Consider the following 116,642-nt stretch of genomic DNA (forward strand, 5'->3'; position numbering starts at 1 on the left):
GCCCAGCTCTGGGTGTCTCTGCAGCAGTGTTCAGTTCTTCAGCAGTGGTCATAAAGCAGGTGCTTAGGAAAGGCAGGTTTGACCATGGTCATGCCAGGTCATGCCAAGTCCCTGGAGGCTCTCAGACCAGCTTGGAATCGCTAGTCTCAGGGGTTGGCCTGGCCCTGGGGAGGCGCGTGGTGTCACCAGCTGTTGGTGACTGAGTAGATGGCAGGAGTTCAGCTTCAAAGGCCACGGGGCCTGGGCAGGTCTTGTCCTTCAGCCTGTCCTTCCCCAAGGCTCACCCACACCTCCCTGGCCCCAGGGGGCTGTGTGCCATCTCCTGCCTGCGCTGTCCATGGTGTGGGTGGGGTCCCATGGCCTCTCCATGGTCTCCCCAGCTTAGGCCCCTCAGCTAGCCTCCACCCACTCCTCCTGCCTTTGGGGCCCTCCTTAACTCTGCTCCCCGCAAACACCACACTCTGCCTTCCCACACCTCGTGCCTTTGCACAGGCTGCTCTCCTGCCTCTAGTGAACCCTGATGTCTTTTCTATGGCCTCCCAAAGTGCCCCTGCCTCACGCTGGCTCCACCAGCCCTGGGGCAGGGACTTTCTGACTCTGAGCCTCTGGATGTGGACCCCCTGAGGCTGGGAGAGGCCACGCCCATCCCTGATCACTCAGTGAAGGGTCCTGGCCACTGTGACAGCGGTGTGACAGCGGTCACACAGCAGGGCCGTGCCAGCCCTTCCACGATGCTGCCCCCGAACACACCGTCCCCATAACATGGAGACTCAGGCACCAGGTGCCTTCAGACGCCCACACCCCGAGTGCCCCCTGTGGCCCTTGACTTCTCAGATGTCAGCCTGGGAGGCAGATCTGCCAGAAAGGGTGGCCTTGTACGACCGACCGAGGCTGGCTCAGGACCCACACCTACGGCCTGACCTGCTGATTCCTGTCAGCACTTTTTGAGATTTCTTCCTTTGTCTAGGAGGCTGAAGATGGGGCCTGAGGCTCTGCAGCTTCTCCCAGGGGGACCCCTAGGCCTGGATTTCTGGAGTTTTCCATACGTTTGGCCTGGAGACCCAGTTCTTAGGCATTCCCCAAGGGTCTCAGGACAGAAGGGGAACCCACTCTGGGCCTACCAGTCCCCCAAAGAGCTGGCCCCAACCTTGTCATAAGGCCCCGGAAGTCCCCTTTCAGCAGCTCCGCCTTTGGGCACTGTTGAAATATACTTTTTATTGCATTTCTGCCGTTTTACAAAAATATGACAAAATAAATTAAAAACAAATAAATAATCGCCTATTCTGGGTGTGTTTTCTGTTGTTTTTGGGGGGTTTCTTTTTGTTTCCCCCTATCCTGGTCGAAAAGAAAACGGCAGATAGAGGGGCCCCAGGCCCCCGGCCCTGCCCCAGGAGGGGGCAGCCAATACTGGGGTACATCGGGCCCGGCCCAAGTGTTTTCTGGGTGGCGGCCGCCGCCCCGTCTGTGATTGATATTGCATATGAAAACAGGAAGGCAGGCGGGCGGAGCTAATGCCAGCCGCTGGGCCAGCACACGGCCTGAGGACTGGGACTGGAGCTGGGGCTGGGCGAGGGCGCGGGGGGCTGGGGGGGCACGGAGGTGGGAGGCGGCAGCGGCGGCGGCGGGAGGCTGTAGAAGCTGGCATCCCCCGGCAGGGGCTGGGGGACAGGCGGGGGCCCGGCGAGAGCGCAGGGCGGGCAGTCAGTGGCAGCAGGGGCCTGGCGGGGAGCGGCGCCCTCGCCCCCGCAGCCCCACGGCCCATCCCACTGCCAGCAGCCCGCGGGGGGCGTCGGGGGCCGAGGCATTGGTGTTGGCGGCGGTGGCGGCGGCGCAGGGCTCCGGCTGCGGCGGGTGCGGAGGGCCGGGGCGCCCACGGGGGCCAGCGCTGTCCCTGCGGAGGCGAGAGGGGCCGTTCCGGGGAGATGCCGTCCCCGCCGCTGGGGACCCAGCCCGCGCTCCCTCTGGGCTTTCAGGCACATGGAGGGCCTTATTGCTTCTGATCAGTGACAAGGGGTGGGCTTCTTCGGGTGCATCCCCGGCCTCTGGGCACTGGGCCCCTCCCCTTCACGGAGAGAGGGAAGTCTGAGGAAGTCCCGCTGACTTCCGACCTAAGTCCCTGGTGCTACAGCTGCCACCTCTTGGGCTCCCTGGGATGGGTCGCTGGACCCCGGGCATGAATGAGGTGGGAGGGGGGGCAGTGAGGCCTGTGACTCTGCTCCGCGGACACAGGGCTGCAGCCCTGAACTCCCCTAGTGGGCAGCCTGAGCCCCACCTCCAAGGAAGGCCTCCAGGAACAGCTTGGGCTGCAGGACGGGGGCTTGCATAGAGGCCTGGGGGTTCCGGTCCCCCAGAGTGAGCTGGGTGTGGGGTCTCATGGGGGCAGGAAAGGCTAGGCCAGGTGGTGAAGGGGGCTCCCTCATCTCTCCTGGCACCAGAGCATGGCAGGCGGGCACCCTGGGAAGGGATCTGGGGGACAAGGGACTTTGGCATCCCTCCCCCGGGGATGAGGAGGGTCAGGCACAGGGCTCCAGGCTCTCAAGGACCCGGAAAGACTGAGTAGGCTTTGATCAACAGGCTCCATGTACCACACACCCAGGTCCCCAACTGGTACTAGGAGACCGAGCCTCCCCTGTCCGCTTCAGCCCCTCTGCCCACGCCTGGACACCCCACCCCTACCCCCAAAGCCCAGCCCAGAGTCCCCACCCCCGAGTTAAAGCTTGTGACCTGAGCTTTCCTCTTCGGGCCGGGGTGTGTCCGGCTCCTCAGCTGCAGCCTCGTCCGCCAGCCCACTCCGCTGGGCTCGGCAACCGCCACCGCCGAGGGTCCCATCCTGCCGGGCCTGCCCGCCCGCCCCGTTGGACCCGGCCTCCGCCCGGGCCCCACCGAAGGGGAAAAGTTTGCCGGCGTGGAAGGCCTTGGGTGGAGAGTGGCTACGCTCTGGGTCCCGCCGGGTCTCAGGTGACTTGAGGAATTTGAAGCTAAGGAAGGCTGGCAGGCGGGTGTCGCTGCCAGTGGGCGACTGGGCAGGGGTTGGCCGGGTGGTGAGGTTGGCCCCTGTGCCGGCCGGCGAGGAGGACGAGGCCCCAGACGACAGGAACTTGCCCTGCAGCGGGATGATCTGCTTCAGCTTCATGACGTTGTTAGGTGCCAGCAGGGACCCCGGGCGCTTGGGTCGCTCCGGCCCATGGCCACCTGCCCCACTGCCCTTGGCCTTGGCCGAGGTTTTCTCCGGGGCAGCAGGGTCCAACCCAGAGCCCTCAGCTCGCGCCTCCTCTCTGCCACTGGCGTCGCGCTCCCTCCGGGCATGGTGCTCGGCGTGGCGCTGCCGTTCCTCCTCCTCCCGCCTACGCCGCTGCTGCTGCTGGTAGCGGTGCTGGGCCTGGCGCTCGTGTCTCTGAGGGCAGAATGGAGCCATTACGGGCACTGGGAGGAGTGAGTGTGTGAGCAGCTGCCCACCCAGGCCCAGGCCCACGCTAGGGCTCTCCTGCAGAAGTGGGGAGAGATCCACACACTTCTTGGGTTCCAGCTGCATCCCTGGACCCACCCCAGGGCTCTCAGAGAACTGAGAAGAGAGCAAGCATTTACTGGCCACCAATTCTGTCCCCGGTCTCATGCCAGACACTGTCTTAGAAATTGGGAGAGTTAAAACAAATATTGGGCCTCAGCAGTTCCCTGCTTTCTGGAGAACTGGGGAGAGACAGAGCTGTGACTGTCCAGTGGCCAGTAGCCACACACGGCATTGTTAATTAAAAAAAAAAAAAATCATTATTTTTGGGCCCCGCCACATGACTCGCAGGTATCTCAGTTCTCAGACCAGAGACTGAACCTGGGCCATGGCAGTGAATCCTAATCGCTAGACCAGCAGGGGACTCCCATGGTTTTGTCACTTTAAATAACTGAAATAAGGTAATTCCCTGGCAGTCCAGTGGTTAGGATTCTGTGCTCTCACCGCAGAGGGCCCGGCTTTGATGCCTGGTTGGGGAACTAAGATCCCATAAGCCACGAAGCATAGCCAATAAACAAACAACCAGGTAACTGAAGTAAAAGCTCGGTTTCTCAGTAGCACCAGGTCCCATTGCAAGCGCTCATTGGTCATCTATAGTAACCGGCTACATGGGCAACCCAGAAGAGAACATTTCCATCACTATTTTTGGGGCTTTCCAGGTGGCGCAGCAGTAAACAATCTGCCTGTCAATGCAGGAGACTTCTCATAAGAGACTTGGGTTCGATCCCTGGGTTGGGAAGATCCCCTGGAGAAGGGAATGGCTACCCACTCTAGTATTCTTGCCTGGAGAATTCAATGAACAGAGGAGCTTTGTGGGCCCCAGCCCATGGTGTCACAAAGAGTTGGACACTGAGCAGCTGAGCACACACACATGGGGGGCTCCACTGGCTGGTGGCGATGAGCTCCCTGGCCCGCTCTGCAGCTTTCTGGGGAACGTGGCACAGGCTGGGCTTCTAGAAAGCATCGGCTGTGTCCCTGACCCCACACAGAACAATGCCCAGCACGCTGGCAGATGACAGTTCCTAAGTGCTGGCCTGGTGCGGGATGCCACCAGGACCCCAGAAGGGACCAGGTCCTTTTGAAATGCTAATTATTACCCTAGGCTTCCCTGGTGACTCAGATGGTGAAGAATCCGCCTGCAATGTAGGAGACCTGGGTTTGATCCCTGGGTCGGGAAGATCCCCTGGAGGAGGGCATGGCAACCCACTCCAGTATTCTTGCCTGGAGAATCTCATGGACAGAGGAGCCTGGTGGGCTACAGTCCATGGGGTCACCAAGAATCGGATACGACTAAGCAACAAACACTAACTGCACATCTACCCTCCTAAGGATGTGACTGCCCAGCCAGGTGACGCATAGAGGCGACTCGGGGAGAAGCCCCTCGGAGCAGAGATGTAAAGCATGCCGGGCCCTGGCCCACGTACCTTGAAGGCCTCCCGGCGCTGGTACTCCAGCTTGGCCATCTCCTCGGCCACCCAGCCCGGGATGTCGGGGATGGCCACATGGATGAGGTACTTGAGGAGCAGAGCGAAGTGCTGAGGCGACAGAGGAGGAGGCTGCAGGCACGGGGACACCCCCCAACCACCGCCTGGGTCCCCCACCCGGCCACCGGTCCCACCTCGAGCACCACCACGGACACGATGGCTGCCTCGGGACTGAGCCAAGGGAAGAGGCGCTGCAGCTGCCCACACTGGCCAATTAGATAGCAATTGACCACGATTGCCAGGACGCCCATGACCTCCATCACCTTCTGCGGGGGTAGGGGGGACAAGGGGCTCAGGTGGGGTCTGGCCAGCCCCCCCAGCACCCGCTCCACCTCTGGGCATCCTGGCTCAGAGCCCTTGGCCCTTCCCCACCTGCCACTGGCCAATGCTTTCCACCCGCTGCCCAAAGGGCCGCTGCAGCCCCGTGCACAGCTTGAGGGCGTCACTGCGGATCTCGATGAGGTTGTTGATGAGGGCACAGAGGGCAGCCAGGGGGAAGGCAGACGAGAAAAGCACGACATAGCCAAACTGCACGAACATCTCCTGGTAGTCCTGGAATGTGTCCTGTGGGCAGGCACGCAGTGGGTGGGCCTAGGCTCTCCCCCAACTCAGGACACCTCTTCCCTCAGCCCACCTTCCTCTCATCAAGCCCGCCTCCCTCAGATTATCCTTCATGGACCCAAGCTCAGCAAGGTTAGCAAGTTTCTGACCACATAAGGGTGAGCCGCTCAGTTGTGTCCAACTCTTTGCAGTCCCATGGACTGTAGCCATGGGATTCCCTAGGCAAGAAGACTGGAGTGGGTTGCCATGCCCTCTTCCAGGGGATCTTCCTGATCCAGGGATTGAACCCGTCTCCTGCATCGCAGGCAGATTTTTTACCGTCTGAGCCACCAGGAAGGCCCTGATCACATAAAGGGGCCCATCATTCCTTCCTGTCGCTCCCACCCCACCTCCACCGTCAGACCGTGTGCCCAGCCCGGCCGACGGCCCTGCCCCCACCCTCAGGTGCCCTCCTCACCTCGTATTTCTTCATGCAGCTCTCGAGCTCCGCCTGGGTGAGCTGAGACGAGTGTTCCTCCTCGGGTGGGTCGATCCAAGACGACCGGTTCTGCCGCCGCTGCTTCCGGGCTGAGTCGCCTGAGCCCGGCTCTGGATCCGGGCCCCCATCCGGCCCCTGGTCTCGGCCCTCGCCTCCAGCCCGGCGGAGCAGGACAGCCGGGGGAGTCTCCCGTTCGGGGCTGCTGGGAGCCCCCTCAGCTTCATCGTCCTCCTCGGCCAGTGTGAACACGCCCGGTTCCAGCCCCTTCTCCACCATGGTGGGGCTCCCCTCCTCCAGGAGGGCCTCCTGGCTTGGGCCCGGCCGACGCCGCCCAGCCCCCCGCTCGGCAAAGCTGACCTTCTTCAGTCGGAGCCCGCAGTCCAGGAGGCCGCCCTCCTCGCCTTCCTCGTCCTCATCCTCCTCCTCTTCGTCCTCCTCCTCCTCCTCTTCATCCTCCTCCTCTCTGTCCCCCCGGGGCCCGTCCCCCACCTCTCCCCCTTCCCCCGCCGGCCGCCGCTCCACCGCGGCCTCCTCTTCCTCCTCAGGTGCCCCGCAGCCCCCGCTGAGACACCTGCGGCCCCCACCACTGCTGCTGCCACCACCACCCTCTTCAGCCGGGGGTTCGAGGTGGCGGCGTGCGGGGCGCCGGAGGCTCAGAAGGCCAAGCAGGGCACGGGCCAGCTCCCAGGCCGCCCGCAGGCCAAGCTCTCCTCGGCCCAGCCGCCGATACAGGTGGGGCTGCAGAACCTCTCGAACATTCTGGAGGAACTGGCGGGTGATCAGCAGTGTGGCCAGCATCTGGGGGTAGGAAGGGGGTGGAGAGCGGCCTCGTGGGGGGCGGGCGGGGCCCTGGGCACTGGGACAGGCTGTGGGCACCCACCATCCCAAAGCACACATCCAGCCACAGCCTGAGCCCAGTCTGGATGTCCCCGGGCACAGAGGCAACCCCAAGCCACAGCTGGGCGGGCCACAGCGCTTCTAGCTGATCACCTGGGAAGGCCATGGCCTCCCATCATGCCACACCTCCCGGATCTCGGCTGGTGCCCAGGGCCTCCAGGGGCTCTTGACACCTGCACGCAGTCAGTGGAGCCCCATCCCTTCAGAGCATGCACCCTCGGCTAGGCGTGAGGCCCCCGGCACAGCCACACTGACCACCCTGGCAAGGCCCCGAGGGCTCGCCACCACCTGCCCGTACTTTGGCCCGGGCCTCAAGAAGGAGGCCCTGGAGGGAGAGGAGGAGCAGGCGGAACCGCAGGGCCACGAGCGGGACCAGCACCGCCCAAAGCTGCCGCTCGAGGCTCTGGGACAGGGACAGGACGATCAGGAGCTGTGGAGGGACCGACGGACAGGTGGACAGACAGATGGGGGGGGCATGACAGGCAGAGAGAGAACACACAGACAAATGGACAGAGAGGAGAGAAGGATGGAGGAGGAAGGGAGGGGCTGGAGAGCCCTTGGACCCCTTGGGCCGGTCTGGCCCCACAGCCAGCTGCCGTGGGGGCACTGCTTTAGGCCAGGCTCTCACCTCTTTCAGGCGTTCCATGTCCTTGAGGTAGAAGCCGATGTAGAAGAGGCTCAGGTATGAGTTGACGAACTGGAACTGTGCGAAGCAGGCAGGGGGGTGGTCACCCTGCCATGTCTGTCCCAAGGAACCCCCATGTGTCCCCTGTAGAACCCCTGCCTGGGGACTTCCCTGGTGGTCCAGTAGCTAGGACTTTGTGCTCCCAACGCAGGGGGCCTCAGTTCGATCCCTGGTCAGGGAACTAGATCACATGTGCCACAACTAAGACCCGGTGCAGCCAAATAAATAAATATTTAAAAAAATAAAAGAAGCCCTGCCGGCTTGCTGGCCACCACTCACCAGGACGACCTTGATGATGAGGTGCTTCTCATAGGCACTCTCCAGCCGATAGTTCTCTGGGGGCCAAGGAGACGAGTGAGAGTGTAGCCCAGGCCGTCATGGGCAGCAGGGACCCCAGAAGGCAGTGGGGCCCTTCCTGCTGGGGGCTGAGCAATGGGACCTCCGCTCACAGGGCATACCCATGTCGTTGAGCCAGACAGCCAGCTTCTTATAGCCCTCGGCACTTGCGCTGACCAGCAGGGCCAGCATGACTTTCGGCAGGAAGCGGGCAAGACGGGGCAGCCCCTTCATGCTCAGCACCAGCTCCTGCAGGAACAAAGGGGTTCAGAGGTTACCCCGGTCGCTGGGCTCGGCTCGGGGCCCACCTGAACAGGTTGGGGCCGAGGCCAGGGCTAGGAACTGGAGGTCACCTGGAGCTGGAAGCAGCCGAGCATGAGCAGGAACACGCAGGCTAGGCAGGTGAGGCACAAGGGAAGACTCACGAGCATCTGGAAGAGCAGCCGCTTCCAGGGCGGGTAGTAGAACTCCTCGGCCTGAGTCACGGGGCTGATGCGCCGCACGCCCTGGCAGAGGGTGGGGGCATGGCCCAACACAAGATCAGAGGGGCTGCCTCTGTCCCACACCCTTCCCAACCCTTCAAACTCCATGTCTATGATGCTTTGCTATCATGGTTTGTTGTAGTTCAGTTGCTAAGCCGTGTCTGACTTTGTGACCCCATGGACTGTGGCACGCCAGGCTTCTCAGTCCTTCACCTTCTCCTGGAGTTTGCTCAAACTCATGTCCATCGAGTAGGTGATGCCATCCAGCCATCTCATCCTTGCTATCAGGGTGTGTCCACTTAATGCACCCTCCCTAGTCTCTCAAATCCAACTTTCCACACCTCTCCCTTCGGGCATGCAGATCCCTTCACTTGGCAAACCTTCTCAGAAGCTGCAGCCCTACTTCACCTCCCACTTTGTTCTTGTAATGCACTTGCTCAGTATGTTTTCTCTTTTTTACCCCATTCTTGAAGTCCCTGAACTCAGACTGCCCCAACTGACCCTGAACTGGGGTCGTGGCTCCTCCACAGCTTCCCCGGGTGAGTCCAGTGTTCCCCACTTGTAGGCCAGCTCAGCCCCCCTCCGTTTCCACTCCTCCAAGAACAGCGTTGACCAGACCACGTTGAAGAGGGCAAAGACCACGCAGGATACATCCCGGCTTGTCTGAGGGTGACAGAGGAGGGCTGCAGTGTTGGCTGGCCCAGTCCAGGGAGGAAGTTGTCTGAGGTGTTCCACCCCCTGTCCAGTCCACACCCGGCACCTGATCAGCCTCTGTGAATGTGTACAGGACTGAGCCGAAGACTGCTGGGTACACCATTGCCGATGTGTAGAAACCCAGCCAGGCAAAGTACATGGCAATCTTCACACCAAAGTAGTCACAGATCTCATCTGCCGGGGATGAGGAGGGGGCGGTGCCAGTCAGCCCTGCCTGCCTCCTCGGACCCCCACCAACCCCCCACTCCAGCCAGGACCACACCTAGAGGCTGGTTTTCACACACAGCCTGCACCCATGACTTCATGAGACGGTTCAGGATGCGCTGCTCGTGGACTGGGAACACCTGCTGGATGATCCCGCGGGCCGCCAGTTCAGGGACTGTTGGGGAACAAGAATGGGTGACCCCACCCGTCTGCCTGTTCAGTCCTCCTCGGCTGAAACCCAACTTATAACTTTTTGCCTGCTCTTAAACTAGCAAACGCTTTTCCCAGGAGAAGAGTTCTGGGTGAAAGGAACATCATTCCTCAAAATCTGGGAGGTGAAGGGGCAGGTGGGGAAGGGTGCTCGAAACCTGGGAGGTGCGATCCCAGTGGGGAAACCCGTTTTTAAACAGAGCTGCTTGGTTTCAGCTCATTCCTCCAAACGTCTGAAGAATGGTGCAAAGCTGGCATTAGAAGGTTAACTTGCAGCGGCTGGTTTCCTGGGGGATACTGAGGCCCAGAGCTCACCACACAATGTGTGGAGAGCTGTCCATGGTCCTGCCCCAACCTTATCGCAGACCCAGAAAAGGGTTTCTCCTGGACCTGCCTCCAAGGAGACAAGCCCCACCCCTTGCTAAGGCCACACCCTTCAGCTTATTGATTGATCTCCAGGCCCCGCCCAACTCTTCGGGAGACTCTGATTGGTTTCATCTAGGCCCCGCCTTCCTAACCCTCCTACGTTGACAGCAGTCCTCTAAGAGCCCCAGCCAACTCCCCACATATGATTGGAAGCTTGGGACCACCTCACTCACTGATTGGCTGGTCCTCCAGAAAGCGCACATTGTGTAGTGCCTCGCCCTGCTTGGCACGAAGGTTCTGCAGCCAGAAGCGGATGATGCTCTGGCGCTCCTGCAGGGGACAGGGCGTGAGCACAGGGAGCAGCCGCCCACGGGCTAGGAATGTGCGCTGGGGGCCAGAGCCGGCCGCACCTGGGAGGTGAAGAAGCGCAGCTCACTCTCCACATTCTCGTAGATGAAGTCCTCCTCGCAGGAGAAGCCGCGGGTGCCCCCGCCAAACTCGGCCTTCACTGCTTTGCGCAGACCCAGCTCGTCGGCCCCTCTGAGTAGGCTGCGGGAAGGGCAGGGGAGGTGGGATCACGGGGAGACCCTGGCTCACCATCCTGGAACTAGGGATGGTGTACCTGGTGGACGTCTGGGACAAATGCAGGGTGGCTGGACCTCGCAGTTGGCGCTTGGAAGGGCGGGGAGCTGAGTAGCAGGGTCAGCGAGAGGCCAGGGACAGGGACTCGCCTCTCATATGTGGCAGTGACGAAGAAGGCGTACGCGCGTGTGTGGCGGTGGTGGCGGACTTGCACGATGAGCTCGGGGATGCCCACGCGGATGTGGTTCAGCAGCCATAGCAGCGTGTGGTCATCGGTCGTATCTGCCAAGGGGCACAGGGACCAATGGCTCTTGCCAGGAGTGACAGGGGAGCCCGGCTCGGGGGAATTCAGTGTAGGCCCTGGGCGGGTGAGCACAGACAAGTACCTGGGAAGGTCATCAACACGTCACAGTTTTCCGTGGGCACCGTCTTCATCCACGCTTTGTGGGACACCAGATACCGACCTACCTGCAGGAGCCGCTTCCCAAAAAGCTTATCTGGGGAGCAGGCAGCGCAGGCTGGGGTCAGGTCATTCTCAGATGGCCTAGCCTCCAGTCTTAGTCCCTCCAACCCTTGCCTCTGATCACACATTCGCCAGGGCTCCTTGGCACTCAGCTTGGCATTCAAGGCCCTGTGAGCTCTGGCCTTGGCTTGTTTCCTTCCCTCCACGTCCTTGTACCAACCAGGCCCTTCTCCAGGAATGCCCTTCCCCCAGGTCCTCCCTTACAAATCTTACTCATTCTTGAGGCCCAGCTCCGCCTCCGAAACCACAATCGATGGGGTGCTCACTAACAGCTCTGAGCACCTCACTACATTATGTCAGCGTCTCCTCATAGCTGGGTGCGGCTCTTACCCCCATTTCACAGGCGAGGAAACTGAGACCCAGAGCATTTAAGTTACCCAAGGTCACAGAGCCCAGCAGGGATTTGAACCCAGGACCGTATGATTCTGTATCCTCTGTGGAGAGGCGCTCTTAAGCGTATCACTGCTCAGCAGCGATCGAGTAGCCCAAGGGGTGACTGGGCTCAGTCCGCACCGGGGCTCTAGGAGGGGCGTGTCCATATCTTTGCGCTGGGACCCCACACCCGCTGCACCGTTCCAGCCGCGCTCGCCCGGCCGCAGCCGCAGTGCCAGGAAGAGCCGGTGCCTCGACTGGACTCCAGGCCCGGGACGGCTGACTCCAATATCCCTCCCCGTAGACCTGCCGCGAACACCCCAAGCACCTGCAACCCTGTCAGATCCAGGCGCTGCACACGTACCCAGAACTCCGGACGCCGGGGCTGCAGGCTCGCCCTCCGGCGGGGGCCTCTTGCCACGCTCGCCCTCCAGGGACGTGCCCCCAGCGCCGGAGGTGGCTTCCGCCATTGCGAGGGCAGGTCAGGTCAGGGGCTGCGGGCGGCCCAGGCGCCTTGGGGCCGCGGTCTCATGGGGCCGGTGCTGCCACCGAGCGCGCCTGAGGAGGAGACAAAGGCCGCGCCCGCCCGCGCCGGCCGCCGTCCCCGCGTGCCCGAGCGCTGCTTCTCGTCCCCGCCCGCGCGGAACCTCGATTCTCCTTCCCGGCCCCGCGCGCGTCGTTCTCTGGTTCTCGACTCCGCCCGTGATGTTTTCCGAGTTTCGTTCTCGCCCGCCCACCTCGTTCTCTGGTGTTCGTCCCCGCCCGCGCCGAATTTTCATTCTCCTCCCTTTCCCCGCCCGAGTTGGTGTCCGGTCTCGACACCGCCCACCCTGGGCCTGGATTCTCTGCCTTAAAGCCTTAGTTTCCCCGTCGGTTTGGAATCTGAGATGGTCTTGCGGGTAGGTGGTGTGGGTGGGGTTGGGGGGAGCGGGTGGTGAGCCTGGTCGCGGGAGATTCTCGGTAGCAATAACTCCAACCACCACAGGGAGAGTGAGAATAAGTGTATCATGTCTTAGTACATGCTGGATGTGTAACACCATCTTTGTTACCTAGGACACTCTTCAAGCCCTCTTTGTCCAGTGAACTGCTGCACCCTTCAGGATGTAACGTCCTCAGAGAGGACCGGATAGAGTTCCCAAATTTCAGTTCAGTTCAGTCGTGCCGGCTCTGCGACCCCACGGACGCCAGGCCTCTCTGTCAATCACCAACTCCCGGAGTTTATTCAAACTCGCGTCCATTGAGTCGGTGATGCCATCCAACCATTTCATCCTCTGTCATCCCCTTCTCCTCCCACCTTCAATCTTTCCCAGCCTCAGGGTCTTTTCAAATGAGTCAGCTCTTCGAATCAAGTGGCCAAAGTATCAGAGTTTCAGCTTCAACGAATATTCAGGACTGATTTCCTTTAGGATGGACTGGTTGGATCTCCTTGCAGTCCAAGGGACTCTCAAGAGTCTTCAACACCACAGTTCAGAAGCATCAATTCTTTGGCGTTCAGCTTTCTTTATAGTCCAATTCTCACATCCATACATGACTACTGCAAAAAACCATAGCCTTGACTAGATGGACCTTTGTTGACAAAGTAATGTCTCTGTTTTTTAATATGCTGTCTAGGTTGGTCATAACTTTCCTTCCAAGGAGTAAGTGTCTTTTAATTTCATGGCTGCAGTCAACCATCTGCAGTGATTTTGGAGCCCCCAAAAATAAAGTGTGACACTGTTTCCACTGTTTCTCCATCTATTTGCCATGAATTGATGGGACTGGATGCCATGATCTTTGTTTTCTGAATGTTGAGCTTTAAGTCAACTTTTTCACTCTTCTCTTTCACTTTCATCAAGAGGCTCTTTAGTTCTTCACTTTCTGCCATAAGGCTGGTGTCATCTGCATATCTGAGGTTATTCATATTCCTCCTGGCAATCTTGATTCCAGCTTGTGCTTTATCCAGCCTAGCATCTCTCATGATGTACTTTGCATATAAGTTAAATAAGCAGGGTGACAATATACAGCCTAGATGTACTCCTTTTCCTATTTGGAACAAGTCTGTGGTTCCATGTCCAGTTCTAACTGTTACTTCCCGACCTGCATATAGATTTCTCAAGAGGCAGGTCAGGTAGTCTGGTATTCCCATCTCTTTCAGAATTTTCCACAGTTTATTGTGATCTACACAGTCAAAGGCTTTGGCATAGTCAACAAAGCAGAAATAGATGTTTTTCTGGAACTCTCTTGCTTTTTCGATGATCCAGCGGATGTTGGCAATTTGATCTCTGGTTCCTCTGCCTTTTCCAAGTTTAGCAAATAAAAATACAGTTCTCCTAGTTAAATATGAATTTCAGATAAATGAATAAATTTTTAGTATATCCCCAATATTACATGCTTCCCGGGTCCCTCAGTCAGTAAAGAATCTGCCTGCAGTGCAGGAGACCCAGGTTCAATCCCTGGGTCTTGAAGATCCCCTGGAGAAGGGCATAGCAACGCACTCCAGTATTCTTGCCTGGAGAATCCCCATGGACAGAGGAGTCTGGAGGGCTACAGTCCATGGAGTTGCAAAGAATCGGACATGACTGAGCAGCTAACACACATACACACACACACAAATATTGCATGGGTCCTAATTATACTGACAGAATAATCCTTGTTCATCTGAAATTTACATTTAATTGGGGGCCCTGTATTTTCTCTGTTGTCTGACCCCCTGACCATCCTCTGTAGCCTCTTCCATTGGACTGATAGATCAGCGAGGGCAGGGGCCCAGACTGATTCTTCGTGGTTACACGGTAGTCATTTGATGTATACTTTTGACGGATGGAACAGCTTGGAGACAGCGAACGTCATCATTCACTCCTCTTCTACAAATGAAAAGAAAGTGTTTTTTTAACTTTTTATTTTGTAGTGGGGTATAATCAGTTAACAATGTTGTGATAGTTTCAGGTGAACACCCAAGGGACTCCGCCAAACATATACATGTATCCTTTCGCCCCCAAACTCCCCTCCCATCCAGGGTGCCACACAACATTAAGCAGAGTTCCATGTACTATAGAGTAGGTCCTAGGTGGTTATCCATATTAAATACAGCAATGTGAACATGTCCATCCCAAACTCCCTAACTGACAAATGAAAAAACTGAACAGAGCGAGGCGTGGAGCTAACCATTAGAACTGTACTCTGTTCCAGTCTTCCCTAAGGATAGTCGCGCCACCCGCCCGCTCGTCCAAGAACCAGAGAATTCGCCGCGTGACAGTACCCCCGGAGACCCCGCCTATCCAGTGCCTGGAATTCCACCATCAGCGCTTTATTTCGCCGGCCGGAGCTGTCCCGGGTTAACCTGAAAATAATCTCCCCTTTCTGGCTTTCGGGGAGCCAGAGACAGACGGGACACACAACTCCGCACGAGGAGACCGGGGCCAGAGTAGCCCAGAGAGGAGAGAGGACTGTGCTGGGGATCCTAGGGAGGCTTCCTAGCGGAGGGGACCTTGGAGCTAGGCACTGAGGCTCTTTGTCAAGGGAAGGGTGTCTGAGGCAGAAGGACGGCGGGAGGGAAAGCTGGGGAGGGGCGAGAAACTGTAGACTTCTGAGAAAAGGAGAAGTCTTCCCAGAAATTTGGAATAGATTTCCTCAGGGCCAGGGCGTAGGTTCCCCGGAACTCATCCCTCCAGGCCACCGAGATGCTCTTGAAAATGAAAGGCACTCAGTCGTGTCCGACTCTTTGCGACCCCATGAACTGCAGCCCACCAGGCTCCTCTGTCCTTGGGATTCTCCAGGCAAGAATACTAGAGTGGATGGCCACTTCCTTCTCCATGGGATCTTCCCGACCCAGGGATCGAACATGGGTCTCCTGCATTTCAGGTAGATTCTTTACTGTCTGAGCTATCAGGGAAGCCCCCGAGATGCTCTTGCTTCGACTCAAACCCTCGCCTTCCTATAATTTCCATTGCCCTGTGCCACTCCTCATTTCCGGTGTCTAGGAACCTGGTCCCTCTAGGATCCTAAAAATTCTGTCTAATGTTGCTGGAGGAACACCATTTCACTGCACCGCAGCGTGCGAGCCCTCGGCTTCTTTCCCTGTCATTAGCCAGTAGAAGCGAAGATCTTCAGTGGATGGGCGGTACGTTTTCTACGGGGCCCAATGATAATCGAGAATTGTTGAGCACTTTACCAGTCACGCCGCGGAGTGGGCGGAACCTCCTGCGAGGACTTGCAGACCCCCGCGGCAGGGTGGGCAGGCGGGGAGCTGATTGCGAATCCATGTGGCGGGGGCTGTGGACCCTGGTATCCCGGGCTGCACGTGGGCCTCACAGGTGGGGTGATCTGGGCAAGGGCTGTGACAGCGTAGGGTGTTGCTCGGGCCCCAAACCCTCTCCCTGGGATCTGGGGGCCCGGTTCCCTGCGGCAGGACCACCTTTCGCTTCCGTCCAAGCCCCACCCCCTGCCGCAGAGCCCACCGCAATCCAGTCTTCTTCTGGCCTCAGAACTTCCGATCAGTCCATCCCCTAGCCACAAAACTTCCACTTGGGGGATCACGCGACCATCGAGCCATCTATCCACCTGCCACTCTGGCGTCAGAGCTTCTCAGATGCACTGACTCTCCTCCTCTCCAGTCCCAGACTGTGCACGCGCCAGGGCAGTGGTTACCGGGCCCCCGGTTCCGGAGCCACTATCTTCGCTCTGAGCTCTGGCCAAGGCCGCTGCGGCATCGCGGTGATCCGAACCAGCGGCCCTGCCAGCGGCCACGCCCTCCAGAGCCTCACGGCGCCGCGGGACTTACCCCCGGCCCGCAAAGCCTGCCTGCGCCTGCTCAGCGACCCCCGTTCTGGGGAGCCTTTGGACCGCGCGCTGGTGCTTTGGTTTCCAGGTACGGGACTTTCAGATCCGGAACCTCAAGTAGCTCCTGTGACCCAACTTCCTCCTTCCAGGCGGTCGCCCAGGCTGTATCCTGCTGACACCCATCTCTTCAACATACTAGGTCCCCAAAGTTTTACCGGTGAGGATTGCGCGGAGTTCCACGTGCATGGAGGGCCAGCCGTGGTGAGTGGTGTCCTGCAGGCCCTGGGTAAGTCTGCAGCCTTGGCTTTGAGGTATTGCTACGCCGGTGACCTGGGTACGGGCCAGGGGCCTCAGGATCTTGAACCTTCCCGCAGGCAGTGTGCCAGGGCTGAGGCCAGCGGAAGCAGGCGAGTTCACCAGGAGGGCGTTTGCCCACGGGAAGCTGAGCCTGACGGAGGTGGAGGGGCTGGCAGACCTGATCCATGCAGAAACCGAGGCGCAGCGGCGACAGGCCCTGAGGCAGCTCGATGGGGAGCTAGGTGACCTCTGTCGCGGCTGGGCCGAGACCCTCACTAAAGCAAGTACACTCATACCTTGCCGCAGAGACACTACCTAACCTTTTCCTGTGTTAGAGTTTCCTGTCTATGAGCCTCCAATCTGGTCCCTTAAGGTCAGGCTGGACCCGGGCACCCACTCGGGGTGAGTTTCTGTATGACCACACTACCCACCTCTCCCTCCCTCAGGCTCTGGCCCATGTAGAGGCCTATATCGATTTTAGTGAGGATGACAACCTGGAGGAAGGCGTCCTGGATCAAGGTGGGTCCCCCTGGGGGTGGGAGGCGGAGACATCTGGCATCCAGCCCCCCCAGGTCCTCTTACTCTCTCTCTCCTTTCCTCCATCCACAGCTGATAGTGAGGTGCGGAAGCTGGAGGTGGCGCTGGGCGTACATCTTCGAGATGCCAGGCGCGGGCAGAGGCTCCGCTCAGGGGCGCACGTGGTGGTTGCGGGACCTCCCAACGCCGGCAAAAGCAGCCTGGTGAACCTGCTCAGTGCGTGGGCAGGGGGCGGGGCTCAGGGCAGGGGGCGGGGCTGGGAGCTAAGCTGCTGAGCTTTCTGGGGTAGGGAAGGGGCCTGGGAGGTTGAAAACTGTCCGTCCCGGGGGTGGAGCCTAAGGGAGGGACCCTCTCATCTCCACCACACCCGCTTCCTCTGAGCCCACCCCCACCCCCAGGCCGGAAGCCTGTGTCCATCGTGTCCCCGGAGCCGGGGACCACCCGAGATGTTCTGGAGACCCCCGTGGACCTGGCCGGATTCCCAGCGCTGCTGAGCGACACTGCGGGGTTGCGGGAAGGCGTGGGGCCTGTGGAGCAGGAGGGCGTGCGGCGTGCCCAAAAAAGGTGGGCAGGAGGGAGGTAGGAGGGGGAAACGCGGGCCCTTTGCTGTTTCTACCAGTTGCATTTCTCTTTCATTAGTCCTTAATGAGGAGAGATTACTAAACCCCGTTAGGTGGGGCCTCAGTTCTTTGGGGAGGGCAGCTTTTGGGTTTGGCCTTTACTCCGTCCCTGCCGAATGCTCTTCATTGCGCAGCTCTGGGGTCCATGCTCCATTTTCCCGCCTCCCAGGCTGGAGCAGGCTGACCTCATTCTGGCCGTGTTGGATGCTTCTGACCTGGCCTCTCCGGCCAGCTGCAACTTCCTGGACACCGTTGTCATCCCGGCAGGAGCCAGGAACCCCAATGGGAGCCGCCAGCGCCTTCTGCTTGTGCTGAATAAATCAGACCTGCTGCCCGCTGGGCGCTCAGACCTCCATCCTGACCTCCCCTCCCACCTGTTGCTGTCTTGCCTGACGGGTGAGGGGCTGGACGGCCTCCTAGAAGCACTGAAGAAGGAGCTGGCTGCACTGTGAGCCCCCTTGCCCACTGGGCAACCTCGCTCTGTCCAAGTTTGGGGGCTAAGCCACTGGCTTTGGGCAGAGCTGGCCCTGCCAGCTCAGTTTCTGTATCTAAAAACGGGGTACGATTGTTCCCCTTCCCCCCACTTTGAATGCCGAGAGAGACCTTATCCTTTGTCCCTTCCAGGTGTGGGGACCCGTCCACAGGCCCACTTCTGACACGGTCGAGGCACCAACACCACCTCCGGGGCTGCCTGGATGCCCTTGGTCAGTACAAGCAGGCAAAAGACTTAGCCCTGGCAGCCGAGGCACTTCGGGTAGCCCGAGGGCATCTGAGTCATCTCACTGGTGGAGGGGGCACTGAGGAAATTCTGGATATCATCTTCCAGGACTTCTGCGTGGGCAAATGAGGGGACAGCGGAAGCTCAGACCCAGGCTGGAGGAGCACCCAGAAGCCTTGGGGTATCTGGGAACAGCTTAGGCCAAGGGGGGGAACTTGACCACAAACCACAAAGCCTCTGTTGCTGGTAGTGACTGAGCGGCAGCCGGCCAGATTTCGGGGGTTTGGCGCTGAGTGGGGCTGAAGGGAGGTCCTTTTGGGCCCATGATGCTGGGGGAGGAGGAGTAGAGGATCAAGACGGAGGTTGAAAGGTCTCAGAGGTTTTTGTTTTATAGTTTTTAATTTATTTTGCAAATACCAAAGGAAGGTAAAAAACAGGTGATCCAGAAATATTTGAACACCCTCTCCTTGGTGGTTGTATCCTACCAGAACTTTCTGTATATGTTTGCATATTTGTGCCTATAAAATATATTTTGTCTTGTATTTTGTACACAAATTGGTGTTTATTGCTCTGCAAACTGTCCTTCCCCAACACTCACCACCACCACCACCACCCTGCACCACAGAGCGTGCAGGATCTTAATTCCCCAACCAGGGATTGAACCACTGCCCCCCTGCAGTGGAAGCTGGGAATCTTAACCACTGGACTGCCAGGAAAGTCCCAAGCTGTCATTCCTTTTGTGGTATTAATCTTGAAACTTTGCTGCTTTTCTGCTCAAATTGACTTGCAAAATCCCTTCTTCCTTTCCAAGCTTAGTCATCCACTCAGTGGATATTTATCAAGTCCCTACGATGTGTTAGAATCGCACCCATCATTTGAGTGCATCTTCGTAACAGCACAATGCAGCGGTTATGTCGTCATAGTTTTACAGATGAGGAAGCTGAGGTTCAGAGAAGTATTTAGTTGCTGAAGCCCCCAGGGGATTTGCACATAAGGTTAGATTTCAGTTTGAGTTCACTGGGGGCCTTCTGGGTAACAGACTGAGTGCAGGGGGCTGGAAACAGAGGGGAGTAAGTAGGCATTGCTCCTGCTCCTGTTTTTTTTTTTTTAATTTTCAGTTGTTCTTAGTCTTCATTGCGATGCATGGGCTTTCTCTAGTTGCGGAGCATGGGCTCCAGAGTGTGCTGGCTTCAGTAGCTGTGGTGGGCGGGCTTAGTTGTCCCCGGGATGTGGGATCTTAGTGCCTGGACCAGGGATCGAACCTTCATCCCCTGCGTTGGAAGGGGGATTCTTAACCACTGGAATGCCAGGGAAGTCCGCACTCCTGCCCTTATTAAAGAAGAGACACAGCTCCTTTTGGTGAGGTCGGATGCTTGCTTGCTCAGTCCCTTAGTCGTGTCCAACACTTTGCAACCAATGGACTGTAGCCCTCCAGGCTCCTCTGTCCATGGGATGATCCCAGCAAGAAAACTGGAGTGGGTTGCCATTGCCTCCATCAGGGGATCTTCCCAACCTAGGGATCAAACCCACGTCTCCTCCAACTCTTGCGTCAGCAGGCAGATTCTTTATCACCGAGTCACCTGGGAAACCTGAGTTCTGAAGGCTGCTGTGCAAACGTATGATAAGGAGACCTGACCTGGTCAGGGATGGATATGAGGGTAGATATGGAATTTACTCTGACATCTGAAAGGTGAGAAGAAGACGGAAGAGGCCAGCAGGAACATCCCAGGCAGAGGGCAGGGCATGTGCAAAGGCCCTGAGGTGGGAACATCACAGTGTGTTTGAGGGGCAGCGAGGTGGCCAGTGAGGCTGGAAGTAGAATGAGTGAGTGCTAGAAGGGAGAAAGAAATCCCGGAGAGGAGAGCCTGATAGTGAAGCCTTTGATTATGGGGACTTATGGGGGATCTGAGCTTCCCTGATAGATCAGTTGATAAAGAATCCGCCTACAGTGCAGGAGACCTGGGTTCAATCCCTGGGTTGGGAAGATCCCCTGGAGAAGGGAACAGCTACCCACTCCAGTATTCTGGCCTGTAGAATTCCATAGACTATATAGTCCATGGTTGGGGGACTATAGTCCAAGGACGAGGCGGTTTGTGGTCACAAAGAGTTGGATACGACTGAGTGACTTTCACTTATGGGGGATCTGCTGTTGAGGCAGTGGCAGCCCACTCCAGTACTCTTGCCTGGAAAATCCCATGGATGGAGGAGCCTAGTAGGCTGCAGTCCATGGGGTTGCTAAGAGTCAGACACGACTGAGCGACTTCACTTTCATTTTTCACTTTCATGCATTGGAGAAGGAAATGGCAACCCACTCCAGTGTTCTTGCCTGGAGAATCCCAGGGATGGGGGAGCCTGGTGGGCTGCCGACTATGAAGTGACTTAGCAGCTTAGCAGCAGCTGTTGAGGTGATGAAGCAGCAGAGGGCGCTTTGCCCTAACAAAAAAAGTGCCTGACACTCCAGTGACGTTCCGGCCCCCTAAGGTCTCAGGGATCCAGGCTTCCACGACCCACCTGATGGAATATGAATAGTTAACTCCCCTTTTGCCAGAGGTGGAAATGGAGTCTCAAATAGGGTCAAGCTCTTTTCCAGAATCAGAAAAAAATCTCCACCTCCAGTAGTTGAAGATACAAACTCTCAGATTTCAAGGGACACAGGAGCAGAGGCTGGGAAGTTTCCAGGGCCCATCACGCAATTATAGGGACTCTCTGACTCCATTTCATCATGGCTTCATTGCAATATGTCACTTTCTGTTGATTTGTTTGTTTGACAGCTGGGGTCCCCCCTGAATGGGGGGCTCCTGGAAGGGAAGGGTCACGCCAGTTCAGTCCGTGGATATTACTATTAGGTCCATTTTGCAGAAAGACAAGAAGCAGCAATGTAGGTGTAGAGAGGGTGGGTGCCCAGATGTCCTTTGCTTGGGGAGGGTCTGGAGGGCTCCCAGCAGGGAGGAGTGGGGTCCGGGTGGGGAGAAAGATGCTCTTGGGAAAGGATGCCTCGGCCCCGCCCACTTACCCTGTCCCTGGCACATCACGGACTGAGGTCCTTGGCTACAGTCCCTTTTTTCCAAGAAGGGGGAGGTGGTTTGTGGGAAGCAGGCATGGGGGTTATTTATAGAGGTCACAGGAAATCCCCAAAGAGTCAGAACCTCACCCAGTGGCTGGACCACAGGATCAAGGAGGGGGGTCTGCCAATTGCTCCCTGACTAGGACTCAACCCCCACCTGGTTCTCCGGGCAGGGCGGGGCCCGCATAGGGCCTCAGCCTGGAGAAGTCAGAGCTCCAGGATCAGGACTGGAAAGAGGGAGGGATGGTGTAGGGGAAGTACCCCAAAGGAACCAGAACTCTGGGGCATTCAGAGGGGCTGCCAGGGGGAGCGATCTCTAGGGTGGGGCCTTGGGGAATTGGCAGGCGAGAACAAAGCCTTCTAGTCTGAGGGCACAATACAGATTAAAAGTCACTGAGTCTTCGGTCAAAGAGTCAAATGTCTGGAACAGCTGCACTGGCTGTGGGGAGGAAGGCACAAGAGAGCTGAGGATTAGGCCTTATTCCCAGGGCACTAAGGAGCCAGGGAGGGTGTGAGTGGGAGAGACACACGGTCAGATCCTGGGATGAATGGATCCCTCTGGATCAGCACGGAGGCTACAAAGGAGGCAGAGGCTGAGGCCCAGGTGTTGGAGGACTGACCTGGTACCGTGCTGTGCTGTGCTTAGTCCCTCAGTCGTGTCCGACACTTGGCGACCCCATGAACTATAGCCCACCGAGCTGGTTGGAAGATTGATATCCTGGGATGCTCTGAATGGGAGAGACCAACCAAGAGTCAAAGACCTGCATCCATGGGTCCAGAGAGTTTAGAATGATGATTTTTTTTTAAATTTATTTATTTAATTGGAGGATAATTACTTTACAATATTGTGATGTTTTTTGCCATGCATCAACATGAATCGGCCACAGGTATACATGTGTCCCCCTCATCCTGAATCCCCCTCCCTCATGTTATTATTATTATATTCATTTCTAGGTGAGTAAATGGAGGCTGAGATCAACTGAGCCAAAATTTGAATGCAGGAATGTCGGGGTTTGGAACCCAAACTCAGAACTGGCTGCTGTCAGCGTCCTCCCCAGGACTCCTTACTCCTGGCTGCTCAGGCAGTAGGCTCAGGGTCAGGGACGTCCCGGCTTCCTTGGGGCCTCCAGACTGGCCCGTCTGGGCGGCTGGGCCTGGCTGACCCTCCTGCCCTTGCTTGGCGGGGCCCCAGCCGAGTGTTTCCTGCAGCGGCCTGTCTCTCGCCCGGGTTTCCGTATCCAGGAAATATCGCTCCTTTGTCCCTCCTGACTAGCTTGCCCTAAGCGTGGCATTGCCAGCTCTGGCTCCTCGTGATTCATCTCCTCCCTGTCAAGGTCCCAGGGGATGGGCTGGGCTGGGGGGACAGACAAGCTGAGACTCTAGATGACAATTTTTAGGCTGTTCTCCGCCCGATGACCATTTGCTTTGTTTCCTGGAGTTTTTGCTTCTCAGGGACAAAGTGCTAGGAATGGGGTTGCAGAATCAAAGGATTTGTTTGTCTTCACTTTCCACGCCCCCTCGCCCCCCACCGTGCTCCACAGTTTGTGGGATCTTAGTTCCCCGATTAGGAATTGAACCTGGACTCTTGGCAGTGAAACCAAGGAGTCCTAACCACTGGACTGCCTGGGAATTCCCTGTCTTCACTTTTATTAAATATCATTAAACTTATTTCCAAAAGGGCCCGGATGAGATGGGCATTTCTACCAGTCCTGTAGGAAAATGCCCTTTTTTCTACATCTTCACAAGCAGTAGGGATTATGGCTTTTTATCCTTTTCCTTCCCCCACCCCAGTCTAATTGGTATGATATGATTTCCCTGGGTCCCTCTAATGTGCAAAATTTCCCTGGCTTCCTACTTATTTAGTGATCAGTGAGTTGAAGTGCTCCCAAACTGGACACTGATGCCCTTTCTAACATCTACCTTCCCATCAAAAATCCCCTCAAAAAACAAATGCCTGGGACTTTTGTGAAATTGTTCTGCAATAAGGAGTTTCTGCAAAACAGGCTACAGTTCCTCAGTAATTATCTGTACCTGGGGAAATCTTTGCAAACCTACCAAAAACAAAAGCTACAGGTAGACAATCTGCTTTTTCAGAAACCGATTTGTATTATTTAAGAAACTGCCTTAAAAATGTGTTTATTTACTTCTGACTGCACCGGGTCTTTGTCGCTACGCATGGCTTTCTCGAGTTAGGCAAGCGGGGGCTGCTCTGTAGTTGCAGTGACTTCTCTTGTGGCGGAGCACGGGTTCTTCAGCACTCGGGCTCAGTAGCGGTGGCACACAGGCTTAGTTGCTCCACAGCATGTGGGATCTTCCCGGACCAGGGATCGAACCTGTGTCCCTTGCCTTGGCAGGAAGATTCTTAACCACTGGGCCACCAAAGTCCAAGAAACTGCTTTTTAAATATAGTTATGTATGTGTATAGCTGAAATCACTGTGCTGTACACCTGAAACTTTCACATTATAAATCAACTGTGTGTGTTATGTGTTCAGTTGCTCAATCATGTCCAGCTCTTTGCGACCCCATGGATGCAAGGGCTTCTCTGTCCATAGGATTCTGCTGGCAAGAATACCAGAGTGGGTTGCCATTTCCTCCTCCAGAGAATCTTCCCTACCCAGGGATCAAATCCACGTCTTCTGCATTGCAGGCGATTCTTTACTGCTGAGCCACCAGGAGAAGCCCCAGTCAACTATACTACAATAAAAAATGAAAAAGAAACTGCTTTTTCAATTTCTGTTTAAAAAAAAATTTTTTTTAATCTGCTATTTTAAAAAAGCACTAAATTCATATTATTGCTGTCATAATGGGGGGCTTTGTAGGCATTTCATATAACCCTTATTGATTACATGATTTTGCCATTTCTCTTCACATATAGAGATGCCTCAAGCTTCCCCTTTGGCTCCGTGGTAAAGAATCTGCCTGCAACGCAAGAGCTGCAGGAGATGCGGGTTTGATCCCTGGGTCAGGAAGATCCCCTGGAGGAGGGCCTGGCAACCCTCTCCAGTATTCTTGCCTGGAGAATCCCAAGGACAGAGGAGCCTGGTGTGGGCTACAGTCCATGGGGTCGCAAAGAGTCGGACACCACTGAAGTGACTTAGCATGCACACGCACATGGAGATGCCCGCGTCTTGAGGGAAGCTGGCGTCTACCCATGTTTGTTCCAAGTTGAAGGGTCTTCTGTTCTGGGGATGCTGGGGATGGGGTTTTGCGACTTTCATCGTATTCCTAGTTCTTTGGCCACTCAGAGCCTGTTGGTGGCTTTTCAAAGCAGAAATCACGACTCAGGAGACTTTGAAGGGTTTCGATAACATTTATTTAGTGCTACTAACATTTATACAGGCCACAGGCAGGACTGGGTGTAGGGGAAGAAAGGGTGAAGGGGCAGCCCCCTCTCGGGCTCTGAGGGGGCCCCAGGATCAGAGACATTCCCTCTCTAGGGCAGGCCTAGAAACTCTCAGGGGAGGATGAAGGTGAATGTCTTCCTGTTCTCACTTCCTCAGACCTGGAGCACTACAATGCTCTAAACAAGTGGGATACGGTGGGTGCCTTGGCCTGGGTGCACGAAGGGGTGTGACTTTGGGCAAGGGCTAGGCAGAAAGTGCACGTGTGATGCCGCCGTGTATCTCTGTGATGTCATCGCCTTGTCTCTGTGTGATGTCACCAAGCTGTCCATGTGATGTCAGTGCATCTGTGACGTCATCACGGTGTCTAGGCGTGAGGGATTGTGTGGTGTGGGTGTGAGTCTGTGTGAGAGTATCAGGGCGTGCAGGGAGGGTGTGGGTAAGGGTGAGCAGAGGACGCCGGCCCGGGGCGCCCACTTTGGTGTGTGTGTGTGGGAGGTCATCTGACGCCACCCTGGCTGTGTCCCACGCTGCGGGCGTCTCGCTGCACCTTGTCTCCAGACAGGTGAGTCGGGCCACCCTCAGTCAGCGGGCCTGGAGCCTCCTCAGCCACTGGAGCAGGAAGGAGATGAGAATACAGTAGTCGGTCAGGCAGAGAACAGGACAAACCTTGCCTGGGCCTGCCTCTTACTCTGGGCCCCTTCTTGCTCCCAAGAACCCTAGGGGTCTTCCTGGTGTCAACCACAAATTGGCATTTGCCATGGGCACTGCCGTCTACCTCTGCAAGGATTAAATCATGTGCTACTGCAGCTGCTGACCTCCAACACCCCCTGAGGGAGCTCAGAGGAGAAAGCAGAAATGAGGCACTCTGTGCTCCAGGAAGCTGGCAGGATGGGCCTTTAATAGTTATATATTCTCAGGAGCTAATTTTATGAGCCCGATTCTTGTATCTCCTCATATCTAGAAAAGCACTAAAATCCTTCATGGTGGCAACTGTTTCTCATGACGAGCAGAAGTTTTCTGCAAAAAGTATATGTGCTTGATCTCATGTACTCCCCTTTTGCCAAAATCACATATACACCGTCTTCTCCCTATCTCTTTGGAGCCCTTGCTCAGAGTTATCTGAGCTTCTGTCTCCTGGGCTGCAGCCCTCACATGGCCCCAAATAAAACTTAATTTGCATTTCACATTGTACATTTTTTTTTAGTTGACACCAGTATCAACCTCCCCTTAGATTTCGTTTTGTTGAACCTCTGTGGGACTGAGGTATGTGCCTGTCCATTATACAGCTGAAGAGACTGAGGTTCAGAGTGGCCACCTCCAGGTTTCTGCTGCAGTCTGTCTGGCTCTCCCCTTTGCTCCCTAAGGCCCTGGGATCCTGGAAGTTTGTCCAAAGCCCCTGCCGCCCCAGTCCGCCCTCCACCCCCCACCCCCGACTCCCCAGGCAGGGCCTTAGTTTCCCTCTTTTGTCCATACAGAACTGACCTAGAGCCAGCCCCTCACCCATTCCCAGGAAGGTTCTTCTAATGAGCCTGCCCCTTTACACAGGATTCCCTGGCTCCTCTGCACCCTCAGGACAAAGACAGCTCTTTTTAAAGCCAAATCTTCTATATCTGGGATTCAAGGCTCCACCCACTCCACCCCCGACTTCCAGACCTCCCCACTGGGGAATCAAAACCTGTCCAAGCATCGCCCAAATTCTCAGAGCCATCCCTTCAACTCTGCCCCTCCGCCTTGCCTCTGCAGGAGCCGTCCCACTGTCTGGAATGCCCTTCCCCCATCTTGGCCTGGCAAAGGTTCTCGTGAGGGGTCAGAGGTTGACGCGGAGGCTGTTTCCTGATGGGGGAGGTGGGGGCCTCAGCCAAGTCCTGCTTCCGCTGGCCCTCTCCCTTCCTTCCCCGGCTCTTCCCTGGGGCCCCCACAGCCTCACGTTCGTAGATTCCGCACCCCCCGCCCCCGCCACCCCCACCCCTGTCCCACAACCAGCTCCAGCCTCTGTCCTTCACCAGGATCCACTGGCTTTGAGCCAACCCCGACAGAGATCAGACATCTTTAACCATTCCTGCCCGCCAGCCTGCAAGGGAGGGTCGTCCCTGGCCAATTTCCAAGCCCCACTGCTCACCTGGACTGGGGCTGTCGCCCTCATACCTGGTCCCAGGTCCTTGCCTTCACCCCGCAGAACAGCAATCAGAAAGAGCCTGTGCACACCTGAGCCAGGTCATGCCCTCTGCTGTTCACAGCCCCTCGCAGGGCTCCCAAAGTCCTCACCACTGCCCCAAGGCCCTGCCTGATCTGTCCTGCCAGCTCCCTGACCTCACCTCCTCCCACTCCCCTCTCCTCACTCCACTCCAGCCACACCTAACTCCTCACTCACTCACCAGGCATGGATGGTCCTTCCTCAGGACCTTTGCACAGGCTGCCCCACTGCCTGGGGCACCCTGCAGGGAATCCCCTCCTGGCTCCGCCCTCACTTTCAGTTCTCTGCTCCAGTATCACTCCTCAGTGAAGCCTGCCCTGGCCCCTGGTGGAAAATCCCAACCTCGTCAAGCTCCCTCATCCCTTTTCTGTCTCACTCATTACCAAGGGGCCCTGTCATAGCTCATTCATCTGGTTTGTTATCCGTCTCCCCGACTAGACTGGCAGTCATACAGGGAGTGGGAATTTGAATATCTATGCCTTTTTCTTCCCTGTGTCCTTGGCACCCAATAGCTGCTCAAGAAACATGGGTTGAACAATAAAATGAATCATCATAGTGATGGTAGTGAACTTGAATTGACACTTGCTGTCTGCCTGGCTCACTGTCAAGGCTGAAGTTCCATCTTCAACCCTCCACTCTGTGACTTTCTCCATCTTCAACCACAGAGCCTCTAAACCAACATTTACTTAATATTTGTCTTCATGTCCATTGTGGGTTTTTTTAATTATATAAATTGATCTCCAAAGGAAGCTCAGTCTTACTAAGTAGAGGAAAGCTGGAACATTTGGCTTCTCTGGTGGCTCAGATGGTAAAGAATCTGCTTGCAATTTAGGAGACCCAGGTTCGAGCCCTGGGTCAGGAAGATCCCCTGGAGAAGGGAATGGCAACCCACTCCAGTATTCTTACCTGGAGAATTCCATGGACAGAGGAGCCTGGTGGGCTACAGTCTATGCGGTCGCAAAAGCCGTCAGACACAACTGAGCAACTAACACTTTCAGTACTCTTTGCCACTATTAGAAAACCACATAACAATGTTCACTTAAGAAGCATGACCTAGTTGTCAAGCCCAGCCATGGCAGAGGCCTGGATGTTCCCTCCCTCTCTAGCACAGGCAAGCTGCAAGGATCTGGGATGCATGGGGGTGATTTAGCAACAGCAGACTTTCTGGAGCCCCAGAAGGAAAAAGAGTGGGAAAGCAATCAACAGTCTCCACCATGGGATGGGTGATTTGAAGCCTGCCTCGAATCTACCTCCCTATTGGGTGCCTGTAAAATTCAGATGTTACAACTCAGTCATTCACAGCTTGTCCAGTGAGCAACTGGACGAACTGGGACTCAAACCCAGAGCTGAAGACCCCAGCCTGCCCGTCCCTGGCCCCTCTCTCAGAGGGAGGCAAATCAAGCCGGAGCCCATAGGCCAGAGGCTCTTCCTGCGATCCTGCAGAGAGAAGCAGGAGGGGCCAGGCTTAAGCACACATTGTTTCCTCGGAGGGGAGGGGGTGGGGTGCGTCACTTGGGGTAAACAATGTCAAGAGCTTCCCCATTCTCAGCTGGGACCCAGACACGCTTGGACAGTGAGCCTGGCTCCAACCCTGAGTTGCTGACGCATGACCCCAGGCTGATCACTTCCCTGGGGCCTCAGTTCCCTCCTCTGAGAAATGGGGATAATAATAGAACCTCCTTCCTTGCCATGATGGCTTCAGGCCAAGATGCAGAAAGGAAAGCTCTGTTTGTTCAAAAAGCAGGCTCAAACTCTAGTCAAAGAGTGAGGGGACCTGTTCCGCAAGGGGGATGAGCTCCCCGTCAGGGGCAGTATGTAAGAAGACACAGTGAAGATGGAGCTGGGTGCAGAGAACTCTGGAGAGTCAGTGACAGACTTTTGGAAGCCCTTTGGATCCTATGGGCTTTGTTTAGCACCCTGGGGCTGAAACAGATCTAGCTTGACGATAGCCGCATGGCAAAACCTTGGACAGCACAGGCTGTGGGGTCAGAGGGATCTGAAAAAAATCCCACACACTCCTCTAAACCTCAGGTCATAAACTGCAAATGGAAAGCCAATCCTTGACTCCTAGGTCAGCAGTGTGGTCCTGAAAGGGGGGTGTAGCAGCAACCTTGGTGGGACCACAGGGTGTTCTAGGGGCCACGGCCTGAGTCACCTTCCCCATGACGCACAGGCTGTTGTCCAAAGGATGACTGGGCTCTGGGAGGAGGTGACGGGGTCAAAGGCATGGAGCTATGACCTGATCACGTGCCAGCAACCTTGATGCTCCCCACGGAGGCTCTGGGTCCCTTGTTCTAGCCAGTAGTGGACAGCACTTTATAGCTGGCAAAGCATTTTCATGCCCTTAATCTCAGTGTGCATGCTCAGTTGCTCAGTCATGTCCGACTCTTTTGTGACCCCACGAACTATAGTCAGCCAGGCTCCTCTGTCCATGGAATTTTCCAGACAAGAATACTGGACTGGGTTACCATTTCCTACTCCAGGGGATCTTCCTGACCCAGAGACAAAACCCCTATCTCTTGCATCTCTTGGCAGGCGGGTTCTTTACCACTGCAACACCTGGGAAGATGATTTCAGAGACCCTCACCCCCCAACATTTTTGTAGAGTGAGAAAGTGTGGCTCAGAAGGGTAGAGTGAGAGGGCCAGGGTCACCCTCAGACACTGCTCTCCCTCATACCCTTCCTGGGCTACGTTCACTTCTTCTACCCTCGTCTGGCCACAGGGCCTTTGCCGCAGCAGTTCTTGCCACCCGCAGGGACTGTTCCCCCTTGGCGTCGCCCAGGTTGCCTCCTGTCCGCCTTCCAGCTCAAAGATCCCTTCCTCACAGAGGCTCTCCCTTGCCTGTCTGGAGTCTGATCACCTAGGTTCACGTCCCAGCTCTGGCTGTGTTACCTGGGGCATGACACACACCCCCTCCATGCCTCATTTGCTTCCTCCAGAATGTGGGGGTAACTGTAGCTCACCCACGGGTTAGGATTCTAAAGCTTAAATGAGTTAAATGGGCAGAGTGCTTAGGACTACGCCAAGATTACAGTAAGCACCCAATCACGGCGGGTTTTTGTTCACTCTTCTTATCCTGCCTCCTTCATTGTCTCTCTGGCCCAATATTCAGAGACTTTCATGAATGAATGTGTCTTGGTCACAGCTCTGACCCTGGGCCCAGCATGAAGTGTTAGTCACTCAGTTGTGTCCAACTCTTTGCAACCCCATGGACTGTAGCCGCCCAGGCTCCTCTGTCCATGGGATTCTCCAGGCAAGAATACTGGAGTGGGTTGCCATTCCCTTCTCCAAGGGATCTTCCCGACCCAGGAATTGAACCTGAGTCTCCCGCATTGCAGGCAGATTCTTTACCGTCTGAGCCACCAGGGAAGCCAAATGTGCCAGCACAGGGCCTGGTATACAGCAAGTGCTCAATTAAGGAAACAAAAAGTGCGATATGAGCTCCCCCTCCCCCCCCCTCCCGAGTCCTGTACCCAGCCTTGCTCACACCCTGAGACTGCCCCGTCAGCCTGAGACAGCCCAGAGCCTCACCTGGCTGAGACCAAGACGTTGCTGGCAGGGGCCCGCTGGGAATCCAGGATCCTTCTCTTGAATTCCTCCAGGCTAGCTGGGTCTGCCGAAAGAGGGAGGGGTCAGGCCTAACTGGGTGCCTTAGTAGCTCTGCCTCCAGGGCCAGGGATGGGCTGGCAACCCGGGATACAAGGTGGAATCCGCCCCCCATCTTGGCCCTGCCCTGTCACTCACCGATAGGTGGTGGGTTGGGGACGGGGACTGCAGGTCTTGGCCCAGGAATCGTCAACTGCGACTGTGGGAAGAAGAGTGAAGGGAGGCTGGTGGAGGCCAGTGCCCCCCAGACACGAGTCCTAGGGAGTTTCCTGCCTTTCTACACCCTTAGTGACCTGAGGTCCTTCCAGGGCAGAGAAACCAACAGATACCCATGGAAGAAGGACACGCAGGATGACGGATACATAATCACCTGCAGCCATCTGCCCTGAAACGACTGGGCGCTCCCCAGAGACCCCATTCTGCAGGGGTCCTACCTCGGTCTCCACTACAGCCTCAGTGCCGCCCTGACTCCGACCCATGGCCCCAGCTGAGCCTACCCGGCCAATCCCATCCCAGACCGAAGCTGACCCGCTCTGCAGACCACCGGGACTTCCGCCCTCAAGGCCATCAAACAGCCCTAAAGGAGCTCCTCCAAACCTGAGATCCAACCAGTCCTGAACTCAGTTACCTAAAGTTGGGTCCTAACTTGAAAACAGGACCTCCCTTAGAATCAAATCCAATCTCAATGACAGATCTGATATATCACTTTACGTCTACCTCTGACCATAACCCATCCCCTAGACCCAGCTGCTATGAAAAATCTACTCCACAACTTCATTCCCTGAGCCCCAGCCCTGTATTCCCCTATGACCACCCATAAATACTTTCCCAATACCACACTCAACCCCAACTCAACCTTTGACCTCAGCCTCTACCTGAGTTAGAATTCTAACCAACCTCAGCCCAAGATCAATAGTCACCCAGCTTCTACACTAGACCCAACACTGACCCTCACTGGAACCCTGGTATATCCCTGCTCTAACTCAGGATCACCTAATCCTTCCCTTCAAATCTATCCCAACGCCAACCCAACTTGGCCCCAACCAACCACCCTAAACTCAACTTAGTCTCAACTCCTAACCCATGGTCAATTCCAACCCCAATCTTAATGCCCACAAAGTGCTGAATCTACCCTTAGCCCCAAACTTCTAATCATCCCTAGCCCCACCAACCACCTATAGCAACCTAAACCTCAACTCCAGCCTTAACTGAATGCAATCCCAAAACCACTGAAATTTACTTGACCTAGATACAATGACCACTCTGCATGCAACCTCTGACCCAACTTTTAACCTTTCCTCACAATCCACCTTCCAAACTCAATCTAATTCTAAGACTAATGAAATTCTACTTGAAACCCTTACCTTAACGAAAATCAACTCTAGACACAGGAGTCACCAATAATTCACCTTGATCCAAGTTTACTTGGATGCTAAACTTGTTTAGCATCCACATCAAGCCTTTCCTGTGACCTGCCTTAACCCTCATGCTAACCCCAGTGTCACTCCCAATCCTTAATCCAGCAACCTCTGATCCTTCAACTCAACTCAAATCCATCCCGACCCTGACCCCAACACTGAATCAGTCCCTAATTCTAACCCTAAGCCAATTTTGAGGCCCACCGCCTTCCTAAACTCCCCAATCTTTATCTCTTTCTTAATATCATTTCCAATCCAAACTGCACCACAGTCCTAATGCCAATAAAATCCTGTGTCAATACATGATCATAATCCTAAAGCCATTCTAGACTCATGGGCACCCATGTTTGATCCCAGCCTCAAGTCTAAATCCACCCTCAATGTCTCAACTCATCCCAGTCCCAAAGGAATCACAGTTTTAGATTCACCCCTCACTCAACCCTGGACCTGATGGACACCCTACCTCCGACTCCAATCTTAACCCATCCCCTTTCTCAGTGCTGATACACTTTCTAAGCTCTGCCTCAATCCTAACATCAGTGAAACTCAAGCGAGTCCTAACAAACTCAATCTACACTGGGAAGCCAACCTCTAAAAGAAGTTAAAAAAGAAGCCAAGTTCAAACCCAAGTTCAACATCACCATCAACTTGGCCTCCAGACCCATCCCTCCAATGCAACCAGAATCTAGGGCCCCCTACCCACCTTCGCCTTGATACAGGTGTCCAGGGCTGAGTTGCTGACTGCCAACTGCAACTTGAGGTGCTCAGTCTCACGCTTCTTCTCTTCCAGCTCCTTGACCAGCCTGTCCCGTTCCTTCTGCAGTGCCACCTTCTCCTCCAGGGCCAGCTGGGTCTGGCGGGCACATTCTGCTTGGAGCTTGACAGCCTGGGCCTGCGCCTCCTTCTCCACCTTCTCCTTGGCCTCCTGACTGGCGCGTAGGCTCTGCTCGACCTCCAGTTTCTGGCGCTGGAGTTTCTCGTTCTCGAGGGTCACGCTGTCGATGCCAGCCCGCAAACTCCGGGCCAGCTCTTCCACCTTGGAGGTCATGATGGAGGGCAGGCTGTCGCAGGCTCTCTGGATGGAAGGCAGTTCCGAGCCGAGGGGATGGTACAAGTTGAAGCTCAGGGTACTGAGGGTGCGCGGGATGATGGAGTCCCTCCAGAGGTTTCGCAGATCCGTCTCAAACTTGTTCCTGTCCAGGGGGATGCAGAAGGCCTGCACCTTCCGCAGCCGGTCCTCAGCCAGCTGCCGTTCCTGCTGCTGCTGGTCTCGGGTTTTGCCGCACTCGGCCAGCTGTTCCTCTGCCACTCGCTTGCCCACCGTTAGACCGTCCTTGTCTTTGGTACATACCAACTTCTCCTTTGCCAGCTCCACCTCCAGTGTCTTGGCTTTCTGGGTCAGCGTGAGGGCCAAAGCTAGGAGTATAGGACCAGAAGACCCAGGAAGGTTGGGAGCTGCCAAGAGACTGGCCGGGGAATCTTGCCACCTTGCTCTCCACGGCCCATAACCCCGACTCCAGCCCTCACCCACTCACCATCGCAGCTCTTGTTAGCTTCCTTGAGGTGTTCTTGGCACTGCTTCTCACTCAGGATGATGGCGGCCATGTATCGCTGGTTGTTCATGTAAATCACCTGCCAGAATGGGAAGCAAGACAGAGCTCAGTGTCCAGCACGTGGGGCCCCTGCCCCCAGGTCCGCCCAGACCGCTGGGACGGGGCACCCAGGTCTGTCAATAAGGTGGTCTGTGTTGGCACAGTTCACAAGGGCAATAGCTTCTTCACAGGGGATGCTGGTCTGATCTTCAAAAGTTGTTACAAGTACAGACAGTGGAATACTACTCAGTCATAAAAAAGAATGACATTTTGCCATAAGTTCCAACACAGATGGACTCGAAGGGCATCTGTGACAAAGATCAACACTGTATGGTATCACCGATAGGCAGAATCTAAAAAATACGACAAACTAGTGAATATAACAGAACAAAAGCAGACTCACAGATGCAGAGAGCAGACTAGTGGTTACCAGTGGGAAGAAGCAAGAGGGAAGGGCCAATATCAGAGTTGGAAATTTTTTTTTAAATGGGTTATTATGGGATTATATGAAATCATGTGTGTGAAACTTTTGAAAATTGTAAAACATTATAGAATTTAAAGAACCTCTCATTCAAAAAAAAAAAAGGTTACAAAAACAAATCCCACCCTTTCCCCTAGGCATTCTAGTCAACTAGGAAAAAAAAAAAGTTTTGTGATTAATACTATTTGGCAGTTAAAAGTTTTATATACTGATGCATTTTACAACCTGGAGCAATCTTGAAAACATTTACAGCCAATCAAAAATAGACGTTTAAGGGCTTCCCTGGTGGCTCAGTGGTAAAGAATTCGGCTGCCAGTGCAGGGGAGATGGGTTCAATCCCTGGAAGACCCCAAATGCCAAGGGGTCTGATCTTGGCCTGCATGCCACAACCACTGAAGCCTGCATGCCCAGAGCCTGCGCTCTGCAACAAGGGAAGGCACTGCAGTGAGAAGCCCATGCACTGCACCCAGAGACCGCCTGCATGCAGCACCAAAACCCAGCACAGCCATAAAGTGAATAAATAAATATCTTAAAAAAAAAAAAAAAGATGTTCAACATGGATGCTAGTATGGGCTGGATTGTGTCCCCTACCCCAGATTTCCATGTCAAAGTCGTAATCCTCAGGACCTCAGAATGTAAATTTTTTTGCAGACAGGATCTTGAAAGAGGTGGTTAAATTAAGATGAGGTCATTAGGGTGGGCCTTTATCCACAATGACTGTAGTTCCTACAAGAGGAAATCTGGACGCCCAGACATGCACGGACGTGACATGAAGACACAGGGAGAAGGCAGCCGTCTGCAAGCCGGGGAGAGAGGCACGCAACGGCTCCTTCAACAGCTCCTTGCCTGACGGTCCTGTGTGTTAGTCACTTTAGTCGTGTCCGACTCTTTGTGACCCTATGACCTGTAGCCCACCAGGCTCCTCTGTGCATGGAATTCTCCAGGCAAGAATACTGGAGCGGGTTGCCATGCCCTTCTCCAGGGGATCTTCCCAATCCAGGGATTGAACCTAGGTCTCCCTCATTGCAGGCAGATTCTTTACCTTTTGAGCTACTTGGGAAGTCTTCAGATCAGATCAGATCAGTCGCTCAGTCGTGTCCGACTCTTTGTGACCCCATGAATCGCAGCACGCCAGGCTTCCCTGTCCATCACCAACTCCTGGAGTTACCCAGACTCACATCCATCGAGTCAGTGATGCCATCCAGCCATCTCATCCTCTGTCGTCCCCTTCTCCTCCTGCCCCCAATTCCCCCCAGCATCAGAGTCTTTTCCAATGAGTCAACTCCGCATGAGGTGGCCAAAGTACTGGAGTTTCAGCTTTAGCATCATTCCTTCCAAAGAAATCCCAGGGCTGATCTCCTTCAGAATGGACTGGTTGGATCTCCTTGCAGTCCCAGGGACTCTCAAGAGTTTTCTCCAACACCACAGTTCAAAGGCATCAATTCTTGAGTGCTCAGCCTTCTTCACAGTCCAACTCTCACATCCATACATGACCACAGGAAAAACCATAGCCTTGACTAGACGAACCTTTCTTGGCAAAGTAATGTCTCTGCTTTTGAATATGCTATCTAGGTTGGTCAAAACTTTCCTTCCAAGGAGTAAGCATCTTTTAATCTCATGGCTGCAGTCACCATCTGTAGTGATCTTGGAGCCCAGAAAAATAAAGTCTGACACTGTTTCCACTGTTTCCCCATCTATTTCCCATGAAGTGATGGGACCAGATGCCACGATCATCGTTTTCTGAATGTTGAGCTTTAAGCCAACTTTTTCACTCTCCACTTTCACTTTCATTAAGAGGCTTTTTAGTTCCTCTTCACTTTCTGCCATAAGGGTGGTGTCATCTGCATATCTGAGGTTATTGATATTTCTCCCGGCAATCTTGATTCCAGCTTGTGTTTCTTCTAGGCCAGCGTTTTTCATAACGTACTCTGCATATAAGTTAAATAAACAGGGTGACAATATACAGCCTTGACGAACTCCTTTTCCTATTTGGAACCAGTCTGTTGTTCCATGGCCAGTTCTAACCGTTGCTTCCTGACCTGCATACAATTTCTCAAGAGGCAGATCAGGTGCTCTGGTATTCCCATCTCTTTCAGAATTTCCCACAGTTTATTGTGATCCACACAGTCAAAGGCTTTGACATAGTCAATAAAGCAGAAATAGATGTTTTTCTGGAACTCTCTTGCTTTTTCCATGATCCAGCGGATGTTCATGTTTCCATGATCTCTGGTTCCTCTGCCTTTTCTAAAACCAGCTTGAACATCAGGAAGTTCACGGTTCACATATTGCTGAAGCCTGGCTTGGAGAACTTTGAGCATTACTTTACTAGTGTGTGAGATGAGTGCAATTGGGCGGTGGCCGGGAGGACCAACCCCACGTCCAGAAAGCCGTGGCTGCGCGGGCGCAGAAGGGCCTGGAGGAGCTATCCCACGTTGAAGGTCAGGAGGGGCGGCGGTGAGGAGATACCCCTCGTCCAAGGTAGGGAGCAATGGCTGCGCTTTGCTGGAGCAGCCGTGAAGAGATACCCCACGACCAAGGCAGGAGAAACCCAAGTAAGACGGTAGGTGTTCCAAGAGGGCATCAGAGGGCAGACACACTGAAAACATACTCACAGAAAACTAGTCAATCCAATCACACTAGGACCACAGCCTTGTCTAACTCAATGAAACTAAGCCATGCCCGTGGGGCAACCCAAGATGGGCGGGTCATGGTGGAGAGATCTGACAGAATGGGAAGTCCTAGAAGGAAACAATTCTGCCTACATCTTGATCCTCCGCTTTGTGAAAATAAATTTCTGTTATTTAAGCCACCTCATTTGTGGTTCTTCGTTAGGATGGTCCTAGCAAACTAATACAGGAGACAAGATTATTTCATGGGAAAGATGATTCTTTTCAATAAATGGTGCCGGCACAACTGGACGGTCACATACTAAGAAATAAATTTGGACCCTAACTCACACCATATACAAAAATTAGCTCAAAACACGTCGAAGACCTAAATGTAAGGGCATAAACTAAAAAATTCCATAGAAGAAAACTTAGGTGTTAACTCTGCACGAGTTTGAATTTGGCAGTGCTTTCTTTCCTTTTCTTTTTAAAAAATATTTATTCATTTGGCTGTGCCGGGTCTTAGTTGCATCATGTGGGATCATGTGGGTTTTTTCAGTAGCAGCATGTGGGATCTAGTTCCCCTACTAGGGATTGAACCCAGGCCCCCTGCACTGCGAGCTTGGAGTCTTAGCCACTGGACCACGAGGGAAGTCCCAGCATGCTTTCTTAGGTATGATACTAAAAGCACAAACAGCCAAAGACAAAACAGCTAAATAGGACTTCACCAAGATTAAAAACTTTCGTGCCTCAGGGAACAACATCAAGAAAGGGGGAAAAAACTCATAGATGGGAAAAATACTTGCAAATCATGTGTCTGATGATGAGACTAGTAACCAGAATATATAAAAGCAAACTGTTTAGAAATTAATAATAAAGAGCAAGCCAATTGCAAAACAGACCAAGCATCTGAATAGACATTGTTCAGGAGAAGACATAAACAAAATGTCAACCAACACATCAACAAATATTCATCATCTTTAGACAGCAGGAAATGCAAATAAAAACCATGATAAGATATCACCTCAGAATGATATAGAGTGGCCATAAATAAAACAAAAAAGAAGGGACAAGTGTTAGTGCGGATGTAGAGAAACAGAATTCTCAGTCAGTACTGGTGGAACTGTACAAATAATGGAGCCACAGTGGAAAAGAGTCTGGCAGTTTTCCAAAAAGCTAAACATAGAATTACACTGCCGTTGTTCAGTCACTTAGTTCTGTCTGACTTTTTGCAACCCCATGGACTGTAGCATGCCAGGCTTTCCTGTCCTTCACCATCTCCCGGAGTTTGCTCAAACTCATGTCCATTGAGTCAGTGACGCCATCCGACCATCTTGTCCTCTATTGTTCCCTTCTCCTCCTGCCTTCAGCCTTTCTCAGCATCAGGGTCTTTTCCAACGAATTGGCTCTTTGCATCAGGTGGTCAAAGTATTGAGGCTTCAGCTTCAGCACCAGTTCATCTAACGAATAATCAGGGTTGATTTCCTTTAGGATGGACTGGTTGGCTCTCCTTGCAGTCCAAGGGACTCTCAAGAGTCTTCTCCAACACCACAGTTCAAAATCATCAGTTCTTCAGTGCTCAGCCTTCGTTATGGTCCAATGCTCACATCCATACATGACTACTGGAAAAACCATAGCTTTGACTATACAGATCTTTGTTGGCAAAGTGATATCTCTGCCTTTTAATACTTACTCTAGGTTTGTCACAGCTTTTTCTCCAAAAAACAAGCGTCTTTTAACTTCATGGCTGCAGTTACCATCTGCAGTGATTCTGGAGCCCAAGAAAATAAAGTCTGTCACTGTTTCCATTGTTTCCCCATCTATTTTCCATAGAATTACACTGCTGCTGCTGCTGCTAAGTCGCTTCAGTCGTGTCCAACTCTGTGCAACCCCATAGACGGCAGCCCACCAGGCTCCCCCGTCCCTGGGATTCTCCAGGCAAGAACACTGGAGTGGGTTGCCATTTCCTTCTCCAATGATGAAAGTGAAAAGTGAAAGGAAAGTCGCTCAGTCGTGTCTGACTCTTAGCGACCCCATGGACTGCAGCCCACCAGGCTCCTCTGTCCATGGGATTTTCCAGGCAAAAGTACTGGAGTGGGGTGACCCAACAATTGTAGGTCTAGATATATACACCTGAGAGCAATGGAAGTCTATGTTCAGACAGAAACTTGTACACAAATATTCACAGCAGCAGTAGACACAGTATCCGTAAGGTAGAAAGAACTCAAGTGTTTCATCAACAGATGAATGGATAAAACGCGACCCAGCCACCCAGTGGAATGTTATTCTGCCACAAAAAAGGAACGAAACGCTGACACACGTGGTAACGTGGATGAACGTTGAAAACATCACGCTGAGTGTGAGAAGTCGGACACAAAAGGTTATATAGTGCCAGACTCTATTTGAATGAAATATCCGGAATAAGTAAATCCATAGAAACAGAAAGCAGATTTGCAGCTGCTGGGGGCGGGGGAGGGAAGTGACTGCTGATACACTTTCTTTTGGGGGTAATGAAATGTTCTAAATCAAACTGTACCGATGGTTACCCAACTCCGTGAGTGTACTAAAAATCATTGTTATGTACATTTTTTTCTTTCATCTACATTTTTTTTGGTTATGTACATTTTAAATGGGTCAACTGTATGGCTTGTGCATTACATTTTAAGTTTACAACGTTTTATAAATAACTTTTCTTTATAAACAAAGGGCGTGCCTTTCAAACTTTGAAACAGAAGCCTCTGTAGAAATATAACAAGAAAAGGTAGGAGAGGGGTGAAGAAGGTTTGCTTTTCTCTCACTTTTTGTCCTTCCTCCTTTCGGAAGCTGACCCTGTGCTAATGACCTGGGGATGGGGGAGAACAAAAGTAGCTCTGGGGGTACTGCCCTCGTGGGCCAGTGGCTAAGATTCCCCCCTCCCAGTGCAGGGGGCCAAGGCTTGTTCCCTGGTCAGGCAACTAGATCCCACATGCCACAGCTAAAGATCATGCAGGCCACAATGAAGACAGAAGATGCCGTGTGCCACAGCTAAGACTCCACGCAGCCAAATGAATTAATTAATTTAAAAAAGAAAAAAGGGCTCTGGAAGTGCTGTTTTCAAAAGCTTTAACTACAGAAAGGGAAGATCTAAGGGTGTAAGTTGGATCCAAAGATGAAGTAAGAAAGGGGTCTTCTTCCAGCTGAAGGAAGTGGCTCCCCAAAATACAAAAGTTCTGTTTCTGTACAGGTTCCCAGATGCCAAGATGATGAGAAGAAAAACATGTACTTAGAAATAATGCAATCTGATGGAGAAGGAAATGACAACCCACTCCAGTATCTTGCCTGGGAAACCTCATGGACAGAGGGGTCTGGAGGGCTACAGTCCATGGGGTTGCAAAGAGTCAGGCTCGACTTTGTGACTAAAAAACAATGGCAAACACAGTCTGAAAATACAAAAAAGCGCCTTCTCTTGTTAGGGAGTGTTGAGGTACATCTTTCTGAAGCAAGTCAGGAGTCCCTCCCTCACTTTCTAGCAGCTGCCCTGAACTAAGAGGAAAAGAACTCACCGATTAGTAAACAAGTATAAACAATCTGAAGCATTTTCTAGAATATTTGTTAGGACATAAAGCCGGGAAAGCGCTTAAAGACACAGGAGCCAGAATGCAGGATACCTAGTGACCTATTTCAGAATAATTTGACCATCAAAAAGATTATCACATACTGTATAGCACTGGGAGCTATATTTAATATCCTATAATAAACTACAATGGAAAAAAATAGGGAAAAGAATATGTTACTATATACATATGTGTAACTGAATCACTTTGCTGTACAATAGATATTAACACAACATGTAAATGAACCGTACTTCAATAAAATAAGATTTTTTAAAAATATTATTACAAATTCCAAATACAGAAAATTCTGGGAACTTCTCTGGTTGTCCAGTGGCTAAGACCCGCTACCATCAGACACATGGGGCTGCCGTGGCGAGGGTGGAGGCTCTTCCCCAGCATTAGCCCTGACTTTCTGGGGATCCTTGGAGAAAATCCTGAGGGGTTCCAGGCCAGAAGAATTTGTCAATTTAAAGGGGAAAAAAGCTATGATTTTCAAATTTCAAAGTTGTAAAGATCCAGATTCTTAGATTTCTAATATTCTACGATGGGGGCATCTGGGATTCAAAGATGTGTAAGTCTATAACTTTATGATAAAAAAATAAACCAACAAAAAAAAGGAACTTCCCTGGTGGCCCAGAGGCTAAGACGCCACACTTCCACTGCAGGGGGTACAGATTCAGTCCCTGGTTAGGGAACTAAGACCCCTGGGCTCGTGCTCAGTCGGGTCCGACTCTGTGACCCTGTGGACTGTAGCCACCCAGGCTCCTCTGTCCATGGGATTCTCCAGACAAGAATACCGAAGTGGGTTGCCATGCCCTCCTCCAGGGGATCTCCTCCACCCGGGGATCAAACCTGCATTTCTTGCACTGCGGGTGGATTCTTCACCACTGAGCCACCTGGGAAGCCCCAAGATCCCTGTGCAGTGGGACCAAAACAGAACAAAAAAGGAAAGCAGAAAAAGAAAAAAACAAAACTATAAAACTTTACGATCCTGCGATCCCTAACAGTTCCTGGACCGGAAGGCCATCTGTGTCCTGAAAGATCCAAACGAGCCAATTGCCCTGGAACGAAGAAGATGGAGGGGCTGCCCTGGCCTGCGGGGCTCTTGGGCGGGTACATGGTCCTGCCCTGAGGTCTGAGGAGGGCCTAGCCTCATGAAGGGTTCTGAGGGGGGACTCACCCCATTCTGGGGGTCTGAGGGGGACCTTCCCTGCCCTGGGGCATGAGAGGGTGGAGACACCGTCTTGACCGGGCAGTTTCATGGGGGTGGGGCACGCACATCCTTCCTGCCCAGGGGCAGGGACTGGGTAGTTTGAAGTCCCAGAAAAGACGTTTTCTTCCCATTTGGGGCTGTCCCCTGCCCCATACAGCCCAGAGACCTCCTGTGGGGGAAAGCGAGGCTGTCCCCTCACCCCCCACCAAATGTCCCTTCCCCTGCTCACCCCAGCTCTCACCCCGTTCCAGCCAAAGCCTGAGGAGGCGTCCTTATACCCAGCTGGACCTCCCCAGAGGAGCTGCGTGTGAGAGAGACCCCAGGGGATCTTGTTGAGTGAGTTTGACAGGAGCTGAGGGTGTGAAATGGGTGACAGTCTCCACAAGACCCAGGGGTAACTGTTTCTGCTCCCCTGCCTTTCCCTTCACCAGGGGATTGTCCCAACCCAGGGATTGAACCCAAGTCTCCCTCATTGCAGGCAGATTCTTTACCGGCTGAGCCACAAGGGAAGTGCTGTTTCTGCTCCCCTGCCTCCCAAAAACCACTTCCTCTCTTCAGTTCAGTTCAGTCCAGTCGCTCAGACTCTTTGCAACCCCATAGACTGCAGCATGTCAGGCCTCCCTGTCCATCACCACCTCCCCGAGCTTAATCAAACTCATGTCCACTGAGTGGGTGATGCCATCCCACCATCTCATCCTCTGTCGTCCCCTTCTCCTCCTGCCTTCAATCTTTCCCAGCATCAGGGTCTTTTCCAGTGAGTCAGTTCTTCACATCAGGTGGCCATTTCCCCTCTGCAAAAGGGTTTTAAAGCTTCTCCCTACCTCCCGGCCTTCAGTGACAAAATAACATTTCCAAAGGAGACATCCAGCCTCAGGCAGACCTGGGCCATTCATACTAATTATGAAGAACTCAACTCTCTGTGTGGTTTATTAAGTCAGCTCTTATTTGCAGCTAGTGTGTGCTGGCACCTTCTGGGTGCTGTATACATATTAAGTATGTATTTAGCATCTATGTCTGGTAACAGACCGGATGCCCAGTTCAACTTGAATTCCAGACAGACCACAAATCATTTTTTTTCAGTCTAAGTATGTCCCAAATACTCTGCAAAAAGATCACACCAGTCAATCCTAAAGGAAATCAGCTCTGAGTATTCATGGGAAAGGTTGATGCTGAAGCTCCTCCAGTACTTTGGCCACCTGATGCCAAGAGCCAACTCATTGGAAAAGACCCCTATGAGGGAGTCTTGGGTTTGATCCCTGGGTTGGGACGATCCCCTGGTGAAGGGAAAGGCAGGTGAGCAGAAACAGTTACCCCTGGGTCTTGTGGAGACTGTCACCCATTTCACACCCTCAGCTCCTGTCAAACTCACTGGGAAAGATTGACGGGAAAAGGAGAAGGGGGCCGCAGAGGATGAGATGGTTAGATAACGTAGCCGACTGAAGGGACATGAGTTTGAGGAAACTCCGGGAGATAGTGAAGGACAGAGGAACCTGGTGTGCTGCAGTCTATGGGGTTGCAGTCAGACACGACTTAGTGACAGAACAACAGCAGCAAAGTCCCAAATATTGCATGAGATACAGGAACAATACGCATCACTTCTCTACATGGGCTTGTCCTCCAAAATGTCCCTGTCTTCACGGATGAGGAAAGCGAAGCTCAGAGAGGTGAGGTGACCAGCCCGGGGTCCCCAGGGTGAGCGTCTAGCTTGCGGTCTTACCCGATCGGCCTGGCACTGGCGGAAGCTGGCGTTGATTCGGTCCAAGTCTCGGCGGGCGCTGAGCATCATCTGGTTGATCGCCTCCTTGGCGCGGGCAGTGAGGTTGAGCTCCTTGGTCAGGTTGGCCTGGGAAGCCGTGAGCCCCACCACCTGGCCGTACAGGCCGTCGGCCCGGCGCTCGGTGGCCTGCAGGTTGGACTCGGTACTCACGTGCACGTTGCCGTAGACCATGAAGAGGACGAGGCCAAGGATGATGAGGAATTGGATGAGCGAGACGAAGAGGAAAAAGTAGCGCAGATAGTACCAGCAGCCCCTGGAGCTGCTCCCGGCCCGTGAGTAGGGGCTCCCGTGCTCCATCGCCAAGCCCATCTCCTCCCAGCGTCTGCCCCGTGTACTAGCAGTGCTCGGCTGGCTGGCCTGCTCAGGGTGGTGGCCGCTGCCCCTTCTAGACCTCACCACGGCGGGGGGGAGGGGGAAGTGTTTATATTACTCCTCTTAATACTTCCTCTGCCTGGCTCCTTCCTGGCCAGGAGGAAACGGGGGCTGTGGGTTATCACAACACTCCCACCCCGGGCTGTGAAGGGAAGGGGGGAGGGCACCAAGGCACGTCTGGCCTCTCTGATTAACTACGGGTGGGGCACCGGCTGGAGTGGCCAGGCATCCTTGGTCTTACTGAACCTCAGTTTCCCCTTCTGCCCTTGCTCTGTACCCAGAGCTGTTCTCAGCTGTGTATGACGTCTTTTCAACATCCCCCTTGTGTGGAAGACACAGACATGCAGGGAGGAGAAAGGACTGTTTTGGGGGGTGGGCGTCGGGTCTCCCTCTGGTCATTCACAGAGCTGGCCTTAACTCCCCTTGGAGAGGGCTGGCTACAGATGTATGCCCACCTCAAGGGACAGTGCTGTTACAGGAGCTAAATTGTGCAGAGCGCGTTGCCAGGGGCCAGGCATACACAGCACTCAGTAATTGGTGCACATCACCAAGGGCTGATCCGTGGACGGCGGTGGCGGGGGCTCCCCAGGCTGTCATCCCGCCATCCTACATGCCTGGCTCATGTAGGCACTTAGTAAGTGCAAGCAGCAGTGAACTTGGGGCCAGTGTGCGTGCCCATGATGGGCTTCTCACGTCTGAGTCTCAGTTTTCCCTTCTGCATGGTGCCAGGCCCCAGGGTGGGGGAGGGGGCTGGGAGAAAAGATTTGCCAGTTGCTATTACCACTACCACTTTCTGTTTGAAACCTCATTTTCGAGCTCTGTGAGATGGTGAATGGGAAGCACAAGATAGTGGGGGTCAAACTTCACTGTGGGAAGGGATTCAGGGACCAAGGAGCAAAGGATTCTGGGTATGCCCTCCTGCCCACTCCCCCTCCCCCCACCAAACAGGCACTCTAGGTAAGCCTCCTCTGTAGGTGACACCAGAACCCTTCCCCAAGAGGAGCGTTGAGAAGTCTTCAGTCTTGGGAAAACAGAGTGGGACACAGACCCTAGCCCCATGGGGTCAAGGCTGATAGCAGGGAGGGGCAGGGGCCAAAGGGAATGAGGCAAGGAGATAGAAAGGGGGCTGGAACATGGGCGGGCAACGATAACGCAGTTGCTGTCTGCTGCCTGTGTGGGGGCATAGCAGGGCGAGAGTGGTGGCATGGGGAAACATCCCGCTATCAGCCAGGGGAACGGGGTGGCAGAGTTGTTGAGGGGGAGGGATCCTCCAGGGTGATGTTCATCAAGGAGGCAGGAGTTGGGTGGGGAAGGAAGAAGTCCCAGCGGTGGGCAGGAAACCCCTGTCTGACCTCTGGCCTTTGCAGCTACCCATTGATTCCTGATTCCGGACCCTCCTCAGCCACTACTGGGAGGAAAGAGAGTTGGGGGCTGCAAGTGATGCCCAACCAGCTCTTTCTCTAGGTTGGACAGGCCCACCCAGAATCCCCTGGAGCTGGTGGGAGGAGGAGATCGCCCCTCTTCATTAACGAGGGCCATGCGGGCACAGGGACTCCATGGTCTTGCTGTAGGCCTCCGGAGTTACGTTCCGGCTGTGCCACCTACTGCTGTGTGACCTGGGACAAGTGACTTCTCCCCCTGCGAGCCTCAGCTTTCTCCTGACAGTCAGCAGTGAAACACTGGTCTCAGTGCCTGGCACACAGTCAGCCTTAATAAACAGCTGTGTTTTTCAAAGGTGGGGCTGGGTCATGGGTAGCCTCTGATGTTGGGCTGAGGAACTGAGATGCAATGGTGGGCACTGCTCCAGGTGCTGTTGCCCTGGTCCTATGGGATCACCGGGGGCAAGGGGGCATGACAGGGGGAGAGCCTGAGTGACAAGGGTCCAGTTGAGAGCTCAGGCATGGCGACAGTGCCCGGAGATGTTACAGTCTTGGTGTGAACTTAAGATCCTGGCTATTCTTCATCTTATGTGGAAGATGTTGCACGTAAGCATGTATGAATACTGTATCTGTTGTCAAGAGAAAAAGATAAGCAACCATAAACTCCCAGAAAACTGAAAAGCCACTCTAGAACTGACAGTACCGATGTGCTACAATTTTGAGCAATTGTCACAGTCTAAGAACAAAAGTTTGAAATCTACACACAAATGTCTTTTGGGTCAAGCTCAAAACTAACACTCTTTCTGGCAATTTGGTCTCACAACTTAGATTTGTAATGTTTCTTTTTCAGTAAGTTTTTTTTTTCCTACAATAACTTTTTTTTTTAAGTTGGATTTTTTTTTAATGGAAACGGTAATGATGAAACTTCTTTTTGCTCAACATTATGACTTTTGAGACTGAGGATTCCTTTGACCACTGTTTAGGTTTTCAGCACATATATTTTACTATCATAATAATTATCAAGGGGAACTCAGAATATTTCTAAATTTTTTTGTTTCAATGAACAGAATAAGATTTGAAGTCAAATCTCCACAAGTGAAATTGCTGGGTGCTGAAGCAATAACATCTTATATTTTGACAGCTGTTATCAATTTGTCCTCCAAAAAGGCTGTTTCCATTGACACCCTTGCCAGCAGTGTCTAAAATTTCTAAAAACAGACTCTTTTGAACACTTTCTGCCTGCATTCCTGACCAGAAAATTCCAGAGGGCGGAGGTGAGTAACTGGTCCTTGAATTCACATGAGGTCAAATACATCAAATGATGGGAGAATTTGGTTTTTTCCTGAAAACCATTTGTCATAGTCACAGGAAATTTTGTGTACGAATCTCTCTGAATTCCCTTGAGGGGTCATCATAAAACCCAACACCAATTAAAAAAATTTTTTTTCTAAATCAAAAACAATCCATTTGGTTTCATTTGATTGTTTGGTCAGAGACGGGAAAACTGTCATGAGGAAGTCAATTCCATGTCACTCTGAAGACTGAACACTGATGTTCTCAAGGAGACACAAGGTTTTTTAAAAACTCTCATGGAGCTTCAGGAAGCTTCAGGAGGAAATGATACTTCTGGTGAAGAAAAATTTCGGCAAAGTTCAGAAAACCCTCCACATTTTTGCCAACGTCTTCGGGTTTTGTTTAACTGCAAAGGAAATGAAGTTTGCGACTTTGGGTGTTGACAGAGGAGGCAAAGAGAGCCCTTTGGAGGGGAAGAGCCTGTCCTCTTTGGGCCTTCTGGTTGAACAACTGGGACTGTTGTTACAAGATCAAGTTGCTGCTGTCCTCCAGTGCCCTCCACCCAGGTTTTCCCTTTTCATCCTCACCCCCAGCCCTCACCCCACCCCACTGACTCCTGTTGCTGCAGCCAGAGAGGGATCCCAGGGTCACCATTAACAGGGAGGCCAGGACAGGGACCTGAGAGACGGGACAAGGTGGAGACACAGAGAAAAGACTCAGAGACAGAGAGATGGAGACTTTGAGTGGTAATTAGACAGGTGGAGACAGGGAAACAGAACGGAGCAAGGGCAGGCGGTGGGGCACCGGCCCTGTGGAGTGGGAGGGATATGAGGTCTGGGAGGCAGGGCAGCTTGGGGATTCTTAGTCCTGGTCTGGGACTGGGGTCTGTTCTCTCCCAGCTGCCCCCAGTCCTCATCCACTCCCTGTCCTTTGGCCTCCCCAGGGGATCCACAGCTTCCAGCCTCCCACCTCCCTCTTTTCTCCCAGACACCAGATCTGATGGGTCCCTTTCTGCTCACACACATCCCATGGCTCTCCGTTTCCCTGGAGCTGATTTTCAGTGATCTGACAGTTATGACCAAGGTGAAGTTAGCAGAATAAGTGAATAATAATGATAATATTTTAGGTTTCGGATACAGCGCTGAGTCCAACCCTTTGTGTAGATCAGCCCTGGACCCCACAGCTGCACAGTGAAGGGTCTTAAATCCCTGGGGCCGCAGACAAGGCGAGGCCAGTGTCAAGACCTAGCTGACTCCAGAAGGAGAAGCTGTTTCCTGCTCATTTCTGGATTTACGCCAGAGTTGGAGGGGAGGGCAGGGGGCAGAGGCGGAGGGTGGGGTGAGGGGGAGCGCGTCTCAGACCCATCCTTCCAGCCTCACAAGGTCTGGGCCCTCAGCCAGCAACTAGGTCTGAAGACTGGGGCGACCCCTGGTGGTCGGTAGCGGAACAAAACTGTTAAGACTCATTCCTCTCCTCAACCTCACCTCCTCCTTTGGCGCGAGAGATGGGGTCCAATTCTCCCTCTAGGTGGATCCTTTCCCAGTAAAGGCCCTTAAAGCCACCTCCAAGGTGGGTGGGAGTGGGAGATTATGAGCAGAACTGCCTGAGGTGGAGATCAGAGTTTCAAGGGCTTCTAACACCAGCCTCTTAGATTTTTCAAGACGAATTTTAATTATTTTTAAAGGCAACACATGCATATGAGTTTTAAAACGCAAACTTTACAAAAAGAAGGGGACAACAGAGGATGAGACGGTTGGATGGCATCACCGACTCGATGGACTTGAGTTTGAGCAAGCTCCGGGATTGGTGATGGACAGGGAAGCCTGGTGTGCTGCAGCCCATAGGGTCACAGAGAGTCAGACACGACTGAGCGACTGAACTGAACTAATACAAAGGAACATGAGGCTTCCTCCCCGCACTGATCCCTAGATCCCTGATTCCTTTTCCAGGGGCCACTGCTGTATCTAGGGTTTCCTTTAGAGATATCTGGACAAGTTTCCCCCAGTTCCAATTTTTCAAAGATGTACACAGACTATAACGCTTCTGCTTCTTACATTACTGTGTCTCAGCGAAGGTCAGTTTTGGCCTTTTTAACAGTTGCACAGTGGGAATTCCCTGCAGGTCCAGTGATTAGAGCTCTGTGCTTTCCCTGCTGAGGGCTCGCGTTCAATTCCTGATGGGGGAACTAAGATCTGTAAGTAGGGCAACTTGCTGCTAAGTCGTTTCAGTCGTGTCCGACTCTGTGTGACCCCATGGACTGCAGCCTACCAGGTTCCTCCGTCCATGGGATTTTCCAGGCAAGAGTACTGGAGTGGGCTGCCACTGCCTCAAACAAAACAATCCCCATCCCCCGCTGCCCCGGTCCATACGAACCAGTTGAACAGCATTCCGTGGTGTGGATGTATGCACACTCATTTAAACAGACTCCAGTTGGTGGACACTGAGGTTGTTTCCAATTTTTTGCAATTACCAAGCATGTGGTAATAATGTCTTCATTTCTCCTCTCCTCCACCCTTACTTTAAAAAAGTAAACTGTTTATTTGGAATGTTTTGTTTTGTTTTTTGGAATGTTTTAAATTTACAGAAAATTTGCAGAGATAATACCGTCTCTGAATAGCCCTCACACAGCTTCTATCATTAACATCTTATATACCATAGTTCATTCGTCAAAATTAAGAAATTAATCTTAGTATATTACAATGAACTGAACTCTAGACTTTATTTGATTTCTTTACTAAATGTTTTTCTGTTCAAATATCCAAAGCCAGGACTCTCCACTGCATGCAGTCCATTATTTTGCATGCGTTTAAATACAGTTGTTGGGAATTTCCTGGCAGTCCAGTGGTTTGGACTCCAAACTTTTACTTCTGAGGGTTACTTCCCTAACCCTGGTCAGGGAAATAGGATTCTTCAGGCTGTGTGGCCAAAAAAAGTGAAAAGTGAATAAAGTACTCTGTTGGGTTCTTAGTATCCAAGACTATAATTAAAAAATGACTGTAGATTAAATTTTTCTTAATAAAAAATATGGCTGCAGGGAAACTGCTTGAAGAAGAACTAATGGGTCAAACACTCTTTTAATTTTGAGAGATTCTAGAAAATGGCCCTCCCAAGTAGTCATACCAACAAGCTGTTTCACCAGTACTGTGTATATTCACAAACTTTTGCTTTTATTTTTATCCTTGCCAAACCAGTGGGCAGAAAGTGGTACCGTGTCATCGTTTCAGTTGGCATTTCTTCTCTAGCAGTGAGACTGGGCACCTTTTTCTGCATGCTTCTTTGAACTGGTTGCCCATATTCTTTGCTTGTTTTCTATCGAGTTATTTTTAAAATTGTATTTATTTGGCTGCACCAGGTCTCAGTTGCAGCATGCAGGATCTTCACTGTGGCACAGGAACTCTTAGTTGATGTTTGTGGGATCTAGTTCCCCAGCCAGGGTCAAATCCAGGCTCCCTCCATTGGGAGCCCCGAGTCTTAGCCATTGGATCACCAGGGAAGTCCCTCTACTGAATTATTTTTTGAAAATTTAATTTAGAAGAGATTCTTACATAATAAGCAACGTAGTTTATTCCTGGATATGAAAAACTATGTCAATGGATCTTTCTTTTCTTCCAAACGATTTTCTACCTCGTTGTTTTGGATATAGGAAAGTTTCCGTTAATTCTCTTGGGTTTTCTATATATAGTCATACCACCAGAAGATAATATTAAGTTGAATTGTTTTTGAGGCATTCCTGCCAAAAATGTCAACCTCAAATTAATCATGAGGAAACCACAAAAACCCAAACTCAGACACCACAGAATGACTGGCCTGGGGCTTTAAAAAAAATGCCAACCAATGTCATGAAAGGCAAAGACAGATTGAGAAATGTTCCAGATTAACACGATGTGTAAATCAGGATAATCTTTTGTTACAGAGGACATTATCAAAATAGTTGGCAAAATCTGATTACAGTCTGGAGATTAGAACCTAAGTGTCCACTGACAGATGAATAGATAAAGAAGATGTAATATATATATATATATATATACACACACACACACAATTTATATATACACACAATGGAATATTAATTATAATAGTCTCATAAAAAAGAAATCTTGCCATTTGCAACAACATGGATGGATCTAGAGGGTGTTATGTTAACTGCAGTAAATCAGATAAAGACAAACACTGTATAATCTCACATGAAATTGTTGCTATTTTGATGACCTTTTCAGAATGCTTTTCATTTGATCCGTTAGCATGGCAAATTTTATTAACAGAGTTCCTTCCCAATACTGATTTATCTTTGCATCTCAGGCCTATGTTCCTTTGCTATGGTGTATCTTTCAAATGATTACTTGGTTCTCTTCTAAAACTTCATTTGGGAGCTTTGTACCCTCACAGTGAGAGGGGTGTGGAGTTTTCCTATCGTGCCATTTTTGCTAGGTTTTGGTGTCAAGGATATGCTGGCTCTCACCATTCCAATCACTCATTTTACAGACACGGTAAACTGAGGACCAGAGAGGAGAAGCGACCCCTTCAGGTCACTTCCAGATCAGGGCTGGACCCTGAGTCCTCATGTCCGAGGGATGAGGGCAACACTGGCCTTGTCCTTAGAGGGGACCTAAGTCCCGGCTCTGCACTATCGCACCTTGAGACCCAATGGACCTCAGTATTCCCGTCTGTAGATAGGCACTAGATGGTCAGAAAGACAAGGTCGTGTCTTCTTTCAGCAATTTCAGGGTTGCTTCTGGGTCAAAAGCTGAGCGTGGATGGGTGTCGACTGAGCATCTCATCCAGCTTGGGCACCTCTCTGAGTGTCCCTGCAGGGCTCCCAGGGTCTGTCCTCCTGGTCTCGAGCCCCCATCCAGCTGGGGGCCGACTCACCCTCGTGCGCGCCGCGTAGGTCGCCTGCAGCCCCCGGAAGTTCCTGGGCGAGAGCGCGAGCGGGGGCTGGGCCGGGGTCGGGACCCGCCGCGGGTCCGGGGGTGTGAAACTCTGCGCTGGGCGCTCGTCTGGGCTTCCAGGGCTTTACTGCCGGGAAGAGGGTAGAGGGGCCGTCGGCACCAGGACACCTATCCCCAGAGACCCTCCGGGATTCATCTATTCTTCCTGGTATTCCAATCCCCAAAGATTCCAGGCTTCAGGATCCCCCATCCCTTCTCCCCTGGTCTTTTCCAGGACCGGTCCTCCGGGACTCCCAGTTTTTTCCACGGAAGCTCCGCCTCCAGGCCCCCGATCCCTCCCTTGATACTTTTCATTGCAACGTTCACCTTCACTCCCCGCTCCCCTCGGAGCCCCCATATACGCCCGACCCCAGGGACCCATGCCTCAAGAGTGCCAACCCCAATGTGGGCATTCTCGCCCCATAGAGCCCGCCGCTAGGTTCTCACTCTCAGACCTTCATCTAGATCCTCTCCCAAGGCCCTGCCCACACGACCAGCCCCGCCCCTCCCCGAGCCCTGGACCCTTCCCTCCCACCCTTCACTCACATGTGATCGCGCAGCGCCGCCTCCCGGGCTGCGCAGGCTTCGCCCTCCGCCTCGGCCGTACGTGCACGCCGCTGCGCCTCGTCCAGTTGCTGCGCAGATTTAGCGGCCGCGGCCTCCCAGCGCGCCAGGGCTTCTGCGGACGCAAGACGCGAGATCAGGATGGAGCCCGGGCTCCTACTCCGCACACATCAACTCCGAGTTTATAGTCTGCATACTGTCTATGTGGTTTGTTGTATTGGAATTAAATTTGTGTGCTGTTTGCATGACCTTTACATGTTATTTGCATAGCTTTTCAGAGGTTTACATGTCTTTGGGGAGTCTCTACATGGCGTGTGCATATTTTGTTGCGTTTGCATTGTTCTGTGACATTTGCCTGACCTTTGCATATTATGTGCATTTCTTTCACAAGTTTTCACGTTGCTTTGCTTTACGTTTACACCCGTCTGTGTCTTTTGCCTAGCTAGGAACCGTCTAGGCTCCTCCCATCTCTAGCATGCCCACCCCTTTGCATCCCAACACACCTGTGAGCGCCCCGTTCTCAGCCCCCATCTGGGTACCCTGTGCCTTGGCTTCTTCCATCTCAGTTTTCAGTGTCATCAGTTGGGTCTGAAGCCGACTCTGTGGAGTGGAGTAGAAATGACGGGGGAAGGGAGAGAAAGTGAATGGGCTCTGCCCTTTCTAGGGGAGACGAGAACACCCTGTTGTTCCTTGAGCTTTATTTGGAATGAGAACACCCTGGTGTTCCTTGAGCTTTATTTGGAATGTCGTTTGGAGTCCTGTAGTTGTAAAACACAGAAGTGGCCTCTGAAGTCTGGGGTGAAAGGTGCCTGCCTGCAAGGAGATCTTTGCCCAGGTCCACTGACCCCTGGGGCATCCCAGGTGGCTCAATGATACAAGAATCTGCCTGCAGTGTAGGAGACTGAGAACACGCAAGTTCGATCCCTGGGTGGGGAAGATCCCCTGGAGGAGGAAATGGCAAGCCACTCCAGTGTTCTTGCCTGAAAAATCCGTAGAGGAGCCTGGTGGGCTACAGTCCATGGGGTCGCAGAGTCGGACATGACTGAGGGACTGAGCACACTGACCCCGCTCCAGGCCAACTGGATATAGAAAGGTTTAGTTCTGCCGACCGGCTCGGGTTCCAATCCTAGCTATATCTAGATTCCTGGGACTGGGGTTTCAGACCAGCACAAGCCAATATGGTGGTTGATGATTGAGTTTCTAGGGTATCGGTCACCTCTGTAGGACATTCTGCAAAGCAACTGGCTTGGTCTCCTCTGAGACTCTTTCATGGGGGCTGGGGGAGAACCATACTTTGAATCCAGGGCAGGCTGCTCTTAATTTCAGCTGCCCCAGGCCCTTCCCTTAGGCAGGCTGGAAAGGCATAGGGATTAATTTTCAAAAGGCATGAATTTTCCAGAATTCGTATGCTGCCCAACCTCTGCTGGGCCCAGTACACAGAGGTACACAGTAGTTACTCAGTAAATGTGAGTGGTTGGGACTTTGAGGATGGTTCTTCTGCGAGGCCCAGGGTTGAGAGAGTTAAGAAAGGGTTAAGAAAGAGTTCGAAGTGGGTAGCAAGAGGAGAAGGGAGGACCTGGCTGGTACCTCCTCCGAGAGGCCAACTTTAGCTTCCTAATTACAGGTGACACGAATGTCCCTCTCTCAAAATAGAGCTGCTGGACACTGACTGGGGGGTGGTTGTTGAGTGGGTACTTAGGGGGAGGGTTAGCACAGGGCCTCCCCAGCGGGGCTCAGGGGTCTGGGGTAGCCTCTACCAGCAAATAGCAGAGGACAGTGGAGCCTTCTTTTTATTTTTTTAAAGTTCATTTATGTCGTATTTTTTTTCAACTGGACTATAATTGCCTTACAACGTTGTTAGTTTCTGGTGTACAACGAAGTGAATGAGCTGTGTTAGTGGAACCTTCTTGGGCAGAAGGTAGACACAAGGGGGAATTGGCCCTGTAGGAGTTGGAAGGAATGGTGCTGTTCTCATTTTCCTCCCTCAGTTGAAGAACGGGGGAAACCAAGGCACCGAGGGGGAAGGTTGGGTGTGTGTGCGCACCCTCTCCCCCTCGTTTTTGGGGTTCCCCAGCCCTCCAGCCTGCCCACCTACCTGGCGGCCCTCACAGGCCCTTAGGGCCTCCTCCAGCTCCCGGCGGACACGCTCGGCCTGCTTCAGCCGCTTCGTCAGGGCCTCCTCGAGTCGGGCAGCCTCTGCCAGTCGGCGCCGAAGTTCCTCGACTTCGGGTCCGGGGTCTCCAGGCGGCGCCGTGGTGTTGGCGGCCGGCTCTGGGCAGCGGGGCCTCCGGGAGGCCGAGGAGGCCAGATTCCAGGCCAGAAGGGCTGCTCCGGCAGCAACCGCTGCCAGGAAGACTGCGGCCCCGCACAGGGCGAACACCCGCCAGGCGCGCCCCGGCTCGGGCTCCGGCCCGGGCTCGGCCATGCCGCTGTCCATAGCTCTGGCCCCAGACGGCCACGAGCATTTAATTGGCACCTTGGGCAGCCAGGGACACCCACGGTTCCGCCCCTCCTGGCGGTGGTTTCGAGTTTATTGGGAGGGGCTGGACCCACGCCAAGGGCCAGCCCAAGCTACCGGAGCCGAGGACAAGGCTGGGGATCCCGGGTTCCAGTCTTGTTTCTGCATCCCATGTGACCCTCTAAGCCTCAGTTTCCTCCTCTGTAAACTGGGGATGACAGTAGCTCCTGCCTTGTAGGGCTCTGTAGGAATCACCTGAGCATATCTGCGCAAAGCCCCCCTTTGCACCAGGGGCCCTTGGCAAGGGTCTGGGGGTGTACTGTCCCCCATTCTGTTCATGGAGAGACCAAACCTAGAAGATGGGAGGCTGTTCGAAACAACTGAGGTCGGCCTGGCTCGGGCGGCCGCACTTTTTTGTGACTGGATGTGCGGGCCAGAGTGCAGACCCAAGGGTAGATGCGTCCCATCTCCCTGCCCGTTCTCCACTAAGCCACCAGGGGGCGACCTTACAACGTGCATCAGAGCCAGGCGCGTCTACACCGTTGCCCTGACTTGCCGGAGTCAAATCCTCCTCTTCCCTCTCTACCCTCTTTCATTTCCATTTCCCCTTCCTCCACCCTACTCCCCGCTTTTCCTCCTCCTCCATCCTTCCCCACTCCCCATCCTCCCCCTCTCCTTTCTCCTTCCCCGGCGAGGCCCCCAGCAGGTCTTCAGTGTCATCCCCGCCCCCTCTAGCCCTGCTGGGTGCTGTTCCGGCCAGCGCATTCCTATCCCGGGGTTGCCGGCCGGACTTTCCTCCCTCTTTGCTCAGCTAACTTCCTTACCAGTTACTTCCCTGTCCACCAGTGTGTCTCTTCTTCTCCCTTCCCCACTAACTCTGACCCCTTTTGATCTCTCAGCTCTGCTGTCATTTTACTGTGTTTGATTCCTGACTGCCTCTCCCATCAGACTGGGGTGTGTGTGTGTATGTGTGTGTCTGACTCTGCGACCCCCATGGACTGTAGCCCACCAGGCTCCTCTGTCCATGGGATTCGCCAATCAAGAATCCTGGAGTGGGTTGCCACTCCTCCAGGGAATCTTCCCAACCCAGGGATCAAACCCGCATCTCATGTCTCATGTATGGCAGGTGGATTCTCTACCGCTGAGCCACTGGGGCATCAGACTGGGCAAGCCCTGAAAAAGTAAAGCCTTCGCCTGCCTTGTTCCCATTGCCACCGCGTGGGCTTGGCACACAGTAGCTGTGCAGTAAATGTGAGCTGAGTGAACACTAAGAACAAGAATCCGTGTTCCTCCTGACAGCCCTCCCCCTCCACGGCGCCCCCGCCCATTCCACAGGAAGAAAACAGAGCCCAAAGAGGCCAAGTCTCAGGCCAGGGACACAGAGCAGCTACAAGTCGCTCCCACATTCCTGCTGTAGCTGGAACCCCTCCCCATCCTGCAGGCCCTGCAGCACCCCTCAGGCCTGGTTTCCAACTCCTGGCTGGGTCACAGTCAGACAGGGAAGAGGGACATTTTCAGGAAGGAGAGAAGTTTATACCCCGGCCACTGGGTAGGAGTTTGGGGGAAGAAATTGAGCAGGTCAAACCCATGACATCAGGCAAAACTGCCTTCTCATCTGTGAAACAGTACACATAGAGTAGGGGGAGGGGCAGTGCTGTTTTGGGACTTTCCAGTAGCCCAAGCTGGGAGCGGGGGTGGCGGATGTTGGGTGGAAGTGGCAAAGACTGAAGTCATGTTTTAAGGGCTTCCTGGCAATCAAGAGAACCTGCTAGAAGCAGAGGGCCCTGATGCTGCGAAAGATTGAGGGCAGGAGGAGAAGGGGGTGACAGAGGATGAGATGGTGGGATGGCATCACCGACTCAACGGACATGAGTTTGAGCAAACTCCGAGAGATGGTGAAGGACCGGGAAGGCTGGCGTGCTGCAGTCCATGGGGTTGCAAAGAGTCGGACACGAATGAACGACTGAACGACTGAACACCACTGCCTGAGCAGCTGAGAAACCCTGAGCAAGTCCAGTTACTTCTCTGGACATCAGTTTCCTCATCTGTTAGATGGGCTGCTGATGGAGGGTAAAATGCCTCAGTCATTGGCAAGGGACTCCACAGGAGCGCCTACTGAGCCCTCCTGTGAGCTGGGGGCACAGAAATGATGGAGACCTGAGCCTCACATTCTAGAGCTGAGATTCTCACTGGAATTGAATCTGTGCCCCCAGGGGACATTTGGTAATGTCTAGAGGCCTTCTGTTGTTGTCACAACCTGGCAGTAAGGTGCTACGGGCATCTGGTAGCAAAGGATGGTACTCAGCATCCCACAGTGCACGGGGCAGCCCCACCACAGAGAACGGTCCAGCCCAGATGGTGAGAGTTGAGAGGCCGAGAAACCCTGCTCTAGAACTTCAGAGTGAGGAGCAGGAGCTCCGAGCAGAGGGCAGAGACTGGCCGAGGCTGTGAGGCAGGAAGGAACTTGATGAATCAATATATAGAGAAATGGTCGGGGTGGGTGGAACAGGAGGAAGTTAGGGGACGGGGGTGTTGTCAGGGGGGTCTGTGGCAGGGATGGGGTTTGGGGACACTGGGAAGACAGTAGGAGCCGTGGAAGGGGAGTCTAAGACCATCTGGGTTGGGGCCCATGGGACCAGAGGGCAGTGCAGAATCCTGGGCAAACATAAGCAGCCTGCCCCTAGTGCTACGCACAAAAAGTTGCCTGGACAATAGTTGGCATTCCAGGAAAACTTGGAGGAAGGAAGATAACCGGGGAGGAAGGAAATAGGGGCCATGGGAGGGTCAAGGAAGTGGGTTAAATGGTCTATGAGACAGAACCCCTCAACTTTGAGCCCCTCCCAAGTTTTTTTTTTTTTTCTTTCTTTCTTTCTTTCTCTTTTGGTAGTGCCATGTGGCTTGCAGGATCTCAGTTCTCCAATCAGGGATTGAATCTGGGCCATGGCAGTGAAATCCTGGAATCCTAACTACTAAGCTACCAGGGAACTCCCCATACCTAATCTTCAATTTTGAGAAGCAGAGAGGCTCTCTGGGGGAGGGGTTCCCGGAGCTGGGTACTACAGGATGAATAAGACTTTGGGGACGGAGGTGGCGGGGCAATGTGACACAGGTCTGTCCCGTGTCTGCACATCGAGGTTTAAGTCCCAGCCCTGTACTTTCTACTGGAAGGGACTGGGAATCAGGACAAAGTGCTCCTCATCACAGCCACAGTTTCCTCATGGAACCACTGGATCAGAAGATCCAGCCAGGAGATGAGAGCAGAAACCTGCAGGCAGGGAGCATTGATGAGGGTGTAGGTCCCTGGTAGCTCAGTTGGTAAAGAATCCGCCTGCAATGCAGGAGACCCTGGTTCAATTCCTGGGTCGGGAAGATCCCCTGGAGAAGAGATAGGCTACCCACTCCAGTATTCTTGGGCTTCCCTTGTGGCTCAGGTGGTAAAGAATCTGCCCGCAATGCGGGAGACCTGCTTTGGAAGCCTGGGTTTGGAAGATCTGGAGAAGGGAAACACTACCCACTCCAGTATTCTGGCCTGGAGAATTCCATGGACTATAGGGGTCACAAAGAGTTGGACATGACTGAGCGACTTTCTCTCTCACTTTCAGAGGAGAAGAGGGCTGGGGGAGGGGCAGTGGGGTGATGCCTGCCAGCACCCCAGAAATCCCAAGGAACATTCTAGAGCACAGAGGCTGAGTTTGGATGTCAATGGGTGTCCACCGTTGCTCACAGGGCAGGTCCCAGGTGCTTGGGGGTGACACGATAACACTCCAAAAACTTGAGAGTACAATTTTTCCCCCCAAAGGGGTGTTTACTTTTTGGAGCCAAATGACGCCAGAAGAAAGTGACTTTCTAGATGTCAGCAGAAGCTGTCAGCAAGAAGCAGGTGCCCTACGCCTCACCCCTGAGCCCTCCCCAACTCTAGGGCAGACTGGGGCAACCCCCTACTTCTCCACGAAAGACATCCCTCCAGAGCCGACCCATTTGGACCCCTTAGGTTACCCCATCCCCCCACCCCCACAACCGTGTTGCCATGTGGTCCCCTCAGAACTGGCCGAGTCAGGAAGCCTCACACAGGGAAGCAGACAGGGAGCCAGACCAGTCCAGGTTATGGCCTAAAAAACATCAAAATAGGGACTCAGGTACTTCCCTGGCTGGTAAAGCCTTTGCACTTCCAATGCTGGGGTTGCGCGTTCGATCCCTGGTCTGGGAATTAAGATCCCGCATGTCATGCAGAGCGACCAAAAACCAAAAATTAAAATAAATTAAAAAAAATTTTTTAAAGGAAAAACAAAATACGGGCTCAGAGGCGGACAGAACACAGGCCCCGCCCCAAGCCCCGCCCCCCACAGGACCTCCCTACTCACTGAGTGCTCCCTCCCTCTCCAAGATCCTTCTCCATGTCCAGCCCTCCGCCCCACAGACAGGCCACCTCCCCAGACCCTGACCCAGACCAGCTCCCGGCCCCTCCGAGCTTTCTTCTCCCAGGAGCTGCCCAATCCTTACCGGCCGGCTTTCTGGGATCTCATGTCAGCAGAGCGTTGAGGACCAAGACCGCGATCACAACGAATAGGAAGCTCGAGCAGCTGGACGCGTTGTTTTTGAAGCAGGTCTCACTCTGTCTTCTGGAGTAGAGATCCGGGCCACTCAGGCAGCTGCCGGGCCCGCTCGGGCCGCTCAAAGCTTCTCCCCTAAGAACCTGCACTCCTTCCCGACAAATCGCTGCGGAGAAGAGTGAGCAGCGCCCCCCGCCCCCAGTGGCTGTGTGACAGATGGGACGAGGCTGGGACTTAAACTTGGTCGCCTGAGCATCGAGGTTTTTTGCCCCGTGCCCAGGGGGTCGGGAGTTGGGTGAAAGGGGCGTGCCCCGGGGTGGGGGTGGGGGGCTCCTCTCAGACCTTAGTCGCTCCACCTCGGCCAACGCGTCCTTCAGATTTTGGTTCAGTATCTTGAACTTTCCTGGTTGAGGGGTGGGGTACAGAATCAGGGGCAGGTCGACACGGTGACCACACCCACTCACCTGACCCCCACCCAGGACATGACTCTTCAGGCCCTCATCCAGTCCCTGCTGGGAAATCTGGAGCCCCCCCACACCTCCCCAACTCCACCCCTCCCTGTCTCTGGACCCCAGCCCTGGGACCCTCCCTCCCTACTTCTTTTCAACACCTGATCCCCACCGCCCCCCACCGTGGAACCCTGGCTGTGTTTTTCTCACCCTGAAACTCTGCCACCTGGGCCTGCTCCTTCTTCAGAGACTCCCTCAGGGTCACCTGGGTCAGAGGGGAGGGTCAGAACATGGACTCCTGTCCCTGGGCGCTGGACCCCTCCCCAGGCCCTCGGATCAGAGGAGCTCAAATCCCACACCCACTTCATTTCCCCGCCAACTCTCTCCCTGCACCTCGGTCTCCCACCGTGAAGAAACGGCACAACCTCCCACCCTCCTCGGGCCACCCATAAGAGCGTGATCCTCAAAGTGTGAGTTTTGAGGCCCCCTGCCCCCGCAAGAGAATTTGGAGGTTTCCTATGCCCTAGAAGAAGTTTCCAGATCCACTGGGGTATTGCACAAAAAAAATTTTTTTAATATTTATTTGAAAAAAATTTTTATTTGGTTGGGCTGAGTATTAGTTGCAACATGCTAGATCTTTAATTGCTGCAAGGGATCTAGTTCCATGACCAGGGATCAAACCCATGTCCCCTGTATTGGGGGTACAAAGTCTTAGTCACTGGATCACCAGGGAAGTCGCTAAAGAACATTAAGAGGTCCTCCTAAAACCAGAAAATGGGCCAGGGTGCAGGTAGGGGAAGATTTCAGAGACCAACTTAGATGTCCCTGAGAGTTTCAAGGTCCTCCATGTTAGAACAGAAGTGAAAATTTCAAAGGCTCTCAGGATGCAGTGGAAGGAGCTGGGGAGGTCCTCTTCCCAGTCCCTAAAGAAGATTTCTGCTCCCCAAGATTGGCCCAAGGGGAGTTTCTAGGTCCCCCCATCCAAGCGCCAGAGTTTAGAGAGCCTTGATACCCTACAGGGATACTGACACCCATAATGGGAGTTTTAAGGCTCCCCACACCAGCAACTCAGGGAGAGTCAGAGGTCCCCAAAGCCTGGTGGAGACATCCAGGGGGCAGTCTCAAAGTCCCTTTGGATCTCCACAAAGACCCTGGGAGAGCCTCTCAAGGACCTGGGCCTGTCTAGGGGCTGCAGTGGCTTACCATAGTATGGTTGCAGGTGGCAGCTTCGGCTTCCTTCTTATGTGAGAATTCCTGGGCCTGGGTTAGCTGGCGCTGCACGTGTTGGTTGACCTCCTGACACTCCTTCTGTGCTTGGAGGCCATCCACGCAGGCCTTGCTGTTGGCAGTGACAGTGAAGTAGATCATGGGCACAAGCAGCCCCACCGCCACCAGGAGCAGCAGGACCCCCACCCCCAGCGGCAGCTTGCGGTCACACAGCGTTTTTTTGTCTATGGACATCACGAGCTCACTTATGTCCTCCTCGGTGTTCGTGGGCACTGGTCTGTAGTGCATAGAAGTAGTAGCATCCTGAACTGCTGGAACCCCTATGGGCTAGGACTGCCCCCTGATTAGCATAATAGTGGTGCCGACCAATGAGAAGCTCCAGGAGGATCCTCTGAGTTGGCGGTACTCGAAAGGAGCCTGTGCAGGCAGGGGGCAGTCAGGCTTGCAGTTTAGGTTTCAGTTTCCTATTTCCTTTCCCCGGGGAAAAACGTTGGGTTGGTTTTGCCAAATTCTGGCCTTGGAGCTTTCTGGGTTGGATGCTGGCCAGTGAGATCCTGTGAGAGGGGAGTGGGGCTCCCGGGGAGACCCCATGTCAAGTCCTAGCCCTTCTCCTACATGTTTCTGAGGGTGACCATTGCAGTTATTGAGCGGCCGGTGCACGCCAGCTCTGTGTTCTGTACCACAAAACGGAAGAGGCAGAGGGCTTTTTGGGGGGGCCATGTCCCCAACTGGGAGAAATGAAGGCTGAGACGTGAGTGGTGACTGGGGCGGTGTTGTGTGTGACTGAGGAGACAGGGTTGTGAATTGAGGAATCTCCTGGTGACCTTGAGGGGTTCACTTAGTGTCTCTGTCCCCTGCCGAGCGGACCATCAGGAGCCATGGAAGGTGTCAGAGGACCGACCAGAGCCTGCAGGGAGAGGAGAGAAGCGCTGGACCTCAAATACTACTCAGACTGCAGTTGTCCTACATGGCCACCAGGGGACGCACCAGGCAACAAACAACCACCAGGCCCTTGTCCTGGCTCCAGGCAGGAACTTGCTGTTTCTGCCAGCATCTGCCTCTACCACCCCGGGACTCCACAAAAAACCCTCTGAACTGTAACCGAACATTACCCTAAGTGGCCTTCCCAGGGCAGACTCCTCCCCCATATCTTCTGTTTTAGCTCCTTTATGAAGTATGGAGATAATAGTATCTAATACCCGTTCCTGAGTTGTTTTCACAGGTGAGAAAATGCCACCCCCCTTCCTGCCACCCAATCCACACACACCAAACGGAAGATGTTAACCACATGAGGATCAGGACATGTAGCCCCCAGACCTACTGGTGGAAAAGGATTGATAATGTTAACCCCTGTGACCTCACCATCAGTCACTCAGAGAATCGTCCCATACCCTGGGCCCACTGGCCCCTCCCCTGGGCCTTGAAAATGCTTTTCAGAGACCTCTGGAGGGGTCAGGATTCACTGGGGGTATAAGCGACCGGCCTCCTTGCGGGGCCCTGCAATGAAGCTTCCTCTGCTGCAAACCCCACAATTTCTGTCTGTCTGTCCTCACTGTGTGCCAGGGTCACGGACTTCAGTTCACGGAAGCTCAGTTTCCTCGTCTGTAACGTGGGGCCATCACAGGAGTGGCTTCGTCAGGAGAGGCCAATGAGGACTTCTGAGTGAAGCGCTTTGCATCCAGTGGGCACTCAGTGCCTGTGTGGCTGGGCGTGTGACTCAGGGCAGATGGACTGGGGGCAAATGTGGAAATCAGGCCCAGGAGTGAGGAGTACATTCTGAGGAAAGCAGATCAGATCCATTTGGGACACTCAGAACCCAAAGGACCTGGGCGGGAGGTGTCTAGGGAGAGCCCTCCAAAGGGGGTGGGACGCTGGAGTGGCATTCCAGGGAACTCAGGCTGCACTGATCTCCCTTCCAAATGATCAATGGCCTGATTACACACTTCCTGTTGCAGGGAGTGACTTCTGGAGGCAGCTGTGCACTTGTCCACTGGCTTCTTTCACCACAGCCCGACCACTACCCAGGTTCTGTAGGCTCAGCCATTTGCAGGGTTTGCAGTCAGCTGGATCAGATGGTACGTGGGGCCAAAGCCAGGGATCCTGGTGTTCAGGATGACACCCCTCTGCCTAGTTACGCGGCTCACAGCAAAGACCCGCTTCCAACAACTCAAGAGATGACTCTACACGCGGACATCACCAGATAGTCTATCTGAAATCAGATTATGTTCTTTGCCCCCAGAGATGGAGAAGCTCTATACAGTGAGCAAAAATAAGACCTGGAGCTGACTGTGGCTCAGATCATGACTCCTTCTTGCCAAATTCAGGCTTAAATTAAAGGAAGTAGTGGAAAACCACTAGGCCATTCAGGTATGACCTAAATCCAATCCCTTACAGTGGAGGCGACAAATAGACTCACAGGGTTAGATCTGGTAGACAGAGCGCCTGAAGAACTATGGAGGGAGGTTTATAACACCATACAGGGGTCAGGGACCAAAGCCATTCCGAAGCCAAACACATACCTGAAGGCAAAGTGGCTGTCTGTGCTTAGTGACTCAGGCGTGTCCGACTCTTTGCTACCCCATGGACTCTAGCCCACCAGGCAGCTCTGTCCATGGGGATTCTCCGGGCAAGAATACCGGAGTGGGTTGCCATGCCCTCCTCCAGGGGATCTTTACAACCCAGGGATTGAACCCAGGTCTCCTGCATTGCAGGCGGATTTTTACTGTCTGAGCCACCAGGGTTGTCTGAGGAAGCCTCACAAACAGTTGAGGAAAGAAGAAAAGTGAAAGGCAAGGGAGAAGGGAGAGAAACCCGACTCAAGGCAGAGTTTCAGAGAACAGCAAGGAGACATAAGAAGGCCTTTTTCAAGGAACAATGCAAAGGAATAGAGAAAAACAGTAGAGTGGGAAAGACTAGAGAGTTCTTCTAAAAAATTGGAGGTATCATGGGAACATTTCATGAGAAGACGAGCACAATAAGGACAGATACAGTAAGGAGCTAAGAGAAACAGAAATAACTAAGAAAAGGTGGCAAGAATACACAGAACAACTATAGAGGAAAGGTCTTTGTGACCTAGATAACCATAATGCTACGGTCACTCACCTAGAGCTGAACATCCTGGAGTGTAAAGTTAAGTGGGCCTTAGGAAGCATTGCTATAAACAAAGCTAGTGGAGGTGATGGAGTTCCAGCTGAGCTGTTTCAAATCCTAAAAGATGATGCTGTTAAAGTGCTGCTCTCAATATGTCAGCAGATTTGTAAAACTCAGATCCAGAAGAGGTCAGTTTTCATTCCAATCTCAAGGAATGCAATGCCAAAGAATGTTCCAACTACCATACAATTGTGCTCATTTCACAAGCTAGCAAGGTTTGCTCAAAGTCCTTCAGGCTAGGCTTTAGCAGTACAGGAACCAAGAACATCCATTGTCTGAGGTGGGTTTCAAAAAGGCAGAGGAACCAGAGGTCAAATTGCCAACATTCTTTGGATTGTGGAGAAAGCCACGGAGTTCCAGAAAAAAATTTACTTTTGCTTCATTGACTGTGCTAAAGGCTTTGACTGTGTGGATCACAACAAACTGTGGAAAATTCTGAAAGAGATGAGAGTGCCCGACCATGTTATCTGTCTCCTGAGAAACCCATATACGGGTCACAAAGCAAACTTAGAATTGGACCTGGAACCCTGACTGGCTCAAAATTGAGAAAGGAGTGAGACATGGCTTTATATTGTTACGCTGCGTGTTTAACTTTATGCAGAGTACAACATGTGAAAGGCTGGCCTGGATGAATGACAAGCAGGAATCAAGACTTCCAGGAGAAATATCAACAGCTTCAGACATGCAGAGGACACCACTCTAATGCAGAAAGGGGAGATGAACTAAAGAGCCTCTTGATGAAGTGAAAGAGGAGAATGAAAAACCTGGCTTGAAATACAACAAGCAACAAACTACGGTCAAGGCATCTGGTCCCATCACTTCATGGAAAATAAAATCAGAAAAAGCAGAAACTGTGACAGATTTTATTTTCTTGGTTTCCAAAGTCACTGGGGATGGTTCCTACAGCCATGAAATTAAAAGACATTTGCTCCTTGGAAGAAAAGCTCTGACAAACCTAGACAGGATATTAAAAAGCAGACACATCACGTTTCCAACAGAATTCCGTGTATTTACAGTTATGGTCTTTTCAGTAGTCATGTATGGATGGGAGAGTTGAACCACAAGAAAGGATGAGCGCTGAAGAATCGATGCTTTCCAACTGAGGTGCTGGAGAAGACTCTTGAGAGATCCTTGGACAGCAAGCAGATCAAACCAGTCAATCCTAGAGGAAACCAACCCTGAATATTCATTGGAGGGACTGAAGCTGAAGCTCCAATACTTTGGCCACCTGATTGGAAGAGCCAACTCATTGGAAAAGACCCTGATGCTGAGAAAGATTGAAGGCAAGCAGAGAAGGCGGCAGCAGAGGATGAGTTGGTTCGATAGCATCACTGACTCAGTGGACATGAATGTGAGCAAACTCTGGGAGACAGTGGAAGACAGAGGAGCCTGGCAAGCTGCAGTCCATCGGGTTGCAAATCGAGGGACACCACCGAGTGACTGAACAATGACAATTTCCTCACCCCACCCCCCCAACTCCATTAAGGCCACTCAGCAGCCAAATAACCCAGGAATCAGGGATGGACTTGCTGTGGAGACTGACGTGGAGCCTGTGTGTCCCCTGAGTAGGGCCTCCCTCCCAGGCTAGTACTCCAGGTGCAAAGACAGGGCCCTTGGCAAAGCTGATAGGTGTCGGAAGCCGCGTTAGGCATTACTGACAAAATGGAGGCACGGCCCCAGACCCCTCTTCTCATTCCGCAGGCATGGACCCGCGATGAAGGAGTTAGGCCTTGTAACTCTGACTTGTTTTTTTCCTCTCCTGGGCTGAGTTGACCAAAAAAGAATATTAAGGTGCTTATTGTTCTTGAGAGGAGCTTGCGAAGGTACAAAGCCTTCTGCAGCAGTGCTCAGAGAATAATTCATAAAGTTAATCATGGACATTTGTTCAAGGACTTTTACAAAAGAGTGTTCCAGGATGAGCACATAGGCCGCAGCTTGAGGCCATGGGAGGGATTGCTATCTGAAGCCTACTTGTGAGGAGAATGTTTATGGCAAAGGAGTTTACTGAATTTAAGGCTTAGAAATAATTAAAATAGTTAGAAGTTGAAGATTTAAAGAATGTTGTAATGTTAGCATATTTTACTGTAGCTTATAGAGGTCAGGAATTTTAGAGATACTATAGCTAGAAGCCTTTTTAAGAGATAGTGAGCTTAGGATGTTAGGGGCAAACGGGATTTAGAAAGATAAATAAACTGAGGAATGTAGCATGAGTTATAATGTAATCACAAGTTAACTATAGGACACAGAAGAGGAAGTGGATAATAGACGTAAAGCTGATTCCGAGAGAATCCTGAAGCAGGAACTCTGTTTGAAGGGCAACAATGATTTATGGAGATAATAAATGTGGCTGAGGGGGAACTGAAAATGTCAAACCTCTGACCTAATGTTTTTGTAAAAGTATAGAGAATCTTAAACTTGAAATAAATAGGCAGTCCAAGAAAACTGAGAGGCTGTCTCATTGCCGACACCGTTCATCTCTTCAGGTTGAATCCCTGGCTGCTGGAGCTGGATACCGGCAGATATCGGGGCTCCAGTGGGCTGAAATTTGAACTTTAGGGTCAGCTTAGGACCATGATTTGAGATAGGGGTCAAGGTTGCATGTGTTCAGCTCTGCCTTCCTGCCAGCCCTGGGCAAGTGATTTCATCCTAGCCTTAGTTTCCATAGCTGTAAAATGGGGATGAACATAATAGAACTTTTGTGCTCCTCCCCCCCCACCACGTTTTGAAACCAAAGCCAGTGCTGTACTAACCTCATTCTAGTCTCAGCCCTGGAAAAAGGAAGTTTGTGAGTTTTCCCTCTAAGATTTCAATTGGAAAAAGTAATGCATAGTCTTCTGAATTTATGCTTTAAAAAATATAGGTGTATATATAGTGTCTGTGCCAGGTCTTATTCGTGGCAGGCTGAATCTTTGTTGCGACACATGGAATCTTATTTGTTGCCAGGCTAGGACTCCAGGTGCAAAGACTGTGAGATCTAGTTTCCTGATCAGGGCCAAATCAGGCCCCCCTGCATTGGGAGAGTGGAGTCTCACCCACCGGATCACTAGGAAAGTCCTAATCTATCTTTTTTTCCTTCTGTTTTTTGGCTGTGACTTGCAGAATGTGGGATCTTAGTTCCCTGACAACAGATCTCACCCATGTCCCCTGCAGTTTAAGTGAGGTGCCTTAACCACCAGACCACCAGGGAAGTCCCAAGCTTTGTTATTTTTTCAAGACTCACTTTATTTTGGTTTGCACAAATCCAGCAAAGACAGTCCAGAAACATTCCATAGACTCCGTTTCCATTTCCACCACCTTGGTCACCTTTCATCTCTAAGGTGCACGTGTTGCAATGTAGGAACCAGTGCTGACCAGTAACAGGATTAACTGAAATCCACGCATTATTCCCATCTCCTCAGTTTCCCCTAATGTCCTTTTTCTGCCCCCGGATCCTCACAGGACACTGAGTCCTGATGCTTCTGTAGGCTCCCTTGGGTCAGGCAGAGTCTCAGGCTTTCCTGGTCATAATGACCTTGAGAGTGGAGAGTCAGGTGTTCTGTAGGGTGGTCCTCAGGTGGGATTGGTCTGGGGTTGTTCTCATGGTTGGACTGGCCTTTGGTGAGAAGGACTGGAGAGGGCACGTGCCGTTCTCATGACACTCATGCGTCCAAGACACGGGCTATCAGCCTGACTTACCCTGTGATGTTGATCGTGGTGCCCTGGCTGAGGTGGTGTCCGTCAGGCGTCTCCACCAGAAAGCTACCTCCTTCCTCTCTTCCACCTGTGCCTTCTGGAAAGAGGTGACCATTTATAGCCCACACCAAAGCCATGGGACCCGCACATCATCCTCTTGAGGGTGAGATATTTGTGTATGTTATTTGATATTCTTCGGCCTGGGAGATTTTTCTCCTCTCTTTCATTTATTGTTTTAGTCAGTCATGTATTTATATTCCTGCGAATTCATGGATATTTATTTTACACGTGATGATATTTATTTTGTCACTCAAACAGTTTCCACTTTGGCTCTTTGTTATTTTTCACAAGCTTCATTCCACTAAAGCATTCGGGAACATTCTTTGTAGTCATGTAGAAACCATACGCTTATAAGGGGCTCAGTTAACAAAAGCCACCATCAAACACCATTTTAGGAGCAGGGGGCACACACAGGGAGAGCGTTCTTTCCTTTTTACTGGTCATGTCTCCCAGCTTATGGGATATTAGTTCCTAGACCAGGGACTGAACCCAGGCCACGGGAGCCTGGAATCCTAACCACCAAGTCATCAGAGAACTCTTCGAGGACTTCATTTTGAGAAGCAGAGAAGTCTCTGGGGAGGGGCTCCCAGAGCTGGGTACTGTGGGATGAATAGGAGCTTGGGGGATGGAGGTGGCAGGACAAGGTGACACAGATCTGTCCCAAGTCTGCTCATCCAAGTGTGAGTCCCAGCCCTGCACTTTCTGCCGGAAGGGATTGGGAGCCAGGACAAAGTGTCCCTCGTCTCAGCGTCGGTTTCCTCGTGGAACCGCTGTCATCAGAAGATGCAATGGTAATGAGATGAGAGCAGCCAGGAGATGAGAGAAGAAAGCTGCAGGCAGGGAGCTCTGACCAGGGTCCTTTAGAGGCTGCCAGCAGAGAAGAGGGCTGGGGATGCAGGGGGATGGTGCCTGCTGGAACCCCCGAGATCTTGAGGAACATTCTAGAGCACGGAAGGCTGGTTGTGGACGTCAGTGGATGTCCACCTTTGTCTGCAGGGCAGGCCACAGATGCTTTGGGAGGTCACCCAGTAACGCTCCAAACACTCGAGAGTCCAGTTTTGCCCCCAAAAGGGATGTTTCCATTTCGAGTCCAAAGACCCAAGAGGAAAGTGACTTTCTCAGAGCAGTGTCAGCAAGATGGAGGTGCCACAACCTGACTCGCGTGCCATCCCTAGCTCTAGGCGGCCCTGGGCCAGCTCTGCTACTTTCCCACTCTCAAGGCATCCTTTCAGGACTGCCCTGTCTTGGGCCCCTTAGGCTACCCCATCCTCCCTACAACTTTGTTGCCATGTGGTCGTGTCGGGACTGGCCAGGTCCGGAAGCCTCAAACCGGGAATCTGAGCTGGAGTCGGCCCAGTCCTGGTTGTGGCCTAAAAGATATCAGAATAGGGAGTCAGAGGCAGACGGATCCCGGGCTCCGTCCCCAGCCCCACCAGACTCTAGGGCCCCTCCCAACTCACTGAGCCCTCCCTCGGTCTCCAGATTCCACTCCCCGGTGCCCAGCCCCCTGCCCCGCAGGCAGGCCACCTCCCCAGACCCTGACCCAGACCCAGCTCCCCGCCCCTCCGAGCTTTCTTCTCCCTCGAGACACCCCCTTCTTACCGGCCGGCTTTCTGGGACCTCATATCTTCAGACACTTGCAGATGATGAGCGTACACATATGTAACATGAAAAACCACACTGAACCGTTGTCCTCCGCTGAGGCCTCACTCTTTCTTCTGGAATAGAAATCGGGGAACTCAGGCTGCGGCCCCCTGGGCTCCAGGGGATCTGCGCTCTGCCCTTAAGAATCTACACTCCTCCCCCACCAAGCCGCTGGGCAGGAGAGTGAGCAGCGGCCACCCCAGGGTTGTGTGGCAGATGGGACCCGGTTGGGACTTAAACTTAGTTCCCTGAGCGTCGGGGTTTTTCCGGAGCCGAAGGGACTCGGGAGTCTGGGGGGGTGGAGTGAAAGGGGCGTGGCCGGGGCGTGGTCTCGCACCTTTCCTTCGTCAGAGCGTCTTGCAGTTGTTGGTTCAAACTCGCCAATTCTCCTGTTTGAGGAATGGGGTACAGATTCAGGGGCCTCGTGGACACAGTGATCTCGCTAAGCCACCTGACACCCAGCCGGGACATCACGTGACTTAGCGCGGTGTTCATTCATCCCCAGCTGGGAAACCCGGCTCTGGGCTCCCCCACCCGAAATGGAATCTGGCCCCCCTTCCTCTTGCCTGATCACAACCCTGGGACCCTCCCTCCGGACTCCCTTTCAACACCTGACCTGTCGCTACCCCCCTAGCCCACTGTGAGGAACCCTGGTCATTTGCTTTTCTCACCCTGAAGCTCCTCCACTCGTGCCTGCTCCTTCTTCAGAGAGTCCCTCAGGGTCACCTGGGTCAGAGGGGAGAGTCAGAACCTGGACTCCTGTGCCTGGGTTCTGGCCCCTCCCTGAGCCCTGGGATCAGAGGCGCTCAGATGCACACACCCTTCATTTCCCATTCCCCACCCCACCCCCCGGCCCCTCAGTCTTCTACCTTGAAGAATGGGCACAACCTCCCACCTTCCCCAGGACACCCGTAAGAGTGTGATCCTCAAAATGTGAGTTTGAAGGCCCCCCAGAAGAGAATGTGGAGGTTCCCCATGCCCAGACTCTAGGAGAATTTTCTAGATGCCCTGGGCTATAGCCCAATAAGATTAAGAGTTCCTTCTATAACCAGAAACAAGGGGCTGGGGGTCGGAAGTGGGAGTGATTATTTCAAAGCCCAAGTTAGAGGTCCACAGAGTTTCAAGGTCCTCCATGTTAGAACAGAAGTGAAAATTTCAAAGGCTCTCAGGATGCAGTGGAAAGAGCTGGCTAGGTCCTGTTCCCAGCCCCTAGAGGGGATTTCTGCTCCCCGAGATTGCCCAAGGGGCGTTTCTAGATCCCCCCATTCAAGCGCCAGAGTTTAGAGATCCTTCATATCCTAAAGGGATACTGACGCACATAATTGGGAGTTTTAAGGCTCCCCCTCAACATACCCCAGCATCCCAGAGAGAGTTTGGAGGTTCCCAAACCCTGGTGGTGGCAAAAAGGACACAGTTTCAAGGTCTATCTCGATCTCCACAAAGACCCCGGGAGAGACCTCCAAGTCCGGGGCCCTCTCGAGGGGCTGCAATGGCTTACCACAGCCTGTTTGCAGGTGGCAGCTTCAGCTTCCTTCTTGTGTAAGAGTTCCTGGGCTTGGGTTAGCTGGCGCTGCACGTGTTGGTTGACCTCCTGACATTCCTTCTGTGCTTGGAGGCCATCCACGCAGGCCTTGCTGTTGGCAATGACAGCGAAGTAGATCAGGGTCCCAAGCAGACTTACCGCCGCCAGGAGCAGCAGGAGCCCCAGCCACAGCGGCAGTTTGCGGCCACACAGCGCTGACTCACTCGAGTCCTTTTCTTTGTCTATGGGCATCACGAACTCACTCATGTCCTCCTCGGTGTCCATGGGCACTGGTCTGTAGTGAATAGAAGAAGTAGTGCCATCCTGACTGAACTGCTGGAACCTTTATAGGCTAAGACTGCCCCCTCATTAGCATAATAGCGGTGCCGACCAATGACAAGCTCCAGAAGGACTGGAGTGACTTGGCAACACTCCAGTGGAGCCTGTGCAGCCAGGGGACAGCCCAGGCATTCCGTTTAGGTTTCGGTTTCAGTTTCCTTTTCCCGAGAAAAAAGGCTGAGTTGCTCTTGCCAATTTCTGGCCATGAGGCTTTCTGGGTTGGATGCTGGCCAGTGAGATCCTGAGAGAGGGGAGTGGGGCTCCTGGGACACCCCATGTCATGTCCTAGCCCTTCTCCTACATGTTTCTGAGGGTGACCATTGCAGTTACTGAGCAGCCGGTGCACGCCAGCTCTGTGTTCGTCTGTAACACAAACGGAAGAGGCAGAGGGCTTTTTAGGGGGGCCAAGTCCCCAACTGGGAGAAATGAAGGCTGAGACGAGTGGTGACTGGGGCGGCGTTGTGTCTGACTTAGGAGACTGGGTTTCGAATTCAGGAATCTCCTGGTGACCTTGAGGAGTTCAATTAGCGTCTCTGTCCCCTGCCAAGTGGACCATCAGGAGGCATGGAGGGTGTCAGAGGACCGACCAGAGCCTGCAGGGAGAGGAGAGAAGCACAGGACCTCAAATACTACTCAGACTGCAGTTGTCCTACATGGCCACCAGGGGACGCACCAGGCAACAAACAACCACCAGGCCCTTGTCCTGGCTCCGTAACAGGAACTTGCTGTTTCTGCCAGCATCTGCCTCTACCACACCGGGACTCCAAAAAGGCCCTCTGAACTGTAACCGAACATTACCCTAAGTGGCCTTCCCAGGGCAGACTCCTCCCCCATATCTTCTGTTTTAGCTCCTTTATGAAGTATGGAGATAATAGTATCTAACACACGTCCCTGAGTTGTTTTCACAAGTGTGAAAATGCCACCCCCCTTCCTCCTACCCAAGCCACACACACCAAATGGAAGATGTTAACCACATGAGGATCAGGACATGTAGCCCCCAGACCTACTGGTGGAAAAAAGATTGATAATGTTAACCCCTGTGACCTCACTATCTGTCACTCAGAGAATCGTCCCATACCCTGGGCCCACTGGCCCCTCCCCTGGGCCTTGAAAATGCTTTTCAGAGACCTCTGGAGGGGTCAGGATTCACTGGGGGTATAAGCGACCGGCCTCCTTGCGGGGCCCTGCAATGAAGCTTCCTCTGCTGCAAACCCCACAATTTCTGTCTGTCTGTCCTCACTGTGTGCCAGGGTCACGGACTTCAGTTCACGGAAGCTCAGTTTCCTCGTCTGTAACGTGGGGCCATCACAGGAGCGGCTTCGTCAGGAGAGGCCAATGTGGACTTCTGAGTGAAGCGCTCTGCATCCAGTGGGCACTCAGTGCCTGTGTGGCTGGGCGTGTGACTCAGGGCAGATGGACTGAGGGCAAATGTGGAAATCAGGCCCAGGAGTGAGGAGTACATTTTGAGGAAAGCAGATCAGATCCATTTGGGACACTCAGAACCCAAAGGACCTGGGCAGGAGGTGTCTAGGGAGAGCCCTCCAAAGGGGGTGGGACGCTGGAGTGGCATTCCAGGGAACTCAGGCTGCACTGATCTCCCTTCCAAATGATCAATGGCCTGATTACACACTTCCTGTTGCAGGAAGTGACTTCTGGAGGCAGCTGTGCACTTGTCCACTGGCTTCTTTCACCACAGCCCGACCACTACCCAGGTTCTGTAGGCTCAGCCATTTGCAGGGTTTGCAGTCAGCTGGATCAGATGGTACGTGGGGCCAAAGCCAGGGATCCTGGTGTTCAGGATGACACCCCTCTGCCTAGTTACGAGGCTCACAGCAAAGACCCGCTTCCAACAACTCAAGAGATGACTCTACACGCGGACATCACCAGATAGTCTATCTGAAATCAGATTATGTTCTTTGCCCCCAGAGATGGAGAAGCTCTATACAGTGAGCAAAAATAAGACCTGGAGCTGACTGTGGCTCAGATCATGACTCCTTCTTGCCAAATTCAGGCTTAAATTAAAGGAAGTAGTGGAAAACCACTAGGCCATTCAGGTATGACCTAAATCCAAAGCCTTACAGTGGAGGTGACAAATAGACTCACAGGGTTAGATCTGGTAGACAGAGCGCCTGAAGAACTATGGAGGGAGGTTTATAACACCATACAGGGGTCAGGGACCAAAGCTGTTCCGAAGCCAAACACATACCTGAAGGCAAAGTGGCTGTCTGTGCTTAGTGACTCAGGCGTGTCCGACTCTTTGCCACCCCATGGACTCTAGCCCACCAGGCAGCTCTGTCCATGGGGATTCTCCGGGCAAGAATACCGGAGTGGGTTGCCATGCCCTCCTCCAGGGGATCTTTACAACCCAGGGATTGAACCCAGGTCTCCTGCATTGCAGGCGGATTTTTACTGTCTGAGCCACCAGGGTTGTCTGAGGAAGCCTCACAAACAGTTGAGGAAAGAAGAAAAGTGAAAGGCAAGGGAGAAGGGAGAGAAACCCGACTCAAGGCAGAGTTTCAGAGAACAGCAAGGAGACATAAGAAGGCCTTTTTCAAGGAACAATGCAAAGAAATAGAGAAAAACAGTAGAGTGGGAAAGACTAGAGAGTTCTTCTAAAAAATTGGAGGTATCCTGGGAACATTTCATGAGAAGACGAGCACAATAAGGACAGATACAGTAAGGAGCTAAGAGAAACAGAAATAATTAAGAAAAGGTGGCAAGAATACACAGAACAACTATAGAGGAAAGGTCTTTGTGACCTAGATAACCATAATGCTACGGTCACTCACCTAGAGCTGAACATCCTGGAGTGTGAAGTTAAGTGGGCCTTAGGAAGCATTGCTATAAACAAAGCTAGTGGAGGTGATGGAGTTCCAGCTGAGCTGTTTCAAATCCTAAAAGATGATGCTGTTAAAGTGCTGCTCTCAATATGTCAGCAGATTTGTAAAACTCAGATCCAGAAGAGGTCAGTTTTCATTCCAATCTCAAGGAAGGCAATGCCAAAGAATGTTCCAACTACCATACAATTGTGCTCATTTCACAAGCTAGCAAGGTTTGCTCAAAGTCCTTCAGGCTAGGCTTTAGCAGTACAGGAACCAAGAACATCCATTGTCTGAGGTGGGTTTCAAAAAGGCAGAGGAACCAGAGGTCAAATTGCCAACATTCTTTGGATTGTGGAGAAAGCAACGGAGTTCCAGAAAAAATTTACTTTTGCTTCATTGACTGTGCTAAAGGCTTTGACTGTGTGGATCACAACAAACTGTGGAAAATTCTGAAAGAGATGAGAGTGCCCGACCATGTTATCTGTCTCCTGAGAAACCCATATACGGGTCACAAAGCAAACTTAGAATTGGACCTGGAACCCTGACTGGCTCAAAATTGAGAAAGGAGTGAGACATGGCTTTATACTGTCACGCTGCGTGTTTAACTTTATGCAGAGTACAACATGTGAAAGGCTGGCCTGGATGAACGACAAGCAGGAATCAAGACTTCCAGGAGAAATATCAACAGCTTCAGACATGCAGAAGACACTACTCTAATGCAGAAAGGGGAGATGAACTAAAGAGCCTCTTGATGAAGTGAAAGAGGAGAATGAAAAACCTGGCTTGAAATACAACAAGCAACAAACTACGGTCAAGGCATCTGGTCCCATCACTTCATGGAAAATAAAATCAGAAAAAGCAGAAACTGTGACAGATTTTATTTTCTTGGTTTCCAAAATCACTGAGCATGGGTACTACAGCCATGAAATTAAAAGACATTTGCTCCTTGAAAGAAAAGCTCTGACAAACCTAGACAGGATATTAAGAAGCAGACACATCACGTTTCCAACAGAATTCCATATATTTACAGTTATGGTCTTTTCAATAGTCATGTATGGATGGGAGAGTTTGACCATAAAGAAGGTTGAGCACTGAAGAATCAATGCTTTCCAACTGAAGTGCTGGAGAAGACTCTTGAGAGATCCTTGAACAGCAAGGAGATCAAACCAGTCAATCCTAAAGGAAAGCAACCCTAAGTATTCATTGGAAGGACTGATGCTGAAGCTCCAATATTTTGGCCACCTGATTGGAAGAGCCAACTCATTGGAAAAGACCCTGATGCTGAGAAATACTGAAGGCAAGAGGAGAAGGTGGCAGCTGAGGATGAGTTGGTTCGATAGCATCACCAACTCATTTGAGCAAACTCTGGAGGAGAGTGGAAGACAGAGGAGCCTGGCAAGCTGCAGTCCATGGGGCTGCAAAGCCAGGGACACCACTGAGTAACTGAACAATGACAATTTCCTCACCCCACCCCCACCCCAACTCCATTAAAGCCACTCAGCAGCCAAATGACCCAGGGATGGACTTGCTGTAGAGACTGACATTGAGCCTCTGTGTCCCCAGAGGAGGGACACGCAGAGGAGGGCCTGAGGAGGGCCTCCCTCCCAGGCTAGGACTCCAGGTGCAAAGACAGGGCCCTTGGCAAAGCTGGTATCTGAGCTCCACTGGGCTGAATTTTGAACTTTAGGGTCAGCTTAGGACCATGATTTGAGATAGGGGTCAAGGTTGCATGTGCTCAGCCCTGCCTCCCTGCCAGCCCTGGGCAAGTGATTTCATCCTAGCCTTAGTTTCCATAGCTGTAAAATGGGGATGAACATAAGAGAACTTTTGTGCCCCCCCCCCCCACATTTTGCAACCAAACCAGTGCTGTATTCACCTCATTCTAGTCTCAGCCCTGAAAACAGGAAGTTTGTGAGTTTTCCAAGATTTTGATTGGAAAAAGTAACTCATATTCTTCTGAATTTATGCTTTAAAAAACATATGTATATATATAATTGTCTGTGCCAGGTCTTATTCGTGGCAGGCTGAATCTTTGCCTGGACACATGGAATCTTACTTGTTGCCTGTGAGATCTAGTTTCCTGATCAGGGCCAAATCAGGCCCCCCTGCATTGGGAGAGTGGAGTCTCACCCACCGGATCACTAGGAAAGTCCTAATCTATCTTTTTTTCCTTCTGTTTTTTGGCTGTGACTTGCAGAATGTGGGATCTTAGTTCCCTGACAACAGATCTCACCCATGTCCCCTGCAGTTTAAGTGAGGTGCCTTAACCACCAGACCACCAGGGAAGTCCCAAGCTTTGTTATTTTTTCAAGACTCACTTTATTTTGGTTTGCACAAATCCAGCAAAGACAGTCCAGAAACATTCCATAGACTCCGTTTCCATTTCCACCACCTTGGTCACCTTTCATCTCTAAGGTGCACGTGTTGCAATGTAGGAACCAGTGCTGACCAGTAACAGGATTAACTGAAATCCACGCATTATTCCCATCTCCTCAGTTTCCCCTAATGTCCTTTTTCTGCCCCCGGATCCTCACAGGACACTGAGTCCTGATGCTTCTGTAGGCTCCCTTGGGTCAGGCAGAGTCTCAGGCTTTCCTGGTCGTGATGACCTTGAGAGTGGAGAGTCAGGTGTTCTGTAGGGTGGTCCTCGGGTGGGATTGGTCTGGGGTTGTTCTCATGGTTGGACTGGCCTTTGGCGAGAAGGACCGGAGAGGGCACGTGCTGTTCTCATGACACTCATGTGCCCAGGACACGGGCTATCAGCCTGACTTACCCTGTGATGTTGATCGTGGTGCCCTGGCTGAGGTGGTGTCCGTCAGGCGTCTCCACCAGAAAGCTACCTCCTTCCTCTCTTCCACCTGTGCCTTCTGGAAAGAGGTGACCATTTATAGCCCACACCAAAGCCATGGGACCCACACATCATCCTCTTGAGGGTGAGATATTTGTGAATGTCATTTGATATTCTTCGGCCTGGGAGATTTTTCTCCTCTCTTTCATTTATTGTTTTAGTCAGTCATGTATTTATATTCCTGCGAATTCATGGATATTTATTTTACACGTGATGATATTTATTTTGTCACTCAAACAGTTTCCACTTTGGCTCTTTGTTATTTTTCACAAGCTTCATTCCACTAAAGCATTCGGGAACATTCTTTGTAGTCATGTAGAAACCATACGCTTATAAGGGGCTCAGTTAACAAAAGCCACCATCAAACACCATTTTAGGAGCAGGGGGCACACACAGGGAGAGCGTTCTTTCCTTTTTACTGGTCATGTCTCCCAGCTTATGGGATATTAGTTCCTAGACCAGGGACTGAACCCAGGCCACGGGAGCCTGGAATGCTAACCACCAAGTCATCAGAGAACTCTTCGAGGACTTCATTTTGAGAAGCAGAGAAGTCTCTGGGGAGGGGCTCCCAGAGCTGGGTACTGTGGGATGAATAGGAGCTTGGGGGATGGAGGTGGCAGGACAAGGTGACACAGATCTGTCCCAAGTCTGCTCATCCAAGTGTGAGTCCCAGCCCTGCACTTTCTGCCGGAAGGGATTGGGAGCCAGGACAAAGTGTCCCTCGTCTCAGCGTCGGTTTCCTCGTGGAACCGTTGTCATCAGAAGATGCAATGGTAATGAGATGAGAGCAGCCAGGAGATGAGAGAAGAAAGCTGCAGGCAGGGAGCTCTGACCAGGGTCCTTTAGAGGCTGCCAGCAGAGAAGAGGGCTGGGGATGCAGGGGGATGGTGCCTGCTGGAACCCCCGAGATCTTGAGGAACATTCTAGAGCACAGAGATCTTGAGGAACATTCTAGAGCACAGAAGGCTGGTTGTGGATGTCAGTGGATGTCCACCTTTGTCTGCAGGGCAGGCCACAGATGCTTTGGGAGGTCACCCAGTAACGCTCCAAACACTCGAGAGTCCAGTTTTGCCCCCAAAAGGGATGTTTCCATTTCGAGTCCAAAGACCCAAGAGGAAAGTGACTTTCTCAGAGCAGTGTCAGCAAGATGGAGGTGCCACAACCCGACTCTCGTGCCATCCCTAGCTCTAGGCGGCCCTGGGCCAGCTCTGCTACTTTTCCACTCTCAAGGCATCCTTTCAGGACTGCCCTGTCTTGGGCCCCTTAGGCTATCCCATCTTCCCTACAACTTTGTTGCCATGTGGTCGTGTCGGGACTGGCCAGGTCCGGAAGCCTCAAACCGGGAATCCGAGCTGGAGTTGGCCCAGTCCTGGTTGTGGCCTAAAAGACATCAGAATAGGGAGTCAGAGGCAGACGGATCAGGCTCCGTTCCCAGCCCCACCAGACTCTAAGGCCCCTCCCAACTCACTGAGCCCTCCCTCGGTCTCCAGATTCCACTCCCCGGTGCCCAGCCCCCTGCCCCGCAGGCAGGCCACCACCCAAGACCTTGACCCAGGCCCAGCTCCCCGCCCCTCCGAGCTTTCTTCTCCCTCGAGACACCCCCTTCGTACCGGCCGGCTTTCTGGGACCTCATTTCTTCAGACACTTGCAGGTGATGAGCACACCCGCGGTCATCACCACACCCGCAAGAAACGCGGGGAAGAACAGGACGGAGAATCTAGAGGGGTAATCCTCTGCGGAAGCCTCACTCTTTCTTCTGGAATAGAAATCGGGGAACTCAGGCTGCGGACCCCAGGGGTCCAGGGGATCTGCGCTTTGCCTTTAAGAATCTCCACTCCTCCCCCAAGTCGCTGGGGAGGAGAGTGAGCAGTGGCCACCCCAGGGATGTGTGACAGTTGGGACGAGGCTGGGACTTAAACTTAGTCCCCCTGAGCATAGGGTTTTTCTGAGCCGAAGGGACTCGGGAGTCTGGGGGTGGAGTGAAAGGGGCGTGGCCGGGGCGTGGTCTCGCACCTTAATTTCTCCGAAAGGTCATGCAGTTGTTGGTTCAAGGTCGCCAACTATCCTGTTTGAGGGATAGGGTACAGATTCAGAGGCCTCGTGGACACAGTGATCTCGCTAAGCCACCTGACACCCAGCCGGGACATCACGTGACTTCGCGCGGTGTTCATTCATTACCAGCTGGGAAACCCGGCTCTGGGCTCCCCCACCCGAAATGGAATCTGGCCCCCCTTCCTCTTGCCTGATCACAACCCTGGGACCCTCCCTCCGGACTCCCTTTCAACACCTGACCTGTCGCTACCCCCCTAGCCCACTGTGAGGAACCCTGGTCATTTGCTTTTCTCACCCTGAAGCTCCTCCACTCGTGCCTGCTCCGTCTTCAGAGAGTCCCTCAGGGTCACCTGGGTCAGAGGGGAGAGTCAGAACTTGGACTCCTGTGCCTGGGTTCTGGCCCTCCCTGAGCCCTGGGAACAGAGGCTCAGATGCACACACTCTTCATTTCCCATCCAACCCTCCCCTGGCCCCTCAGTCTTCTACCTTGAAGAATGGGCACAACCTCCCACCTTCCCCGGGACACCCGTAAGAGTGTGATCCTCAAAATGGGAGTTTGAAGGCCCCCAGAAGAGAATGTGGAGGTTCCCCATGCCCAGACTCTAGGAGAATTTTCTAGATGCCCTATAGCCCAATAAGATTAAGAGTTCCTTCTATAACCAGAAACAAGGGGCTGGGGGTCGGAAGTGGGAGTGATTATTTCAAAGCCCAAGTTAGAGGTCCACAGAGTTTCAACGTCTCCATATTAGAACAGAAGTGAAAATTTCAAAGGTTCTCAGTATTCTGTGGAAAGAGCTGGGTAGGTCCTGTTCCCAGCCCCTAGAGGGGATTTCTGTTCCCCGAGATTGCCCAAGGGGCGTTTCTAGATCCCCCCATTCAAGCGCCAGAGTTTAGAGATCCTTCATATCCTAAAGGGATACTGACGCACATAATTGGGAGTTTTAAGGCTCCCCCTCAACGTACCCCAGCATCCCAGAGAGAGTTTGGAGGTTCCCAAACCCCGGTGGTGGCAAAAAGGACACAGTTTCAAGGTCTATCTCGATCTCCACAAAGACCCTGGGAGAGACCTCTAAGTCCGGGGCCCTCTCGAGGGGCTGCAATGGCTTACCACAGCCTGTTTGCAGGTGGCAGCTTCGGCTTTCTTCTCGTTTAAGAGTTCCTGGGCTTGGGTTAGCTGGCGCTGCACGTGTTGGTTGACCTCCTGACACTCCTTCTGTGCTTGGAGGCCATCCACGCAGGCCTTGCTGTTGGCAATGACAGCGAAGTAGATCATGGGCACAAGCAGCCCCACCGCCGCCAGGAGCAGCAGGAGCCCCAGCCACAGCGGCAGCTTGCGGCCACACAGCGCTGACTCACTCGAGTCCTTTTCTTTGTCTATGGGCATCACGAACTCACTCATGTCCTCCTCGGTGTCCATTAGCACTGGTCTGTAGTGAATAGAAGAAGTAGTGCCATCCTGACTGAACTGCTGGAACTTTTATAGGCTAAGACTGCCCCCTGATTAGCATAATAGTGGTGCCGACCAATGAGAAGCTCCAGGAGGATCCTCTGAGATGGCGGTACTCGAAAGGAGCCTGTGCAGGCAGGAGGCAGTCAGGCTTGCAGTTTAGGTTTCAGTTTCCTATTTCCTTTCCCCGGGGAAAAACGTTGGGTTGGTTTTGCCAAATTCTGGCCTTGGGGCTTTCTGGGTTGGATGCTGGCCAGTGAGATCCTGTGAGAGAGGAGTGGGGCTCCCTGGGACACCCCCTGTCAAGCCCTAGCCCTTCTCCTCCATGTTTCTGAGGGTGACCATTGCAGTTACTGAGCGGCCGGTGCACGGCAGCTCTGTGTTCTGTACCACAAAACGGAAGAGGCAGAGGGCGTTTTGGGGGGCCATGTCCCCAACTGGGAGAAATGAAGGCTGAGACGTGAGTGGTGACTGGGGCGGTGTTGTGTCTGACTGAGGCGACTGGATTTAGAATTCAGGGATCTCCTGGTGACCTTGAGGGGTTCACTTAGCGTCTCTGTCCCCTGCCGAGCGGACCATTAGGAGGCATGGAGGGTGTCAGAAGACCAACCAGAGCCTGCAGGAAGAGGGGAGAAGAGCTGGACCTCAAACAGTACTCAGACTGCAGTTGTCCTACATGGCCACCAGGGGACGCACCAGGCAACAAACAGCCACCCAGGCCCTTGTCCTGGCTCCAGGCAGGAACTTGCTCTTTCTGCCAGCAACTGCCTTTACCACCCCGGGACCCCACAAAAACCCTCTGAACTGTAACTGAACAGGACTCTAAGCGGCCTTCCCAGGGCAGACTCCTCCCCCATATCTTCTGTTTTAGCTCCTTTATGAAGTATGGAGATAATAGTATCTAGTACACATTCCTGAGGTGTTTTTTACAGATGAAAACGCCCATGCCCTATGGTGTGTCCCAGGGAGCCCCATTCCCCTTTCACAGGATCTTACTGGCCAGCATCCAACCCAGAAATGCCCAAGGCCAGAATCTGGTGACAGCAACCCACCGTTTTTTTCCGGGAAAAGGATAGAGGAAACTGAAACCAAAACCTAAACCCAAAGCCTGGGCTGTCCCCTGCCTGCACAGGCTCCAAATGAAAAAGCTGCTGCTGCTGCTGTCACTTCAGTCCTTTCCGACTCTGTGTAACCCCATAGACCGTATAGCCCTCCAGTCTCCTCTGTTCCTGGGATTCTCCAGGCAAGAATACTGGAGTGGGTTGCCATGTCCTTCTCCAAATGAAAAAGCCCCACCAACCTAATGGAAAATGTTAAGTACTTAGGACCATTAGTGTCTACTCCCCAGACCTACTGGTGGGAAAAGATGGATGATGTTAATCCCTGTGACAAACACCCTGTGACCTCATCAGCCACGAGGAGAACTGTGCAGGAGCTGATCCCATAATCTGTGCCCAACGTCCCCTCACCTGAAAAACGCTTTGCAGAAACCCCTCTGGGAGTTCAGGAGTTTTTGTGGGTCCTGAGCCACCAGCTTCCTTGGATGGCCCTGCAATAAAACTTTCCCTGTTCCACATTCCAAAATTTCCATGTGACTGGCCTCTCACTGTGCATTGAGCACATGGACCTGTGCTAAGGGAACCTCCGTTTTATCCTGTGTAAAGAGGGGCCACAACAAGGGCAGCCTCGTCAGGAGGGGCCAGTGAGGGGTTCTGAGCAAAGTGCTTTGGCCTCCACTTGTTCTCTCAGCTGTGTTCAACTCTGTGACCCCATTGTCAGCTACAAGTTGGCACTTAGCAAAGGCACTCTCAAGTAGTGAACAGCAAAGGCATTTGCCATCTGCCTCTATGGAGATTGACCCTCATGCTGCTACATCTGTTAAACTTCGACAACCCCTGAGGGAGTTCAGGGTGGAGGGAGGCACTCTGTTCTCCAGGGAATCTGCTGGGACAGGCCTTTAGATAGTTGGATGTTTTTAGGAACAGGTTTTATGATCTCAATCCTTGCATCTCCTCATAACTAGAGAAGCGTTAAATCCCTTCATGGTGACATCAGATCCTCATGACTAACAAAAAACCATTTGTAAAATGAGTGCTTCATGGGATTGAACTCCTCCTTCACCAAAACCTTATATATTGACCTTTCCATATTGCTGCTTTGGAGCAGTCTCTCAGAGCTATTTGAGATGCTGCCTCCCAGGCTGCAGTCCTCATTTTGCTCCAAATAAAACTTAACTTGCAACTCTCAAGTTGTACATCGTTTTTTTTTTTTTTTTAAGGCAACAGTTATGGCGACCACGAAGGGACCCAGAGTGGACTTCCTTACTTCGACTGGACTCCACGAGGAACCGGGTACCAGCAGTGGCCCCTTGTACCCATCCGCCTCCTCAAGGAGTGCAGACAAATTTGGGTAAATTTCTCCTGGTTCTCGAATCTCCAATACTGATTGAGATTCTGAGTTTTATTTGGCAGTGGAACAGGTTACCTGCCCGCTCCCGGTAGGAAAGACACTGGGGTGGGCGGTGGGTGAAACACCCAGGGCATAGCCACTCATGGTCTAGACACTGAATGGAGCTCGGTTGGAAGATACCAAGAAATTCCCACCCAGTCAAAAGATACTGGGTGGGAGTCTGGCTGAAAGATGCCAGGGGAATTGCCCACCCAGTGGAAAGGTACTGGGGAGGGGGGCTTGATTGTGAAATAAATCAAGGAATACCTGGGGCTTGGCTGAAAGATGCTGCGGTCGCCCCATTGTGGAGGACTGAATGGTCTTGGCTAAGTGGTTAAGTAAGAGGCTGATCCGACACTTTCCCTCAATTTGACTGCCATTATAGAATTTGTCAGGATAAAAGTGAGGAAAATATATGAGAGCTTTGCTCTGAAGAAAAGGGACAAGGCTCTCCCTGGCTGGTTTTGGTTCTCTCAGGTGACTGAGAAATTTGCGGGAGTGGTGGAGGCCTAGTCCTCATACCGTGCAGTGGGCCCGTAGGGAAACCCACTCATTAACTAAACGCACATAAGAACTGGCCATTCAGCGACCTGAACGGCATAGTGGTCTTAGATTGCTGGAGGCAGAATCTAAGACACATAAGATGAGCTGAATCGACTCTGGGGTGACTCCTAGAGGAGTTAAGCTCACGAGCAGCACATAGGCCCACTACACAAGTTCACTAGTGATTTTTATCCCTGACAAATCCAGCTTAAAATGGGAAACAGAATGTTTCAAAAACAGAAACAAAGGAGTGTCAGAAAGCCAGCCTGACTAACACTCCAGCCAGATTCATGTACAGTACATGCGCAGCTCATACTTGCAATTACCTAGTTAATTGGAGAAATTATACTAGAAGAGAGCTCAACCTAAAATGGTCAAACTGGGGTTCTTTTCATATTCCAAAATTGATACTTTTGCATGCACAATTAGAAAAGGCCTGCCATGCTTCCTTTGAATGGTTTCTAGAAGCTTCTTTTTTTTTTAATTTTATTTTTAAACTTTATAATATTATATTGGTTCTGCCATATATCGAAATGAATCCACCACAGGCATACATGTGTTCCCCATGCTGAACCCTCCTCCCTCCTCCCTCCCCATACCACACCTCTGGGTCATCCCAGTGCACCAGCCCCAAGTATCCAGTATCATGCATCGAATCTGGACTAGCGACTCATTTCATATATGATATTATACATATTTCAATGCTATTCTTCTAGAAGCTTCTAAAAGAGGAAATGGTAGAGTAACTTCTTCACAGAAAATTAACAAGAAATTGCTTTAAACTGTTTCAGAATTTAAAAAGGCTGCAGGCACTGACTCTGCCGGGTCACAGGTCTAATGGAACTGGGAAGTCATGTCTGGCATTTATGCCTCTTGGCTTTTGATTTCTGGGCATCTCTTCGCCTTTTGTTTCATTTGGAGTGTGACTGAAGTTCTGGTTCGGTTTGGTTTTGTTGGTTTGGTTTGACCACACAGACACCTGTACAAACTGCTCGAATTAATATGGGAATTGCTCACCCAAAGGTTCCACACTCCACCTGGGAACCCCTTGGGGAAAAAAAAAAAAAAAAAAACTGGCCAATCTAAAGCTATGTTCCAATGACAAGAAAAATGGCCTAAAAATATTGATCTTTATTGACACAGGATAGAAAAATGGACTGAAGTTCCCTTATGTCCAGGACTTCCTCCTGTAATCAACATACTGGGGCTGATCAAACTGAGACTTCTACTTCCCCAGAGGGACAATCCCTCCTGGGACCAATCTGCCCTTGTTATCAGGGCCAAGTTGAGCGCTATCTGGTCTAAATTTTGGCTATAAAACGATGGTCACAGAAAAACGATTTTTGACAAAGTGGTCACAATATTCTTTAGACTCCAGAGAAAGCTTGAAGAAAAAAAATATATCTCTTTAAGAATTTTGGCCCTGAGGAAATAACTCCTATACCTTTAGAACAGAGCTGTCTGGATCACCAGGTGGCGCTAGTGGTTAAGAACCCGCCTGCCAATGCGGGAGACATAGAGACACGGGTTCGATCCCTATGTCAGGAAGATCCCCTGGAGAAGGAAATGGCAAACCACTCCAGTATTCTTGCCTGGAGAATCCCATGAACAGAAGAGCCTGGTGGTTTATAGTCCATGGGGTCGCGAAGAGTTGGACACGACTGAAGCGACTTGGTAGGTATGCACATCTGGATCACTTTGCTGCTGCTGCTGCTGCTAAGTCGCTTCAGTTGTGTCTGACTCTGTGCGACCCCATGGACTGCAGCCCACCAGGCTCCTCCGTCCATGGGATTCTCCAGGCGAGAACACTGGAGTGGGTTGCCATTTCCTTCTCCAATGCATGAAAGTGAAAAGTGAAAGTGAAGTCGCTCAGTCATGTCAGACTCTTAGCGACCCCGTGGACTGCAGCCCACCAGGCTCCTCCATCCATGGGATTCTCCAGGCAAGAGTACTGGAGTGGGGTGCCATTGCCTTCTCCAGTATCACTTATCTAGACCATCTCTAATTCCTGAAGCCAAAAGGGGAAAAAAGGGGGAATGAAGCCTTTTAAAATCTTGTTCCAGCCATTTTTTTACAACTAGTATTCATAACTAAGTTTGGAAAACAAAACTATAGGCTCTCTTGTGTCTATTTGGATGTATGTATGTCTTAGTGGCTGCGTGGGTGCAGGAGGGCCTAGAGGAGCTATCCCACATTGAAGGTCAGGAAGGGCGGCGGTGCTGGAGCAGCCGTGAAGAGATACCCCATGCCCAAGGTAAGAGAAACCCAAGTAAGATGGTAGGTGTTGCAAGAGGGCATCAGAGGGCAAACACAGTGAAACCATACTCACAGAAAACTAGTCAATCTAATCACACTAGGACCACAGCCTTGTCTAACTCAATGAAACTAAGCCATGCCCGTGGGGCAACCCGAGATGGGACGGTCATGGTGGAGAGATCTGACAGAATGTGGTCCACTGGAGAAGGGAATGGCAAACCACTTCAGTATTCTTGCCTTGAGAACCCCACGAACAGTATTAAAAGGCAAAATGATAGGATACTGAAAGTGGAACTCCCCAGGTCAGTAGGTGCCCAATATGCTACTGGAGATCAGTGGAGAAATAACTCCAGAAAGAATAAAGGGATGGATCCAAAGCAAAAACAATACCCAGCTGTGGATGTGACTGGTGATAGAAGCAAGGTCCGATGCTGTAAAGAGCAATATTGCATAGGAACCTGGAATGTCAGATCCACGAATCAAGGCAAATTGGAAGTGGTCAAACAAGAGATGGCAAGAGTGAATGTCGACATTCTAGGAATCAGCGAACTGAAATGGACTGGAATGGGTGAATTTAACTCAGATGACCATTATATCTACTACTGCAGGCAGGAATCCCTCAGAAGAAATGGAGTAGCCATCATGGTCAACAAAAGACTCCGAAATGCAGTACTTGGATGCAATCTCAAAAACAACAGAATGATCTCTGTTCATTTCCAAGGCAAACCATTCAATATCACAGTAATGCAAGTCTATGCCCCAACCAGTAACGCTGAAGAAGCTGAAGTTGAACGGTTCTATGAAGACCTACAAGACCTTTTAGAACTAACACCCAAAAAAGATGTCCTTTTCATTATAGGGGACTGGAATGCAAAAGTAGGAAGTCAAGAAACACCTGGAGTAACAGGCAAATTTGGCCTTGGAATACGGAATGAAGCAGGGCAAAGACTAATAGAGTTTTGCCAAGAAAATGCACTGGTCATAGCAAACACCCTCTTCCAACAACACAGGAAAAGACTCTATACATGGACATCACCAGAGGGTCAACACCGAAATCAGATTGATTATATTCTTTGCAGCCAAAGGTGGAGAAGCTCTATACAGTCAGCAAAAACAAGACCGGGAGCTGACTTTGGCTCAGACCATGAACTCCTTATTGCCAAATTCAGACTTAAATTGAAGAAAGTAGGGAAAACCACTAGACCATTCAGGTACGACCTAAATCAAATCCCTTATGATTATACAGTGGAAGTGAGAAATAGATTTAAGGGCCTAGATCTGATAGATAGAGTGCCTGATGAACAATGAAATGAGATTCGTGACATTGTGCAGGAGACAGGGATCAAGACCATCCCCATGGAAAAGAAATGCTAAAAAGCAAAATGGCTGTCTGGGGAGGCCTTACAAATAGCTGTGAAAAGAAGAGAAGCAAAAAGCAAAGGAGAAAAGGAAAGATATAAACATCTGAATGCAGAGTTCCAAAGAATAGGAAGAAGAGATAAGAAAGCCTTCTTCAGCGATCAATGCAAAGAAATAGAGGAAAACAACAGAATGGGAAAGACTAGAGATCTCTTCAAGAAAATCAGAGATACCAAAGGAACATTTCATGTAAAGATGGGCTCGATAAAGGACAGAAATGGTATGGACCTAACAGAAGTAGAAGATATTAAGAAGAGATGGCAAAAATACACAGAAGAACTGTACAAAAAAGATCTTCATGACACAGATAATCACGATGGTGTGATCACTGACCTAGAGCCAGACATCCTGGAATGTGAAGTCAAGTGGGCCTTAGAAAGCATCACTACGAACAAGGCTAGTGGAGGTGATAGAATTCCAGTTGAGTATTCCAAATCCTGAAAGATGATGGTGTGAAAGTGCTGCACTCAATATGCCAGCAAATTTGGAAAACTCAGCAGTGGCCACAGGACTGGAAAAGGTCAGTTTTCATTCCAATCCCAAAGATAGGCAATGCCAAAGAATGCTCAAACTACCGCACAATTGCACTCATCTCACACGCTAGTAAAGTAATGCTCAAAATTCTCCAAGCCAGGCTTCAGCAATATGTGAACCGTGAACTTCCTGATGTTCAAGCTGGTTTTAGAAAAGGCAGAGGAACCAGAGATCAAGTTGCCAACATCCGCTGGATCATGGAAAAAGCAAGAGAGTTCCAGAAAAACATCTATTTCTGCTTTATTGACTATGCCAAAGCCTTTGACTGTGTGGATCACAGTAAACTGTGGAAAATTGTGAAAGAGATGGGAATACCAGACCACCTGACCTGCCTCTTGAGAAATCTGTATGCAGGTCAGGAAGCAACAGTTAGAACTGGACATGGAACAACAGACTGGTTCCAAATAGGAAAAGGAGTTCGTCAAGGCTGTATATTGTCACCCTGTTTATTTAACTTCTATGCAGAGTACATCATGAGAAATGCTGGACTGGAAGAAACACAAGCTGGAATCAAGATTGCCGGGAGAAATATCAATAACCTCAGATATGCAGATGACACCACCCTTATGGCAGAAAGTGAAGAGGAACTCAAAAGCCTCTTGATGAAAGTGAAAGTGGAGAGTGAAAAAGTTGGCTTAAAGCTCAACATTCAGAAAACGAAGATCATGGCAACCAGTCCCATCACTTCATGGGAAATAGATGGGAAACAGTGGAAACAGTGTCAGACTTTATTTTTCTGGGCTCCAAAATCACTGCAGATGGTGACTGCAGCCAAGAAATTAAAAGATGCTTACTCCTTGGAAGGAAAGTTATGCCAATCTAGATAGCATATTCAAAAGCAGGGACATTACTTTGCCAACAAAGGTTCGTCTAGTCAAGGCTATGGTTTTTCCTATGGTCATGTATGGATGTGAGAGTTGGACTGTGAAGAAGGCTGAGCGCCAAAGAATTGATGCTTTTGAACTGTGGTGTTGGAGAAGACTCTTGAGAGTCCCTTGGACTGCAAGGAGATCCAACCAGTCCATTCTGAAGATCAGCCCTGGGATTTCTTTGAAAGGAATGATGCTAAAGCTGAAACTCCAGTACTTTGGCCACCTCATGTGAAGAGTTGACTCATTGGAAAAGACTCTGATGCTGGGAGGGATTGGGGGCAAGAGGAGAAGGGGACGACAGAGGATGAGATGGCTGGATGGCATCACTGACTCGATGGACGTGAGTCTGGGTGAACTCTGGGAGTTGGTGATGGACAGGGAGGCCTGGCGTGCTGCGATTCATGGGGTCGCAAAGAGTCAGACACAACTGAGCGACTGATCTGTTCTGATGTCTTAATGTGTGTCTGTGTTTGTTTTTTTGGATAATATTGCTGATTGCTGAGATCAGTTTGTAAATGAGCTCTAATTTAATTGGCCTAAAAGAAAAAAGTAAGTGCTTACAAATCAAAGAGTTCTAAATACAAGAGAAATTAACCTAAATGAATTTCAGGTTCACCTGAACTGGGAAATATTCAGTATTAAATACTTGATATTAATCTTTGCTTGTTGATCTACCTAATGTAGACACGTTTAAGAGTAATTAACATTAAAGCAGAATATTTTCATGTATCTAGGTTTAATATAAGTTAAATATTATACCTGTTACAGGTTTGTCAGCAAGGAAATTACCTCAAGTGATCAGATCAGATCAGTCACTCAGTCGTGTCCGACTCTTTGCAACCCCATGAATCACAGCACTCCAGGCCTCCCTGTCCATCACCAACTCCTGGAGTTCACTCAGACTCATGTCTATCGAGTCAGTGATTCCATCCAGCCATCTCATCCTCTGTTGTCCCCTTCTCCTCTTGCCCCCAATCCCTCCCAGCATCAGAGTCTTTTCCAATGAGTCAACTCTTCACATGAGGTGGCCAAAGTACTGGAGTTTCAGCTTTAGCATCATTCCTTTCAAAGAAATCCCAGGGCTGATCTCCTTCAGAATGGACTGGTTGGATCTCCTTGCAGTCCAAGGGACTCTCAAGAGTCTTCTCCAACACCACAGTTCAAAAGCATCAATTCTTCGGCACTCAGCCTTCTTCACAGTCCAACTCTCACATCCATACATGACCACAGGAAAAACCATAGCCTGGACTAGACGAACCTTTGTTGGCAAAGTAATGTCCCTGCTTTTGAATATGCTATCTAGATTGGCATAACTTTCCTTCCAAGGAGTAAGCATCTTTTAATTTCATGGCTGCAGTCACCATCTGCAGTGATTTTGGAGCCCAGAAAAATAAAGTCTGACACTGTTTCCACTGTTTCCCCATCTAACCTTCCATAACCTTTCCCTAGCCCTGAAAGTTTTTAAAAGTTCAGTCTGAGACTATAAAAGTCTCAGCAAAGCAAAAAAGTCTATGATCAATTATGGTTATGTAAATCATCAGGCCAAGTTTATTGAGACCAGACCTATATTACAAACAAGTATTAATTTGGTTATATTTGGTAAAAATGATGGTGATTTTAGGGGGAAATTTTTGGGCTTCCCTTGTGGCTCAGCTGGTAAAGAATCCACCAGCAATGCGGGAGATCTGGGTTTGAACCCTGGGTTGGGAAGAACCCCCTGGAGAAGAGAAAGGCTACCACTCCAGGATTCTGGCCTGGAGAATTCCACGGACTGTATAGACCACGGGGTCGCAAAGAATCGGACACGACTGAATCACTTTCACTTCCTTTTTATACTTTAGGGAGAAAAAGATGTTTCAGTGAATGTTAAATCCCAGTTTGTTAATGGAGGTCTGTATCTACTAAGACTCATTTCCTGGATAATTCTTTGTTGTTAGAGTATATTAATGTAAAATGTAATTGAATTATTAAAGGACACCCTAGGGTTGTTTCTGAAGCTTATCTCAGTAACCTGTCTTTGAATGAAGATCAGATGCCTCACGCATCTTGACCTGCAACCAAGACTGGAAGAAGACATAGTTTAAGGAACTGTCTCCAACCTGGATGGAAGGACCTTTCTATCAGGTTCTCTTAACTAGCTCAGGCCGAGTGAAACCGAAGGGAAATTGACTCTTGGGGTTAACTCCTGCTTCCGAAGGCCCCTTAGCTGGACTGATCTATAGAGAGGCCTGATTGAAGGAAAGTTACACGGCTCAAAATAGCCTGAAGTCAAAACTCCCCTCTGGGTCCTCCCCACCATTCTATGCAAAACAAAGAACTCTCTCACCCAAAGAAAAAAATGGACATTAAGATTGATTTACTCCCAGCTCTCAGCCGGTCCCAGCCTCTGACCGATCACCTGAATTCTTTGACTCAGCCGTTTAAGAGATAACTACTCCGAACAACCTTGGAAAAGAACAGACCCCCTTAAGACAGTAGATTTCCACATATATGCCTATATATACTTACTCTTTTCTTGGGTTAGTGCAGCAGATCACTAATCTGCTGCCCCTTCTCGCCTCGTTAAAGATGATCTGTTCCTGTAAAGTGCTGGTCTCAGTCTCATTCTTTTTCCATACCTCACGTTCTCTTCATTACCCTACACTGCAGACCTCAAACTCACCTTAAAATGATTCTCAAACAGAGGAAACTACACTACATTGGGATGAGAAGAAGACGACATCAGAAGCAGACAGCTTGCCCAAGATGCTGATCTGACTTGTATGATCATTTATAATGTTTTCTTGATTCCTTGGACCTATGCCTATCAATCAAATGTTTTCTATCATGGGCATGATTTTATGCTAGTTTAAAACTCAGTCCAGTCGTTGGGTTGTGGCCAATTACCTGTGTCTAGTACTTCCTGGGTTACCTTGGTGGATTTCTGTTCTCTAGGGCTCTGATTGGATACTCCCTAGGAAATTTATTTCAGATGAATGTTCAGTCCTGTTCTATCTATTCATGATATTACTAGATGGGATCCTCTCACCTGGCCAATTAATAGTACCTGCTGTGATGCTGGCCATAGATTTAAGTTTTCTCTTAGGATCATTTAAACTCAATCTGAGTGACGAGCTAAGTCTCAATTAAAAACATTTACCTCTCATCTATTAAAAGGAAAACCCCATGATTATGGGGTAGATCTACATGGTTAACACAAGGCTATGGTCATTTAAGTTTAAAAGCTCCTCCATGTTGGGAAGGGTTAAATCATACTAAAAATGATCAACCTGGTAATTAATTATGAGACAAGGCTCCGTACTTTATGAACTATGCCTATTATTACCCTTAGAGAGAGTGATTGGTATGGAATTCAGTGTATTTGTGGCATTCATGTATGGCCTTGACATCTCTAGGGATGGAGACGAAGGTGTCGCCTGGGATTCCCATGAATTTAAGGTCATACATATTAACAAATTAGAGGTAACCCCAACCAGTCTACCATTGGTATGATCCCAATGGGTCAAAGATCTGTATTCTACTGGTATGAACATTTAGCAGCTTTTGGGTGTGTGTGTGTTTGTGTCTGCCTTCAATGGAGTTAGAGGATGTAATTGGCCGTATCAAAGCCTTAACAACTTTCATAAGCTTTAAATGATAGTAACCAGGCTATTAGCCTATTAAATTCTGAGATCTCTATGATGAGAAAGGCAGTGCTAGATAACTGCAAGGCCCCTGACACCTCACAGTATCTCAGGGAGACATCTGTGCTGTAATTAAAAATGAATGCTATATCTTCACATCTGATAAATCCTTTAATGTAACACATTTGATGAACCACATGAAAAATCAGATTTATGCCTTAAAGTGACCCATTCCCTAGTCTTGACGATCTTTAAAAAAAAACTGGTTTGGTGTGGGAGGCTCATGGTTAAAATATTTACTTTTAATTCCACTAATGTTATTAATTATACCATTTATATTTTGCTTGTTTCACAAGATTATTATTTCTTGTATTACCAAGTGTATGACTGAGCCACCAACAAAAATGATGACTAGCCTTGAAGCAGTTGATCAAATGTATAGCTTGATATATGATCAATGATTGTAATAGTGTAAGTCTAGGTATGAAAAGATACAACGAAAGGGAATACTTTCCTGGACCATATCTAGAAGACAGGTGTCCAGAGATCTTTGACTATTAAGACCTAGTCCAATAAGAGCACATTGAGTGGCCTATCAACAAAAACCTTCTTCAGAACTGGGAACAAGTCTTCCCAGCAACGCAGGGCAAAATGGTCATGAAACGCCCCCCAAAATACGGTCAGATTTATGACCACAAGGGGGCCATGTCAACTACAAATTGGCACTTACCAATAGCATTGCCAAGAACTGAACAGCAAAGGCATTTGCCATCTGCCTCTATGGAGACTGAACCCCATGCTGCTACATCTGTTGACCTTCAACAACCCCTGAGGGAGTTCAGGGTGGAGGGAGGTACTCTGTGCTCCAGGGAATCTGGTGGGACAGGCCTTTAGATGGTTGGATGTTTTTAGGAACAGATTTTACGATCTCAATCCTTGCATCTCCTCATATCTAGAGAAGCACTAAATCCCTTCATGGTGACATCAGATCCTCATGACTAACAAAAACCTTTTGTAAAATGAGTGCTTCATAGGATTGAACTCCCCCTTCACCAAAACCTTATATATTGACTTTCCCCCACTGCCGCTTTGGAGCAGTCTCTCAGAACTGTCTGAGATGCTGCCTCCCAGGCTGTAGTCCTCATTTTGCCCCAAATAAAGCTTAACTCACAACTCTCAAGTTATACATTTTTTTTTTTTTAGTCAACAACCTGCATACAGGTTTCTCAGGAGGCAGGTAAGGTGGTCTGGTATTCCCATCTCTAATAATTTTCCAGTTTGTTGTAATCCACATAATCAAAGGCTTTAGCGTAGTCAATGAAGCAGAAGCAGACGTTTTTCTGGAATTCTCTCCCTTTTTCTATGATCCAGCGTATGTTGGCGATTTGATCTTTGGTTCCTGTGTCTTTTCTAAATCCAACCTAAACAACTGGAAGTTCTCGGTTCATGTACCACCGAAGCCTGGCTTGGAGAATTTTGAGCATTACTTTGCTAATGTGAAATGAGTGCAATTGTGCGGTAGTTTGAACATTCTTTGGCATTGACTTTCTTTGGGATTGTAATGAAAACTGACCTTTTCCAGTCCTGTAGCCATGCTGAATTTTCCATATTTGTTGGCATATTGAGTGCAGCACTTTCACAGCATCATCTTTTAGGATTTGAAATAGCTTAGCTGGAATTCCATCACCTCCACTAGCTTTGTTTGTAGTGATGGTTTCTAAGACCCACTTGACTTCACATTCCAGGATGTCTGGCTCTAGGAGAGTGATCACACCATCGTGATTATCTGGGTCATTAAGATCTTTTTTAAGATCTTCTGTGTGTTCTTGCCACCTCTTCTTAATATCTTCTGCTTCTGTTAGGTCCATACCATTTCTGTCTTTTATTGTGCCCATCTTTGACCTTCAGTAGGTATGGAAAATCCCATGGCAAAGGGGCCTGGTGGGCTGCAGTCCATGGGGTTGCAAAAGAGTGGAGCATGACTTAGCCACTAAACGACAGCAGCAACAGCAAAGGCATTCAATGGATATGAGGGCTGGCATGTGGCTCCGGGAAAGAGCGGTGGGTAACATGGAAACATGGCCCCAGAGTAAGGAGTACATTTTGAGGAAAGATGATCAGATCCACTTTGGACACTCTGAACCCAAAGGGCCTGGGTGGGGGACATGTGGGGAGAGACTTCCAAAGGGGGTTGGACCCTGGAGTGACGTTCCAGGAAACTCAGGTTGTACTGATCTCTCTTCCATATGACCAAGGGAACCAGAACGTCCTGTTGGAGAGTGGCCTAATTACAGCCTTCCTGTTGCCAAAAGACAGCAGACTTCGTGTCGCTGGAAGACAACTGTGTGCTTTCCTGTGGCTTCTCCAGGCGTAGCCTGACCACCACCCAGATTCCACTGCAACAGCCGTTTGCAGTGTTTGTGGTCAGCTGGTCAGATGGTGCGCGGGCCCAAGGCCAAGGGTCGAGGTCTCCAGTTGCTCATTCCTCTGCCTAGAAGCCCCTTCATTGAAGCCACTTAGCAACCAAATGACAAGGGATCAGGGATTGTCTTGCTGAGGAGGCCCAGGGAGAGCTTGTGTGTCATCAGTAGGGCCTCCCTCCAGGGCTAGGACTCCAGGTGCAAAGACAGAAACCTTGGCAAAGCTAACATTGTGCCCCACTGTGGTGACCTTTGAACTTGGAGTTGGAAAGGTCAGCTTGGGACCATGATTTCAGGTAGAGGCCAAGTCTGTGTATGTATGCCGCCCCGCCTCCATGTGGGACTCTGGGCAAAAGGAAATAGTTATTCCAGCATTTTACCTGTTTTATTTTTTGAAGAATCATTTTACTTTTCGTTTGCAAAAATACAGGAAAGATAGTACAAAAATATCCCGTAAACCCCACAGTCCATTTTCCCTACTCTATCTTACATCTGTATGGTACGTATGTTACAGTTATAGAAGCAGTAGTGATTGATAACAGTTTTATTTAAATTTTTTAAAAATTTATTTACTTTTTAATTGAAGGATATTTGCTTTACAGAATTCTGTTGTTTTCTGTCAAACCTCAACATGAACAGCCATAGGAAAAAAAATTTTTTTTATATAGACCTTTTTAAAAGCCTTGTTGAATTTGATACATTATTGTTTCTGGTCTCTTTTTGGTTTTTTGGCCATCAGGCCTTTGGGAGTTTAGCTCCCCAGTCAGGGATCAAACCCACACCCCCTGCATTGGAAGACAAAGTCTTAACTGCTGGACTTCCAGGGAAGTCCTGATAACAGTATTATTAACAGAAGTCCATGCATTATTTGTATCTTCTCCTAATGTTCTTTTCCTGCCCCAGGAGCCCCACCTGACATTTTATCCTTATGTTTCTTTAGGCTCCTCTGGGCTCAGACAGTTTCTAAGCCTTTTTTTTTTTTAATTAAAAAAGTTTATTTTATTTTTTTTTAATTAAAAAAATTTATTTTAAATCGAAGGATAATTGCTTTATAATGTTGTGATGGTTTCTGCCATATGTCAACATGAATCAGCCATAGGTATACATCTGTCCTCTCCCCCTTGACCCTCCCTCCCACCTCCCTCCCCATCCCACGCCTCTAGGTTGTCACAGAACACTGGGTTGAGCTCCCTGCGTCATGCAGCAAATTCCCACTGGCTGTCTGTTTTACATATGGTGGTGTATATGTTTCCGTGCTGCTCTGCTATTCACCACACCCTCCCTTCCCGCCAACCCCCGCCCCTATGTCCACAGCCTATTCTCTATGCCTGTTCTCAGGCTTTCTTGGTTTTCATGACTTTGACAGTTTGGAGTCAGGTGTTCTGTAGAGTTGCCCTCACTTGGGATTTTTCTGGTGTTTTTCCCATGGTTGGGGTAGGCTTTGGAGAGAAGGAGCATAGAGGATAAGAGTCTTTCTCATCACACGTATGTCCGGGGCACGTGCTGTCAGCGTGGGCTGTCACTGTGGTGTTGACCTTGATCACCTGGGTGTCAGTCAGGGGTCTCCACCATGAAGTTACCTTCCTCTTCCCTTTCTGTGCTGTGCCGTCTGGAAGCAAGTCACTATTTACAGCCCACGCCTAAGGGCTCCTCAGGTGGTGCTAGTGGTCAAGAACCCACCTGCCAATGCAGGAGACACAAGATGAAGGAGGAAACAGGACAAGCAGGACTCCATCATCGGCCAGAGTCCTTGGGCATCTTTGAGCTCTATGCCCAGTATCTATGGAAACGAAATACCAACTGGAAAGCCAGACCCCCGGATGGAAGAGCCCCAAGGCTCATACCTAGACTCTCCAATGCCTAAAAGAATGCCCTAATTACCTGTGTAACTGAATAGAATCATAAATTCTATTATGCTTATTGGGGTATGACGACAGGCCTATTGATAATTATCCACTGTTAACTACCTAGGCTTAAGGCATACAAATCACAGGTTTAAGGCATACGAATCACAGGTTAACTTTGATTGTATCTTTCTTTTCAGAGAATTTGGGAAGGTGGGTTTGAGCACATACACTTAGAGTATATAAGGTTTTCACAAAAACTGGCCGGGGTCCTTGGCTAAGAGGAGACTGTGCCTTGGGCCCGCCGGTGTAATAAACTGCACTCCACTATCTGCATTGTCCTTCTGAGTGAGTTTGTTTCCCGGAACTCGTGGCTACAACACAAAGATATAGGTTTGCTCCCTGGGTTGGGAAGATCCCCGAGGAGGACATGGAAACCCACTCCAGTATTCTTGCCTGGAGAATCCCATGGATAGAGAAGCCTGGCAGGTTACAGTCCATAGGGTTGCAAAGAGTGGAACACGACTGAAGCGACTCAGCACACAGCTAAATCACGGGAGTCATATTCCAACTCCTCGAGGGTGGATCATTCGTGTAAATTGTTTGGGATTCTTCTGCCTTGGGGGTCTGTCTCTTCTCCTTCATTTATTTATTTATGAATCATGTTTACATTAGTTCCCAGACCAGGAACTGAACCTGGGCTGTCAGCAGTGAAAATGTGGAGTCCTAATGATTGGAGTGCTGGGAAATCTCTGTGGGTGATTTTTCTTTTTGTGGTTAATGTTAGGAGGATAATGTAAGACACAAGCGGAGAAGGCAATGGCACCCCACTCCAGTACTCTTGCCTGGAAAATCCCATGGACGGAGGAGCCTGGTAGGCTGCAGTCCGTGGGGTCGATAAGGGTCGGACATGACTGAGCGACTTCACTTTCACTTTTCACTTTCATGCGTTGGAGAAGGAAATGGCAACCCACTCCAGTGTTCTTGCCTGGAGAATCCAGGGACGGGGAGCTTGGTGGGTTGCCGTCTATGGGGTCGCACAGAGTCGGACACGACTGAAGCGACTTAGCAGCAGCAGCAGCAATGTAAGACACTAAAGAAACAGATGCCAAAAAGAACAGGAAGGCCATCCACAATCCTGCTTCCTTCTCTTAACTGCTTGGTTTCTGTTTATGAAACTGTTGTAGCCACACGTGTCGGGGTCCAGCCCCAGCAGGATCCAGGGGTACCCTCAGGATGACGGCCTAGGCGATTAGGGATAGATAAAAGAGAAGAAAAAGAGGCTTGATCTTCCTTGGTTTACACAGAAAGCCAATAAAGCTCCTGTGTTCCAAGGAGTCATCCTGAAAGAAGAATAGAGAGAGAAAAGGAGACAAAAGGAAAAAAAGAATGAATGACACGGGGAGACCAAGCTTCCGTGAGCAAGGCCCATAACTTTATTTTCAAAAGGAACTTTTATACCTTGACTTGTACATAGAGGGAAATGAAAGATGCAAAGTCCCACAGTCCCTCTTCATGCCCATTTCTAACTAAATAAACTGACTTAACGAAAAATAATTAGAACACTGGTGGCCATTATGGGAAATTTTTTAATTCTTCAGACTTATTTTCTTGAAAGTGAATTGGACAGCCCAGGCTGTAAAACTGTCCAACCTGAATGGGATGCCTATTTTCATTGGTATTTTTGAGGCTTCCATATGTTATCAGGAGTCTAAAAGAGCTTCTGTGCAAAATACAATTTTTAAATTAACTGAGGCAAACAAATAATTGAAGACAAAAACTGTCAAGATGCTCTTTCCCACTCCCTCATCTTCTTTGGTTCCAGATGCCCAGCTATCATCTTGTGCTCAGGCCCGGCCTCTGGTGCCATCTTCCTTTTTTTCCCTTGAAACTATTTCCATCTTCTCTATACCCATTCTTCCTATTCTTGGGCTTCCCTGGTGACTCAGCTGGTAAAAAATCCACCTGCAATGTGGAAGATCTGGTTTTGACCCCTGGGTTGGGAAGATCCCTGGGTTGTGAAGAAAGGATAGGATACCCACTCCAGTATTCTGGCCTCGAGAATTCCATGGACTGTGTATTACATGGGGTCACAAAGAGTTGGACACGACTGAGTGACTTTCACTTTCTTTCCATATCCATTGCTTCCCCATCCTAATTCTGTCACTAAGCTTCCATTTTCCCCTAAATCTATCCCCCTTCCACTCCCCACCATCAGAATCCACCCCTTTAGAAAAAAAGGAAAAGGAAAAAGAATCTGCCCCTTTAAAGCTAAGTCTTGTGATTGATTCATTTTGATATTTGGCAAAACTAATACAATTACGTAAAGTTTAAAAATAAAATAAAATTTAAAAAAAAATAAAGCAAAGTCTTCTGAGGATCTAGATAACCCACAAGTTTTTTTTTTTTTCTGTTCCCTGGACTATGACTGAATTACAAGCCATAGTTCCCTATGAATTACAAGAGCTTCCTAAAGCAACTGTGGACACCTGTAGGTTCCTGAAGAGTTTAACCTAGACAGTGTATTAAAAAGCAGTGATATCACTTTGCTGAGTAATGACCTATACCAAAAGGTCCGTATAGTCCAAGCTAGGTTTTTCCAGTGGTCATTTACGGATGTAAGAGTTGGACCATAAAGAAGTCTGAATGTCGAAGAATTGATGCTTTCGAATTGTGGTTCTGGAGAAGACTCTTGAGAGTCCCCTGGACAGCAAGGAGATCAAACCAGTTAATCCTAAAGGAAATCAACCCTAAATATTCACTGGAAGGATTGATGCTGAAGCTGAAACTCCATTACTTTTGACCACCTGATGTGAAGAGCTGACTCATTGGAAAAGACCCTGATTCTGGGAAAGACTGAAGGCAGGAGGAGAAGGGGAGACAGAGGATGAGGTGCTTGGATGATATCACCGACTCAGTGGACATGAACCTGAGCAAACTCTGGGAGACAGTGAAGGACAGGGAAGCCTGGAGTTTTGAGTCCACGGGGTTGCAAAGAATTGGACACAACTTAGCGACTGAACAACAACAACAACACAGCCACACTCAGAAGTTTTCAGCCCCACGCCAGGTACCCTTGGTATTTACAGAGGGCAGTGTCTTTGGTTAGGAAGGTCCCTTTGACATTATAAATTGGGTGTCTCCTTGCTGAGGATACAAGGCTTTTATCTCTCCAATACCAGAGAACATATTGGGGATTGACATCCTATATGTTCAAAGTCCACAGACCCCTACCTGTGAATTCCACCTTGGGGCTAGAGTAATCAAAGCAATGCTGACGGGAAACGCCAACTAGAAACCAGTAAGTCTACCCACTTCCTCAAAGACTGGTAACTGTCCAATGATGTAAATTGCCTGGCAGGCATAATGAAATAGGAGAAACTATCCCCAAACTGCCCTGAGCGGGTTATCGTACACTCTCCCCATAGTGTTTCCAACAGACTAGTGTGGCAGGTCAAAAAGCCAGATGGCTCATGGCGGGTGGGTACTGAGAATTGAGCAAGGTAGTGTCCCCCATCCATGCAATTGTGCCCCAAGTTGCCACCTTCTTAGATACCTTGGCTACAGTCCTAGGAGTATACCATGCTATGCTGGACTTAGCAAATGCTTTTTCTCAATCTCCCTGGCCACTGAGTCACAAGATCAATTTGTCTCCATGTGGGAGGGGCAACAGTGGGCTTTTCAGGCGCTTCCCCAAGACTACCTGCACCCCTCAGCATATGCCATAGCATGGGAGCCTCAGACCACTCCCTATTCTCCTTCCCCACAACACTAAAGTGAGCCCATTACATTGATAATATGCTAATAATATTGTCCTGTAAAGACTTGCCTGTGCTGCAAGGGCACTCTGCAGACTTGACTGGAACATCTGTGAGGGAGACAACGATGTGGATGAACCCACAGGAAATGCAAGTCCCATCACCATCTGGGAGTTGTTTGGTTGGGTGAGAGGCACATTGTCCCAGGAGCCATGATTGATAAGGGGCAACCCTGTCCAACCGCTAATTATGTGAAAGCACTACAAGCTTTCATAACAGTTTGGAGGTTTTGGGGGACTTTAATTCCCCACCTGGTGCAATGCCTCCATCCTTCAAAGGAATTTTTTTATTGAATTATAGTTGATTTACAATATGTTAATTTCTGTTTTTATATAATTTTATTTATCTTTGATCTCACTGGATCTTCGTTGCTTTGTGTAGGCTTTCTCTAGTTGCGGCGGGCGAGGGCTACTCTATGCTGTGATGCTCAGGCCTCTCATTGCGGTGGCCCCTCTCGCTGGGGAGCACAGGCTCCGGGTGTGTAGGCCTCAGTAGCTGTGGATTGCAGGCTCCCGAGCACAGGCCCGGGAGTTGTGATGTGTGTGCTCCACGGCATGTGGAATCCTCCCACATCAGGGATTGAACCCGCATCTCCTGCATTGGCAAGTGGATTCTTACCCACTGCACCACCAGGCAAGTTCTCAGTGTGTTAATTTCTGCTGTACAGCAAAGTGACTCAGTTATACACACATATATATAATCTCTTTTCATATTCTTGAACATTATGGTTTGTCACAGGATAGTGAATCCATCCTGTATATAATAGTGCCTCTATTATAGCCACTTTAAAATAAAAAGAGGGCATATAGGGATTGAATTAGAGCAACAAGCTGCCTTTGAAAAGGCAAAAATGTTGGTGAAGCAGATTAAAGCTCTGGGCATCTCCTAAGCAGGGCTACCATTTGAGTTGGATGTATCTGTGACTCTGGAAAGTGTGGGCTGAGCACCCTGGCAGAGACAGCAGGAGAGATACCTCTAGGATTTTGGTTCAAGATCTGGAAGGTGGTGAAAACCCGATACATCTCCATAAAGCAATAGCTCCTAGCAGTGTATATCACCCTCCTCCTAGTAGAGTCTCTCACGAAAAACCACATATCCTGGTATAACTTACTCTCAAGGGGTATGTTAAGAATATGTTTCATCCACCCACTTCTGCCATGGCTGACTCCCACGTTGGCTGAGTGACATCGCTTTGTGCAGCAGAAGATCACCCTGTCAGCCAGCCCACCGTCTCTAGAAATGGGAGTCCTACCAGGCTTTGTGGAGTATATAGATCCTCCGAATACCCCGGCCTCTGTCCCTGTGGTAGCCTCTATATACTGCATATAGGAATATATACTTAGCATATTCCTAGGTATGCTGCTGCTGCTAAGTCGCTTCAGTCATGTCCAACTCCATGCGACCCCATGGACTGAAGCCTACCAGGCTTCTCCATCCATGGGATTTTCCAGGCAAGAGTACTGGAGTAGGGTACAATCGCCTTCTCCGATTCCTAGGTATATATGTCTGCTATATGTAGGGGTCTGTCTTGTCCAGCTACAGCGGCAGGGATTGCAGTGGCTATTTAGTCCAACACTGACACCATGTGGATGGCAGACAAACTGCAGTAGTTTGGCTGGTGAGCACTCAGGAGCCCAGGCTACTTGCTAACCTTAGGCAGGGAAGCCGGAGAAGGCAATGACAACCCACTCCAGTACTCTTGCCTGGAAAACCCCATGGATGGAGGAGCCTGGTGGGCTGCAGTCCATGGGGTTGCGAAGAGTTGGACACGACTGAGCGACTTCACTTTCACTTTCCTGGATTGGAGAAGGAAATGGCAACCTACTCCAGTGTTCTTGCCTGGAGAATCCCAGGGACGGGGGAGCCTGGTGGGCTGCCGTCTATGGGGTCGCACAGAGTTGGACACGACTGAAGCAACTTAGCAGCAGCAGCAGCAGGCAGGGAAGCCAGGCCTGCTGCAGTCCATGGGGTCTCAAAGAGTCGGACACGACTGACCGACTGAACTGAACGGAACTGACAGTTGGGCTGGCTTGGACAATGGGAAGCCAAGTGGTGGATGCTCGTGAATAAGCCCTTGTGGGGCGAGGACCTTTGGAAAGACATTTGGGTTTGCTTCCAAGAGCCTGCGGCATTTCTCACTGTTTTCCATGCCCCTGGCTCTCTTAAGACACTGACAACCACTGGCAATTGGGGAGCTGATGTCCTGGCCCAGTATGAGCTCTGGTGGATCCCTCAGTAAATACAGCAGATTGGACGCAGGGGAAGAACAGCCACCATAGTGCCTGAATGGGATGACGTATTGCCAAGGATGCTGTATTACCTTGAAATACAGTGACTTGGTTAATACCATAACAGCATGTCCTGCATGTTCTAAATAACTGCCCCCACACCCCACCCTCCTCCCCAGGCAATGGCCAACGGAATCTGGCACCATTCACTGGAGTTCCCAGTGAGGGACTGGCATGGCAAACTGATTACATTGGCCCCCTCCCTCCAAGTGAGTGTTCTAAATGTCTTGGTTTATGTGGACACAGCATCTAGGCTAACCCAAGCTTTCCCCTGCGGCTGCCCAAACCAGACTGCCACCATTAGAGGATTAGAGAAACAGAGTGAAAAAAATACCCTCTTCACATAGACCATGACCGGGGGTTACATTTTAAAGGTCATATTGTGCAAGATTGGGCAAAAACACATGACATGGAGCAGAGGTTCCCTTTCTCCTAGAAGCCACAGGCAGCAAGGTTGGTGGAGAGGAAGGATGGAATTTTAAGACAGCATATTAAACAACTAACAGGTAAAACCACCTTGTACTATCCCAAGCTTCATTTCTGTTATTATTTTTTAATTTTAATTTATTTATTTGGCTGTGCCAGGTAGTTCCTCAGCCAGGGATCGAAATCGAACTCCCCGCATTGGGAGGGTGGAGTCTTAGCCACTAGACCACTATGGAAGTCCCTCCTTGACTTTAATACGTTTAAATGATCCACCGATAGGGCCTGTTGCCCCATATGCCGGACTGGGGAACCCTGATGAGACAGATAACACTGTAAAGGTATGGAAGTAATGCGAGACTGCTACAGCCCTGACTCTCGCCATGGATGACCACACTGTGCTGCTGAGACTACCAAGCCCCATGATCTACCGGACTTTGTAATGGGACATCCCACTGTGGTGCTGGAGAAGACTCTTGGACACCAAGGAGATCAAACCAGTCAATCCTAAAGGAAATCAGTCCTGAATATTCATTGGAAGGACCGATGCTGAAACTGCAACTCCAATTCTTTGGCTGCTTGATTCAAAGAGTCAGCTCATCAGAAAAGACCCTGGGAAAGATTGAGGGCAGGAGGAGAAGGGGATGACAGAAGGCGGGATGGTTGGATAGCATCACTGGCTCAATGGATGTGAGCTCTGGGAGACGGTGAAGGACAGGGAATCTGGCACGCTGCAGTTCATGGGGTGGCAAAGAGTCAGAAACGACCGAGCGACTGAACAACAACAACAAATCCCAACAGCATGTGTGAGTTGCTTCTCATCTCTATGTGAAGTGGGGTTACTTAATCTCCACTGGGATCCCATTGTCCTGCTATTAAATACAAGCTGTGTCCATGGAAATGCCCTGTCCCTGCCTTGGAACAAGCACCGTTGAGAGGGAGGAGGAGATAGGGGTCCTGATCTGACACATCCTGCCCCCAGCCCATCTCCTCACGCCTGACTGTGGGCCTCTCCCAGCCAACATGTATGATTTGTGCAACCAGGCCAAGTTCCTAAAGTGGAAGCTACATCAAATATCTAAGGATCAGGTCACAATTGTAATTCTTCTAGAAAAAAAGACTTCCCCATGCAAGTTCCTAATAAATAATCTGTTTGTTTCTCTGTTTTTTGTCCATGTCACTCAGCCTGTGGGATTTTAGTTCCCTGATTGGGGATTAAACCTGCGCCCTCCTGTATTAGAAGTGTGGAGTCTTAACCACTGGGCCACGAGGGAACTCCCAAATAATCTGTCTTCTTGACTTTAAACTTCTGCTGCTCCTATGGTGTCTAGTCATAAAATGGGGATCTGGTGGAAATATGTTCCAAAGGTGAGCCCACCCATATGCCCAGCAGAGGAATCAATCCAACTGTTGGGTGTGTGGGCAGCTGCCCCTCCCTACTTCACTGGCATTGCCATGCTGGGTACCAACACTCCAGTGCAAGAATGAATGAATGAAGGCACTAGAGCAGTACATGACATTACAAACAACAAACTAAGATGAATGCTCTTAATTCATTTGATATTATGGATATTGACCCAGAAGCTTGGCCTGGGGCACAAACCATCAGTAACACTGGACAGGAGTGTTTTTCTTCTGTCAATCTGTCAACAAAGGCAGTCCAGCAAACTGCTGACCAGAAGGGTCCTAAAAATACCACCATCAGGACTTCTTCCCTGGTAGTCCAGTGGCGAAGACTCCATATGCTCCCAGTGCAGCAGGGCTGGGTTTGATCCCTGGTCAGGAAACTTGAGCTCACATACCACAGCTAAAGAGCCTACATGCCAAAACAAAGACTGAAGATCTCACGTATCAACTAAGACCCGGTACAGTCAAGTAAGTAAGAAAATACCACCATCAGAGCCGTCGGTGACTATGCCCAGCTCTAGGACGGAGTCACGGGGCTTAGTCTGTGTTATGGACATTTGAACAGCCAGGCACCCCTATTTTGGAACCAAAAAACGCTCTCAATGGACCCAAACCAACTGCACCAGGGATGTAGGGAGGATATCTTTGGAACTGTGCAGGCCTTCTGTTATACACAGTAAAGGGCAGCAACTGGTCTGGCACTGACTGGTCGTGTCACCCACATGTTTAGTGGGTGGTCATAAATAGGATCCAATGGATGTGTGACAAAATTCTTTGGATGTGAGTTTCACCTAGATGGTTGGGCTGCTGCACTCTGGGTAGAGGGGAGGATCCACCCCACGGTCACAAAAGTTGCCAGCCTCCCTCCCCCATCTGCCATCTCCCAGGTGGACGTGTTCTCTTCTCCCCCGGTACAATCATTTGGCTGCTGTCTTTATACCCTCTACTGGCCTGGAAGCTGTTATAGCACACACAGAAGCCCCTACTCAATTGACCCAGAAAGCCTTAAATGAGAAGAGCTGTCCTCCAAAATAAGAAGGACTTAGACATCACTACTGCCTCCCAAGGAGGCGCCTGGGCCATTATCCAAGCAGGATGTTGTGTGGTCATACGTGAAGAGTCTGCTAACATAGTGTCTTCATTAAAGCACGTGAGGACACAAGTCAATGCCCTGAATGATCCCCAGCCTCAGGGACTCAATACATCAGTGGTTCGGATCAGGCACGCATAGCAACGACCAGTAGCTTGAAGTAAGACCTTAGTTCTCTGACTGGGGATGAGCCATACTTGTGATGGTGAGCGCTCCATGTTCTAACCACTAGACTATGAGGGCCCATGGCTAGAGTTTGGGTCCCCGTCTTTGCCTACCTTGAAAAGAAAAAATTCCCCCAAGGACATGGAAGGTAGAGAGGAAAGTAAAGTATTTATCAGAAAGGCAGAGTACATATGGACAGATGAATTACGATTGATTTGCCTCAGACCATACCCTATAGCATGATAGCCTCTGGGGCAGCGAGGTGGGAATTGACCTGACTTACTATGGTCTGGTGTCCCCTGCCTTTTGACCCCTGAGAAGCCTTTCCACTCCTGTGCAGTGTCTCTCTTGCCCCAAGGATGGGAAATATGTGGTGCCTTGATGTTTATTCAAATAGGGTTGAGCCCCTCTTTGTCCCTGGCATAACTGTTATCTTAAAGTGTCCACAGGAGACAGAGCGGTTTACCCTGTTCCTATTGTTATGTATGAAACATGTATGGATGTGAGAGTTGGACTGTGAAGAAAGCTGAGTGCTGAAGAATTGGTGCTTTTGAACTGTGGTGTTGGAGAAGACTCTTGAGAGTCCCCTGGACTGCAAGAAGATCCAACTAGTCCATTCTGAAGGAGATCAGCCCTCGGATTTCTTTGGAAGGAATGATGCTAAAGCTGAAACTCCAGTACTTTGGCCACCTCATGTGAAGAGTTGACTCATTGGAAAAGACTCTGATGCTGGGAGGGATTGGGGGCAGGAGGAGAAGGGGACGACAGAGGATGAGATGGCTGGATGGCATCACTGACTCGATGGACGTGAGTCTGAGTGAACTCCGGGAGTTGGTGATGGACAGGGAGGCCTGGCGTGCTATGATTCATGGGGTCGCAAAGAGTCGGATACGACTGAGCAACTGAACTTTATTGTTATTTATATCTCTTAGTGCAAACAGGAGGCCAGTTGTAAGTATCTAGCCTGGGGCCCACCTGCCTTCTGCTTCAGGAAATGTAACTAGTTGTAAATGCCCAGTCTGGAAACCCAACTTTTTTCTGCTCCAAGAAACATGGACAGGAGGCTAGTTGTGAAGGCCTAACCTGGAGCCCATCCTATCTCAGTGGGGCTCTTGGTAGAAAAAAATTGTTACTTATTTTGGGAATCATTATCTTAAGCTATGCTTCCCTCACACGTGCCTATGTTGTTGCTGAGCTACCTGCCTCCAGTGGAACCAGATAGCCGTCTAACAAGCCATCTCCTTGCTAATGAAATCCCTCACTGAACCCTTATTGCAGGGATGAGCCAAATCTGCCTCTGTGATGGATCTGTTTCTTTGATTCTGCCTTTGTTTTTCATTGCTTTGGTTATTACAATCATACAGGATGATCTGCCTCAGGGAACCCTGCCCCTCTGCCTGAAGAGATTAACGCATCCCCTCCTTGAGGTTGGCCATTCCAGGAGATATTTGCAAGACAATGGCCTTTACTTCCTCAATTCTTTCCCCCTCTCTATCCTATAAAAGAACCTGCATCCAGACCCCAATAAGATGGCTATTTTGAGACATTTGTTTGCCATCTTCTTGGTCAGCTGGCTTTCAAAAGCCATATTCCTTGCCTCACCACCTTGTCTCTTGGATAATTGGCCTGTTGTGATATGAGCAGAACGAGCCTGGACTCAGTAACACACTCGGTGCACACTGTGGAAGAAGGGGCTAAGTGAGATGAAAGAGCTGATCATAATGGGTGCAGTGTTGGCAAAGGTCGTTGAGAGGACATGACTGCCAGTTGATCCTCGAGGTGAACTCAGACCATCAGAGCCCCCCTTACCCCTTCCTGACCTTGAAAGGTATGCAATATTTTTAGGCCATTTTTCTTTGTCATTGGATCAGAGCTATAGATTGACTAGTCATTTAAAAGTTTTCCCAATGGATTCCCGGGTGGGATGTGGAACCTTAGACGAAGCACTTGCCATTTTAGCTCAAGCAGTTTGTATCAAATGTCTGCACTCTCAGACCAAAGTAACCAAACCAAACTCACCAAACCAAACCAAACCAGAACTTCACCAGCCGGAAGTCACACTCCAAATCAAACAAATGGCAAAGAGATGCCCAGAAATCAAAAGCCAAATAGCAAGACTGTCTCCAAAAGATGGCAAAGTGATGCTCAGAAATCGAAAGCCAAATGGCAAAAAACCCCAAGAGGATGGCAAAGAGTTGCCCAGAAGTCAAAAGGCAAATGGCATAAATGCCCCAAACATGACTTCCTGGTCCCACTAGACCTGTGACCTGGCAGTCAGTGCTAGCGGCCTTTTTTAGATAGAGTTTCAAGCAATTTCTTGTTGGTTTCTTGCAAAGAAGTTACTCTCCCTGGTGACGCAGATGGTAAAGCATCTGCCTACAATGAGGGAGACCTGGGTTCAATCCCTGGTCGGAAAGATCTCCTGAAGAAGGCAATGGCACCCCACTCCAATACTCTTGCCTGGAAAATCCCATGGACGGAGGAGCCTGGTAGGCTACAGTCCATGGGGTCACAAAGAGTCGGACATGACTGAGCGACTTCACTTTCACTTTCACTTTTCCTCTTTTAGAATCTTCTAAATACTACAGTATGCATTCCACTTGGTCTGTTTGATCTTACGACTGGATTTTTTTTTTTTTTTAACTGTGCATACAGTTGATATTTTGGAACATCAAAAGAACTCCGTTTGAACACTTTAGGTTGACATCTCCTTTAGCATAATTTTCCCAGTTAAGTAGGTACTTGCAGGTATAAACTTTGTATGTACATAACCCTGAAAGGAGTGCCAGAGGCTGCCTTCTGATGCCCCTGGTTTCTGTGTTTGAGAGGCTCTCTTTCCCATTTTAAGTTGTATTGGTCATGGATAAAATTCGCTCTTCGCTTCTATCCAGACAAATTGTACCCTTTTCCGCAGTACCTTTCCACTGGTGGGTATTCCCCTGGTATCATTGAACCAGGCCCCACCCAGTGCCATTCCTCTGGATGGGTATTCTCTTGGTATCTTTAAACCAGCCTCCTTACCCCTGCCCAGTATCTTTCAACTGGGTAGGTGTTCCCCTGATACCTTTTAACCAGGCCTCTCCCTAGTATCTTTCAATTGGGTGAGTATTCCTCAGCATCTTTCAAATGAGCCCCATCTAGTTCCTTCCCACTGGGTGGGTATTCCCCAGTGTATGTCAATCAGGCCCCAGTATGGGATATCTGAGAACCAGGAGAGATCTGCCTAAATTTGTCTTTACTCCCCAAGGAGGCAGATGGGCCCAAGGGGCCACTGCTGGCATCAAAGGTACCAAAGCTCCAGTTCCTCCTAGAGTTCAGGTAAAGGAGGAAAGTCGACTCCAATTTGCTTCGTTGGTTGCCATAACTGCAGACAAAAAAAAGATGCAGTGGGAGTTGCATAATAAGTTTTATTTGGGGCAAAATGAAGGCTTAAGTCCAGGAGATAGCATCTCGGATATCTCTATAAAATTGTTCCAAAGAGGTTGGGGTTGGGGAAAGGTCAATATATTTGGCCCTTATTTTACAAAAGGTTTTCTTTTAGTCACGAGGAGCTGATGTCACCATGAAGAGATTCAGTGCTTTTCTACATATGAGATGTAAGGATTGGAATCATGAAATCAGTTCCTGAAAATATCTAACTATCTAAGGATCTGTTCCACCAGATTCCCTGGAGCACAAAGTGCCTTCAGGGCGTTTCAACAGCTGCAGCAGCTGCTGCATATGCAGGATTCAGATGGCAAATGCTGTGGGCAAGCACCAATTTGTAGTTGATAAGATTCTGGTGAGAAAAATTGTGGCAGGAAAGAAGGTGGGGTGGGAGAGGACCTCACACATCCCAGCTCTCAGGTGAGTCCCTGGGATGTCTACCAAGTATGCATTCTTGGCTTTGCACAGGAAAGAATTCAAGAGCTAGCCTTAGTAAAGTGAAAGAAGGTTTACTCAGGGAGAGATGCACTCCACAGACAGAGTGTGGGCCATCTCAGAAGGCAGGAAGCCCCACAGTATGGGGTTGTCAGTTTTTATAAGTGTGGGTAATTTTGTAGGCTCATGAGTTAAGGAGTCTTCCAGCTATTTTTGGGGAAGGGACAGGAATTTCTAGGAGTTGGGCCACCACCCCTTTCTCTTCCCCTTATGGTCGATCTCATAAGAGATTGTCGATGTGCCTGGTGGGTGTGTCATTTAGCTTGTTGATGTATTACAATGAGCGTATGGTGAGGCTCAAGGTCTAGTGGAAGCTGACTCATCCACCACCTTGGACCTAACTGGTTCTAACCAGTTTATGCTGTGTCCTCAATGGCTATGTCATTCTTTTAAAGGTTGTGCCCTGCCCCTTTCCTATCTCAGTGTGGAGATCTTACTCATTCTCTGTCTCTCTCTCATGTCGCTAAGCCATGTCCAACTCTTGTGACCACATGGACTATAGCCTGCCAGGCTCCTCTGTCCATGGGATTCTCCAGGCAAGAATACTGGAATGGGTTGCCATTTCCTTCTCCAAATCTTACTCATTAGTGAAGAACAGTATGAAAAGGCAAAATGATAGGATACTGAAAGAGGAACTCCCCAGGTCAGTAGGTGCCCAATATGCTACTGGAGATCAGTGGAGAAATAACTCCAGAAAGAATGAAGGGATGGAGCCAAAGCAAAAAGAATACCCGGCTGTGGATGTGACTGGTGATAGAAGCAAGGTCCGATGCTGTAAAGAGCAATATTGCATAGGAACCTGGAATGTCAGATCCACGAATCAAGGCAAATTGGAAGTGGTCAAACAAGAGATGGCAAGAGTGAATGTCGACATTTTAGGAATCAGCGATCTGAAATGGACTGGAATGGGTGAATTTAACTCAGATGACCATTATATCTACTACTGCAGGCAGGAATCCCTCAGAAGAAATGGAGTAACCATCATGGTCAACAAAAGAGTCCGTAATGCAGTACTTGGATGCAATCTCAAAAACAACAGAATGATCTCTGTTCATTTCCAAGGCAAACCATTCAATATCACAGTAATGCAAGTCTATGCCCCAACCAGTAACGCTGAAGAAGCTGAAGTTGAACGGTTCTATGAAGACCTACAAGACCTTTTAGAACTAACACCCAAAAAAGATGTCCTTTTCATTATAGGGGACTGGAATGCAAAAGTAGGAAGTCAAGAAACACCTGGAGTAACAGGCAAATTTGGCCTTGGAATACGGAATGAAGCAGGGCAAAGACTAATAGAGTTTTGCCAAGAAAATGCACTGGTCATAGCAAACACCCTCTTCCAACAACACAGGAAAAGACTCTATACATGGACATCACCAGAGGGTCAACACTGAAATCAGATTGATTACGTTCTTTGCAGCCAAAGATGGAGAAGCTCTATACAGTCAACAAGAACAAGACCGGGAGCTGACTGTGGCTCAGATCATGAACTTCTTATTGCCAAATTCAGACTTAAATTGAAGAAAGTAGGGAAAACCACTAGACCATTCAGGTATGGCCTAAATCAAATCCCTTATGAATATACAGTGGAAGTGAGAAATAGATTTAAGGGCCTAGATCTGATAGATAGAGTGCCTGATGAACTATGGAATGAGGTTCGTGACATTGTACAGGAGACAAGGATCAAGACCATCCCCATGGAAAAGAAATGCAAAAAAGCAAAGTGGCTGTCTGGGGAGGCCTTACAAATAGCTGTGAAAAGAAGAGAAGCAAAAAGCAAAGGAGAAAAGGAAAGATATAAACATCTGAATGCAGAGTTCCAAAGAATAGCAAGGAGAGATAAGAAAGCCTTCCTCAGCGATCAATGCAAAGAAATAGAGGAAAACAACAGAATGGGAAAGACTAGAGATCTCTTCAAGAAAATTAGAGATACCAAGGGAACATTTCATGCAAAGATGAGCTCGATAAAGGACAGAAATGGTAGGGACCTAACAGAAGCAGAAGATATTAAGAAGAGGTGGCAAGAATACACAGAAGAACTGTACAAAAAAGATCTTCATGACCCAGATAATTATGATGGTGTGATCACTGACCTAGAGCCAGACATCCTGGAATGTGAAGTCAAGTGGGCCTTAGAAAGCATCACTATGAACAAAGCTAGTGGAGGTGATGGAATTCCAGTTGAGCTATTTCAAATCCTAAAAGATGATGCTGTGAAAGTGTTGCACTCAATATGCCAGCAAATTTGGAAAACTCAGCAGTGGCCACAGGACTGGAAAAGGTCAGTTCTCATTCCAATCCCAAAGAAAGGCAATGCCAAAGAATGCTCAAACTACCGCACAATTGCACTCATCTCACACACTAGTAAAGTAATGCTCAAAATTCTCCAAGCCAGGCTTCAGCAATATGTGAACCGTGAACTTCCTGATGTTCAAGCTGGTTTTAGAAAAGGCAGAGGAACCAGAGATCAAATTGCCAACATCCGCTGGATCATGGAAAAAGCAAGAGAATTCCATAAAAACATCTTTTTCTGCTTTATTGACTATGCCAAAGCCTTTGACTGTGTGGATCACAGTAAACTGTGGAAAATTCTGAAAAAGATGGGAATACCAGACCACATGACCTGCCTCTTGAGAAACCTGTATGCAGGTCAGGAAGCAACAGTTAGAACTGGACATGGAACAACAGACTGGTTCCAAATAAGAAAAGGAGTATGTCAAGGCTGTATATTGTCACCTGTTTATTTAACTTCTATGCAGAGTACATCATGAGAAACGCTGGACTGGAAGAAACACAAGCTGGAATCAAGATTGCCAGGAGAAATATCAATAACCTCAGATATGCAGATGACACCACCCTTATGGCAGAAAGTGAAGAGGAACTCAAAAGCCTCTTGATGAAAGTGAAAGTGGAGAGTGAAAAAGTTGGCTTAAAGCTCAACATTCAGAAAACGAAGATCATGGCAACCAGTCCCATCACTTCATGGGAAATAGATGGGGAAACAGTGGAAACAGTGTTAGACTTTATTTTTGGGGGCTCCAAAATCACTGCAGATGGTGACTGCAGCCATGAAATGAAAAGACGCTTACTCCTTGGAAGGAAAGTTATGACCAACCTAGATAGCATATTCAAAAGCAGAGAATTACTTTGCCAACAGAGGTCTGTCTAGTCAAGGCTATGGTTTTTCCTGTGGTCATGTATGGATGTGAGAGTTGGACTGTGAAGAAGGCTGAGCACTGAAGAATTGATGCTTTTGAACTGTGGTGTTGGAGAAGACTCTTGAGAGTCCCTTGGACTGCAAGGAGATCCAACCAGTCCATTCTGAAGGAGATCAGCCCTGGGATTTCTTTGGAAGGAATGATGCTAAAGCTGAAACTCCAGTACTTTGGCCACCTCATGTGAAGAGTTGACTCATTGGAAAAGACTCTGATGCTGGGAGGGATTGGGGGCAGGAGGAGAAGGGGCTGACAGAGGATGAGATGGCTGGATGGCATCACAGACTCGATGGACGTGAGTCTGAGTGAACTCCGGGAGTTGGTGATGGACAGGGAGGCCTGGTGTGCTGTGGTTCATGGGGTCCTAAAGAGTCGGACATGACTGAGCAACTGAACTGAACTGAAGACAAACCTCACAAGTAAGTTCCCTTGTTTACTAAACCTGCCACCTACCAATCTGGTCCATATAGTCAAAGCTATGGTTTTTCTAGTAGTTGTGTACCAATGTGAGAGCTGGACCATAAAGAAGGCTGAGCACCGAAGAATTGATGCTTTCAAATTGTGGTGCTGGGGAAGACTCTTGAGAGTCCCTTGGACAGTAAGGAGACCAAACCAGTCAATCCTAAAGGAAATCAACCCTGAATATTCATTGGAAGGACTGATGCTGAAACTGATGTTCCTATACTTTGGCCACCTGATCAGAAGAGCTGACTCATTGGAAAAGATCCTGATTCTGGGAAATGTGGTGACCCAAGGATGAAATGGCCTTGAAATGCAGGAATGGAAAAACCAGACCCTTATTGTCCTTCCCTCCCTGCATTGTAACTATTAATGGAACAGTATAATCTGTCTTCCCTCCTTCCCCATAGGGAGGAGGTATTTGCCTTACTCTTCCCCCACCCAGTATATGTGCCTTATCCAATCAGCAAATGACCTGCAAGACCCCATCCCACTCCTTGTACCCTGGGTATAAAAGTGGACTAAGGACCCCCATTCAACGTCGGTTCTCCCTTGAGCTGGCCTGCTGTTCTAACAGCGTCTCCCACTCTAATAAACTTTATTTCCCTTTCATTCTGTCTCATGTCTGGAAATTCTTTTCCAATCCATGCCACGACCATGACAGGAAAGATTGAGGGCAAGAGGAGAGGGGGATGACAGAGGATGAGATGGTTAGACGGCATCATCAACTCAATGGACATGAGTTTGAGCAAGCTCTGGGAGACAATAAAGGCAGGGAAGCCTAGTGTGCTGCAGTCCATGGGGTCACAAAGAGTTGGACATAACTTAGTGGCTGAACAACTGTAAGGCGAGCACGGAGAAAGAGCAAGCCGGGCATTCAAGCAGAGAAAGATTTATTACAGTAAGAGAGAAAGTGACTGGCTTTAGAGAAAAACCAGTGCACCCACTGTAGCCAACCCTTCTTATACCCTATAGATGGGAAATCGTGACCCGAAGGGAGGGAGCCTTAGTTTGTCTTTAGCCCGCAGCTGGGGTCTTGTGATCACGTAGTTGGAGGGGTCTCACACTTGGGTGGTCACAAAGTCTTGAGAAACTGGCACCAGCAGGGAAAAACAGGATATCACCTTAAGGAAAAAAAACAGGATGGCACCAGGGCACTGTGGCCACTGTGACTTCACCCTTGTTTATCAGGTCACCACAATAGGCCACTTTAAAATAATACACGATGAGCCCCTTGTGGATCCTGAAAACAACAGCCACCAATCTGGAGAGGTCTGCCTCTTTCTTTGGTTTCTCCTTGCCTTCTATGTATGGGGGCCAGCGTCAGATTCCACCTGGGGAACTTCTGAGTTGGGAATCAAATTTCTCCTAAGCAGTGGGAATAATGGGGCACCTCAGGGGGACCCTATAGTCTTGAGATTGTAAGCTGGGAGATTTCAGAAAGTTCTGAAGACTGTTCCAGCCATTAGAGGTTAAAGAACAGTTGTACAGTTTTTGAGTCAAGGTTTTGACAAGTTTACATAGCTCACATGTGCATTATAAGGTGAGTAGTGGGTCATAATGACCCCTCACAGGATTGAGAAAGAAATGTTATCTCTTAAGGAGCTACTGATCTCGGTGAGGCAGCAGTGAGCAGTGGCGTGAAGGGAGATCTTAATTTTCTGCCCAAGAATTGAACCTGGGTAGCCTGGATGAGAACCAGGAATTCTAGCCACCAGACCAGCAAGGGCTAGAGGCTAGAAGTGATTTTTCCCTGGATCTTTGCCCCCAGTGAAAAACACAGAATGGCAGAAACCATAAATGTAGGTGCAAAGTTTATTATTAGAGACACAGCACAACAACAAGTGGGCCAGCACAGAGAGAAATGGTTTGTTAAGACAGAAGCAAGGCAGAGATGGACACCCAGAGAGAAAGGGTGTGGCTTACCCCTCGTGAGGAGGAGCACAGTAAAGAGCCACTTATATCACTCATATAGGTTAGTTCTTCTGGATCTTTGTCTTCCTTCAGGCCAATTATCTGGTTTCTTTTAACACACCTGACCTACCCTGGGAATCTCCACTGGGTGTACTCACACCCCTCAGCCAAGAAGCAAGACTCATTATGGCCTGGCATTATCCCCTGACTTTAGACCCACAAGGAGCCTTTCTGCGCATGTGCAGTGTCTCCCTTGTCTCCAAAGAGGGAGGAGCAGAGATCCCTTAATCCTTTACTCAAACAGGGTTTTGCCCCTCTTTGTTCTTGCCATGATTATTACCTTGACTACTATTACCTTAAGGCATTTACAAGAGACAAACACTGGCTATTTACCCTGCTTCTGTTGTTACTTCCAGTGTGGAGGGCAAACAGTTCAGTTCAGTTCAGTCGCTCAGTCGAGTTCAACTCTTTGCAACCCCATGATCGCAGCACGCCAGGCCTCCCTGTCCATCACCAACTCCCGGAGTTCACCCAGACTCACATCCATCGACTCAGTGATGCCATCCAGCCATCTCATCCTCTGTCGTCCCCTTCTCCTCTTGCCCCCAATCCCTCCCAGCATCAGAGTCTTTTCCAATGAGTCAACTCTTCACATGAGGTGGCCAAAGTACTGGAGTTTCAGCTTTAGCATCATTCCTTCCAAAGAAATCCCAGGGCTGATCTCCTTCAGAATGGACTGGTTGGATCTCCTTGCAGTCCAAGGGACTCTCAAGAGTCTTCTCCAACACCACAGTTCAGAAGTATCAATTCTTCGGCACTCAGCCTTCTTCACAGTCCAACTCTCACATCCATACATGACTACTGGAAAAACCATAGCCTTGACTAGATGGACCTTTGTTGGCAAAGTAATGTCTCTGCTTTTCAATATGCTATCTAGGTTGGTCATAACTTGCCTTCCAAGGAGTAAGCGTCTTTTCATTTCATGGCTGCAGTCACCATCTGCAGTGATTTTGGAGCCAAAAAAAATAAAGTCTGACACTGTTTCCACTGTTTCCCCATCTATTTCCCATGAAGTGATGGGACCGGATGCCATGATCTTCGTTTTCTGAATGTTGAGCTTTAAGCCAACTTTTTCACTCTCCTCTTTCACTTTCATCAAGAGGCTTTTTAGTTCCTCTTCACTTTCTGCCATAAGGGTGGTGTCATCTGCATATCTGAGGTTATTGATATTTCTCCTGGCAATCTTGATTCCAGCTTGTGTTTCTTCCAGTCCAGCATTTCTCATGATGTACTCTGCATAGAAGTTAAATAAGCAAGGTGACAATATACAGCCTTGACATCCTCCTTTTCCTATTTGGAACCAGTCTGTTGTTCCATGTCCAGTTCTAACTGTTGCTTCCTGACCTGCATACAGGTTTCTCAAGAGGCAGGTCAGGTGGTCTGGTATTCCCATCTCTTTCAGAATTTTCCACAGTTTATTGTGATCCACACAGTCAAAGGCTTTGGCATAGTCAATAAAGCAGAAAAAGATGTTTTTCTGGAACTCTCTTGCTTTTTCCATGATCCAGCAGATGTTGGCAATTTGATCTCTGGTTCCTCTACCTTTTCTAAAACCAGCTTGAACATCAGGAAGTTTACGGTTCACATATTGCTGAAGCCTGGCTTGCAGAATTTTGAGCATTACTTTACTAGCGTGTGAGATGAGTGCAATTGTGCAAACAGGAGGCTGATTATAATGCCTTAACTGGAGACCACCTACCTCTTATATCAGAAAATGCTAACAGTTCTAAGTGTTCAGCCTAAAGCCCACTTCTTTGTGCCCCATGAAATGCAAACAGGAGGCCAGTTATAGAAATCTAACTGGAGCCCATCTATATCTTGCCTCACTGCCTGGCAAGCACCAGAAGAAAACTGCTCTTTTCTAAGCAGGCATTCCTGTGTTAAGATCTAAGTTCAGTCGCTCAGTTGTGTCCGACTCTTTGCAACCC

At 50.5% G+C, this 116,642-nt stretch overlaps 6 protein-coding genes and 1 pseudogene across 15 annotated transcripts; 1 reads left to right on the plus strand and 6 right to left on the minus strand.

Annotated features, from left to right (window-relative positions):
* Positions 1-1,195: 1,195 nt before the first annotated feature.
* On the minus strand, positions 1,196-12,033 carry ANO8 (anoctamin 8). Of its 4 annotated transcripts, XM_027548181.1 has the most exons (19): positions 11,764-12,033; positions 10,891-11,001; positions 10,654-10,786; positions 10,333-10,471; positions 10,156-10,252; positions 9,405-9,521; positions 9,189-9,316; positions 8,930-9,091; positions 8,300-8,452; positions 8,069-8,195; positions 7,890-7,945; positions 7,554-7,628; positions 7,224-7,355; positions 6,008-6,826; positions 5,362-5,553; positions 5,124-5,255; positions 4,930-5,040; positions 2,725-3,394; positions 1,196-1,891 (listed from the first exon to the last, which is right to left on the minus strand). In XM_027548181.1, the coding sequence occupies exons 1-19, from the start codon at positions 11,867-11,869 to the stop codon at positions 1,509-1,511; spliced, it is 3,843 nt and encodes a 1,280-aa protein (XP_027403982.1). In that variant the 5' UTR covers positions 11,870-12,033; the 3' UTR covers positions 1,196-1,508. The 4 variants fall into 4 exon arrangements, with proteins under 4 accessions (XP_027403982.1, XP_027403983.1, XP_027403984.1 ...); XM_027548182.1 differs by lacking the exon at positions 7,224-7,355; XM_027548183.1 differs by lacking the exons at positions 4,930-5,040; positions 5,124-5,255; positions 5,362-5,553.
* A 171-nt stretch (positions 12,034-12,204) lies between these two features.
* On the plus strand, positions 12,205-18,878 carry GTPBP3 (GTP binding protein 3, mitochondrial). Of its 6 annotated transcripts, none has more exons than XM_027548188.1 (10): positions 15,505-15,691; positions 15,992-16,245; positions 16,357-16,443; positions 16,532-16,734; positions 16,901-16,973; positions 17,064-17,207; positions 17,390-17,555; positions 17,781-18,059; positions 18,236-18,315; positions 18,438-18,878. In XM_027548188.1, exons 1-10 carry the CDS (start codon positions 15,639-15,641, stop codon positions 18,527-18,529), a joined length of 1,431 nt encoding a protein of 476 aa, XP_027403989.1. In that variant the 5' UTR covers positions 15,505-15,638; the 3' UTR covers positions 18,530-18,878. The 6 variants fall into 6 exon arrangements, 5 of the variants coding, with proteins under 5 accessions (XP_027403989.1, XP_027403991.1, XP_027403990.1 ...); XM_027548190.1 differs by having other exon boundaries at positions 17,781-18,007; positions 18,438-18,529; XM_027548189.1 differs by having other exon boundaries at positions 17,781-18,007; positions 18,236-18,878.
* A 5,806-nt stretch (positions 18,879-24,684) lies between these two features.
* On the minus strand, positions 24,685-43,572 carry PLVAP (plasmalemma vesicle associated protein). Its single transcript, XM_027548193.1, has 6 exons — positions 43,160-43,572; positions 33,493-33,589; positions 32,661-33,373; positions 30,678-30,738; positions 30,465-30,546; positions 24,685-25,347 (listed from the first exon to the last, which is right to left on the minus strand). The coding sequence occupies exons 1-6, from the start codon at positions 43,526-43,528 to the stop codon at positions 25,341-25,343; spliced, it is 1,329 nt and encodes a 442-aa protein (XP_027403994.1). The 5' UTR covers positions 43,529-43,572; the 3' UTR covers positions 24,685-25,340.
* A 1,765-nt stretch (positions 43,573-45,337) lies between these two features.
* Positions 45,338-54,805, minus strand: CCDC194 (coiled-coil domain containing 194). Its single transcript, XM_027548667.1, has 6 exons — positions 53,851-54,805; positions 52,259-52,355; positions 51,738-51,870; positions 51,133-51,274; positions 46,864-46,941; positions 45,338-45,415 (listed from the first exon to the last, which is right to left on the minus strand). The coding sequence occupies exons 1-6, from the start codon at positions 54,190-54,192 to the stop codon at positions 45,338-45,340; spliced, it is 870 nt and encodes a 289-aa protein (XP_027404468.1). The 5' UTR covers positions 54,193-54,805.
* A 3,180-nt stretch (positions 54,806-57,985) lies between these two features.
* BST2 (bone marrow stromal cell antigen 2) lies at positions 57,986-60,780 on the minus strand. The gene is made up of 5 exons (XM_027548194.1): positions 60,416-60,780; positions 59,423-59,477; positions 59,106-59,166; positions 58,714-58,832; positions 57,986-58,322 (listed from the first exon to the last, which is right to left on the minus strand). Exons 1-4 carry the CDS (start codon positions 60,725-60,727, stop codon positions 58,733-58,735), a joined length of 528 nt encoding a protein of 175 aa, XP_027403995.1. The 5' UTR covers positions 60,728-60,780; the 3' UTR covers positions 57,986-58,322; positions 58,714-58,732.
* Positions 60,781-66,790: 6,010 nt separating this feature from the next.
* Positions 66,791-71,000, minus strand: LOC113896117 (bone marrow stromal antigen 2-like). 2 transcript variants are annotated; one of them, XM_027548197.1, is made up of 5 exons: positions 70,464-71,000; positions 69,637-69,691; positions 69,303-69,354; positions 68,924-69,039; positions 66,791-67,358 (listed from the first exon to the last, which is right to left on the minus strand). In XM_027548197.1, the coding sequence occupies exons 1-4, from the start codon at positions 70,770-70,772 to the stop codon at positions 68,943-68,945; spliced, it is 513 nt and encodes a 170-aa protein (XP_027403998.1). In that variant the 5' UTR covers positions 70,773-71,000; the 3' UTR covers positions 66,791-67,358; positions 68,924-68,942. The 2 variants fall into 2 exon arrangements, with proteins under 2 accessions (XP_027403998.1, XP_027403997.1); XM_027548196.1 differs by having other exon boundaries at positions 66,791-68,691; positions 70,464-70,995.
* A 6,485-nt stretch (positions 71,001-77,485) lies between these two features.
* LOC113896116 lies at positions 77,486-80,259 on the minus strand (annotated as a pseudogene).
* Positions 80,260-116,642: the final 36,383 nt, after the last annotated feature.

This window comes from Bos indicus x Bos taurus, chromosome 7, assembly GCF_003369695.1.
Source record: "Bos indicus x Bos taurus breed Angus x Brahman F1 hybrid chromosome 7, Bos_hybrid_MaternalHap_v2.0, whole genome shotgun sequence".
Classification (NCBI taxonomy): Eukaryota; Metazoa; Chordata; class Mammalia; order Artiodactyla; family Bovidae; genus Bos; species Bos indicus x Bos taurus.

Excerpts from the sequence above, each read along its gene's own strand:
- ANO8 (XM_027548181.1), bottom strand. The coding sequence starts at position 11,869 with ATGGCGGAAGCCACCTCCGGCGCTGGGGGCACGTCCCTGGAGGGCGAG. Across the intron at positions 10,787-10,890 it reads CGTGTTGATGACCTTCCCAG|ATACGACCGATGACCACACG; the intron begins GTACTTGTCTGT and ends GCCCCTTGGCAG. Across the intron at positions 5,256-5,361 it reads AAAGCATTGGCCAGTGGCAG|AAGGTGATGGAGGTCATGGG; the intron begins GTGGGGAAGGGC and ends CTACCCCCGCAG.
- GTPBP3 (XM_027548185.1), top strand. The coding sequence starts at position 15,639 with ATGTGGCGGGGGCTGTGGACCCTGGTATCCCGGGCTGCACGTGGGCCT. Across the intron at positions 17,208-17,389 it reads CAGCCTGGTGAACCTGCTCA|GCCGGAAGCCTGTGTCCATC; the intron begins GTGCGTGGGCAG and ends CCCCACCCCCAG. Across the intron at positions 17,556-17,780 it reads GTGCGGCGTGCCCAAAAAAG|GCTGGAGCAGGCTGACCTCA; the intron begins GTGGGCAGGAGG and ends CCCGCCTCCCAG.
- PLVAP (XM_027548193.1), bottom strand. The coding sequence starts at position 43,528 with ATGGGCTTGGCGATGGAGCACGGGAGCCCCTACTCACGGGCCGGGAGC. Across the intron at positions 33,590-43,159 it reads GCCAGTGCCAGGCCGATCGG|GTGATTTACATGAACAACCA; the intron begins GTAAGACCGCAA and ends CCATTCTGGCAG. Across the intron at positions 33,374-33,492 it reads AGCTAACAAGAGCTGCGATG|CTTTGGCCCTCACGCTGACC; the intron begins GTGAGTGGGTGA and ends CTATACTCCTAG.
- CCDC194 (XM_027548667.1), bottom strand. The coding sequence starts at position 54,192 with ATGGACAGCGGCATGGCCGAGCCCGGGCCGGAGCCCGAGCCGGGGCGC. Across the intron at positions 52,356-53,850 it reads GGGCCTGTGAGGGCCGCCAG|AGTCGGCTTCAGACCCAACT; the intron begins GTAGGTGGGCAG and ends TCCACTCCACAG. Across the intron at positions 46,942-51,132 it reads CCTACGCGGCGCGCACGAGG|GTCCCTGTCCTGGCCTCCCT; the intron begins GTGAGTCGGCCC and ends CCCGTCTCTCAG.
- BST2 (XM_027548194.1), bottom strand. The coding sequence starts at position 60,727 with ATGCACTACAGACCAGTGCCCACGAACACCGAGGAGGACATAAGTGAG. Across the intron at positions 59,167-59,422 it reads CCAGGTGGCAGAGTTTCAGG|GAAAGTTCAAGATACTGAAC; the intron begins GTGAGAAAAACA and ends CCCCTCAACCAG. Across the intron at positions 58,833-59,105 it reads GCCGAGGTGGAGCGACTAAG|AAGACAGAGTGAGACCTGCT; the intron begins GTCTGAGAGGAG and ends TCTCTACTCCAG.
- LOC113896117 (XM_027548197.1), bottom strand. The coding sequence starts at position 70,772 with ATGGACACCGAGGAGGACATGAGTGAGTTCGTGATGCCCATAGACAAA. Across the intron at positions 69,692-70,463 it reads CCACCTGCAAACAGGCTGTG|GTGACCCTGAGGGACTCTCT; the intron begins GTAAGCCATTGC and ends CCTCTGACCCAG. Across the intron at positions 69,355-69,636 it reads ACGAGTGGAGGAGCTTCAGG|GAGAATTGGCGAGTTTGAAC; the intron begins GTGAGAAAAGCA and ends TTCCTCAAACAG.